The 116362-nt window shown below is 40.2% G+C and overlaps 2 protein-coding genes across 3 annotated transcripts; both read right to left on the bottom strand.

The window, feature by feature from the left end:
• Positions 1-19450: 19450 nt before the first annotated feature.
• pdhx (pyruvate dehydrogenase complex component X) lies at positions 19451-83113 on the bottom strand. Its single transcript, XM_034215960.1, has 11 exons — positions 82957-83113; positions 80165-80248; positions 56998-57098; positions 51048-51256; positions 49915-50013; positions 43773-43929; positions 42235-42382; positions 40596-40654; positions 25927-26085; positions 21770-21834; positions 19451-20384 (listed from the first exon to the last, which is right to left on the bottom strand). Exons 1-11 carry the CDS (start codon positions 83090-83092, stop codon positions 20129-20131), a joined length of 1473 nt encoding a protein of 490 aa, XP_034071851.1. The 5' UTR covers positions 83093-83113; the 3' UTR covers positions 19451-20128.
• A 4131-nt stretch (positions 83114-87244) lies between these two features.
• Positions 87245-95212, bottom strand: ehf (ets homologous factor). 2 transcript variants are annotated; one of them, XM_034215845.1, is made up of 9 exons: positions 95032-95212; positions 92989-93103; positions 92263-92520; positions 91125-91169; positions 90965-91009; positions 90805-90867; positions 90655-90693; positions 90344-90539; positions 87245-87966 (listed from the first exon to the last, which is right to left on the bottom strand). In XM_034215845.1, exons 2-9 carry the CDS (start codon positions 93062-93064, stop codon positions 87867-87869), a joined length of 822 nt encoding a protein of 273 aa, XP_034071736.1. In that variant the 5' UTR covers positions 93065-93103; positions 95032-95212; the 3' UTR covers positions 87245-87866. The 2 variants fall into 2 exon arrangements, with proteins under 2 accessions (XP_034071736.1, XP_034071738.1); XM_034215847.1 differs by having other exon boundaries at positions 90965-91006.
• Positions 95213-116362: the final 21150 nt, after the last annotated feature.

The raw sequence follows: 116362 nt of genomic DNA, 5'->3' as shown, positions 1-116362 counted from the left end.
AAACATGTGTCTAGTATGTAGTTGGGATGACACACATGATGGTTCGTAACATCGGTTCCAGTTATGCTTCAAGCTTAGGAGCCCAGTCAGAGAGAACCATAGTCAATGCTATCTGCAATATCTCAACTTCCTTCCTTTTAACTCTCATCATGTGAAACATCTCTTCACCCTTAACTCGGGTTTAACATTTCACTGCAGGTGACAGATGGAGTCTTCTCAGGTTTCAGGAATCTTCCCCCAACGTTAGCATATCTCATGTGATGTGTGCAATGTCTAAAATAAACTAGTTTGTAAAGAATGTGTGACTGCTGCTCTGTATATGTGTAACTTCCTTAACAACCATACATTACAATTGTGATTGCTCAGCATGGCCAGTAATGTTGTTGTCATGGGGACAGCAAATGAGCAAACAGATGTGACCTAGTATTTCAGGTGAACACAGTTATTATTCCACTCAACAGCTTATGGCAATTAAATGACTGAATTAGGATGGGACAAATTGGGAAATACAGGGTAATGTGTAAAACTAAAAATCATTAAAAGAGATTGTATAGATATGCTTCTTTACCAGATACACGCCTGAAGTGTGAAACACAGGAAATGGAAATGTGCCAGAGTGAGAGTCTACAGTCACTTTGGCACAGTAATATGCTAATATAGCTAAATACTAATGTCAAAATACAAACATGTTCCAAATGACAACATTTCATGCTGATTTGAGGTGAACCATCTAATAGTTGTTGTGATTTGACTCAAAAGCAAACTCTTCAATTTCATGGTGGTGCTAATGAAAGAGTCAAGGGATCAGATAGCCAAGGTTAAAAAAGGTGAGGCTTAATAATGAGTCTGCCAAAACAGAAAGCCACTTATATTTTACAAAGCCATTTTTACTTGAGGTTTGTGGTTCAGCATCATAGAAAACAACTGTCCTCCGGCTACCCGATGGTGAAGAGTAGAATACCACTGTGAAATATCGTGTAGTTATTTTTTCCATCAAACCTGTTACTGAAACCTAAAATAGCTGTTGATGGACAACAGATAAAAAAAGGGTTTTCCTTCAACAGACTTTATTAACTATCACTTACTTTTGAATGCAACACCTGGAAACCTTTAATGTTCATACATAAATAATACCAATAAACAATCTAATAGTTGTTGTGATATTTCAGTCCTGACCTAGGTGGTGGACCAATGAAGTGACCAACAGACGAACATCCCTAGAGCCAAGTCACCAGCATGATATACCTCTGAACACAAAGGCTGCTATCAAAGCCCTAAACACTAACACCGTCACACAGCTAATAGTGACAAATGCAGGAAAAGGAACTAGTGGGATAATTGCGGAACAAAACTGATAAACAAACAATGTACTTCACACAGATGATCAGGACTAAGCACTTGACTTCCCTTCTCAAACAGCTAATCTAGTTTGGGAATAAACTACTTTTTGGGTTGGTGAAATAAAGACATAAAAAACGTAGAGATCGGTTTTTGGGTAAACTCAAAGACTAAGATTTAAAACTGTCGTACTGACTTCTGGCTATGATTTCACGCACAGATTCAGATACATTTAACTTTTCTGACACCCACACCCAAAGAGAAGAGAGTATCAGATAGATTCACACTTCCTAACCTACAAATACAAATCACTTCCTGTTTTAGCTGTTGCCATAGTAAAACTTGTTTATAGTGCAAAACATGAAGAAACAAGCATCTGTAGCCTGCATTAGGAAACCCAATAAAGTTTGTACCTACTGTATATTTGGGTTACAGTTTAGTTTTTTTCTTGTCAACCACATTAATTTCCCCCTGTGTTTGGCTATAATAATACAGTTTGCCTTGTCTTGCTTGTAATAGTAGTTTATCTATGATATGAAGACTAGTGTAAATATCTAAAGGAATATTGATTAAAGTCACTCTGATAACATACAGTTTATAACAAACCAATTAAACAGTATAAGTGAAAGGATAGGATAATGAAAAAGTGCCAAAGAAGCAACTAAGAATGAAAAAGGATTATTCAGCCTTCATTTAGTTTCCCTTTCAGAACAAGCTCTGTCCCAGTGTCTCTCTCACAACATTGAGACAAACTGAACATAATCCCTAAATGAATAGTTGGGTGAATGAACTGTGATTGATAAATCTCTTTTCAAACAGCCAAACATACACACATGTAGGCAAGAATAAAAAAGGTGAATTACGGTCAACACTTGAGCAAGGAGGAATGCACAAACCTCTCGATCATTGTCAGTCTATAGAAGTAAATTAAACTTGGCCTCTGTTCGCATGAACATGACCTCATGTGGTCGGTCAGATGTTTCATTCATGTGTGAAATGGCTTTGATAGAACATGTAAAGAAAAACCCAAGATGATTAAAGCCTATCTGTAACCTAACAACTAATCTTAAGGTGTCAGGGTTATTATGTGGCTATCTTTGCTGTTGCAATGGGACAAAAAAACAAAAACAGAAGGTGAACAGCTGTAAATTGGGCATGAATGTGGCCTAAATTAAACATCAGACTGCTGAGTCAACTAATACTCATCCAGCTCGGAACTCGTTTTTTCCATGATAGCTTTTCGGTGAGGACGCCCACATACGCTCTCTCCAGAAGCTCTTGTGGTTGGATATACTCGTGGTAATGGCTGACTAATGACTCTTCCTCAGCATTCCTGTTCGGTAACGTCCCTTTTTCCCTCAGACCAGTGCAGTCACTGGTTTGCGACTAGAAGAGTTTGCAAGATGTCCATATAAGTACAGAGCAGAGACATGAAATCAATCATTCACATCCAGTGAATATGGGTGTTTACACAGATGTGGTTTGATGCTTAAAACGACATAGTGTTATAAATATCAGCTGAGGATAAAGACAAAATTAAGTTTCCACACATTTTTCTCTGATCATCCAAAGAAGAAAAAACATGTACATTTTTTTAGTATTAATCAGATCAATGTTTTTGATAGCTTCTTGATACTACTTCCTTTACAGTCAATGAGAAGAAGATCTATGTTTACTCAAACGCTGGGGTCTCTTGGGAGGTATATGAGGTTGTCAGAAGGGGTGTGCACTTGTTGTGTATCTGTGGCCGATAGATGAGCTCTGCCTCACCCCCCAAATGTCGTCCCAGGCTGAATGAGCTGTCCTGGCGTCATGGTACCATGAGTGGACTGCTTCAAAAGGCCGGGCTTTGTACAACAAAAACAAACCAAGAGCCTAGCTTGTGTTTGGGTGCTCGGACAGCAGAGTGGGTGTGTTTAGTCAGTGAGTGTCACAAAGCACTGTATAGCCATCTGAGTCGGACTCTCAGTCAGCACAGTGAGGTTCAGCGTCAGTGATCTCATATGTGAAGTGATTGCAGATGTAATCCGTTTCTGGGTTATTTACATGTGCTTCCTTTCAGAAAACTCAAACAGGATGCCTTATGTTGAGTGTTAAAAAAAGGGATTTTTTTTTTAAGACATGAAAAGCAGGTCTAAATGTAGTATATTTAAACAGAAGGAGGAAGTGGAAGTGCATTATACAGTAGACTACAGGGAGCAAGGTCTGCCTCCCAGTTAAAAAAGGACTGATCAGTGCTGGGAGCAGGGGAAAATGGGGAGACCAGAGGAAATCCTGTCAACAATGGTTGAACAAACTTGAGCGTGAGATAATGTGGATGAGAGCAGGCCTCTCACCAACCCTGGTGATCATTCAGCCTGTTCACAGAGGGGAAATATGTGTCTGTGAGATCAAAAGGGACAGGGAGAGACCCCAGAAAGACAAATCAGATGAAAATGGGAAATATTTAGATGATGCAATAATAGGGTTTCTTTGATTATTCATTAAGTGATCCTTGTTTTTCCTCCCCAACATTACATTACATTACATTACATGTTACTTGTTAGACGCTTTTATCCAAAGCGACTTACATACTCAATACTGTGGGCAATCCCCACAGGAGCAATTTGGGGTGAAGTGTCTTGCCCAGGGACACAACGACATGCTGACTGCAGTGGGGTTTGAACCTGTGACCCCCTGATCCAAACACCAAGGCTCTATCCACACCCCAACACTACCCTCCTTGAAAAGACAGACGTATAATAATTTGGGTAACACTTTATATTAAGGTACACAAATTCACCATTAACTAGTTGTTAATTAACATGCATATTAGCAGTATATTGGCACTTTATTAGTCATTATAAAACACTTATGAATGCCTTATTCTACATGACCATGTTCTACAAGTAATAGGCCATTAGTTGAGAGTTTTTCCTCAATAACCCTCTAATTAGTGCTTATATATTGCAAGTAAGGAAGTTGTTGTACATGAGTTTTGGTCTTAATATGCACTGCTCAATATGGGCCTAATAAGGCAGTAGTACCACAAGAATAGTAATTCTCCCATAATAACCCTTAACAAATATGATCTTTTATTATGGTAACAAGACATGAAACTATATTGTTAATTGTGTCTAAATAACAAAAAAGTAGGTATTTCTATCTAATAATATGTTTTGGGGTATTGACAGTTCAGCTACCAATAACAAGGTGATATTGACCTATATGTTTCATATTTGCACATTTATATTTTTGTAAAATTTGTACTGAAGGGTAGACAGGAAACCGGGTACAGGAGGTATGAGAAAGTGAACTGAATTGCATGGCAGGCAGTAGACTGCTACTAATTTTCCCTATGCAACCTGAAGAGTAAAAGGGTCAAGCCCTTCAGAAAGCAATGACTGTAAGTATTAGTAACATGTATTGTGTTTATGTGATGACATTTGGAGATGTGAGAAAATGTGTTAGCATTCGCGCTAGCGTTAGCCATACTAGCCTGTAGGCCTATAGGCTACATGCTTATTGCACAGCTAGCATTAGCTATATTTACCTTGTTAACACTTAGCGGCCCTATGTGTTAATCTGTGTATGTTACACTTGCATTTATGAGATCATTAAGTGCCTTGTAACTTATTTTGTATAGTTTCACTCCGTTTGAATGTTAGTGGACTGCAAATAAGTCAATAAAGGAGCATGGCTGCTCATCATGGCTCTCAAAAGAGTTTGGCTGGCTGTTTAATCTATGTTCACACTGAGACAGTACAACACATAGAAAGAATAGTAGGCTACACCTATTGTGTAAGTACATACAAGCAGGTCACACAGTATGATCACACATAGGGCTGCTCAATTAATCGTATTTTAATCGCAATTACGATTTTGGCTTGCAACGATTATGAAAACAACATAGGCTAATCGAAATAAAACGATTATTTTTTATTTTATTTTTTATTGGTTTTTCAGCTGAATTATACTTAGAGTTCAGGGTAATTAACTGTTAAAAACATACTGTTCACATTTTTTTTTCAATAAATCAATGTTTTCAAAGTAAATGGATAATCGTTTTTAATAATTGTGATATCAATTATTGACCCAAATAATCGAGATTATGATTTTTGCCATAATCGAGCAGCCCTAATCACAGAAATACATAAACTCTGTAAAAAAAATCTGTTTTTATTAAAAAAGTACAGGCTGCATATGTGTTCTCAGCCTCGGTGAAACTTGACATGTTTTGACATGTGGTTCATTAATAAAACAGATATTTCAACGTGGGCCTACGTTGTTCATGTACTGTTGAGGTACATTTCAGTAGTTGTGTGCTATAATGTATTTACAAAGTGTGAAGAGGAGGCAACTTTAGAATAGGGAACCTGTTCAGGTCAATTAGTCAAACTACTATCTTATTGGTTATGAACAAAACTTCACTTTAAAATAGGGAACATATTCTTAGATAGAAATACATAATTAGAGTCAAACTACTAGCTTATTGGTTATGAACACAACTTCACTTTAAAATAGGGAACATTTTCGTAGATATAAATACCTAATTTTGAGTTATTTAGACGTAATTAACACTTATAGTTCCATGTCTTGTTACATAAGAATAGATCATATTTGTTACGTGTTATTACGGGATAATTACTATTCTTGTGGTACTACTGCCTTATTAGGCCCATATTGAGCAGAGCATATTAAGACCAAAACTCATGTACAACAACTTCCTTACTTGTAATAAATAAGCACTAATTAGAGGGTTATTGAGGAAAAACCCTCAACCAATAGCATATTATTGTAGAATATGGTCATGTAGAATTAGGCATTAATAAGTGTTTTATAATGACTAATAAAGCGCCAATATACTGCTAATATGCATGTTAATTAACAACTAGTTGATAGTGAATTTGTGTACCTTAATATAAAGTGTTACCATAATTTGATATAATTACAAAGCTTTTGGACTGTTAATACAAAATGGTTCCAAGCTTTGATACTGAATGTAGTAATGGCTGGGGATTCATAGAGGTTAACAGAAAGGGGTGGATGCAGACTGGTAGACTGCTACTCCCTAACCCCCCACCCTGGTTTATTTTCAAGCCCCTCATTGTTTGTGCAGTCAAAGCCCTTCAAACATGGAATTCTAACCACTTCTGATTTTTGGACCAACACATTCATCAGACAACCGATCTGAAGAACATCCAAATATCAGCACAACATAACTGCACATTTGCCCACTTTGGTCTCCATAGAAACTGCCTCACTCTCTCTGAACACATGCTGTGTGTCCATGAGTCTGACCTACACGCCGGCGCGAGCCCCCGCAATATCTTAAAGGCCTCGTGCACAGTTCATCAAAACCAATCTGATTCCCTCTGTCTGGTGGCTCGCTTATCCAGCTGTTTCACATAACAAGATTGCTGGGTGAAAGATTGGCAGGCGGCAGTCAGAAAAGTAAATGTCAGACTGTGAAAGAAAAGCTAAGAAAATGTCAGAATCTGTTTTGCTGCATTCACAGAGCTAATATTTAGAATGGCATTGTTCAACTGCTGTGTCCTGGAAGTTGACAAGCAGATAGCAAAATGGGATAAAGCAGGCAGATCTAATAATGAAACCATCTTGAGAAACAGAACAGGAGGGCATATAAGAACTGACATTTGTTTCTTGTCAGCTGCAAGAATGGTCTAATTCATAAGAAATATTGTGCCTGAAGGATATTGCATACCAATGACACAAGGACGCCTTGTTCAAACACAAACATCTCATCATGCTACGGGGGGTTTGGTAGCACAAGACCATGAGACAAATAATTAGCTTAAAAAAAAGGACACATGGTTATCATTAGCTTTGATTTTTCAACAAATCCTCCCATTCATCTAGGCATGTTAAACAACTTAAAACACTACTTAAAGTGTGTGGATTTTTCCTTATGCTCGTAAGCTAGTGTTCATATTGGTTTTGCCTTCTCTTGCTGCTGTTTCAATTTCGTTATTTGACCCGATATCACGTTGATCAGTGGTAAGTACTGTATCTCTTCCCAGCAGGTGAAGTTGTGCATACAAGCATTTGCAGGATGCAGCGGTTGGATTATGAGCATGTCTCACCAAGTAATAATACACTTATATTCAATGAGGAGGAGATAGCTGGAAGGAAGAGGTCAGTGTGGCTCAGCGTGGATGATGGAATATGGTGTGAGTTAAAAACTAAAAGATGTGTAAAGAACTAAAAGCATTGGATTACTGTTGTAAAGGTGTATTGTGATGACTGAGGTTTAAATGTTAAAGGGATCTGTTTGTTGGTTTCTTTTTATTTGAGTGTACCTTCCATCACCTTGGTAACTAGCACTGTGGTGTTTGTGTCCGCAAATGGCTTTCAGAACAGTTGGCACACTGTAGAAAACAGCTGTCCTCTGCCAATTGCCCCCCTCCCCTCTTTCTCATCCATATGTACCCCTTCTGTACTGGATGGAGAATGCACACAAATCTATCAGACTCCAAAGAAACCACAGAAGAACAATTCCTTTTTCCAGAGTTGTTGACAAGGGGTTGAATGTGAAAATCTGCAGTAGCAGACAAATTGTAATAGTATAATAATTACTTAGTCTCAGTACATGGGCTGCCCGTGTTACCAGGTGAGCTCCCGGTCCTCCTCAGAGCAATGTTAAATTAAATTATACCTAATTTGAAAGTCTCGTTTTTAGTCTTACGCATCCGACCTGGAACACTTTGCAGCCAATCTTATTTGTTACAGTGTACCGTGCACCAGGTCCTTATTCAGAATTCTCTGAGTTTTTATCAACTTTGGTACTTAAAACAGATAAAGTAATTATCGTAGGTGACTTTAATATTCATGTTGACGATAATAAAAATAGCCTTACTGTTGCATTTAACTCTATATTAGATTCTGTTGGTTTTTGTCAGTGTAAATAAACCAACCCACTGCTATAATCACACTCTCGACCTTGTTCTGACTTATGGTATTGAAATTGAGCAACTATTAGTCGAACCGCATAATCCTGCTTTATCCGACCATTTCTTAGTAACTTTTGAAGTACTGTTACTAGACTACAAAGCATTAGTCAAAAGCTCCTGCAGCAGAAACCTATCTGTTAGTGCTATAGCCAAATTTAAGGAAGAGATTCCACCAATACTTGACTCGATAGCATGTCTGCATGTAAGGGAGGAAACTTATACAAAATGTACACCACCCCAAATTGATCATGTTGTTGATAGTGCTACAGATGCGCTGCGAATCAAATTAGACTCTGTTGCTCCTTTGAAAAAGAAGAAAATAAAACAACATAGATTAGCTCCATGGCATAATGCCGAAACCCGCAAAATAAAGCAAAAGTCGAGACAACTTGAAAGGATATGGCGTTCCACTAAACTTGAAGAATCTCATTTAATTTGGCATATTACTCTCAATGAATATAAGAAAGCACTCCGTAAAGCGAGAGCAGCCTACTACTCTTCATTAATAGATGAGAATAAGAATAATGCAAGATTTCTTTTCAGCACTGTAGCCAGGCTGACAGAGAGCCACAGCTCGATTGAGCCTTCTATTCCCATAGCACTCAGTAGTAATGATTGTATGTGCTTTTTTAACGATAAAATTGTTACTCTTAGAAACAAAATTAATGACCTCTTGCCTTTGACCAGTATAGTGTTATCAACAGCTCCCGGAAACGTAAGTTCTAATATTACACTAGATAGTAAACTAGAATGCTTTTCAGCCATAAACCTTGAACAATTAAATTCAATGATTCTCTCTTCTAAACCATCAACGTGTATGTTAGACCCAATTCCAACTAAGCTGTTGAAGGAAGTTTTTCCATTAATTAGCACTTCTTTATTAAATATTATGAATATGTCTTTATTATCAGGTTATGTTCCACAATCATTCAAAGTAGCAGTGATAAAACCGCTTCTTAAAAAGCACAACCTCGATCCAGAGGTTTAGCCAATTATAGACCTATTTATAATCTTCCGTTCCTCTCAAAAATTCTTGAGAAAGCGGTCGCAAAACTGTTGTGGGATTACTTAAAAAACAATGATTTATTTGAAGATTTTCAGTCTGGCTTTAGAACACATCATAGCACAGAGACAGCTCTGGTTAAAGTCACAAATGACATTCTAATAGCCTCTGACAAGGGACGTGTCTCTATTCTTGTTTTGCTCGATCTCAGTGCTGCATTTGATACTATCGACCATGATATCTTATTGCAAAGACTAGAGCACTTAGTTGGCATACAGGGAACTGCTTTAGGCTGGTTTAGGTCCTATCTATCTGAACGCTCTCAGTTTGTACGCGTCAATGATGAATCTTCCACGCAAACCAAAGTTAGCCATGGAGTGCCACAGGGCTCAGTGCTCGGACCTATTTTGTTCACATTATATATGCTTCCGTTAGGCAATATTATAAGGAATCATTCTGTACATTTTCATTGTTATGCGGATGATACTCAACTATATTTATCAATCAAGCCTGATGAAATTAATCATCTAAATAAAATTCAAGACTGCCTTAAGGACTTAAAAACGTGGATGACCTTAAACTTTTTGATGTTAAACACGACCAAAACTGAAGTTATTGTACTTGGCCCGAAGAATCTACGAAACAAATTATCTAAAGATATACTAACTATGGATGGCAATAATTTGGCCTCCAGTGAGACTGTAAGGAATCTTGGTGTTATATTTGATCAGGATTTATCCTTTAACGCCCACATAAAATCAATTTCAAGGACCGCCTAATGAAAGCTTTAGCGCAAGTTCAATAAGGAAGACCTAACTCGAGTCACTCACACGTCACTCTATGGCTCCCTTCCCCCTCATTAAATATGAGGGCGTCACGCCTCAGCAGCCAATCGCTGCACATGCTAAATGCCTTAAATACCTGCTCTTCCTCCCTGTCAGTTGTCATTGCAGATGATCACACGCAATGGTAGTTGCAATACAATACTGCTTCTCGTGAGAAAAACCGTAAGAAACAAAGCTCAAGATGTCCAACTCGGACAATTCGGAACACGAACCTTCTCTGGAAGTCTCCGATCCCGGTTCGGCTCCCCACAGCGGCTTATCAACAGAGGAAGACTTCCTCATCGCCCGGCTCCTGCAGCAGGGCTTTCCCACAGCCCCAGGCCTCACTCTCTCTCAGCGGCGATAGCTCTCGGACCAGGTCTCCAGCGTAGCTCCCCAGTCCGGGGCAGCAGCTCCAGCCAGCTTCCCAGAGAGCAGGACGAGGCCGCAGCCGCGGAGGTAAAAAAAGGGCAGGAAGTCGAGCCCTCCAGGATCCCGTCCCTCTCCAAAAAATCCACCCCTTCTCAGGCTCGCCAGTCCGGGAGCGTCACACACCCCTATGGAGAGTAGCGCGGCCGGCTCCCTGCAATCCCTGGCTAGCTCCATGATAGCTATCGATGCTCGCCTCCAGGCTCTGGAAGACTCCGCCACAGGAGCTTCAACTTCCGTTGCACTCAGGTACTAGTTTTAACGAAAACGTTTGCACTCGACCCTTACACAGGGTTGGGTCGTAACGGAATACATGTAACGGTGTTACGTAATCGGAAGAAAAAGAAAGAAAAAAAAATCAGTACATTCAGCTGGCGTTACATTTGAAAAAACGAGTAAACTGAGTGCAGTTACTTTCGTAAACCTGAAGTGAATACTTATTGGAATTATTGGTGGAAAGTTTCCTCACAATGTAATATTCATTACCGGCAGAACCGTGTGCACAGCGCTGCAGCGTATCTGCGAGCGAGAGATGCAGCGTGTCCGTGAGGCCCCGCCCCGCACGCAGATGAGAGAGAGAGAGAGTTCTCTTTCAAAACATATTGGAAGGTAGAAACGGAGATGTTTAGATAAAACGTGGAAGATAACGTTTATGTAGCATTTATTTATTGTCGAAATGATGACATTCATAACGGGATCAAATCTAACTGAATGGCCTGCTGCTGCCGAATGCATGGGGCAAGTAACTGGGAAAAGTTTTAAAAGTGATTACATCGTTTCAGATAATAAATAATAACGATAATGTATTCTATTTAGGGGCACCTTTCAAAGCACCCAAGGACACCTTACAATGCATACACTTTTCCAAGGAAAGGTTTTAAGACAGTACAAAGAATGCAGTCTGGGTGAGTTTTTCTTTTTATGTACGGTGCAGATGAGAGAGCTGTCAAGAATGACACTAAAATGTTGTGTTCGTGCTCTTCATAAGCCATTAAAACAGTAAAATACGTGTCTCCCGTTCACCAAAACATACCCATCTGTTATGGAAAAGAAAGTATTCTAAAGAGAAAGAAGAGGAAAAGATAAAAAGAAGATGAAAAGGAGAAAAGAAAAGATAAAAAGAAGAGGAGGGAGGAAGAAAAAGAAGAGGAAAGGAAGTATTCTAAAAGTAATCTGCCACCGGTACCGGCGGGATCGTGGTTAGTTTCCGATGCGCAGAAGAAAAATCTGGCCCACCCTATATTTTTACAGGCCCACCCTAAAGTACATTTCTGCCTACGCTACTGGTCCGCACAGCAGCAACAACCAATCACATGAATCTCTTGCCCCCGACACACAAAGCAATAGCAATGTTAAAACTAAGTAAACTGGAAAAAAATAAAAATAAATCCCCAACAGGCGAAAACCTACCAGTTTCACCCACTGTCTCTGCCTCCTCCCTCCATGCCTCGCTCCTCTGGTTTGTATCCCGGTAGACGAACAGAGACTGATCATACAGCACCGGGTGATTCACTACCGCCATAATGAATTTTCCCTCACATTTTTGGAATATGAGGAATTACCTGCGTAGTCTCTCCCAACATACACGCGGTCTGATTGGCTAGCGCTGTACCGGCAGATTTGCATAAACGGGATTTCATTGGCTGACGCTTCTGCCGAGGCGCCAAAAGTTGAACGTTGCTCAACTTTTTGAAGCGAGCAACGCCAGCAAACGCTCCACGTCGCTTCCCAAAATACAGTTCTACTAAAAGTGACGTCACCCCATTCAAAGTGAATGGGCAGAAGCATTTGGAAGCTGTAACGCACGCCACCGTGTGGACGGGCCGTCACAGTGGCTCTGCGCCAGAAACATCAACATATTAAAAAAAAAAAAAAACATTCTGGAATATCACCCCTCCACTCCCATTAACATCCCTCAGCCAGCAGCTGCGCTATCTACAGATTCCGTGTTTGTTGACTATCTCCCGTCAGGGCTCTCCCAAGGCTTCAGGGTAGGGGTCCTCCCATCTCCCACAGTGACTTTCGTAGCAAGAAACTTACAGTCAGCCGCTAAAGAACCCAACATAGTTTCCCAGCTCATCGACAAAGAACTTCTCAAAGGACATATAATCGGTCCTTTTAGCTCCTCCCCCTTCTCAGTGTTCCGTTCAAATCCCATCGGAATAGCCACACGTAAATAAAAGGCTGATTTTCGATCTGTCCGCTCCCTGCTCCGGCCCATTCTGCAGCGCCAATAGCATCATCCCTCCAGATCAGTTCTCCCTTCACCATGCCTCAGTGGATAATGCAATAAAGATGATCAAGTTCACAGGGCACGGAGCTCGGCTCTCCAAAGCGGACATTACCGATGCCTTCAAATCATCCCCATTCATCCGTCTCAGTGGAACTTGTTCGGTATTAAGTGGGAGTCCAAACTCTATCTTCGCGTTCGCACGACCTTCGGGTGCAGAAGCAGCCCCCGCATCTTCAATTCCTTCTCGGAAGCGCTCTATTGGATCCTGCTGAACATCGTCAGAATCCCCTCCGTCCTTCACCTACCGGACGACTTCCTCCCCATAAACCCGCCACAGGACAGCTCAGGGATCTCACTGGCCAAGCTTAAACACTGCTTCAGGAGTGAGGTGTCCCTCTCTCCAAAGAGAAAACGTTAGGTCCCGTCACACGCAGTTCTTAGGCATCATCCTCGACTCCATAGACATGAAGGCGTCTCTCCCCTCCGACAAATCGCAGCGCATCCAGGACATCACCAAGTCATACTGCGAGCAACAAGTTATCACAAAACAACAGTTGCTCTCCCTTCTCGGACACCTCAACTTCGCCATGCACGTCATCCCCCAGGGGCGCTCGTTCATCTCCCGCCTCCTGGACGCAGCATCAGCGGTCGACAACCTCCATGACTGCGTTTTCCTAGACGAAGGCTGCCGTTCAGACCTTCGGTTCTGGTCCCTCCTGCTCGCCCACTGGAACGGAATTACTTTATTTTACGATGGCCTCGTGCGTTCCTCTGACTCAATGAGGTCTTCACGGATGCCGCCCATCCATGGGTTTTGGGGGGTTTCTTCCAGGGAGAGTGGTTCGCAGGGTCATGGCCCCGTCAATTCCTACCTCAACCAAGTTCTCACTAAATCCAGCCTATCACCCATATCATACCCGGGGCATTCCTTCAGGATAGGTGCAGCCACCTCTGCTGCTAATCAAGGTCTCTCTACCTCATCCCTACAACAACTAGGACGGTGGTCCTCCTCCACCTTCACAACCTTCATTCGTCCGGACATCAGCGCCGTACGGGCTCCCCAAAGATCTCTCAGACCCTAACTATGGTAGTTATACATATAACTGGTGGTGGCTCAAACACATTCACAAGTATACATGTCTCACTAAGGTTCCCGATATTCAAAACTGCATTCCTGTCTTAATTCCGCGGGCCCCGCCCACAGGGAATAATGTCTCGTCTCACGCCGCAACTACAGGTAACGGGCTTCATCTCCGGCACACAGGTATTTCATTCCCAGGCCTTGCTCAAACGCATCAGTGTAAAATGTATTTCCTGCAGTCCGCGTGGACTCGGGCCACCGTACACTCCGGTGTCAGTTACAAAACAAAGGAAATAAAGAAAGAGTAAATATATATATATATATATATAGCCTGCGAAGTCAGGCGTGGCGGAAGGCCACCGTACACTTCGGTGCCAGTTACAAAACAAAGGAAAATAAATGAAGAGTAAAGAAAAAAAAAATGAAAAAAAAAATATATATATATATATATATATATATAGCCTGCGAAGTCAGGCGTGGCGGAAGGCCACCGTACACTTCGGTGTCGTAGCGGAAGGCTACCGTACACTTCGGTGTCAGTTACAAAACAAAGAGTAAAGAAAAAAGATACATATATATATATATATATATATATATATATATATAGCCTGCGAAGTCAGGCATGGCGGAAGGCCACCGTACACTTCGGTGTCGTAGCAGAAGGCTACCGTACACTTCGGTGTCAGTTACAAAACAAAGGAAAGAGTAAAGAAAAGATATATATATATATATATATATATATATATATATATAACCTGCGAAGTCAGGCGTGGCGGAAGGCCACCGTACACTTCGGTGTCGTAGCGGAAGGCTACCGTACACTTCGGTGTCAGTTACAAAACAAAGGAAAGAGTAAAGAAAAGATATATATATATATATATATAACCTGCGAAGTCAGGCGTGGCGGAAGGCCACCGTACACTTCGGTGTCGTAGCGGAAGGCTACCGTACACTTCGGTGTCAGTTACAAAACAAAGGAAAGAGTAAAGAAAAGATATATATATATATATATATATATAACCTGCGAAGTCAGGCGTGGCGGAAGGCCACCGTACACTTCGGTGTCAGTTACAAAACAAAGGAAAAAGAATAAAGAGAAATATATATATATAGCCTGCGAAGTCAGGCGTGGCGGAAGGCCACCGTACACTTCGGTGTCGTAGCGGAAGGCTACCGTACACTTCGGTGTCGTGGACGTTGGGCCACCGTTACAAAACGAAACCGCTCGCTCCTCGGCGTAGTCAAGCCCTGCTGGCCAGGCATGCGACCCGCAGGTCGTTTTCAGATAAGACCGGCACTGATTTCGGCAGTCAGAGTCTCATCATGACCAGTAAGCTCCGGCAGTGATTCCGGCACAGTGTCGCTCATATACGTGTTAATCTATTATCTCTCCTCCCCAGATCACCAGTCACCCCACAAGGTAAGCAACTCAGTTCATCTCAGTATTCATACTTCACTGGTTTTGGGGATTTCATCGGAGCGGTGCTTTCCCTCCTGAATGATTATCCTGCAAACCGGGGGCCTAATCGCCAAACACCATTACATTCTCCTGTTGTACTATCATGGCAATCATTTCATTCATATGACGTGTAAACAATAAATATGTAATTCTTACATCACGTCTCTCCGGTTTGAAATGAAAGCTTTAGCGCAAGTTCAATAAGGAAGACCTAACTCGAGTCACTCACACGTCACTCTATGGCTCCCTTCCCCCCTCATTAAATATGAGGGCGTCACGCCTCAGCAGCCAATCGCTGCACATGCCAAATGCCTTAAATACCTGCTCTTCCTCCCTGTCAGTTGTCATTGCAGATGATCACACGCAACCCGCCTCCACCCCTCTCGCCTCCCGTCTCCTTCAGGACAAAGCTAAACCTTCCTCCTTCAGACTGGTCTCACCTACTCATCACCACCACCAGTGTCTAGACCCCGGGGATTTCATCGGAGCGGTGCTTTCCCTCCTGAATGATTATCCTGCAAACCGGGGGCCTAATCGCCAAACACCATTACATTCTCCTGTTGTACTATCATGGCAATCATTTCATTCATATGACGTGTAAACAATAAATATGTAATTCTTACATCACGTCTCTCCGGTTTGAACTAGGGCTGTGCGATTATGGCAAAAATCATAATCACGATTATTTGGTCAATAATTGATATCACGATTATTTTGACGATTATTCATTGACCATTTATTGAACTTTAAAACAAATAATATTTTACCAATAAACAAGATCAATAAATGTGTTGGAGCGCACTTCCAAAACCATACTAAACATATATTAATATGATAAATAAAAATAAATAAAAATAAATTAAATGAAATCAAATATGTTGCAGTGCACTGTCACTACCTACTGAAAACTCCTTAACATATAGCCAACATTTTGGTTCAACATATTCCACTCAGTTAAACGTTGAAGGCTGGCCAACCGTCATGGTCCAGAAGTAAGTAAGAATGTATGTTGAACTACAATTTAAGACCAAATAAAAATGTTTAGGCCACCATGGCAAATGCTGGTAGGGCTGCTCATGTCATCTCTTAAAGATGTTTTGCAAGAAATACCAGCCTGTTTACATGGTCTGGTTTCAGAGATGAGCGCAGGCAGGTGACAATATTGCCACCTGTACTGAAGACCCTCTCTGAAGAGGAACTTGTGGCAGTGCTGCCACATATGACACAGGAAAAAAAGAAAAGACTCTGAAGAACCCTTTCTTTGCCATTATATAAAAATAGTGTTGCTACAAAAGTATAAATTAGGCTTACTAATAAGACAACTCAGATCTGAAGCTACACAGTAATCTGCTGCAGCAACAGTGCAATAAAAAAGACAACATTATAGAATCAAACCCATTTTTTGTTGCATTTTATTAGAGTATAAAAAGAAATGCCTTTAAAATAGGATGCAAGCAACACTAGTTTCTGAACTGATAGACTATAATCAATTTAAACAGAACAGATCTTAATGTTTGCATTCTTATACCATTTTGTACAATAATTATCATGAATAAATTCAAACAAACTAAAACTTACAGCAGATTAATAACAGTATCTAAATTGAGTTTTTATTATATCAAAAACCTGTTGAAATGCTGCTGTTATTTTTACTGTCCCACAAAAGCGCGTCGCAGCCTCCAGGAAAGCTTCTTTCACAACTTCGCCGTCTTTGAAAGACTTCATGTGTTTCGCTAGAACGTGACTGACACGATAAGATGCTATGGTAGCAGCCTTGCTCTTGTTGTTGGGCCTGGTGAAATGGACTGCTGTGCATTTAGCTGTGCTCTCAGGCCCCTCCCCTTTTGGAGCGTAGGGCAGAATTGGGAGAGAATTCCGTCTCGTAGCGTTTGTGCACTGTTTTGAAATGCCGCTCCTAAATTACCCTTCTTCGATAAAGTCACGCTCGCATTGCAGATGAGACAGATGGACTTTGAATTGGAATAGATACAAAAATAATGATCCTCCCACTTGGAGTGAAAATTATATATTTTGGGCTTTTTTGCTTCTGCCATAATTGCGGTCTTGTGTGTGTGTGGACTGTCACTCCTGTTGACCATCCATGCTGTTGACACGGACAACGTCAGCGAACTAGTGCACGGCTCACCAGCCATGCCCGGACACATGGGGTGAGGCCGGCCAATCACAAAGCTTTGATGCGTTCAAGTGCATTATTCTGGCACGGGAACATTATGTTACAGGACATTAACGATAAAACAGAATATTGTTGTTCTATTTTTAGACACATCTCGCGATCGACTGGGAATCTCCCCGCGACCCTTCTTTTTAACTAGTTGCTGCTCTTGTTCTGACATCTTCGCTTGCGCTGAACACTCACAACACATGTCACTCCCACGTGGCCGAGTGGGCTTTTAGGGAGGGGCGAAAGCGCACCCAGCAAAATAATCGTATTTTGTCAATTATGCTGTTTTCCTAATCGTCGCAAACCATAATCGTAATCGCGATTAAAATACGATTAATTGCAGAGCCCTACCGCCTACTTCCATCTACGCAACATTGCAAAAATCAGGCATATCTTGCCTCAAAACGATGCAGAGAAACTAGTCCATGCATTTGTTACTTCAAGGCTGGATTATTGTAACTCTTTATTATCAGGGTGTACCAAGAAGTCAGTCAAGTCGCTTCAGCTGATTCAAAATGCTGCAGCTCGTGTACTAACCAGAGTTAGGAAAAGGGACCACATTACTCCTGTTCTGGCTGCCTTACACTGGCTCCCTATAGAACACAGGATAGAATTTAAAATTATCCTTCTCGCCTACAAAGCCCTTAATGGGCAGGCGCCATCTTACCTTAAAGAACTCATTATACCCTACTGTCCTATTAGGGCATTGCGTTCCAAGAATGCAGGGTTGTTGGTTGTTCCTAGAGTCTCTAAAAGTACAATGGGAGCCAGAGCCTTTTCTTATCAAGCTCCACATTTGTGGAATCAGCTTCCAGTTTGTGTTCGGGCAGCAGACACCCTATCCATTTTTAAGAGTGCGCTTAAGACCTTCCTTTTTGATAAAGCTTATAGTTAGGGCTGATTAGATTCAGCCCCTAGTTTTGCTGATATAGGCTTAGTTTGTCGGGGGACATCTTACTTCTTCCTTCTCTCTGTCTATACCTGTGTAATCTCATGTTCCGATTAACCCAGCTTCCCCAAATGTCTTTCTTTTTGGTGTCTATATACGCCGGGATCCGGAGTCATGGATGATCCTGCGCTCCTGTGTCCTGCATCGCGAGCCCTGGATCTTGAGTCGTGGCTGTGGTCCTGGATCATAGGTCCTGGATCATAGGTCCTGGATATCCTCGTGGATTCATCTTCCTATTATACACACATGCATTTCCAAACATTTGGATTGCCTATGTTGCAAATGTATTATCTTTTCAATTTACACACGGCATCTATTGCACGTCTGTCCGTCCTGGGAGAGGGATCCCTCCTCTGTTGCTCTCCCTGAGGTTTCTCCCATTTTTCCCTTTAAACTGTGGGTTTTCTTCGGAAGTTTTTCCTTGTACGATGTGAGGGTCTAAGGACAGAGGGTGTCGTATTGTCATACTGATATTTTGTACAAACTGTAAAGTCCACTGAGACAAATGTAACATTTGTGATATTGGGCTATATAAATAAACATTGATTGATTGATTGATTGAATGTCTAAGCCTCGTCAAACTGCATTAACTCCACCCGTATTTTTATTGTGCTTCATTTGTATGTGGTGTGAAACATTTAAATCAAAACCAGAGACGTGAGTAAGTCAGATATTCAAACTTTTCCCTTTTCAGCAGCTTTTCACTTAATCTAAAAAAACAAAGCTAACAGCCCATCTAGGATAAACTCTGCCCACCCGTGTTTTGCGGAGAACAATGTAAACAGCTGTTCTGCCCGCTTACAGCAAAGATAAACATCTGCCAGCAGAGACTGACCTGTTTACTAAGCCAAGCAAATTATCCTAATTGGCTTCTATGAAATAATGACTTTGTAGTCTCTTTAGATTCTAATTAAATAGTTAGACACACACAGACATGGTTTCCCTGGTAGCTGTGTGTATGAGGATGGGGAGAAACATGTGTTAATGAGGCACAGAGACATCTCAAGGAATAACATGTGATTTATTGGCATCTAAGGGAAATAAAAACCTAAATGATTGTATTTATTTTGTATACACATGGACTTGAGATTCAATTTAAGGAGTGTCAAACAATCTGTTTAAAATAAGTTAACATGTATTAATATGAACAATCATTAAGTTCTTGAACATGAATTCTGTAACAGCAGGAAATGGTTCATTCTGGTTTATCCTTATCGGAAGCTGAATTGCTACAGATGTTCAATGGTAAATATATTTTTATTTTGCAGAGCCACTTGCATGTGCATTAATAGTGACACAGAGTAGATGAAAAGGGTCTGAAGAAAATAACTTGAGGTGGAATAACCTCTTCATATATACACAACACTGGTGTGATTGAAAAACCACCCCTTTTACAGTATGCCACCTCTGCCCTTATATTTGGCACAGCGGCAAGAATCCTCTACCACTCCAGCAAAATCCAAATTGAACTCCTGCATCACAAAGCCTGGTCATTTTAAATCAGTAGTAAGCCAACAACACACGTTTACACTATATACATGCCTACTTTGTAAGCCTTAATCCAAGCATGATCGTGAATTAGCTTTTTAAGAGCATGACACAGGCTTTGTCATGCAGGTTTTTCTTGCTATGACCTTAGAATCCCTTTCAAACAGCTATCTCACTTTATATATATATATTTCAGGCTAGGGCCATGCGTTGTGGTTTTTCTAGGTTGCTGCGGAATTTATTGAGAAACCGTGAGGCTAATTCGTCATCCACCATTCTTCCGTCACTGGACAGTGTGACTGTCATCAGCTGCTGGGTGCGCAGGGTCTGGCTATCCTCGCACAGTCGCAGCTCGGACCTGGAGGTACCGACCGCAAGGATGCACGCCTGAGGAGGGTTGATCACGGCGCTGAAGCCACTGACACCGAACATCCCCAGGTTAGATATACTGACAGAGAGAGAAAAGAAGAGGGAAGACACAGTAAACATCTTACATCATTAGTCACGCTCAGCAGGGGACAAAAAGCATTAAAACCAACAAAACAGGCATATGGGGGCTTTTAAACCAGCTGCTCAATTCAAAAACGGACATTACCTCTAGAAGTGAGTGAATACAAAAATTGAGGGTGTTAGGGAAATAATTGTCCTAGACTCCTAGATATGACGTGCATGACCAACCCTGACGTCTGTTATCTCCTTTAAGGAGATAGGCTGCTTCAGCCATAATGTTGTTGTTCCCATTCTATGACCGGGCAACCCTAGGTCACAGATGGTTTATTGTTGTGGGTACACTGACACTTCCTTCTCGGTGTTTGTGGACTCCAAGGTGTGAAATCTTCGAGGCCATAAGTGTCAGACGCAAGTAACTCAGTGTTCCCAACTGTTTAGGCTATCTTCTCAAATATGTTGATGACTCTCTGTGAAACCAGTTAAATGGGCTAACGAGAGAGAGGCGCTCCAGATTTGACGTGGCAACTCTCCCGTGCAGTCAGAACCTCTGGCTCTTGGACTTGTGATGTGAATTCTCCGGCCGAAGCTCCAAATAAACCATCAGTGTTTGACATCAAAGCTCCTGCTCTTCCCGTGTCTCTTTCCTGAGTCGGTGACTCCCACTGCATTGCTACACAGAAGTTTCCCCCACAGAGGGGAGAATAAATATAAATATAATCAGCTGTGAACATCTTACTTTACTAAAAAAAAACACAGATCAGTAAAGATTATTGCAGCCGCGCAGGGCTCAAAGTCTCTCCCTGTGTTGTTGATGGTGAGCAAGACTGACCCCAAGGGCAGTTTGCTGTTTGCCTTAATGAGAATTCTAGCTCAGGGGGATGGAAAAAGTAATAGAGGAAGGGCGTACATATCCTCGGGAGAACAAAGAGGGCTGCCTCTATAGGACTTCATCGCTCCTGCCTGACACAGAAACCCCATTTATGTCTAAATCACACCATTAATTCTAATGAGTTGTAAAGCCTCCCTTTCCACTTTTCTGAAATTGATGGCTCAGTTACTGATGGTACTCTTTGCCCAGGACCACATTCAGTTGAGGCCCTGCATTTAATGTGGAATATGCATAATATATTAACTATCTGTGGAACCGGATTTAAGTCATAAGTCATAATAGCGGAAATATATGATATAATCTTACTGCCGAGCTACAGAGGAAATTGTGAGATAGAATTAAGGGGTTAGAGATGAAAAGGCGGTTTATTGAATTGAGAAATTTGACAGTGGAATACTACATAACGCAGAGGAGTGGCTGGAAATATGATTTTTTTTATTTTGTGACTTTCTATAGGTCTCTTTTTTAAGCCAAGAGATGATGTGTGTGTTTACCTGAATGAGCCTCCCTGGTACTCTTCAGGCAGAAGTTTCCCATCTCGAGCCTTCTGGGCCAGAGCCTATGGAAAGATTCACTGTCATTAAAACTCTTAAACTTAGTTTCAGAGATCCAAGCAGGATTTTAGACAACTTGCAGGATATATACAGTGAAAAAGAAAACACACATTGTATTGGACAGAGAGTTGGTATCCAAAGTATTAGAAATACACGTGTCCACATGAAAAAGTACCTAAGCACACACTATTTGTAGTGAATTAAGGAGATAAATTCCCTCTATAAAAATATATCTACGAACGTATGCGGAATATATAGGCCACAGGACCAGATTTGAAGATGTCATTATGGTCCGACAAGTATTGACCAGACAGTGAGCTTTTTATCGGCCTATGATAAGTTTATAAACTGGTAAACTGTAAAACTATTTGGGCTTAGGCGTTTACTCACTTTGTCTGATTGACAAATTGATTGTCTGTTTGAGACCATGTCTCTCTGTACAATATTGTTGAGATTATTCTACCTGAACCAAAGTGAGGAGCCAACCAAGAGACTGACTAAGGCTGGGTGATATTGCCATTTCACATCTCTTTCATATATCCTACAATATTAATCACAATACAGCATGTTTTCTGCCAATGTAGTGAGAATCAAGTGGCAGACATTGAGGTCATACTCTTTTATACATTGACATCCTGGTCTGAATCATCTTCAACTGAAAGAAAAGAGTCAAACAAGCCTCTTCTAAACAGAAACACACACTTCTTATTGAGAGCAATCCTTCTTTTTGCAGTCCTTTACATTTTAAAATCGTTCAGACGTTTGGTGAAAGGCCACAGGGGAAAACTTTCATTAACCTTATTCAAGAAATGTATGAAATGTCCAATAGCAAGCGCTGAGATAAATGGAAACTATCAGACTGTGCATTGCTAAAATGAAGAAAGGGGATTGACATCACCCAGAAGGGAACTTCAGCCAGGCTCTGCCATGTTGCAACAGAGCATGAGAGTGACAAACTTGGAGGAACATATCTGCTGATGCACTTGACCAGGGGTGTCAAACTCAATTTCATCTCGGGCCACATTAGCATCACTCAAGGGCCAGTTTTATATATAAGACTATATAAAAATACAAATATAAATATTTAATATATATAAAATAATGTATTATATTACATTATTGCCCCTGCATTGGATGATTATCGGATAGGGTAATAACTTCATAATTAACTACGTATGAAAGCAGAAGTCTAGGGCAAATAATTGTAAGTCTCTTCAGTGAGAATGTCATAAAATGATTTAAAAAGAAAAGCCAAATTCTGGGGAAAAAGTCAAAATAAAAAAAGTAACATTTTGAAAAAAAGTAACATTTTGAAAAAAAGGCAGATTCTGAGAAAAAGGCAAATTCTAAGAAAAAAGGCATATTGAAGAAAAAAAGTCAAATTCTGAGAAAAAAGTCAAATTTGAGATGCATTATGCCACATGTAGTTTATGGGCAACGTGCTTCTGTAAATCGGCATGTAACCGTATAATAAACATATTATATTCTTTCAAGCTCTTGTGGGCCACATAACATGAAGTCACGGGCCGGATTTGGCTCCCGGGCCTTGAGTTTGACACCCCTGCACTAGACTTTCACAATAAGGATTTTCCAAACATACGACGAGGTGCCACGGATCAACAATACTACAGACATTGCTCAAATAACAGTGCTACAGTTACACTTTTCTTTTTTCCGAGCTCTTTCTTTTAGTCGACACTGCTGGGTGGCCGCCACATCTTTATATAATTTGAACTTTATTCAAATGGAAATGTACTTAAAGGTTAATGCGGGGACGCGACCAACAGAAAAGTCAGGAATGACTCACAGGACGGTGAGAGACGGTGGGAAATGGTGGGAACATTTGAGATAAGAGCTCTTCATGCAAAGAAAGTCTGATGTCCCACGCTATCACATAAATAGGCGGCGACCTTTGTGCTTCATTTAAACCGCATGTTATTTTAATCTGGTCACAACAATTACACCAATGTAGTTCTAACTCAAGACAGTGGGAGGTGAAGCTCATTCTGAAGGCTTTAGTGGACTGAAATCTGCAGTGTTAGTGCCCATGCTTTATAGCAGATGTTGTAAGTGTGTGTGGTTTAAAATGCTCCTGCAGTTGGTTGACACCTAGCACCAACAGACATTACAGCCTTCAAAATGCAGTCATGACAATTGATTTTGAGGACATAATATAACAAATGTACGTCACTACGAGTGTATTTCAAAAGAGAAAAGAAGAATATTACAATTTCGGGAACTTCCCACTTCAAATTTCAACATACATTTTGTCTTCTCAAAGACAATTGCACAGATATATGAAAACTTGATGCACTCTAGACTCAGGAAGCAATAATTACACCTAGAGCCAAATAGATATACAGTTTAAAGAAGGATGTACACTGTAGTTAACCTTGTTTCAAAGATTAGGATAACATTAGTGGTGATGTATGGTTTTAGTTCAAAAGTTTGCAGTTAAAATATTCTGCTGCTTTTCAAAGCGTTTTTACTTTCTTTTGTCTTCTTAATACACATTAATTCACTACTACTTACATTTAATATCTAACTCCTACAGAAACCATTCAACTATAAATGTATTCAGCTATTTCAGGACGTTGAGGCTATACATGTTGTTGTTTATACCTTTTCTTTAAATACTAAGCCTCTTCACTATTTTTCCTACTCTTCCAGTTTAACATTTCACTTTCAAGTTTCCAACAAAGTCATTGCAATGCATTTGAGCTGTAACAATTTTGATTAAAAATCATTTCACTTTTCTGCATTTCTCCGCTAAGTTCAGCAACACACTTACTTGGTTGTTGTAGCTAAAAGAAGCTACCATTCAACTAATACAATATTCAACTTTTTCAGCCAAATTCAGCAACAAATGTTCAGTTTACAGCATTCACACGCATTTTCAGCAGGAAATGCATTTTCAGTTTGCTAAAGAATGCATGTTCAAAAATAAAAACCTGGGTTTGAATTACTTTATACATCAATCATTTAATTGAGCATTATCCAAATGCATAATACTGAACAATACGCCATCAAACAATCATTGCCACAATAGTTTTGCTAAAAATTACAGTATTGACGTTAGTGGGCTAAATTGCCTGTAGTGACAATAATTCTCTTATTTGTTGCAACATCTGTTCTGCATGGAGTTACGCCATAACAGCACAGTCATACGGTAAAAGCTTGAATCTGAGCAATTTAACACCCACTCACTCTTTCCCTCAACACATCTTACTGACATTTACAGATATAATGTGTGTTTTCCCTGAAACATTAATCATCCCACCTTTTCCTCCCTCTCCCCAGTTGAAATGGCTACTGTCACTTTTACAAATACAATCATACCGATACTTCTTCTGCCACTGAGACAGAAATGTGATGTCACCACTGCAGGCTAATATTGAGTCATTAGGTTAAGAAGCAGTGTTGCAATGTTAAGTGAGCATTTAGGAATATGACACCTGGTCACTGCTGGTGAGAGACATTATGTGCATAACCCTCATTGAGAAATTCTCTATTTGATCTGTGTGTGTGGCTTTGATGAGAAAGAGAGGGGCTAATCATCAAGTGTGTGTCTGTTCATGCATATTAGATTTCGAGAGCACATCTATGTGAATAAATGTTTGTTCCCAGCTGCTGACTGGGAGTGAGAGAAAGAGTTGACCAGTGATGCTTTGCACTCCATCTGTGGCCAGTAACAGCTGAGGCCTGCAGCCTAACAAGCAAAAGATCTGACTACCATGAATCCAATCGGCTACCTTCAGATCTATCCAGTTGAAATTATATTGTGATTTCTACTCTACATGATCAGATGGATATTTAAAAAAATAAAATATAAAGTTCCAGCCAGAAGGTGAGCACAGCTCTACAGATGCACACGTAGTTATTTTTCCCATACGGTTGGGCTGCAGTCAAGTCCGAACCCTCTTATTTATTCCCACGTAAAAGTAAACAGCAAACGCCTCTGCACCTTGACGTTATAATCTACTCACAGCAATGAAAGTATGAGAAAAACTCCCCCTGCAAGAAGGCTTCAGGGGACACCTATGACCTGTCACAACATAGCATATCACCACATTCAGGTTTATAAAAAAATGTTGTACCTTGATGTTCGCTGAGATCTCCTGAACTCCTTTGTTTGCAGCATCCCTGATGATGGGGGTAATGAGGCCTTTGTCAGTGGCCACAGCGATTGAAATGTGGACTGAATCAAGCGCGCGGGGTCCCTCGCCAGACCAGGTCACATTCACCTCTGGCATCTCCTAGGAGAGGAAGTCAGAGGTCAGCACAGGTTTGAAAAATATGTGGAGTTCAAAATAACAAACACACAGAGATAAGATGCCTCCCTGTTTATCGGTTGCAATGTGAATCCAGGCAGATGTCTGATACAATTACAAAAATGGTTATTTCCTATATGAGTAGCATTCAGTAAGGGATAATGTGCAGCAATGCGGTCATTATGGGGAAAAGAACACCGACAGGCTGATCAGGAGCCCGACGCGAAGCGGAGGGATCTAGATCGGCATGAAGGTGTTATTTTCCCCATAATGACCAAGTCGCTGCACATTATTCCGCTTATTACATGGCCACATTCTCAACAAAGTAACATTATGAATCCCAATATTAATTGAAATGCTTTTATGGATTTAGAAAATTATTTTATTGATTTAAAAAATAGTATTGATTTAAATTGACATGCATCCGCTAAGAAAAATAGTCCGTTGTTACTGTTTGAACTAACGTAGCAACGGCAGGAACTGCTTCGATAGCGTTTTTGAGGAGCTTTTTGATTACAGATTTGAAAACATCGCTGCTTGCTTTAAAAGTAGCACAATTCATTAAGTCAAACCTTGGAAAATATCTAGATATCCCTGCCCTAATGCCAAAGGAACTGCACACTGAATATGTGTCGCCGTTTGATGTCTATGTCTGGACCGCTGCGTAAAAAGGAGGGTTTCTGCCCGTTACTTCTCCGCTGTTTTCTTGTCCCTCTTGTCTTTTTATTTTCTTCACTGGGGACTCATCAGCCACTAACCATTACTCCAAATTACTGTGCTCTCTAAATATATTCAAATGAATGTTAATATCCTCCATGTTGCTATCACACAACAGCGGAAAACTAAAGACAATCAGACAGTTTGCTTGCTTTTCAAACTGTTACATTTGAAAAACAGTTAGAGCGTCTCTTGTCTTCAGTTTGAAAAGCCAACGGTAGGAATTGCTTGCGTTTTGGAGGAGCTTTTTGATTACAGATTTGAAAACATCGCTCCTTGCTTTAAAAGTAGCACAATTCATTATGTCAAACCTTGGAAAGTATCTAGATATCCCTGCCCTAATGCCAAAGTAACTGGCAACTGAATATGTGTTGCCATTTGATGTCTATGTCTGGACCGCTGCGTAAAAAGGAGGGTTTCTGCCCCGTTACTTCTGCGCTGTTTTTCATGTCCCAGTTCGAAAAGCAAACTGCATGCAGTTTGCTTTTCGGCCCAACGGTATACAGTTAAATCGACCGGACTTCTTTCTGAAGATGTGAGCGTCCTTAACAACGGTCAATAAGTCCTTGACAGCGGTCTGTCTGTTCGGTATTAACAACGTGTCACGTGTTCTGAATTGACCAATCAGAATCGAGTATGCAACTAAGCCATGTAATAAAATGAATTAATTGTGATGGCAGCACAAATATTACAAAAATTATATTACAGTTATTGTGGGAAAATCATGTATCCATTTGGAAGATGAATGTACTGCAAACACTTGCTCTTAAGGACTGCAAATCGGAATAAACAGTTTTTAAGCATTCAAATACACTGTAGCTATCAATGCAGGAATAATCTGATTTATCTGGATAGGTGCAGGGTCAATAACAACATATCTAAAGCGTCTTTCACACACAATTCTTGGTTAATTACTGCAAAAACCTTAAAGCCCCCACTGAGGTTTTTCTCTATTCACACAGGCACTACGTTCAGGAACATTTCGGCCTTGCACTTCTTCAACATTTCATGAAACAAACAGTATGCAGATATGTCATCAGTGGAGACTTTTGAATGGTTCAATGAAAGCGTTTTTGGTCAGATGGAATAACTATGGCTTATTACATGGCTTAGTTGAATACTCTATTCTGATTGGTCAATTCAGAACACGTGACACGTTGTTAATACCGAACAGACAGACCGCTGTCAAGGACTTATTGACCGTTGTTAAGGACGCTCACATCTTCAGAAATAAGTCCGGTCGATTTAACTGTATACCGTTGGGCCTTTTCGAACTGGGACATGAAAAACAGCGCAGAATTAACGGGGCAGAAACCCTCCTTTTTACGCAGCGGTCCAGACATAGACATCAAACGGCAACACATATTCAGTTGCCAGTTACTTTGGCATTAGGGCAGGGATATCTAGATACTTTCCAAGGTTTGACATCATGAATTGTGCTACTTTTAAAGCAAGGAGCGATGTTTTCAAATCTGTAATCAAAGAGGTCCTCAAAAACGCAAGCAGTTCCTACCGTTGGCTTTTCAAACTGACAAGACAAGAGACGCTCTAACTGTTTTTCAAATGTAACAGTTTGAAAAGCAAGCAAACTGTCTGATTGTCTTTAGTTTTCCGCTGTTGTGTGATAGCAACATGGAGGATATTAACATTAATTTGAATATATTTAGAGAGCACAGTAATTTGGAGTAATGGTTAGTGGCTGATGAGTCCCCAGTGAAGAAAATAAAAAGACAAGAGGGACAAGAAAACAGCGGAGAAGTAACGGGCAGAAACCCTCCTTTTTACGCAGCGGTCCAGACATAGACATCAAACGGCGACACATATTCAGTGTGCAGTTCCTTTGGCATTAGGGCAGGGATATCTAGATACTTCCCAAGGTTTGACATAATGAATTGTGCTACTTTTAAAGCAAGCAGCGATGTTTTCAAATCTGTAATCAAAAAGCTCCTCAAAAACGCTATTGAAGCAGTTCCTGCCGTTGCTACGTTAGTTCAAACGGTAACAACGGACTATTTTTCTTAGCGGATGCATGTCAATTTAAATCAATACAACTATTTTTTAAATCAATAAAATAATTTTCTAAATCCATAAAAGCATTTCAATTAATATTGGGATTCATAACGTTACTTTGTTGAGAATGTGGCCATGTAATAAGCGGGATAATGTGCACCCTTACATGTTCCTGCATTGGTATCACTTCATTCACAACACATGCGTACACGCATTTTCCCTGACAATTTAATAACATGTAGGCTACTATCAATACCTTCTTCCATTCACACATGATTCCTGCATGTCAGTAATAGACTGATTGTGTGGAAGGGACTCATGTTGAGTTTGTGGGTTATCTGTCTAAAAAGGCATAGTCCAGTTTGTCAAAAAAGTAAATCATTAACCTCAGATGCTGCTTCCTGATGAAAAGTAAACTTCGAGGGAAAGTACAGTTGATTTGGAATTTTCTGGTGTATCAGTGAATCACGCATCTTAGTTTAGAGCAAAAGCCAATCCAAAGAGGTATTTTGATGGTGTGGGACATAGAGTCCGGACACGTGGTGCTTTGGAATTCAGCACTAAATTAAAGAAACTGGAAAACATACACACTTGTGTTCCACGTTCCTCACATTTACTGTAACACATGCAACTAGGCAGATTTCTCAGCTGCAGCTTGATCTTCATGTAGCTGTTTCCTACAGTGTGTTTTGTACAATGTCCAGTGACCATGACCTTTGGTTTAAGGCCAGCACAAATTTGCTAAAGCATATAAAGTATTCCATACATGATAAGAATGAGCAGAGTACAGGCAGTTCTTATTGGATGCTGCAAAGAAATTCCTGGCTGGAATAACGATAAGTACGGATTTTGAGTCCCTAAATTCAACTTCAGTATCCCTCTCTAGCCCTTTGTGAATTTCTAAAAACTGCTTATGGTGATTGATGGTATAAGTACGGTGGCTGAGAAGTGCAATCGACAATTACAAAGTGTGAAACACTTTAACAAAGCTTGAGACAAATTTACATTTTATAAAACAAATGTACATGTTGTAAAACTAATTTACATTTTCTAAAACTAATTTACATGATATGGGATTAGTTTTGTGTCATAAAGATAAAGCAACACTTTCTCAGAATCAAGCAAAACTAAGTTTAAAGAGCCTGTGACAACATCCCAACAACTGTTGTGCAATGAAATATTGGGCTACTAGTAATCTCGAACCGTCAGTTTAAAAAAGATGGTGTGATACCGTTCCGTTAAATATCAATAATTTCGAACATCGCGGGGAAATTCCTTCGACTCATTTTGAAGTTTTGGGGGAAGCCGGAAGTGACATCAATGCGGGAACGCTTCACTGTGCGGCGAGAGAGCCAAACACGGACAAAGTGTGTTGTCATGCGTAGAAATGGTGAATTACTGAGTTTAGGCACGTTAATAACGTTTTAATGAAGTTGACTACAGTATATTCATATTTGTCAGTGCTTTCATGTCAATTCGGCAAACATAAACATAAATGATCGTGGTGAAGATGATGATTACATTAGGATTAAAAATCGGTAGTGAGAGCTACTGAATTTCCTCCCGTAGGATGTGATATAAAAACAAATCGATTATTTTTGTTGTTGTAAACTCAAGTGGATGAAACTACATTTATTAGTGCTTTCATGTCAATTCGGCGAACATATGATAGATTAAATGATCGTGAGAATGATGATTAAAAATCGTTTGTTTGAGCCGATCTGCATTTCCTGATGAGAAAACAAACCGATGCTTTTTTTAGTTGTAGTACACCAACATGGATTAAACGTGTGGTTTTTTTACCACAATGTTGGGGAAATTAATGGATAAAATGCACGGAATATTATTATTATTATTCCCACTCCGATCGGGACACTAGGTCCACTGTTTCCCCGCAGCGAGGCTCCCCCCGTTGACAGTTTACATGGGCTGGGTGCAGTGGCGGACTGGCCATCGGGACCAATCCCGATGGGCCGGTTCCGAAGTGGGCCGGTCGGATAAGTCACTAGCACATCCCCCATAGGCGGCGCGTGAGGCTCAGGTTTGGCAAGGCTAAATAACTTTTTTTACCTGACGCTGCCCGGCTCCAGCGTCTATAGAAAAGAGATCAACTCAGTGTGCGGAGTTTAAATCTCTCAAGTCATATTACAGGATAAAGGAAATACAGTTTAAACTGCCGTATGCAGAGAAGACGCCGACGTGTCGCACTTATCATTCATATTACATCATCAATCAGATCATCGATCATATAATATCATAATATATCATATATTTCCTTATCTGAGTCAGCTTCTCCAGCCGTATCTGGCCGTGCAACACTTACAGTGTCACATACTGTATGCAGAAGTATTATTTTAAGCAACACATTATGTTGACGAAACACTCGAGTCAAATGTAATTAAAGTCAGATCCACTCGTGTCTTAGACGTGAACGCGCTCTCAGCTGGTGAGAGAAACCCTGGCTTGATTTACCGAGTTGATAACCAGCGTCGTAGGACCGCTTAGCGAGATCTAGTTTGTTAGTTTGTTGTTGTTAGTTTGTTTGTTACTCAAACATATCCAGGGTCTGTTGAACTGGCTTCGTAGCACAGGGCACAGGTGGCTAGCAGCGCTAATGTCAAAGACACAGACATTGCATTATATTTGTATTTTACCAGGATGCAGTGACACAAATATTTACATATTTACATTTACTATCTACAGCACCCGCCGCCCCTGACATCCCCCACTCCCCCCGTTGACAATTTACTAGCGGTACCGAAGTGGGCCGGTCGAGAGTCCCGGGATGATTTTTAGTCGCATTCCACCACTGGCTACATGACCGTATGATCGCCCATATTGACGCACCTAATTCCTAAACTTCTAACAGATACAACATAAACCGATCCTTCAGCCTCATATGAGCTCTCAGACACGTTCAACATTAAACTGTCTGAGCTGTCTGAGCTTGCTGCTGTGTGCGCCATCGTGCGTTTACATGCAGATGCTGGGATCCTGAACGGTGCAGCTGGAGCGCTGTGCCCACAATGAAGTCACACATAATTTGGCGGGACTTGAAGAATCCCAGAGAAGATCCAGAAAATGGTCAACATTGAAGGGCAGATGAATGGTTATCAAAGTACAAATATCCTAAATCAGTTCAGTAACGGTTTTCAAGGGGACAATATTTACTCAAATTGATGGGTTTGGATGATGGGGGAAACTCGTGTCACAGGCTCTTTAAGAGAAAAAAAAACTGACTCAAGCAAAATAAATGTAATTTCAAAAATAAAAACATAAGTTGCAAACAAATCATTTGTGTAATCATGTAAACTATAAGTCTTTCTTCTTTGTTTAAACATATATTTGTGTTTGCAGTTCTTGTTGCTTCTTTCTCAATGATCAGAATTTTGCTCTCGCTGCAGCTCTCTCGTTTGCGCTCCCTCATTTTTTGTTTTCGATTCTGACACAAACGTCCCAGGTGGGCGGGACTTTCAGGGGTGCGTCCCCATTGGCTACTCAGTGTTTGAGTGACAGCCCAGTCTTCCGGCGATTGTACAGTGCAGCTGCGGTAGCTGAGTACGGACCCAAGCTGCAAACTCTGGGGAACAGCCGGGAAGCCAATACGGAAGTGCCACACACTGCAGTTCATACATGGGCCGCTAGGGACTGGCTGCAGAAAGGAGCAATTTCCATAGACCCCCATGTTAAAATGCCCAACTTTACAGCAGAAAAAAACATGTTTCTACCCATGGATGCAATAAATATTATTATCGATATAGTTAGATTCCACCTTCATGATTATGAATCTGTGAGTGAATTGTTTTCTAACACGACCCTTTTATTTATATTAGGTCTTAAAGTGTTTGCATAAATTAGGGCGTGGTCACGTTGATGGACACGTACATGCCTCACTGTCAGCTAACAGCAGTGTTGCCAACTTGGCGATTTTCTCGTTAAATTTGGCGGATTTCCAAACCCTCCGGCGACTTATTTGTGTCAAAAGCGACTAACGACTAATCTAGCGATTTATAATGGTGTTATTAGCGACTTTTCTGGTGTTTGGAGACTCACATTGTTCTGCAGTTAACGAGCCGCGGGTGCTGCCGTGAGCCCCGCCTCCCTCCCATAGTATTCACAGGCGCTCAGACTGACAGTTGCCTGGCCGCAGCAGAGCTGCTGCTGCAGTCAGAGCAGAGAGGAGACAACCACACTCCCCCGCGTCGAGACTGCAAATGAATTGCGCATGCGCCAACTGCCAAGCCGTCCTGGTTTTGAGCGGGATTGAAATGTTGAATGTTAATGTTTCTTCACTCACTTTCACACTATAATAAATAACTGCCTTTGCTTTGCTTTGCCTCACACAGCCTCAGTCACTCAATCACCTCGTCCACTGTGTGTGTGCCTCTCTGTGACAAGCTAAACATCATGGCACAGTCTAAATTGTATTCTCAAAAATACAGAAAGGAGTGGGAATCAAACCCTGAGTATAAAGGATGGTTGAAGCCATTTATTGGAGATGACACACAGGCATACTGCCTTTATTGTAGGGGGGATTTCTATGCCAAACTGTCATGTTAAAACCCCAAAACATACTCAAAAGGCAAAGACATTTCTGATCTACTGTCGTCTGGATTTAACTCCGGTGGTTTCAAGTTTTGATCCTTGAAGGGTTGGGAACGTTTTTTGCCTACAGCCGCCATTACATGATATGCAAATTAGGCGATGACGTCATTTAGCGACTTCTGGCGACTTTTCGGACAGCCAATAGCTACTTTCCTTACTATGGAGTTGGCAACACTGGCTAGAACAACTTGTCCACTCTGCTAGGCTACAACCATAGACGCGACAACGTTAGTTAGTCATAGCACTGTACTTGACCCTTTAGCTTTAGCCGTGTTCGTGGTGATTGTGCCTTTTAGAGAATATTGTTACAAATACCAGACAATTGTCGTGCTGTGCGCTTGAATGTACTAACAGAACTTCCAATAAGTCTAAAATGATAATATTATACATGTTAACCCCGTTCGCAGGTGTTTGTGTGCTTGGTAGCTTAGCTTGTTACTTATTAGCCAGCTAAGGACGTAACCCTTTATGCATACATATACATTTTAGTTTATGATTCAGCCTTGGGTAAGACTTTTATAGTCTATGGCGCCCATAATGCTAAACGGGAGCAAATGTTAATAGGGGACCCAATTATCCCAGTGGTGGCCGCCGGAGCTAACGGAGCCGCAAGGGGGCTAGCTCCAGCCGGCGTCCCGGAGCTAGCCCACTGCGGCTTCGTTAGGTCCGGGCGGTGGAGTCCGTCTTTTCTCAACGTGTGAATGACAAGCATTAAGAATAATAAAATATAGCTAATTATCTTGCAGATTGTCTCATTTGATTATGAATGTAACGTTTATATAGGGGAACTACACTGTTAGCAGTAACTTGGTATGCATGTATTTCATGTTAGCTTAGCTTCTTAGCCTGAGCTAGCTCTGTTTACTTCCAGTTCGGAGGCAGCAGGTCCCGCCTCGGCTCCGCCTCTTTGCCCTTATTATTTGGAGCAGGCGGGATTAGACTCTGACGTTGCTGTCAAGCCGTTAGTGGCCGACTCCGCCTACTAAGGGCTTCACGGCAACTCTGCAGAATCCTATGGGTGACGTCACGGACACTACGTCCATTTATATATACAGTCTATGGTACGGACAGAAGACCCCCAGAAGAACCTGCATTTCAATTATTATAATACTACAAGTGAAAATATATGTATTGATCCTTTGTGTTTATGCTGTACTATACGGTCTGTTTCTTTATTGTGTTAAGTGAGAGGTAAAGAAAAGCTGTCCTATGAAAGTTAGCTTTTGCTAACTTTAGATCCATAACAATACAAGCTAAGTAGCAGCAGGGACAGTTAGCTACAAAGCGAGCAGTGAGTGAGCGTTCAGACACCGGCAGGCACACTCAAACGGACTCGTGTGCCTGACTCTACCAACAGGCTTTCATGATTCTGTTTAGATATGCAAGTATAAGCCATGATAGCTTATTTTTATTAACACACTAATTTTATATGAAAATCAATGGAGGCTGAGTTTACTACTTCTCTTTGTAGGGAAACCTACCGTCCATGACTGCCCCTGAGCTGTGTTTTATTTGTTGACTTATTTTTCATTTCCTAAAACATTTATTTTCCTCTCATATTAACAGTGTGGATCATTGAGACAGCGTGGTCTCCAGAGGTCTTATCCCGTTTTCCCACTTCCTCTGAGGGGTCAGCATTAGATCCTAGGAGGGGGGGCATGAAGAAAGACCTGCACCATCTTCATCCATGCTGGGCATTGCTGTTATCACTGGCTCAGTGTCATTTCATTTGACCAAATGTCTTTACATATACATTTAATAGATTTGATTATTATCCACTTTTTAGTTTTATGTCCTTTTATTTAAAACATTCTTTGAGACTTCATCTTCTGTTTCAAATTTCAATAAATGTGATTTGTATAATCACTCTTTTGTCTTTATTCTACATACAAATGTTAAGAGATTCCATTCAAACCTGTTGATTATACATATCTTCCTCAGGCTAGGAATAGTATGTTAAATTTGTAATGCTAGATGTATATCATTTTCTCACAGGATATAGAATGAGACAACACAGTTTGTATCCATTGTGTATGAATGCTTCAGCTCTTCAGACCAACATAGTAAGATGTGAGCATGTTCCTAATTGTGTTGGTATGCAGCCTAGGTCAGGTCTGTTTCATAAAGCAAATCTGCCACTTTAAATTGTAGAATTTGTTAAATTAAAGCAGTCTTTAATTGTTTGTCCTAAACATAGCAATATATGCTTTTGAAAAAATAACAGTATACAGTTTATATTGTGCATCACCTTTAGCCTGAAAATACATAGATGTGGTTTTTTTATCAATAAAATAAATAGACAGACACTTTATCGGTCCCAAATTGGGAAATGATTGTACAGCAGCAGTGTGTTCAGGTATTAAAATATTTAAAGTTGGAATAAAGTATAAACTACACAACACAAGTATAATGCACACCAATCCATAAGATGTCCGATATTTTCTCCCCAGGAGACACCAACACGGCCGAGTGGACTCCGGAGTTTGCTGCATGAGTTGCACTGTATGATCTGTGGTGTAGTGGGCTGTCAATGGGGATGCACCCCTGAAAGTCTCGCTCACCTGGGACATTTGTGTCAGAATCGAAAACATGAAGGAGTGCAAACGAGAGAGCAAAAGTCTGATCATTGAGAAAGAACTGCAAACAAAAAGATATGCTAAAACAAAGAAAAAAGACTTATAGTTTACATGGTTACACAAATGATTTGTTTGCAACTTATAGTTTTATTTTTTAAATAAAATGTATTTTGCTTGACTCTGAGAAAGTGTTGCTTTATCTTTATGACACAAAACTAATCCCATACTTTATTTTTTACAAAATTACATTAGCAAAACACTTTTACCAAAGAAAAAACTATTTAACATTAACAAAAACAAATTAACAAGATGCAAAACACTTTGACCAAAACTGAGACAAATTTACAAGTGTCGAAACACTTTAACATTTCCCGAAACACTTTAACATTTCCCGAAACACTTTAACAAACTACAGAATCAAACCGGAAAGGGAATGCCCATCATAGCAGAAGTGACGTGCAAGTGATTGACACAAACTTAAGTTTGTTTTGGCTGATAGACCGAAGGTACCTATGGACGGTACGAGTGTGTTTATGGTTGTTAAACATGTGTTGTCCGTTCTGTGGAAACCACCTGGACCAAGTGACATGGTTTTGCTATTTTTACAAGTGGGGGGTGGACCGAACATCCTTTAGGGGGGTCGTCGCCTCCTCTAGGGGGGTCCGGGGGCATCCCTCCTCCTTTAATAATACCTTAAAGTGGACAAAAGGCACTGGAGAACACTTATTCATTAACACTCTTTAATGAAGCAAACTAATGCCTTAACTCACTCAAATACAGTAGTTTACTTATTTCGGTGAAACGAATGTGCGTAGAGTTTTAAAGGATGCGGATAGTCTCACCTTGATTCTGGCGCATTGCTTATCGTTTTATAGATCTATTCTCATCCACCATCTTTGTTTGTGACGTAAAGAGTGTAAGAGTCACGTTTCTGAATCGGACACTGAGTGGATGCAGTCACAGCCAATCGGAGTCTGATTCAGAGGGTTGCCTGTCAGTTCCGTTGCTATGGTTCCGTTGTTATGTGTACTGAAACGAGAGCCGGTATAATTCCAGGAGCGAAAACAAAATAAAAATTGGAATAAGTTATTTTAGTGTCTTAAAAGTATACTGAGGTATGAAGGGTTAACGTTACATCTTAGGATAATTTTTAGTCATGTTCTGTATACATACTAACATATAAGGGTATACTTAGTGTGGTACTCCATGTTTACTAGCTATAACATTAACGTTACATCACTCTTTTTCACTTCTTACTCAGTCAGCCAGAGTGCAGATATCACCATTAGATTCACAAACCTGAAACATCATCAATTTCTTCACTGCTGGTGATGACATTGTTGTCAGCTGCTGATACTGCTGCTGCTGCAGCTTGTGGCGCCTGCTTCGATGAAAATAACTTTCTAATATCCATAACTTTCTAATATCCATAACTTTCTAATATCCATAACTTTATAGGCTATTAGCTTAAAACTTGTCAGGCACTAGGAAGGATCACTTCTTCTTCAGGGCAGGGAAGGCTACGCAGTACGCAGGCTACTGTCCCGCAGCGGCTGCCTCTCTGGTGGACTTTTTATTTTAATTTTTTTAAGTGAAACATCCGGGGCTTTTCAGAAAACATCCGGGGCTTGAGCCCAAGTAGCCACCCCCTAGCGCTGCCACTGGTGCTCAGTGCTGTCGGAGTGCAGTGGAACATTGCGGTAATCGGCCGAGAAGCGGCACTGACGCTAGTACAAGAGTAAAATAATGTTTTTGTGCTATATTTGCGATAAAAATATGTTTTACCATAAGTTCTTAATAAAACTGACACTGTTGGACTCAGTACTTGGTTGACTGCTACCAACAATAAAATGAAGTACTTTTACTGTGTACTTTTTCAGTTATTCTCTGTCAAACTCCCCTCCGGAGTACAATCATTCATGTAGTTTGCTATATTTGTTGAGGGATACAATTATTTGTTACCATAAGTTCTACATGAAATTGATACTGTTGGATTCAGCAGGCCTACTACTTGGACTACTAGCACAAGTACAATCAAGTATTTTTAATCTGTACTTTTTGAGTAATACTTGGTTAAACTCCTGTCCTGAGTACAATAATTCATAGTTCATATACAATACAGGAATTATTGTACTCAGGACGGGAGTTTTACCGAGTATTAATCAAAAAGTACACAGTGAAAGTACTTGATTGTACTTGTGCTAGTAGTCCAAGTATTACTGAGTCCAACATCAATTTCATGTAGAACTTTTTGCAAAAAAATCATTTTATCCCTCATCAAATATACTAGAATACATGAATTATTGTACTCAGGACGGGAGTTTGACAGAGTATTACTCAAAAAGTACACAGTAAAAGTACCTCATTGTATTTGTGGTAGTAGTCTAACAAGTACTGAGTCCAACAGTACCAATTTTATTAAGAACTTGTGGCTAGAAATCATTTTATCTCTCATCAAATATAGCAGAAGTGGCATGATTTTGTTCTCAGGAGGGGACTTTGAGAGAGTATTACCCAAAAAGTACACAGTAAAAGTACTTCATTTTATTGTTGGTAGCAATCAAACTAGGACTGAGTCAAACAGTGTCAGTTTTATTAAGAACTTATAAGGGATGGGTATCGTTAAGGTTTTAACGGAACTACTACTTTTATCGATACCGCTTATCGGTCCGGTGCTTTAACGTTACTCTTATCGATTAAAGGTAAACTAACTAAACAAATTGTGAACAAAACTAACATTGCTTTTTATTTAAATTAAATATATAATATTTCACATCAAAAGAAACAACAATGTTTTAACAAATCGTATTAAATAATCTGATGACAGAATTGTAAACAGAATAGCTGAAACTTTAGCAAAATAAATAACTCAGTTACCTCTAATCATTAACCCATGTTTGTATAACTTAGTTAACTCTGTGTGTTGCTGCTAGCATACATAATATCTGACGTGGAAACATTACTCGTGGATGGGGCTACAGAGCAATTAGAAAGACAGTCGAAAACGGTGCATTTCTCCGTTTGAATGTGGTGCACTTTTGCTAGATGTTTAGACTAATTGCTCGTGTTACCGCTAAACTCTTATTGCACTTTGGGCAACGAGCATTGTCCACATCGAGACTCGTAAAGTTTAACCACACCTTGGAGCGCATTTCACTCTGCCATCTCCTCCGTGTGTGTGTGTTGCTGCATGTAGCAGCTGCGTGTGTGTAAACTGCCCTTCCCCCTCACACGCAGACGGGAGAGAGAGATCTCTCGTCTGGATTGGAAAGATCGAAAATACAAAATATAATCATAGACGCATTTTGCAGTCTTTTTGCATATTAGAAACGGAGTTGGCGACACTAAAACTGAAATATAATGTTTGTGTAGCAATAATACATATGACATGTTTTTTACATGTCTTCAGTACCGATAAAAAGACCGATAACGTCGGAGCTTAACGGTACCACGGTCTTTAATAATTCAGCCCCGGGGCCCGTTTAATACCGGGGCTCGGTACCCATCCCTAGAACTTATGGTGCAAATTATTTGTATCGCAAATAAAGCAGAAAAAACATGCATTACTTTACTCTTTAACTACTAGTGTCAGAGCTGCTTCTCGGCGATTACTTAAAAATGAAGCAAACGCGAGAGACAGCTGAGTTGACCTCATTACCGGAACGGACGACAGTATCTTAATATCTTCTGGAAATAAATGCGAGAGTCACACACACGCCCTGGTGACCGGACATCTCCTTCATAAAACGAATAATAAAGCATAATAATCGGGCAGTTTGGTGTGTGTGTGTGTGTGTGTGTGTGTGTGTGTGTGTGTGTGTGTGGTTAAAATGAAGCAGCCTGCAGTCGCTCTTTAGCTGTCTAATGAAGGTAAACACAGTGTGTAAAAGGCACAGTTCCATGTGGCGAACCTGTAACTTTCGTGCGCACGAGAAAGTATATTGTGATGAGCAAAACCATGTCACTTGGTCCAGGTGGTTTCCACAGAACGGACAAAACATGTTTAACGACCATAAACACACTCGTACCGTCCATAGGTACCGGCGGTTTATCAGCCAAAACAAACTTAAGTTTGTGTCAATCACTTGCACGTCACTTCTGGTATGATGGGCATTCCCTTTCCGGTTTGATTCTCTAGTTTGTTAAAGTGTTTCGGCAAATGTTAAAGTGTTTCGGGAAATGTTAAAGTGTTTCGACACTTGTAAATTTGTTTTATATAATTTTGTTTTTATAAAATGTAAATTTGTCTCTAGTTTTGTAAAAGTGTTTCGCATCTTGTTAATTTGTTTTTGTTAATGTTAAATTGTTTTTTCTTTGGTAAAAGTGTTTTGCTAATGTAATTTTGTTTTATAAAATGTACATTTGTTTTATAAAATGTACATTTGTTTTATAAAATGTACATTTGTCTCAAGCTTTGTTAAAGTGTTTCACACTTTGTAATTGTCGATTTCCCTTCTCAGCCACCGTATGCAAGTGCTTTTTCAGAGTTCCCATCAACAGACAGAAAACAAAACAAACTCCCTACAAATGGTACATAGGTTAAATTAACAAATGAAAAAGGAAAAAGTTATTATATACTGTACTTACTTTAAGTGTTACAGCAGCTGCTTTGATAATGAAATCATTAACAGACACTTTGATTTGATCTGAAAAGAGACAAGAAAATACATTTGTTAGAACGGTTTATGCAACAAATGGACACATGAACATTTATTTTGTGAAGTGTGACACAGCTGCATATTGAAAATAAATGATACAATACATTCCATCCGGGGGAAATCTTCTAAATCACCTATCTCTCTATACGAGTCACTATTTGCTCGCTCCTCTCTGTGGGATGTGTTTTGGCCTGGCATCGCTGCCAACTTGTACCAGTGTCCATTAGTGCGGTACCAGACGGTTATGAATGCTGTGAGCGGCATGATTAACGAGCTAACCGTGAAATCGCGCTGCTTCTGAACAATGAGAGACCACAAAAACAACCGGGCAGAGAATCCCTCAGTACACACACAACCTCGCTAATAGGTCTGGAATGGCCGCCCCATTTCCTCCATCACTGAGACAGGACCCAGAGAGATTTACCGTTTGTTTGACAGCCGGGCACAGTTAGGCTAAATAAGGCCAATATGTGATAGTGTGTTGAACCAAATGTTTAAAAATAGGAAAAAATTGGTAAAGCACTCTTGCTATATCAACAGAAAATGTACCAAAGTAAGCAACGGTCACATTTTAGGAATCCATGGAAAGAAGCCGTTAAAGATACATATTTTCTTGGCTGAATGCAGCAAAATGCTGAAGAGTTTTGACACATAAGCAATGTTCTCTTTCTGTGGTTGTGGTGTGAATCTCCCTTCCCCTAAAACACAAACACACATCCTGATGGGTGTTGCACAAGACACTGCGGTTAGCTCAATCACAGTTGCTAGGTAAGTGTGTGAGGCATAGAAAGTCACAAAGCAGCTTGACAAAGCACGACCAAAACACTGCTAGTAATTTATTTATTCTACTTAAACTCAAGTTTTCAATCCATCCATACAGTACCTAACAAACTGATACTGTGTGGATAGTCTTTTAAATAATTTGAATACTGAGGTGCACCAAAGAGTAAACACTCCAACAAATCCACTGTGAACCATAGAGAAACGATTACTTTGCTTCAGTATTTACTTCCTCTAAGCAAAAAGGAACATCCTTATGAATACAGTCGTACTATTATGACTGCAAAACAGCTTCCATTAACTTACTTGCTCATTTACTACGTTTCATAGTTAGGTGCTGGATCTGGACTAAATGGATGTTGTCTTATCGGCCTTACAATAAGTTGTACAGAATAAAGAAACATTTAATCTTGTCATTCAGATAAGGATTTTTCCAAGATACGTACTATTAAGTCATTTTCACCTTAATTAATCTTAATAATCCATACGACATGTGAACCCTCACCTACCCATGCCATGCCAGGTTATTAGACACAGGATGGAGAGAGATACTGGTTTGAACCAGAGCTACATGACCAACCTGAGACCTCATGTACCAGAGCTCCTCTAAAATGCAAAAGACTTCTTTGTCAAGAGGACAGTCATGTGAAAAACCCTGAAATCTGCAACTTCATGGACATTTTCCCTTGGAATAAGACATTCACTCAAGACATGACACTTACATGTGAAGAATAGCGCCAATGTACAAACACTCCCTCAAAGTTGAGTGTTTCTTTTTTTTTTTTTACCTCGGGCCAAGTCTTTGCGGAGACTCATGACCGCCGCCATGTCACAGTCTACGGACGCATACGAATGGGGGATGGTGGTCTTCGATTGCGTTAGCCTTTGAGCAATAATTCGACGGACATTCGAGGCTGGGATCTCAGTGAAAGTGCCCTGAGGAAGACAAGGGGAGGGAGGGGGAGGTAAATAGTTGAATGAGGAGAAAGGGCAAGGGACGAGAAAAAGATTGATAGCTGGAAATATCTCAGCTGTCATCAATCACTCAAAGAATGCATTGTGTTAACAGTGTAAAGAAACTATTGACAACCTTGGTTTTAATACAGTGTTTCCCCTACCATTGTCTTGGAGGGGCGCTGCGCCCCGCGCCCCCCCTGAAATTCAAGGTGTTTAATTTTTTTTTAATTGTTTTAACCAAATTGCAACTAATCTATATCTACTGTCATTTTTCACATTGAGCATGTGCTCTTTTATTAAATAAACTAAACGCTTTCATTTTAAGTTGTGAGTTTAGTGTTTTTGACCCTAAGAAACACTGATGCACTAATCAATAACAATAATCCACAGCTCCTCTCTCTGCTCCAGAGGATTAAAAAAAATATATATCCCAATGCCACCCCCCCCCACCCCCGCTCAGGCAGCACCCCCCCACAGCAGTAAACCTAGGGGAAACACTGTAATGTGTTAATTATTTAATGATAGAATCAATGTTTTTTGTCAAATATGTGGTTGTTATTACTCTGTTTAGACATCAAAAAGTCATATTTTACAGCATAAAAATAATAATAATAAAGACCGGACAGAATATGGTGTAATAACTATCAATGACTTGGTGGGTGTAAGTACAAGTAGCATCACAATATGAAAATATATCAGTTTTTTTTGGAAAATAAGTGTATTTTGTGGTTTTGCAAACGCTGCACAATATACTTTTGATGCACTTCAATTCAGGGGCGAGCAATCAATATGAAACAAAATCAAATGCCCATTTAAAATTAGTTACATTTACAGTATATCAACTCAGAAAAACAACTAATATATGATTAGTCAATGTTATTATGGGGTTCTTCAGACATTATAATGAAAAACAGTATATTCATAGATCTAGAGCTACGTTGCTTATTTCAAAGTACAATTATCTGTTAAATATTTCAAAATATGAGCATATCTTATAAATAATGATATGTATTGATGTTCTCCATATACATCAATAATATTGGATCGTTAGTCGTTGTATTGATTTATAAATATCCCGATCGATGGAATCTAACACCTCCATTAATAATGAGCCCAGTCCATGTGCTCCGAGGCAAACAGATATATAAAGGGATAGGACTACAAGAGTTAAAATGCCAACTGCAGTCATGAAATACTTAAAATGGTCCTTCATCATTCCTATTAGGGCACTGACACAAGTCAAAAGTTGGAGGAGTCATTTAGGGCCTGTGGCTAATGACACTTTATTTATTTATTTGTACTATCACAAAACAGACACCATAATGAGCAAGTGTTTTTGTGAGAAAGAGATAGTGTGAGGCGTGCTCACCGGTGCTCCTGGTTTCCCTGGCACAGAGAGAGGAGGGATGTTGGGTCTGCTGCCTGGGGGCGGGGGGGCAGCTGCCGGGGTGGGGGCCGGACTCGGGGCAGCGGGGGCTGGAGCTGCTTTGGCGGCGGGAGATATCTTCAAGAGATTCAATACATCCCTGTTTAAGAGAAACAAAAAACAAAAGATATAACACATGATTTTTAAAAAAATATTCACTTGAATATGAATTCATACAATCATTTAGTGTTTCTATATTATATTGGTATTATTCTCTAAAAAGATACCCAAAACACAAACTGCCAACTTTTTGATGGCAGGTTTGCATTGGTGATAACCGGAGGAAGAGATACTTCTGTCTTTAGGCTTCACTTTTTATTAATGTGCAGGTATGCATTCTTTATACACATTTTAATACCATTTTGAGTCGGCCACTTGTGGTGTAAGTGAAAATAGAGGTTCAACAAGCTATAAATATATGGAAAAAAAAACTATAGAAATCAACACTCACTAACATGGTCTAACACATTGGGTCAGAACAAGATAAAATATGCAAGATGTTAATAAAAGTGAATTCACAAACATTTACACGGGAACAAATGTTTCTAGACATATTTTCCAGACTGCAATGCTTTTGTTTTATTTGGGTTTATTTTTGTTGACGTGCGAAATGCACTGAGTCCCAGTGTGCCTCTGTAAACACATGAGCGATGCCGTTTCAAGCTTCTGGCAAACTTTTTTCTTTTATGCTGTATTTTATCTACATTTCTAGATTTGTTTTAACCTTTATTTTACCCGGATGGCCTCATTTCTGCTTTGAAAGCTAAATCCAACAAACTTCCTTTTGAATGATGAAACCCTGTCACTTTGTTTTGCGCTGACCAATATAAATGACATGATGTATGAAAAAACACTGGCATAGTTTATGATGGTACAATAATACATTATTCACTAATTTGCTCCCACTTGGCAAGCTTATAAGCAGCACTGTGGTAGTTGTATCTGGGTTGTATTTGTGTCAGGCTTGTAGACAGAGGTAACTTTCGGCTATCCTCCAGTGGATGGGTGTCATGAGAATAATTTGCCAGTTACAAACAAACCCCATCAGGGTAAGGCTAGACAGGATCAGGTGTCAGCTGCAGCAAGGGACAGATATATTCAAAACATTGGCTTCATTATACTTCCCCTGTCAAGGCGAGCCATAGACATCCATACTTTTTAAACAGCATATCTTCCTAAGGCCCTACAATATAATAGCAAAGGCCATTTATTTTTTGGTATAGCCAGTTATAAATTGCAGTGTTAATCTAATTCCCCACTAATCCCACGGCTAACAGAGATCCTTTCTACCTCGAGCGTACAATAAAAAGCCAGTATCATTAAGCTTGTTATTAGAATACAATCTATTACATTACACTTCCCCATAAGACATACAGAAAGCATTTCACAGATTAAGGTCTCTTCTATTATGTTATTTTAGACTATTTTAATTGGTCTGAATCTTGCAGAACTGAAGTGTATACAGGGAAAGGAGAAAGGTTATGAAGAAGGGAATCTCAATTTAGTGAAAGCTCTGCCATGGATTTGTTCCCCCCCCCTATTCAGCAGTGAGAGGTAGGAGGGGCAGGTATCAGGTGTGCCTGCTTGAAGTGCTGTGGTTCCAGTTCAGTGCTCTGGGGTCCACCTACCCACAAGCATCCACTCTTTTGTCTGGACCAGCTGCCTCTGACCTACACATGTAGCCGGGAACCGTCTGGGCCCCACAGCTATTTTTCTACACTTCCCACTCTGAGCTGTATGTTTTTATTTCCTTTTAGCGCACTAGCTCCTCCCTCTCCTTTTCACTGATAGGATTATTTGTTTGTGGAAGGAGTAAGGACTGAGGTTTCATGGAAATCCCCCAGATAACCTGAGAGTAGCACAACAATGGTTTAATGATTACTGAGCGCCACATTAAAAAGAAGAAAAGAAAGCATTGAAAAGGGTAGAGAGCAAGGACATTGAGACATATATTATAAATAAAAGGTTATAAAACAACAGTAAAAGTAAAGACAATACAAAGATCCAAATGACTGAGTTGTGTAAACTCCACCATATCCTTCAATGACAATGCATTAAGAATATCCAATAAAAGTTCAAGAGGAAGGCAAGTCAACAGCAGCCTTCAGTGGACACTTGTGGATGATGCCATAGATACCGTTTGTGTAGCTGGTTGGCATGCACTTTTAACACTGACCATGTATACCCGTACTGACAGCCAAGGCAAAGGAGCCTCTGTAAGACTGGGAGAGGATGAGTAGAATATTAAAGAGGGAATGAGGACGGACGGACACACACACGCGGGCACACACACACAAAGTTTGTCTTCTACTGCCACCTAGGACAGGCTAGGGTAAAGAGAGGGGTTGTAGTCAGGCTTTACTGGACTGTGTTAAAAATATAAAACTTATGGACAATCTTAAATAGTAGTTAATTGAAGACTATGCTTCGGTGTGACTGGTCATTTTCTACTAACAATTATAGATAATGAAGACTTGAGTAAAATAAGAAGAGAAGCCTCACACATGACAGTAACTACACTTATCCCAACATTTGCATTGCAGAAGTTGGCAGTAAGTGTTGCAGCAAGGGCTTTTTGTAACAATTCATGACTATACAAAACATAATAACAACACTGTAGGGAACACATAACAGGCTTTGACTTTTGATTTTATATGTGTTTGTCATTAGCAGGTATTCTGAGTAATTTGAAGTAATGTTTGAACTTCAGCTAAACTGCAGTTCTGGTGCTGTACATGCCAGAGAGTCGGGGATCAACAACATATCTCTTTGTTATAACATGCCTGGGCTGGTCAAGGTCAAACTAAACTACTCTTTAGGGACAGCCTATTGCTATGTAATCCCTTTTTGTAAGTTAAGAAGTCACAGATCAAAACAACAATTTTAGATGTTGCATAAAAAGCATCAACTTGAAATAAACAAAAGTTTCAGCGTGATACATTTGCATTAAAGCAACACTTGGATCAAACCAACAAGCAAAACCAATACAGCTGCCTATAGCCAACAGTAACACTTACAAATAGCTTACAGCTGCTACAAGAGGCTGACAGCTTGAAGCTAATTGGATTCACTGTTGGAGTTCCAAAGTGTATCATGCTTTAACCACCGTAATAATTCATGCTTAATATGTGAAATCAAAAGGGTACAATGAATATATGCAGTTGTAAAGCAACTGAAAACTTGCTTTTATTTATAAAGTTATAGCCTTACATTTTTTTATCATTCATTAGAAATTGAAAGGGCTTTATACGTCATGGGTTTCTCCTCAGTGTCACGTCTCCTTAACAACGCGAGTGTTCTGTTGCATTTAAACAAGTTACGGTCATATATTCATTATGTGGTATGGACCACAATGAGGTAAACATTTTTGAAACCGTTCCATCCTTGTGTTCTCATTGCCTATTGGCTAATATTTATGACATTGGTTGGGGAGAAAAAAGTAACAGAAATGTGTTCTTTGTACCCAATTTGTATTTAAACCTTGTCGGGGATTATATAACATGCCATGATCTCATTCCTGGTTTGCGTGACCTCTTGGTATTCATGCCCACTATAGAAGAGGGGCCTCACTAGAGAAGAGGGTGGAATGGGAGGGGTACCTTTCCCTGGTTTCAGTTTTATCTGATGTAACAAGGGACAAAGGAAGAGAAATGGGGTCTATTCTGCCCTCTCATGAAGAAGCTTAGCCTATGTGAGCTATTTGGTTTCCAACAAGAGCACAACTGTTCAGTCTCACAACACACCTAAGCTAATAGCCTATATGTCCGGATCTTCTTTGATCAAAATGAACATATCTTAAAACCTATAGACTAAAAGGATAACACCAATAGAAAAACGTTGCCACAAATGGTTTCTCCACTTTTCCCAAATAGTTAGGAAACAGTTTAAAAAGGAAGTTTAATTTGTTTATCATCATATTTGATTTTCTTATTATGATCTATTAGCAAATTTTACCAAATAATAAACATTGTAATCATCAGGTTCTATTCATGAAGTTAGGCATTCAACACACTTAAAGCTACATGAAAAAAGAGAAAGAATACACTCTTTACTTATTTTTGTCTGTGGCTTTGCCAGCTAACAGCACATCATTATATTAAAAAGGTTTTCTTAGCATGCTGTACAGTGTTTTTATTAAACCTCTGGTGTCCAGTCTTTTATCCCCTGCAGTACATTACTTTCTTTCAGCAGCAGCTTTTTTTTTCTGAAGACATTCTCAGCTAATTAACCAGCAGAGGAGTCTGTGAGTATATCGGCGAGCCAATCCTGAGTCCAACGAATGGTTGAATTAACCGAACAAGCATCCCAAATCAAACCATTTGGATATAATTAAAACTACATTATTAATTGAACAATTTAATCTTCAAAATCTAGAAAACACACACACAGCAGAGAACATGCCCTTATTCATTAACCTAGACAATTATATCTTAATGGCAAATAAAGAGGGACAAAAACACTGAAATTGCATTTTCTCAGCAGTGTTGTGATTGTAATTGTGTTGGCAGAGTTAAAAAAAACAATTTGATTACATAATGGCGCTCAATAGAAGCTTTCAGTGGTAAACACATTAATTATTAGGATTAATAAATAAGGTGTTTGTATTCACACACACTGTTGGGGTAAAACTGTAAATGCATCTTTTAATGATCCTTTCTGTATCTCAAATTCAGAAGTTATTATTTGTTGCCTTTTGGTTTATAAAGCTTCAAATACATTTCTCCTATACTGTCTAAGACATACATCTCGGAAAACATATGGTCTGCGTTTCTATGGTCACCAGTGGGTTCTGGAGACAGGGTTGCTATGGCGACTGAAGTTGCTTAATGAGATTCCCCAGCAGGGTGTTAGGTGGGTAAGGAGAGTATTCAATCAGGTCCCTTCTGACAGCATGTGTGTGTGTGTGTGTGTGTGTGTGTGTGTGTGTGTGTGTGTGTGTGTGTGTGTGTGTGTGTGTGTGTGTGTGTGTGTTCACAGCTTCCTGTAGTGTGAATTCGCCACATAACAGGATTAAAGAACGTGAAATCTTAACCATCTCGCATTTTTTTCACTTATCTAGTCTCCCCCACATTTTTGTTGTGTTTCACACTGCCTACACATTGGCTCTAACCCGCCTTGCCCTGATCAGTTCCCCTCAGAGGAACTTCAGTGTTATGTTGGCCACCAGGGGACCCTACCATCTGTGCCCTTAGGCTTGTTACTATAGTAAACAAGCAAAGCTGCCACACAGAGGTTGCGCTAGACTTTTTTGCATTGTAACATTTCCGTCAAAATGACTGTTAGCGCCGTGTTATGCATGCCCACTGCACCTCGCGGGATGGCGCACAGCGTAAAGCAAATACTCAGACATTTCAATGATCTGTTCGGCAAAGTTAGGTTTGGAAACTGTATAATTTCCTTTTGGGCGGGCATGCATAACACGGCATAACACCTCGCTGCAAGGAAACTGTGGCGCTGTTCTGAGTTTGTTCTAATCTGTCAAAATGACGGACGGCTTTCAGATTTTTCCGTCATTGTTAAAAAAAATCCGTCATAGACGGAAAATATACGGTTAACGCAACCTCTGCACATCACTGTAAAAAAAATGTAAAAAAATAAGTTTAACACCATAAGCGTAAGACTAATATCTTCATCATTAATTCTTGACCTGTTTGATTGGTCTGCATGGCCTGCATTTTGCTTTCTCTCTTCTTTCACCGGAATAAAGGAAAAAGCTAATAAACGAATCAAAACAGGATGTCAATGATAAAATGTATCTTGCTAAAAAACTCTTAATTTATCACGCTGATTAAATGTTAAGTGTGTGATAGGCCGTGTTAGCATTAATAGACTTCATAAATAATTACAAACTCCACCTCAAAATCCTATAAAATTCAATTGAATTACATAGTAAAGCAAAAGAAAATTGTCAAAACTATTTTCATCAACATCAAGACAGATTATTTTGTGTCTTATAACCTTAGTCTGGGCCTGATGAAGTTAATGTCTGCTTGTTGGTAAATGTCAGCAGGGAGGTTCTATATCATACCTACTTTCATTAAGCAGGCTAACAGGTCTTAGAGCTAATCCATTCATCCGTACTCACTCCTTGGTGATAAGTCCTCTTGGTCCTGTGGCTGTGGCCAATTTAGGTTCTAAACCATGGGTGTCCAGGATATGTCTGGCAGCTGGACTCAGACGCAACCTGGATGAGGACGAGAGAGTCAGGAATCATTTTATAATAGTTTTAACTTCCAACTTTTGCTTTAAAACGGCCAAACATGAATGGTTATGGCTTTAATCATTGAAAAACACAAAATGTATTTATCTTCGCAGAGAGAATAGTGAGTACCCAATTAACCAAATTAAATCCTGGTCCAGCAAAAGGTTACATTAAGCATTTCAGTCTAGCTTTAGGACATCACTGACTGTGTGCTCATTAAAACGTCAAAGCACCTTTAGCTTAGCTCAGATACCATGTTCTGTTTCAGTTCTACTTAACCTGACTGCTGTAATAAAGCCCATCTCAGTATCCTTTGCCTGATAATCTTGCCTGCCCCGCAACTCATCCATCTTTCATCTATCAACCCTGCCAAGCCGATGCAGCCGAGGTGCAAAACAGAAATGTGGAAGGGCTCAGCGTAAAATGTTTGCATAACAAATAGGGCCTGTTTTTACTGCGGTGCCTCTTTTGCTTTCCAAAAGAGTATCTATAGTGTACATAGGCTAGGTAGGATCTCACACACGTTTGAATGTGAACTGGGGAAATTCATCTTACTTTATGTACAGGTGAATACTGTACAACCTGAAATCCTCATGGCTGTATGGCAAAAGGGTGGGGCTTAAGATAATACCTTATGTATCATGTCACTAGTCCTTACCATGGCCTGAGTTAGAGCTAATCTTGCATTAACCATATGAGCTGATATGCAACTCAAATGACAATTAAAGGTGGGGTAGGTAAGTTTGAGAAACCGGCTCGAGATACACTTTTTGTTATATTCCATGGAATGCTCTTAACATCCCGATAGCAATGAATATCTTAAGTGCTTTGACAAAAAATCCATTAAAAAATGTCATCTGTGGAAGCCGTAGTACTGTAAAAAGTACAACCAATTTTAGTTTTGGGGCTGAAATGGGAGGCATATGAATCCTGTTTAAGGCTAAATTGCAAGTTTAAATGAAGAAATTAGGCACATTCGTACATCAGCATCTAACACAGAGGAAGGCAACACTCACGGTCCCGACGTGGCCCGTTTTGGGGGAGTAACTGGAGAGGGGGCAGCAGTTGGCACAACTGGGGCCGCGGCTGCCTCTGGAGCAGGTGGAGCTGCAGGTGGAGCTGCAGCATCTGGAGGGGGCATCTCAACCTGCTTCCAGTCCTGCCCTTCCTCCACCATGAGGGCAATGAGAGTGCCAAGGGGCACGTTGCGACTTCCCTCCTCCATCTGTAAAGAGGGTGAGAGATGCACATACACAGTGAGGGGAGTGATTAGCAGTCACTTCTTAAGTGCAACTGAATTAACTAAATGGAAATGTCTCTTCAACAATTATAAAGAAACATGGATGAAGGAACAGTGGTTCTAAAATTGATCAGTTATACATTGGTCATTGAATAACTGATACATATTTGGACAGGCATTATTAGGAGACCTCTTGAAAAATCACTGCCTTCTCAATCGCACCAATTTCCATCGATCCTGTTTCCCCCTTGTTACCTGCACAAATCATACGAAAACCCAGCTGTGCTGCAATAGGTTCTTGGAGTGCTATGGATGTGTTTTCATGCTGTTCAAAGCTGTCAGCTATTGATTCACTATCTTGTTGAGGAGTAATCCAAATCCACTGCAAGCCTTGCGCTATCCTCCCCGAGCAGTGCAAGGTGTTGTTCCTTGGTCAATATTGATCAGTTCAAATCAAAGGCCAGGCACAATACACAGGGCTGGGCAGCTGCACTTCGTCTATATCAAAACAAGGTATCCACTTAGTGAGCTGCCTCCTAAAGGTGTAGCTCAATATCAGAAGACACAACAGAAATAGGAAGAAAAATAATAAAATTGCCAAAAGTATCCAAGTATTTTCAAAATATTTTACAATTTTACACTAAAAAGGTGCAAATTCATCAATCGATTTGTATATCCATGGTTACCAACATACTCCTCCCCAACCCCCTCCCTCTAGCAGGCCTGCAAATCAAAAGCAGCACTCTAATAATTGTATCCAGCTAACTGGAAAGAAAAGCAGAACATATGAACACCTGCCCCACAGAGCTGCAGTGGCAGGGGTATTTTGTGCTTATATAGTTTAATGCAGACCTGTAAGTATCTGTCGTACTGAGGTCCATTTACCTTGTTGATGGAATCATTAATTTTGATAGGCATCTTAGGCTCCAACATTTCTACCTAATTGGATTTTGCTGAAATGTGAAGTACTTATATATAAATAACGAGAGTGATGGAGGTGATTACAAAGCCCTAAACGACTCAAACTTAGATTTGTATTAATGACCAAACGTTCAGCGGAGTACAAACCTTAAACAACAAGTCTGATGTGTGATTAACACTGAACTGCTATAGGAAGTGTAGATAAGGGTAAGGCCTGTCAGTGAAGTGCTGATGTTCTGCTCAGTCCCAAAGGGATTTGTCGTCATGGAAGAGACTCAAGACGCAATAAACCTCCCAGAGTACCTGTGGTTTTAACGACACAAGCTCCACTGTGTTATACGATATGATGTTACAACAGCTATCAATATATCGGTGTGTAACTGAAGGGCAAAATGTAACCCCCAAAGGACTGGATCCATAACGTACTACATTACTTATTTGCCAAAATGAAGTGATGACACATTCCCACACTCTCACCATGCTAAGAGTATAGATGATGGTCACAGGAGATTATATCATAATTCTGGCATGAATGTATTAAAAAGATCAGAGGATACACAGTTTTGGATAACATATAGATTTGAACCTATCCGGAAATTGTGTTTATTCTGTGAGTGACTGGCTGCCTAACAGAATGGTGATCAATTAGATTCCTAGCTTGAGAATGTTATGTTGTTGTGCAGCTGACACTTTATCCTTAGCGCCATCCCCCACCTCTCAGGCTCAGAATGTATTTGTGGTGGTTGAACCTCAGGGACATTTTGCCTAATATTTATCCTAACCTTATTGGACGAGATCAGTGTAAATGTAACAGTCTGAGTAGATGTATGCCTATCAGAAATGGCGTATTTGGTAAAGACAATTTAGTTTAACAGTGAGCTTTGGCAGCATGTGGTTTGAGAAGAACAGTTTGATAATAGTGCAAATGTTGTTAAGATCTGAAAATAATGATAACAAAAAGTAGGTGCCATATTTTAAGATTGTAACTGCATCAAGAGTGGTTTCATTTTAAGTTCCAACACAAGATAGTCACGCACTCTGCACACCTTAATACTACCATAGTACTCCTCACAGCCAAATCATATGCACTGTTAACAGTATGCATGCTGGGTAGTTGCGCAAACAGATGCTTAGGACACTGTTGTGGTTTGGGGCTCAACACTGCCATCAAATGGTTATAGGATACATTGAAACCTATGGGAAGTATTATTAAAGCTTTCAACTCAGCTTTTGCAATGGCTCAAGTATCTGCTGTCTATTGTAAATGTGGTTTTCCTTTATGCCCAAGGCGTGAGGTAGAACAAAACGAGTGGTAAAATCCAATTTATACTGTGCGCAAGAGAAATTAGAAGAGAACATTTCATTGTGACCTCTAAAACACTTGTTGCGATCACTTAACTGCACACTTTGGGCCAGATACACTAATATGTATTATTACTTTAGTCAGATTATGATATTGTTCCAATATCATAAATGTGCATTTTGTACAATTATGAAACAGTTTATCTTGTGATAGATGGATTCAATTATATCTCTGATCTTCATGTCATGTCCTCTCACTGGCAACCATCCTTTCTCCGATGCTTCAAAAAAACGGGCTCATAACTGTTAACAAAGTCAGTCTGCTGGCCTGATCCAGTGTTATCTGCAGAGCCATCAGTTAGACTAATGATATCACAAAGCCAGCCCACAGCATTTATGAGGTTAAACCCACTTATCTGCAAACTGTTATCATAGAGCCATACAAGTCCCTGGAGTATAAACAGCTGAGATACAATAAGCTTGACCTGGACAAAATAAACTCTCTATTGGCTGAGGTTGCTGTAAAGCGTGAATTGCTATAAAACATGATTGTTCTAGGTTTGTCATTACAAAGGCATCAGATCATGGTCAAACAACGAATAGGGCTAAGCACAGATCAACCCCCGATTATATAGTGTTTGAGTATGTTAAGATATTTGGTGTGGAAATGCTCGTAAAAAGAAAAGAAGAGGAGAGAGAGTGAGATAAGGTCTGTCTGTGATTGATGGAGCATGGCAGGTATTGCACTAAGAGGATTGCCGCCACATCCTTCATTTTAGCAATACCAGGCTGTCAGTGTAATCTTGCAAATACAAAACACAATTCAAGCTGAAACTCATTCCTTCTAAGCATCATGTTTGTATAGCTTTCCAACCAAATAACCACGAGATTCTTGGTATCAAGGAACCTTTATCATACACTTTATATTGCTCTCCACTCCACTATGTCACTTTCCCAAATACACTGCTGGCTTTTGTTGAAGAAAAATATAGTCTGTAAACCAATTCAGTTCAGTCTTTCTGCCAAAAGCCTACAGGCTATTTACTCTCATTTTGAAATCTTAAAGCCAACAAAGACACAGGCTTTTCACCAAATGTGACCTAAGAATGCTGCACAGTTAGAAAGTGATTTATACCATTGATTTAGAGGTCGCTCTAAATCGATCCCGTATAGGACAGTGTGTGGTGATGAAGAGGAGGCGAAAAGGGGATGATGAATGGGAAACTGAAAGGTTGGCAGTGCTGCATGTGATGGATATATTCATCAATTTAGCCTTATATTTAAAACACCTATCCATCAGTCCTATCTGCCATACAATTCATTAGGTTAATCCCCAACTCATTCACATTACATTACATTACATTACATTGCATTTAGCTGACGCTTTTATCCAAAGCGACTTACAATAAGTACATTCGACCAGGAAGACACAACCTTGAAGAAAACAGAATCATATAAGTACATCAGGTTTCATAGAGACAAACATTTCAAGTGCTACTCAACTGGCTTTAGATAAGCCAGTCCTTTATTAGTATATAAGTGCTCTGTTAGCAGTACTTTGTTAGTAATTCTATCGCTGGAAGTGGAGTCGAAAGAGATGAGTTTTCAGTCTGCGCCGGAAGATGTGCAGGCTTACTGCTGTCCTGATTTCAATTCACAATCCTTCCTATGTACCCATCATTACATTTCTAGACGAGTACTCGCTGTTCGAAGCTTAGTAGCATTCCCCTTCGTTCTTATACAGCTGAACACAGAGGAGCAATAAACATTATATATCTGCAAATACATGCGTGTCATTTCCCAAAGGCTAGGATTGATTGTACCCAGGGCTGATTTTCAGATTGAAGCAAGGCAGTAAGAATCTGATGAGATACAGTAATCTGTGCTCATGCTGCTGATGCCCCTACCCCCAACATTCACCTCCCAATATGAGCAGAATCTATCCCCCAATTCTCTCATCCCCAACAGCTATGGTTGGTAATTGGTAGAGGGCCAGAGCAGTACTTGACCCCCATAAATAACCCCTGAGGAGCACAGGAAGTCCAACTCCTCCTGAAGCCTGCCCAGGCGTTTGGCAACAGGCTGCTAATTATGGTAGCCTCTAAATTAGAGTGAGAGACAATTACACTAGTAAGATCTAACACACTGACCCAGACAAAGTGTATGCCACATTGCCAGCGCCATGTAATGGTGCAGAAATCTCTGAAATATTGCCACTAGCTGCTGTTCTTTGTATTAACGATACACACAATATCTTACACTGAGTGAAAGAAAAAGAGCTCGGGGGCTTATCTAATGCAGACCATCTTTCTCTGCCAGCTCTAAAGCCCCTACCTCCAATTCTTGGGTGGTTGCTATGGAAACTAACTCAACCACACAGTGGCAAAGACAAGGATGAAGTAAGGGAATGTGGACTAACGGAAGCAAGTGAAAGGCAGGACAAAAACAAGAGGTATAATCCTGCAGTTTATATAAGTGACAATGACCCCTCCGCTTATTTCAGTAATTGATCAATTTAGACATTTCTGTCCGTACATGAATATGTGAGAAACGGTTGTGTTTTTGTTCATGAACAATGCATCTGCGTGCACATTTGTGATGCTCATTAGCACGTGCAGATTGTGTATTTGTTTTTTTGTAAAGGTTGCGCAAACAGACACATTGGCTAATTAAACCCCCGTCCTCTCAGGCGTCCCCAACTTGTGAACATGTCCAAAACGTCATGGCTGGGAACAAGTTGTGTTTAAAGCAATAATCAGCAACATGGAGCAAGGGTTTGTGCATGCAAGGGAATACATGCAGAAATATCTCAGTGCAATCCCATCGTTTTTTCAATAGGGAAACTGAATAAAAGTCAAATCTTGTTCAAACGACAGGGAAATCCTCCCCCTCCCTCCCTCTTAATATATTGAAGATTTCAGTGGGATCCTTCAATACAAAAGGAGGAGATAAAACATCTTCATCTTTATGTTCAGGGGGACGGACATGTGGTGGAGAACTGATGAAAGAAAAACTGATCGTTGCGTCTTCGGCAGCCTATTAAGAATTCAAACACAAATTGCACATTGGGGGGAGGGGGGTTGGTTGGAAGGAGAGAAGTATTTGTCACTATAGACACCTCGTCAAAGCTTTGCTGTCACTGTGCAGCAGATTTAACAAGCGTAGCCAATTAGCATAGGCAAGGAGGAAACCCTGACACACTCACACACAAATATTAACAGGAATATATTCTATGTACATATAAAATCCTTCCAAAAACATACCTGTTACTACTGCAAATTGCTGATTTAACATATTAAGAAGGGAAATAATAGAACAAGAATGTTCTTTAAAAAAGGACTTAACGAGTATGAGAAAAAGCAGCATTTAAAATCCTGTTGCTGACACAAATTTCGATACAAAGCATTTGAATACTTAACCACAACTTATATAGTTAAATATATCTGTAATCCCAAAACTCATCATCTTCTAGAAGAGGTTTAAGTGTGCTTTTGATTACTTACCAATATCTTTGCCATGACACCATCGTCATTAGATTCCAGGGTGACAACAGCCTTGTCGGTCTCAATCTCACAAAGGGCATCACCCGCTGCCACTGCTTCACCTGCAATATAAAAGGAAACACATTACATCATTTCAGTATAACATAAACACGTAATTGGCATAATAAGAACCCAATTCTCAAAACAATGTCTTCATTATGGGGTTTATGACCTTAGTTTAAGTGCAAATGACTCAATTTAGCTGTTATTGGAAATGCATAAATCATGACGTCCAGCAGCAGGTTCAAAACAACTAATCTTTCAGAGGGTCATTGCACACGCACAGAGAACACATTGGTTACCAACTAATGAAAGAATTCCATTGATGGGACAAAAAGGTTATGGGAGAAAATATCTGCTCGGGCTTTGGCCTACATATCAAGTGAAGAGCATAATCAATGTTTCATGGGAAAGAATGTGAGATACGGAAACGCAGCGTGTCTAAAAGAAGGCGAGATTTTTGCCTCTCCTTAGAATCCCAGAAGATTCCCACTGGTCCACGCCATGCGAGAGCTGGAATACATTACCATCTGCTTAGCAATGAAAGAGCAATTAGGAGCCACTGGTTCAATTCTTCCACGCTTATATATCCATTTTGTGCTACACCTGTTTTGGGCAACAACTTAAATGCAGTGATGCAAACACAGGTATGGTGAAAAAAGAGAGAACTATTCGAAGCAGAAAAAAAACAGCGTAATATACCATCTGACAAAGGCCTGTGCTATAATGCTTCAATTAACTGGCTATTCTTTATAATATACTCAGATCAATAGGAGACAGAGATGTGAAGTTATAAATCAAGGGTTTTTATTATTATTTACAGCAGAGGTCCTCCGAGGGCCGTACAAATTATTGAACTCAACCTCTGCTTAAAAAAACTAAAATCACAGCCCATTCATTTGGCTTTTCTTTCATGCTGTGCAAAGAAAAAGCAACCTCTTAATCCAGATATCGTACCATGACTCACGTATGCATGCATGTGCACGGTGTGGCATGACCACCAAAACAGAAAGATATGGACACAAGATGTGTGCAAATGTGTTTAGTATCCTATCCATATGAACATGATTTAAGTGGGGGGGACCTAACCCCCTCTAGGGGGGTCCGGGGACATGCTCCCCCGGGAAGATTTTTTTTTTGTTTAAATGTTGAAGTTAAAAGTATCAATCTGGTGCACTTTGAGAGCAACATGAGGAGATCTATGGATACATCTCTCAACACTAGGGTTGGGTACCGAGAACCGGTTCCAACGGCATCATTTAGAAATGTGAATTTCGGTTCCGCTTTTCGATGCCTGAGGAAATGTCTCTCGCCGCTCTCCGTAGCCTACGGTATGACTACGGGAAATGTAGCGTTATACCTACACTTCCTACAGCGTAACCATGTTCGCCTAGGGCGCCAGATCTGTGGAGGCGCTGCGCTGACAGCTCTGGGAGAAAAAAAAAATGTTTTGACCGTTGGGGCTCATCCTAATTTTCGGCCTTGATGTAACAACATTCATAATTAAGTAAATGTAACACCCTTTTCATCCCGGTAACACTTTTCATTTCCCCTGTAAGATGGGCGCTGTAAGTGATGCAAATGGAGGATGTTGGCTTATCTGGCACACGCAGCTCACAGCCAAAGTGCGAGTGAGCGTGGGAGCGAGCGAGGGAGAAAGGGAGGGTGCACCGGTACCAGCGCTGTTGTTATTAGCATCTGGTGCTAGCTGCTCTAACGGAAGAAGAAAATATTTCTACAATAATGTGGAGGGAGAGTCCTCTCCAGTCAGACTGAGAGGCTCAGTGAGGTAAAGGACTCTGAGTGTTTAGATAGTTCACTTTAGTCTAAGTTATCTCAGTGGGTCTCAAACGTTTTGATCACAATTTATGTAAACACATATTTCCAAGGCACTCCTTTATAATTATTGGGATAAAACAGGTTTGAAATCATTCCAATGTATACTATAGGACAGTAAACCAGACATATCGTTTTAAACTGGAGAGATAAACAAATTATGCATAAATAAAATAGTAAAATAAGATATGAATGAACAACAAAAATAAAATAAGTTACATGTATTTGTTATTGGCTATGGTAGGTTATTGGTTATGTTCACATACTTATTTAATTATTAAAATGTGAACCGATCCTTTTCATATGGGTTGTACCCCCTAGATCTAGTCTCTAGTAATTCTGCTTAAAGTGCACCAGATTGAAGCATTTTACTTTAAAATGTTCAAACATTTCTTCCCGGTATGCCTGAGAAGTCAGATATGCTTGTTTTTCTCAACAAAAACTGTCCTTTAAAAGTTGGACTGTTGCACTGTTGTAGCTTCAGTGGTTCTCAGGTTACAGTTACATAGCAGTGAATATAAACAGACTGATTAATGTGAATATTACTGTAAACTAACCTGTGTAAAAGTTTCTCGAATAAATGTAATTTTTTTGGTGGAAGAAGCATGTATTATTTGTTTACCCTGCCCCTCAAAGAATCGGAATTGAGAACCGTTAAGAACCGGAATCGAAAAGTAGAATCGGAATCTGAATCAGAATTGTGGAAATTCAAACGATACCCAACCCTACTCAACACCCATATGAAACAGAACTGTAAGCAGATTCTTGTTACTCTATTCTTGCTATTTTTAACAACTGTTTTGTTACTGTCATATAGCAGGGTTGCCAACTTGGGGTACCTGGCTGGAGTGAGATTTTGATATCATGGGTTTAATTACACATATGCGCACTAAATGGTTCTACTAAATGACTGCTGTCGTGTCAGCAGCGGGACCTTAGCATATAGGATATATATACAATATATACAAATACACAATATTGGACACAGACTATAAAGGGCACACAGTTTAACTCACTAATGAAAGTCAAACACATGTTTGTTTCCACTGTTTTATTGTGTGCATAGGCCTGTCGCGATAAGCAATTAATTGACTTATCGTAGGATAAATAAAAATGAACTCGATAAATTCCATTTACATGAGGATGTGACTAGCAGTTTGAAAGGATGTACTTGAATTATTATTATATATTATCATTATGTCAGTGGTCTAAAATGGTCATACAATGGTGCCGACAATATTATCGGTTATCGCAATAATTTCCGGGAAAATGTATCCAACAAAATTAATTATCGTGAGAGGCCTATACATGACACACACAGACACAAACACATCTACAGACTTACTCCAAACTGCCAAATATATTAATTAACACACTCTCACTCTCATATACTCTTTCACTCTATTTTGGCCTAGAACAATAAGCAGCAGACTTTTACTTTTTTATCATTTCTACTGGTTCTTAGATCTGCGCATGCGCAATACGGGTCGGCAGTTGCGAGAGAGTATTTGTGTTGGGTAATCTATGGTAGGGCTAACCCATACAGTGGTGGGACTCAAATCAGTATTTGCAATGTAATTACATACACGCTCCCCTTGACAGTGAAACGCCACGCGTGAGGTTTAGATTATTTCCCTGTCTCAATCTTGCAATTTCTCCACAGGTGAAAGAGTTGACATGCTGAAAACCCAACCCCTGCAGGGAGATTTTTTGAAATACTAACGTAAAATACACATTCTGGTACTCTCTTGAAAAGAAAAATAAATAAATCTATTACTACACGATATATTTAAAAAAAATGAATGCCATTTTAGTTTGTTGTTACTTTGTTCTGAAAGCTGAACCTGCTGCTCCTCACAGAGAGAAGAGGGAAGAGGCTTTGTGAATTACTTTACTTTGTGGATAAGGGTGGATAGCCCGCATTGTTCTGTGTGTCAAAATGAAAGACAGCCCACACACCTATCAATCATCAAACCGTGGGTTCACGTAATGTTGTATCGATGTAGGCCTATAGAGATGTACTACAGCAAAAGTATTCTCCGTCGGGACTTCCTGCAACAACACCACGCCGTTATCTTGATTCTGATTGGCCAGAAGACATTATCAAAGATGTTCTATTGAGAAGACGATCACTACCTGACAAAAGTTTTCAAAACCGTTTCCAGTCTTCGGTATTCTTGTTTTTGGCGTGAGAACAGTTTGGGCAGCGTGAGAGCGTGAGATTGAGAGTGAAAGCGTGTGTCACACGCCAGATGCGTGAGAGCTGGCAACCCTGTCATATAGTATTTTATACCTGTTTTTCATTTAGTCTCTAATGTCTCATTAATAACTATAATGATCATATCAAGGTGTGCCTTAACCTCACTGAGCTGAGGTTATTTGAGCCTCTCAGGAGAGAGCTCTCTTCCACATGGTTGTAGAAAAGCTCTTTAAATTCATTAGCATAGCTAGCTAACCAGATGCTAATAACAACAGATCGCCTCACCCCGAAGAGGCTTCTCAATACTCAAATGTCCCCTCCTCGACTCCTCGGTCCTCCGGTAGTGACCCGGAAATGAATTTCAGCGCGCCATTTTGAAGGACACCGAGGATCCAGCGTCGAGGAGGCTCTCTGGAGGAGCTCTAACCGAGGATACACTGATGGTTCCTCCACGGATGCATTTCCGGGAACGGTGGAGGCGTGACGCACGGCCGGACTTATCTCAGCCAATGACAGCTCTGCTGCTGCATGCATCCCCTGGATATTATTTTAGAAACGGCTTTCATCGCGTCGCGATGTTTCCAGAGAGAAGAGCTGTGAGGTCCGTGCAGAAAGCAGAGCAGTGTGTAGAATGTATATCACTCAGTATAACACGCCTACTCTCTTTATTTGCTTTAGTTTAGTAGATATCTACAAACAAAGAGTCGATATTTTTCTAAAACCATTTAGTGCTTCACATAATAAAATACACAACGGCTGTAGCCTGATTATGCTTTAGGAGCTGTGTGTGTGTGTGGTACAGTGTGTAGGTGTGTGTGTGGTGTAGGTGTGTGTTGTACAGTGCGTAGATGCAGCGGACAGACGGGTCTCAGTTGGTTTTGTGTCCTTACTTTTAATACAATTTTTGGCCCGTAATTTCAATTCCCCATTTCAGCGACCAGAGAGAGAGAGGGGGGGGGGGGGGGTGGGTGTTACGTTATTATGAGAGTGCTCTCATACTTTAAAATTGTATATATTTCTATACATATATTTGTATGTGTGTGTGTCCGCATCTGTAGCCTGTTATTGTCTCATTATACCGCACTCTCAATGAATTCAAAGTAAATATGTGGGGGAACAATGTTCAGCTGATCTAACAGATTATAAAATACAGCGCTATGACAAAACACTCGACAGCTGATGCAGCTGTTGCCACGTAATAATGAACGGACGTCGCTTTAATATGACCGCTCAGAGGAGAGGAGTTCTCATTTCTTTAAACGTCTGCTGCTTCCCCTCCTCTCTCCCCCTCCTCGGTCCTCCGCTCGCATCTCCTGTGGGCGGGACTAAGGCCCAATCCCAAACCACTTCCTCGACCCTACCCCTCCGTGATGGAGTGAACTCCGTCTGTAGCCACACTCGCAGCTCAACGAGGCTCCCTCCTGTCGGATGGAGGGAGTAAACACAGCAGCAAGCTTTGGGACGGCCTCCCCTCTCTCCGGCAGAAACAGGAAATGCCGTAACTGTATGTAACAACGGGTTCAAATCAGCATCTCTTAGACAAAAAGTTTAAATGAATAACTCAAATAAAACTCCGAACATCTTTTATTGTGTTTCAAAGCACTTTTAGTTTTAAACCTGATGTTTATAAGCTTCTTAGTTTTTGCAACGGTCTGTAAATATACACAACTTTATAATAAAATGCACACATTTACCTTTTTCTAGACTAAACACAGGTATGATCCTAAGTTAAAACATGAGGTTATCATGAGGTTGTTAACATCGCAATTTATCAGTGGATGTTTGCTGGAACTACTTGTAAATAGCGTGTTTCCTGACGGACACACACAGCGTGACTCCGGTCAGGTAGAGACCGGTCTCAAGTCAGCACCACTGCAGACTCGCTGTTTGAGGGCTTGATAGCCCACTCCCCCTCCACACTCGTTGCTTTGGAACAGCCCTCAATATGGCGGACCCTCCGCGTGAACGCGCAAACGGAGGGGTAGGGTGTAGGGGGCGGTTTGGGAATGGGCCTAAGTCTCGAGGAGGGGAAATTTAAGAATTGAGAAGCCTCTCTAGCAAGCCCCCAGGAAGTGCGCCGGAGTCTGATGAGAATATTCGTGCTGGTCAAACGGCGGTACTACACTTCCGTTTGGTTGCCAGGCCCGGAAACACTTTTCCCCATTGACTTACATGGGGAAAGAGTGGTCTGTAACTCGTTGGATAATTTTTTTTAAACTAAATAAACTACCCAGTATGAACGTTTGTATAGCCCTGATTAAAAACATTCGTTCCTCAAGTTGTAAAAATGTGCTAATAACGTTATTCTGAGAATTATTTCCCTCGGCATTATGAACGCGCATCTAACCCCCGGGACTGCGCCGCCCGGCACGTTCATGTTATGTGTTCAGTACTACATGAGTTTCTCTTTACCCATGGATGCACAATAACAACGGACCATATCGCCTTACTGCCATCCCACGGAGCTGTAATAATGGATATATTGCACATGTTTGCTGTAATTCATCATTTGTAAAATATTATACTACATGGGCTGTATGATGTAAATCTTGTACCGTAAATGTTGTATTAAATAAAGTTAATATTACCGACGTAGATTAACGTTCCTGTAGCTTCTTATTGCAATTGTTTTAGTTACTTGTGGGCTACTTAACATGAATAATCACAGTTACTATCCTTTTACTCCATCACATTTCAAAAAGAAATAGGCTATTGTTATTTTAACTCCACCACAGTAATCCATCATCAGCTTTACTTTTTAGATAAACGTTTTAACTCACAATTGATCATAACAGGCTTCAACATATACATTTGTATATATTACCAAGTGGTTTCATGTACAACCCACACAAGTATCATGCTAAATGAAGCTCTGTTGCTTGGATATCACTAGATCCTGATGTCAGCGTAATATAAAAGTACATAACGATTGATGTGTAATTTAGCCTAATTTACTAGCTAGCTGCTAACTGCCGCCTCGTTAATACAAATCCAGTACCATGCTGTCATGAACGCGGGGTGCTGTTACGTGTACGCAATTTCATGTGCTTAATGTGAACGAGCCTTTTAGGCGGCGTGGTTAAAGTTGCGCATGCTCTATGAGTGCACATACGGGTACTTCTCAGGCATGCCGGGTAATCTGTGACGTTTCACTCTCTCAAAAGTTGGGCCATTTTGTCATCATGCGCTAATGAGCAACTCTCATAGGAATGAATGAGGCCCCGCCTCCCACGCTGTATCCAGTTCTTATTATACATCCATGCTCTCTAGTTTCCATCGGGTCCGAATGCGGCGCGTTACGGTGTCAGTACCAGATATGTTCGGGCTACCAGATATGTTCGGGTGTATTTCCGTCGCATCCGTCATATACTCACCTCCCTCTGCTCCCAGCGCTCTGCTCCCAGCGCTCTGCTGCCACACACCGGCTGTCTGTGGAACTGCAACTGTAGGAACTCGGGACAGCTTGGTATGTGTGGCGTGATGGGGTCCCATGTACTTGTGCACATAAATAATGTTTCTAATTATTTACAATTAAAAAATATATATATTCTGCGTTACTTTAGCCAATAAGGCTACTAGATTAGATAATTACGAAATGTGTAGATGGAATACATATATTTCAGGTTGTTATTTTGTCATGATGTTTAATGTTTTATTTACCTTTTAGTATTTTTATATAGTATCTGAACTTTGGAGAGGAGTTGGGAGACACACGACACATCAAATCACATCTACAGATCAAGGCGAAGCGAATGGAAATACTCCCATACTCTATATACTAGCGTGAAAATGTTTGTGAAAACGTGCAAAGTCTCCGAAAATCCTAAAAATAAGCTCATATTTTAATTCCCCATAAAAAAACACATCATTCAGGAAAAACAAGGCCCCACTGATCATCTACTCTCTGAGACGATTCCAGGGATGTCTGGCTTGAGTTTCGACCACCAGGGAAAGTGGACAAAAGTGCCCGAGATCAGCCTCTTAATTTACCCAGGGCCTAGTGCTTGGTTTTGGGCAAGAAAATTCAGGAAACTCCCCTGAGTATTTTATTAAATATCTGAACTTTGGAGAGGAGTTGGGGGACACACGACACATCAAATCACATCTACAGATCAAGACGAAGCTAGTGGAAGTACTCCTAGCGTGTGAAAATGTTTGTGAAAACGTGTGCAAAGTCTCCGAAAACGGAGCAGTGGCTGTGATGCTAGCTTTGCGGCTAGCGGTTAGTTGTTATTGTTTGAAGTTGTTGCTATGGAAACAACATGACGGAGAAAAAATTAATATCTTCTACATATAATAACGGACAAAGTAAAGAATGAAGTGTAGGCTATGCCTGTTTGAAGTTGTTGCTAAGGAAACAACATGACGGAGAAAAAGTATAATCTTCTACATATAATAACGGACAAAGTAAAGAACGAAGTGTCGGCTATGTTTAAATGTTCGGAATTTGACCGTGATGGCCCTCTTGAGTTGCCGTAAAATATGACGAATATGACGGAAATACACCCGAACATATCTGGTAGCCCGAACATATCTGGTACTGACAACGGCCGCGCCGCGGCGTCCGCAAGGATCGCGGCCACTCTAGTCAATGGGTGCTATTCCACCAGAGGAGCCGCGTAACGGCTCAGAAGCGTCCCAGAAGCGTCTCGCCAGTGGGCTCTGCTCGAAATAGGATTGAAGTCTATTTTTCGACGCGACGCAGCCGTAAGGTAATGTCGGGCAGGCAGGAAGTGGAACGTTCAGAGCAGACACACACACACACACACACACACACACACACACACACACACACACACACACACACACACACACACACACACACACACACACACACACACACACACACACACACACACACACACACACACACACACACACACACACACACACACACACACACACACACACACACACACACACACACACACACACACACACACACACACACACACACACACACACACACACACACACACACACACACACACACACACACACCACACACACACACACACACACACACACACACACACACACACACACACACACACACACACACACACACACACACACACACACACACACACACACACACACACACACACACACACACACACACACACACACACACACACACACACACACACACACACACACACACACACACACACACACACACACACACACACACACACACACACACACACACACACACACACACACACACACACACACACACACACACACACACACACCCCAACACAACACACCACACACAATCCCTCCGTAGTCGTTCAAGTAGGAGGAAAAATGCCAGCGTTCTCCTCCGGTTTACAGGCACTGTGTAAATTATTGCCTATATATAGAATAATTATGATGATTTTACCACTAAAATACAGCAACACATATTTGATTCATGTCGTTTATAACTGGGATATTACAATTATTATTAACTTTGTCTGTACAAAGTCTGTCAAATCAACTGAAACTGCGAGCCGGCAGGCAAGACGCTCCGCTTCTGAAATGCTTCTGAAACGGGCCTGGTACCCTATAGAGCAGGGGTCGGCAACAGGCGGACCGCGGTCCGGATCCGGACCCATACGCCGACCTATACGGACCCGGAGCTATAATCAATACATTAACGGCCCGTCCACACTACAGCGTCGACAGCTTCAATCTGCCCATTCACTTTGAATGGGGTGACGTCACGTTGCCTCGCTTTTTCGCCGAACTGAATTGTGGGTAGCATAGCGGTCCGTCTCCGCCGGAGTAGCCAGCGCCAGCCAATCAAATCCCGTTTCGGAAAATCTGACAGCTCAAGCCGTAGCCAATCAAACCGCGTCTAAACTGGGAGAGATATCCCGCCGTTCATTTCTATATTTCAAAAAAAGATGGAGGAGAAACTAATTATCGCCGTAGCAAATCACCCGGTTTTGTATGACCAGACCCTCTTCACCTACCCGGATACAAACCGGAGGAACCAGGCATGGAGGGAGGTGGCAGAGACAGTGAGTGAAACTGGTAGGTTTTCGCCTGTTTGGGGAGTTTATATATATATTGCTCCCATAAAATCCCCGGGGGTTTTTGCTTTGTATGTCGGGGGCGGGAGATTCATGTGATTGGTTGTTGGTCGCGTTGCTTGAATAAAATCCCCAAGCTTCAGACACGCCCAGCTCCAAGCTTTTTTTGAAGCTGTAGTGTGGACGCTCCGTAATAGAGGATTTTTCGGCGCCTCCCGTTTTTTTAAAGCTGATTTGGGTGACTTGTGTAATTCGTGGAGAACCGAAGAGTTTTCGTTTTGGGGGGGGGGGGGGGGGGGGGGGGAGAGTCAGTTCGACTTCTCACTTCAAAAAAGAAGAAGAAATCTAGACCGTAAAAATAATTAAACAAGCGAGTACCTGTTTTTCCTGGCCAAGGACAGGTTCCTTGAACACAACACGAGCGTAACGTGTCTTCACGTGGTATATGTCTCGTCTGAAAGGAGTGCTGACAGAGAGCACCGGAACGCCGCTCCAGCTCTTCAAATATTGCAGTACCCATAAGGAGCCGTACACATGCCGCAGTGTTTGCGTGGCTGTGTCTTAAGTTGTAAGCACAGTGGCGATCTGTTGTTATTAGCATCTGGTTAGCTAGCTATGCTAACACATTTAAAGAGCTTTTCTACAACCAGGTGGAAGAGAGCTCTCTTCTGAGAGGCTCAAATAACCTCAGCTCAGTGAGGTTAAAGGCACACCTTGATATGATCATTATAGTTATTAATGAGACTAAATGAAAAACAGGTATAAAATACTATATGACTGTAACAAAAAAGTTGTTCAAAATAACAAGAATAGAGTTTAAAAGGGGAGTGATTTGTAAAATATCCAAAAAGAAAAATATGCTCACAGTTCTGTTTCATATGGGTGTTGAAAGATGTATCCATAGATCTCTTCATGTTGCTCTCAAAGTGTACCAAATTGATTCTTTTAACTTCAATATTTAAAAAAAATCTTTGCGGGGGAGCATGCCCCCGGACCCCCCTAGAGGAGGTTAGGTCCCCCCCCCCCCACACTTAAATCATGTTCACATGGATAGAATACTAAATACATTTGCACACATCTTGTGTCCATATCTTTCTGTTTTGGTGGTCATGCCACACCCTGCACATGCATGCATACGTGAGTCATGGTGAGATATCTGGATTAAGAGGTTGCTTTTTCTTTGCACAGCATGAAAGAAAGGCCAAATGAATGGGCTGTGATTTTAGTTTTTTTAAGCAGAGGTTGAATTCAATCATTTGTACGACCCTCGGAGGATGTTGTAAATATTGAAAGGAAAAAAGGTCCCCACCCCTGCTGTAAATAATAATAAAAACCCTTGATTTATAACTTAACATCTCTGTCTCCTATTGATCTGAGTATATTATAAAGAATAGCCAGTTAATTGAAGCATTATAGCCAGGGCTGCACATAACTGGTGCGCAGGTGCGCACCTCCGCCAACAAAAGAGCACCGTGTCATTTGAAAAAAGGCGCATTTGCGTACCAACATTGAGAGAGAGAGAGAGGAAGAGAGAGAAGGGAAAAGAGAGAAAAGAGAAGAGAGAGAGAGACAGGGTTCATACGGGTGCTTGAAATCCTTGAAAATGCTTGAAATTTGACGTGGTGTTTTCAAGGTTGGGAAAGTGCTTGAATTTTGGGAATGGTGCTTGTAAATGTTTTACTTTTACAATAAATTGCTGTCTGACTGAATAGTTCGCTTTTTAGATTAAAAGAAAATAATTGCTTCGCTTCTACATAAAACAGCTCCGCTGCGGCCTTCCCGCGCTATGCGCGCGACCTGCAAGTGTTTGTGTTACGTGTGACCTGGGCATTCTGATGAGAGTGATAGATGACTGTGTGCCAGGAGGTTGCAGTTTCAACGAGCGTTGGCTAGCAGAAGACAAATACAAGCCATGGCTAAGACGAGGGTCATGCCCACGAGTAGCCTCCTGCAAAGTTTGCAAACATAACGATGCGAGAGTCTGCGCTGACAAGCCACATGAAAGGTACGCCGTAGTAGAGCATTTTAGATTAGGCTAACGTTGCATGTTACGTTTGTTTAAGCTAACGTTAGCGAGCTGAATAGCGAACTCGATTGAGGGATAATAATAATTGCAGGGGACAATCATTTCAGAGGAGCGTACCTATGTTATGTGCGTTACAGTCGCCATCGTGGTCACGAAATATAATCTCTTGATTCGACACAGAGCGATTTTGAAAGCAATGTATTTCTACTGGTAGTATGTTTCGTGCCTAAACCAAATGTGACTTGCTCTATCGAAATCAGTCACATTGACTCGAAGACACATCTTCGTTTGTATTACTGGTCTGGGGGAAGCTCGCGAGTGTGTTTGTGTATTTTTGCGTTTGTTTCCCGGGGAAACACTCACAAGAAACACCGGCTGTTGTTATGCCTGCTGTGACGTTAAGTTACTCAGTTCTCTGCTTGTAATTATGCCGAAGCTTCAAAGTTGTATTTATCATCTGAATTTGCCGAAACAAGTTTAATATTCTGAAAGCCAAGACTTTGTTTATTTGAAAACAGATGAAAACAAACTGTCTTTATATAAAATTGAAGTATTATACAAGTAAAACTACATTTTTCTTTAATCCCATGTAATTGTAGAATAAACACAGTCTTCCTTTGAAGAAGTCAGGTGTCTTGAGTAGTCAAAATTACCTACAAGTCATTGTACACATTTGTAAATATTATTTTCCACTTGTTACCATTGTGAGTCTATTTTTATGCAGCTCTGCGTGATTTTGTGGCTACAATTCAGACTAATACACTACCAGAGGTGGAATAAGTAAGTACTCAGGTATTGTACTTGAGTAAAAGTACAAGTACTCAGATCTTGTAGTGAAATTATAAGTACTCAGATCTTGTACTTAGCAAAAGTTGAAGTACCAGAGTGTAGGAATACTCTGTCACAGTAAAAGTCCTGCATTCAAAATATTCCTCAAGTGAAAGTAGAAAAGTATTCTCATCCAAATATAGTTAAAGTAGTCATTGTGCAGATTGGTCCATTTCAGAATAATATATATGATATGTTTTATAACGATTGATCATGAAAGTGTTCTCAAAGCTGGTAAAGGTGCAGCTAGTTTGAATGACTTTGTATACTGCAGGGTAGCTTGTGGATTTACTCCAGGTGGAACTAAAGTCTGATTTAACACTTGATTAGATTTCACATCATTCATCCTGATCTGTGAAGAAACTAAAGGTATTAAATACATGTAGTGGAGTAGAAGTACACCATGTACCTCTGAACTGTAGAGGAGTAGAAGTACACCAAGTACCTCTGAACTGTAGAGGAGTAGAAGTACACCATGTACCTCTGAACTGTTGTGGAGTAGAAGTACACCATGTACCTCTGAACTGTAGTGGAGTAGAAGTACACCATGTACCTCTGACTTGTGTTTACTGCCAACCTAAAAGTACCTCAAAAATAGTAATCAATAATGTATTGAAAAGTTATTTGGCTGATTGTTTTATATTGGCTCAGACAGGTTATATGGGACATACAGATGAGTCACTCATTTTGAAATATTAAACTTAGTTTTCTTTTCTTTAATTTTTCATCCTCGTGTAGAAGGCTATCACGAAACACATTTGGTTGTTTATAGCATAAAGAACATCTGATTTAATGTGAGGTAGGGAAATAATCATTTGAGTATGTGTATATAAATATGTAATTTACAACAGCTGTAAGATGCTTGAAAAGCTGGAAAATGCACCTTGAAAATGCTTGAAAAGTGCTTGAATTTGACTTTGGAAAAGGTGTAAGAACCCTGGAGAGAGAAATATATTTCCGTGGAGGAACCATCAGTGTATCCTCGGTTAGAGCTCCTCCAGAGAGCCTCCTCGACGCTCGGTGTCCTTCAAAATGGCGCGCTGAAATTCATTTCCGGGTCACTACCGGAGGACCGAGGAGTCGAGGAGGGGAAATTTGAGTATTGAGAAGCCTCTTCGGGGTGAGGCGATCTGTTGTTATTAGCATCTGGTTAGCTAGCTATTTGAAATATATTTGCTATATATATATATATCACGCTGTGTGTGTCCGTCAGGAAACACGCTGTTTACAAGTAGTTCCAACAAACATCCACTGATAAATTGCGATGTTAACAACCTCATGTTTTTAACTTAGGATCATACCTGTGTTTAGTCTAGAAAAAGGTAAATGTGTGCATTTTATTATAAAGTTGTGTATATTTACAGACCGTTGCAAAAACTAAGAAGCTTATAAACATCAGGTTTAAAACTAAAAGAGCTTTGAAACACAATGAAAGATGTTTGGAGTTTTATTTGAGTTATTCATTTAAACTTTTTGTCCAAGAGATGCTGATTTGAAACCGTTGTTACATACAGTTACGGCATTTCCTGTTTCTGCCGGAGAGAGGGGAGGCCGTCCCAAAGCTTGCTGCTGTATTTACTCCCTCCATCTGACAGGAGGGAGCCTCGTTGAGCTGCGAGTGTGGCTACAGACGGAGTTCACTCCATCACGGAGGGGTAGGGTCGAGGAAGTGGTTTGGGATTGGGCCATGAACTCAGGGCCGGCCCGTAGCAATGGCGTAATAGATGTTCGCCTAGGGCGCCAGATCTGTGGAGGCGTTGCGCTGGCAGCTCTGGGAGGGGAAAAAACATTTTTGACCGTTGGTGCTCATCCTAATTTTCGGCCTTGATGTAACGATATTCACAATTAAGTAAATGTAACACCCTTTTCACCCCGGTTACACGTTTCATTTGCCCTGTACGATGGGCGCTGTCAGTGATGAAAATGGGGGATGTTGGCTTATCTGGCACCCGCAGCTCACAGCCAAAATGCGAGTGAGCGAGGGAGGGTGCACCGGTACAGGCGCTGTTGTTATTAGAATCTAGTGCTAGCTGCTATAACGGATATAAGAAGAAGATGTTTCTACAATAATGTGGAAGGAGAGTCCTCTCCAGTCAGACTGAGAGGCTGATACTACAGCTCAGTGAGGTAAAGGACTCTTGAGTGTTTAGATAGTTCACTTTAGTCTAAGTTCAAACGGTTTGATCACAATTTATGTAAACACATATTTCCAAGGCACTCCTTTATAATTATTGGGATAAACAGGTTTGAAATCATTCCAATGTATACTATAGGTTAGTAACCAAAAACATCCTTTAAAACTGGAGAGATACAAACAAATGCATAAATAAATAAATGTTAAGGTAAAATAAGATATGAATGAACAACATAAATACAATAAGTTACATTAATTTGTTATTGGCTATGGTAGGTTATTGGTTATGTTCACATACTTATTTGATTACATCCACTTGTCTAAGATGACAACAGAGACTTTCGACCCAAAACCAGCAGCTAATCGCAGACTCAACCAGAGAGAAAGAAGTAGGCCTACATCATCAGCTACCATGTCTGACAGAGAGGAAGACAGTGAGGAGAACAGTCAGGAGGGTAGTGATGACAGCTTGTAGGATTACTGGTCGTGCTAATGTTGTCTTGTGTTCACCTCTGCACGTGTGTTCTGTGTTCACCTCTGTGTGTTCAGTGCCGTGTGTCTGGCAAATAAAGTCAAGACCCCCTCAAAAGTTACGGTTTATTTCATTTTAAGGATGAGCACCAAGCAACATCTCCAGGTGCTCCTTTGAGAACCAGGGCAAAAAAGTTATGTGCACCCCTCATTATAGCACAGGCCTTTGTCAGATGGTATATTACGCTGTTTTTTTCTGCTTCGAATAGTTCTCTCTTTTTTCACTATACCTGTGTTTGCATCACTGTAACCAATGAGCACCTGCATGTGTGTGAGAATGGCCCAGACACCATTTCAGCCCAGATTTACAAACTCCTGGCAGGACAAGCTCCAGCTCAATTCTCACACTGAATTTAAAACAAAGTGAGTGAGGGACTGCAATATAAGAGGGAAAGAAAGAGAAACTTTAAAACTGTTCAATTGTTATGATGTGTAAAGACTGATATTGTTCTATAATCGGCTGAAACTGTTAAGTCATGATGTGAAACGGTTAACAAAGAAAAAGGGAAACTCAAGCTGCTGCTACACTTTATTTTATTCATCTAAAATTAAGCACTTTTAAGATGCACACATTTTCAAAAGCTATTTTATGTATTTTCTCTATTTCATTTTTAAATGCAGCCAGAGAGGAACATTACACATATCCACAGTATGTTACTGTTAATCTGTATAGTTCAATGTTAATTGACAATACATATTGTTGTTTTTGAATTGTACTTTCTTTATTTGATTGGCAGTCAGTTGTTGATTACATGCAGACGTTGATAAAGCTACAGCTACTTCAATATATATCACACTAATTCATGAAGCAAGTTAGACATTTTGATGTTACGGACCTTTGCATGGGGAGATTTTCTCTAACTGGACCTCGTTGAATTTTAGTTGAATACCCCTGCTATAGAGGCTTCCTAATGACGTCACGGGATTTCGCGTCAGACATCTTGGAGTACCATTCTACTGCTCTATTGGCGGGAGCGTTCAAAAATGGCGAAAATGAAAGGCTACTACGAATCACTATAACCGGAGGATAAGACCGTTTACAGATAAAAATGTACGTCGATTGGTTCGGTGGACCCTTATTTGATTCCCGTTAAGGATTACAGCACCGATATAAATTCATGGCCTTCACTTTCCTACTGTGATATCGTGAATTACCTGTTTTTTTCGCCTATTCCATTGTACACCATGGAGGAAATGAAGGCGTACAAAGGACTCTAGGCACATAAAGAGTTCACATCCGGGTGGATCCGCGACGTTTGCGTTGCATATCAAGGAGATGTGGCTGTAATAGCTGGAAAAGTGAGTAAATATTTCGTGAGGTCCTCTTCAGCTGGCTTTTTAAATATCCCTAAAGTCCCCCAAAATAAAATGGGTGAGGCTGCTTTTATTCACTACGCTACCAAGAAATATCACAGGCCAACTCAGTGGACATTTTTAAACACCAGCTTTTATTTTTGTTGTACCTATATCTATAAGTTTACTTTATTTTATAGGGTTTTATATTGTTGCATCAATTAACTTAGTCTTGTGTCTTATGTATTTTTATTATCATACCTTTTACCTCGCCGTGTCTCTGATCTGAGGGGAATGTGGTTTGTTTTTAACTTGTGATTGTAAAGCACTTTGAGCTACACGTGCTTTATGAAAAGGGCTTTATAAATAAAGCTTTATTATATATTGCAATATATTTAAATTCCAAAAGTTGTGAACCTATTCTTGGTTGTCAGCTTCTGTTATGTGCTACCTAGCATATGACAAGGTGGCTCTAAATAGTCAACAATCCAATAATATTTTTGTATTTTATTTTTCAGGTATTGCATTCTCAGAGTATTGGGCTGCCGCCAACATGTCCGTGGGTACTGATGAAGAAGGATGGTGCAGTCATCACAGCTAACTGCAACTGCAAGACTGGTTTGGGATCAACATGTACCCATGTTGCATCTCTCCTTTTCTACATAGAAACATCTATACGGATACGTGATGCCAAGACAGTTACCCAGGAAAAGGCATCCCCTCTCAAAAGAAACAGAAGTACTAATCAATCTGAATGACAGTGTATATATTTATTTGATTGAACTTGCTTCTTTTACATCAAATCTATATAAAGAACATGTAAGTACACGGCACCTCTGTTGTTTCCCCGACTCAGACTGCAAGGAATCTGGGTGTGACCCTAGATAACAACCTGTCCTTCACTGCAAACATCGCTGCTACAACCCGCTGCTGCAGATACACGCTTTACAACATCAGGAAGATACGTCCCCAGCTGACACAGAAAGCGACGCAGGTTCTGGTCCAGGCTCTCGTCACCTCACGCCTAGACTACTGCAACTCCCTCCTGGCTGGTCTACCTGCATGTGCCATCCGACCTCTGCAGCTCATCCAGAATGCAGCTGCTCGTCTGGTCTTCAACCTTCCTAAATTCTCCCACACCACGCCGCTCCATTCACTGGCTTCAGATAACTGCTAGAATCCACTTCAAGACACTGGTACTTGCGTAACATGCTGCGAATGGATCTGGCCCTTCCTACATTCAGGACATGGTTAAACCGTACACCCCAGCACGGGACCCAAGTTCCCATCAGCAAAAACACGTGGGTTTGCTATCCTGGCTCCAAAATGGTGGAATGAGCTCCCCATTGACATCAGGACAGCAGAAAGCCTACACACCATCCAGTCTGAAAACTCATCTCTTTCGACTCCACTTCGAGCGATAGAACTATTAACAAAGCACTTATATACTAATAAAGGGCTGGCTTATCTAAAGCCAGTTGAGTAGCACTTGAAATATTTTAGCTCTATGAAACCTGATGTACTTATATGACTCTGTTTCCTTCAAGTTTGTATTTTGTTGGTCGAACGCACTTATTGTAAGTCGCTTTGGATAAAAGCGTCAGCTAAATGTAATGTAAGTGTAACAATCAAAACAAGTTGTGCACACTAAAATGACACAAAAATCATCATTATTTAAACTGACACTCAAAGAGCAAAACCTCAGCTCAAATATCCAAAACTCTAAACACATGTTCAGCTCTGCACCCAATTTGCAATTCAACTTTCCACTTTTTGAAAAGTAAAAGTATAACAGTATATTTGTGTTTCTGCACATATTTTGGAGACTTGAACAATCTTTATTTGCAGAATTATCTATATCAAACGCCATAAAACAGTGTGCTTGAGCACGATGGTGTGTAGTGTCTTGTACTATGAATGAAGTGTGTGCCATTTGGTGCAAACGTTTGGTTTTTGGTAAGTGTTTCTGTAGTTCTGGGTGCAGTGCTTAGGTCTGCAGTATATATGAGGTGTTTTGCACTTTGTGTGTATGGTTTTGTGAATTGTGTTTAGTGTTTTGAGAAAATAAGCCCTGCTTTCAAAAAATGTGTTTTAGCATTGAAAATAACTGTAATATGAACACAATGTTTAATCTATCTGTTATGTGAGGTGATCTCTGCAGCTTACAGTTAAAGAACCATGTACTTGTTTTTCACTGGGTAAATTGGAAACTTGTAATAAATATAATACTTTGCCCTTTCAATTGTTTTTTTCAAAATGTATTTACCCAAGCTTAATCAGTCTGAGTTGCAGTGCCAGTCTCTGGTTTAATCAGTCCTTCTTCTTCCCCAGTGGCTCCCAGGACTGCATGGTGTGGGCTCTTCTAAAGATGGTATATCAGATACCATGCTGTAGAGATCAAGTAGTGCGATGGATGACCTTTTTCTGGCGCGTTTATAACTGGCATGTGTAGCGGGGGAAGGTGCTGTAATTTTCTCGTGGCCCAATTTGACAGACGGTGCCCAGTCAGGATGATTTTTGTCAAAAAGTGCCACTTGTAGGTCAGTTATATCCTGGGTGAACTGTTAATTAATACAAATTTGACCTCTTTTGACCGGACAAGTCAGACTTTAGATACATTTAAAATGCTGGTGTCAAGACATTGGAACATGACAAATAATTGAGGAAACCAAAAGCCTCTGAAAAGGTGCCAGGGACTGTACAGCCTTTACTGTTTACATATAATCAAATGGCCAGTAGGGGGAGGAATTACTTTAAATTACAGTTAAACGAAGCACTGCAGGGGATTGACAGACTGGTGTGAAGATGACCAAGGAATGACTTTACTTTGTAGATACTCCACAATCTGATATGTCGATCGATGACAGACTCCAGGATTCCTATTTCCTTGTTAAGATCCATGTCTTAGTACGTGGGTTATATGTTCATTTTGAATGTTTGTATGTAAAACCCGACACTTACCTGACGTGAAATGATCTCCACAAACGCGAGTATAGTTGTGGTTGGATGGTTTGAGATCCTCCCGTCCGATCCTATTGAGCAATTTTTCCTGGCGACGCTTTGAAAGTTCATGTGTTGCTTCACCCTGGTGTGTTATAATAATCGCCGGCAGCCTGTAAAATGACTTTGGTCCCCTGTTTCGATCACCTCTGTTGCCGCAGCCAACAATGGCACAGAAGTTAACCATTGTATGTCCGGTAAAAAACAAACATTGAACAGGTATGACGTATTACGGTGTCTGTTTTGGTACTCCAGTATGGCCGTTGCGCTGACGTCACGGGTAACGTGACGTCATATGCAAAGCCTCTATGACGCCGGAGGAGGCCGGACCAAAACCGCGGCGCAGCCGTTACGCGACGCAGACGGACCCGGTGGAAACTAGGGGTTAGTCTGCTTACAACTAAAGACACAGCCACGCAAACACTGCGGCATGTGTACGGCTCCTTATGGGTACTGCAATATTTGAAGAGTTGGAGCGGCGTTCCGGTGCTCTCCGTCAGCACTCTAGTCTACACTCCTTTCAGATGAGACATATACCACGTGAAGACACGTTACGCTCGTGTTGTGTTCAAGGAACCTGTCCTTGGCTAGGAAAAACAGATACTCGCTTGTTTAATTTGCGATCTAGATTTCTTCTTTTTTGAAGTGAGAAGGCGCCGAAAAGCGACTAATTTGCATCACTGTAAATGGGCCTTGCAATGGAATAATAGGGAGACAAATGGACCTTATGGTGTCTTTGGACAAAGGGGGAAAACTACTGTTGTCAGTCAGCTTTTCGTACAGGAAATGTGATTTAGCAATGGTTTGATTTCTAGCTTTAGCCCTGCAGTCAATATATTTCACGTGGAGAGTCACTATGATTGAGTCATCTTTGTGACATATGTCCATGTGTTAAGATGGGAGGAGGAGTGTATATGAGATAAAGGGCAAAGGTTATCCAAATCTGACATCTGGTCACATTTCTATCTTCTGAGGGTGCATCATCTAGCACAGTGGTTCCCAACCTGGGGGGCGCCAAAGATCGCAGGGGAGGCGCCAGGCCTCAGATGATTTTAGGCCAAATATCATATTTAGATTTTTTATTTTTATTTTTAGATTTTTTTTACATATAATTGTAACTCAATACATGATTGTCACTAAAAGCCTTGTCTCTTCATTACAATACAATGTAAAAAATAATTGATTAATTCATTTGAATAAAAATTCAAGTTAGTAGCTATTAAAGGCATAAAAATACAAAAATGTATAATTTTTTCTTTGATAGAAATGTTTCTTCTGCCCGTAAAGTGTCCAAACCAGGCTTTGCTGGATATGCGCATTTTTAAAACATAGTCATTGTCCATGCCGGTTTCAGTTGGATTATTTGTCACAGTTGCTCCGATCAGATCGGTCTCCTCCATTTTGATTATTTACCACTTTTGAATCCACATAAACACATCGGCAAAATCCGGCTTACTTTGAGCATGTGTTTTAAACAGTTTAATCCCTTTGTGAATTGTTTCCACTTGTGCCGTCCATTTCTTCATACAGCGGGAATCCAAATTAATTAATCCTGAGTCCAATAAACATCAAAGTCACTCCAATAGTGCGCCTTAATTACGCTTTCATCGTCCTTTAACAAAATACTTCACAGTCATCCAGTTTGTGACAGCAGTTGTGGCAAACTTTGCACCTGAGTGTGTGTGTGGGGGGGCGGCCCTTCCAACAGGAGTCATTTGGGGGGGCTCTTGGGAAAAAAAGGTTGGGAACCACTGATCTAGCAGACAATAGGAAAATCAAGGACAGTACTATGACAAAGGCAAGGACATTTTTGCAAAACCTCAAATTAATGATTGTTGGTAGGCTATGTTTAAGGTAAACACATAAGTGGGAAGGAAAAAGGAAGAAAAAGGGTTGGGTCAAGGGAAGAGTGGGATGGGTGAGGGGAAGATTGAAAGAGCAGTATTGATCTTGGAAGCCCCTGAGAGCAAGCAGTAGTGGAGTCAAAATTGGATTTGTATGAGGCTTTAACACCGTATGACCACAGGGGTTAGGTGTGATGTGCAACATTAAAGATTAAACAGACGACCACAAGCCTTTTCCGCTCTGCTCGACGACAAAGGCAATGGGCATAAGAACAAAAATGGGGTATAGACTACAGAAGTATGCAGGCAAGAGCTTTGTTCCCGTACATCACTTTCACACTTCAATCTACTATAATTAGATGTTTAAATGTTTTTGACAATTTGAAGAAAAACTTAAAATGGAATTTAACATTAACATTCTAAAAAATATGTTTGTCTTTGTTGAATTCAAATTGATGAAGCTATAAACCAGGTTTTCTACACTACAAAAACACATGTTTAAACAATAATTATTTCTGGAACAATTAATGACTATGATATGATATGATATGATATAGGGTTGAACAATTAATACAAATCTTTATGTAATCGCAATATGAATTGGGGCAATATTAAAATCTCAGTAAGAACCATATTTTTTAAAAGGCTAAATATGTGTTGTATATCCTTTTGAATAAACGATAGCGAAGCTGCGGAGATATCCCGGCATACAAATCATTTTCTACAGACTTATAAAGCATATTTATTTAGTACAGATCTTCCATAATCATTTATCGTATTTTTCAACGATTATGAAAATAATGATACAAAATGAGCAACCCCTGTCCATGTCATGAATCATATCGCAATATCAATCAAAATGATTGCAATTAGTATTTTTTTCCAAATCGTACAGCCCTAAACCCCATGATGAATTTAAGTGTAGATAAGTAGCATCTCGGATGTGTTAAAATGTATCTTTCTCACTTACACATACATATCTCAGCCCGAGTAACAGGAACACATGGCAACACAGCAGAGCGGCCAATCAGACATCAGGTTGCCGCCTCCTGATAATTGAGCATGGCTGAGGCACCTGGCTGAGCAGAGCTGCTAAGTCGTGATGTATAGTGACTGCCATGTTTCCTTGAGGCGATTAGCCACCAAAGGCCCTCAGGTGCTACCAATGCTCAGCCCTCTGCCTTGTCATCAAATAAATGATTAGCGCTACAGTTGGTCCATCATTATGAGATGAATAAATGCTGTGCTCTTTAAACCGATGAGACGGTGTTACTGTGAGGTTTACATACATATGGACCAAACTGAGGAACCTACCAACTTGCTAAAGAGTAGACATGGCAGGTGAATTAGAGAAAGTGCAGCAGAAATGTGTGGTAATGAGAGCTTTGAAATGACATATTGTGATTTTTTTACCTTCCTTCTTCAGCCATTTCACTATGTTTCCCTCCTCCATGGTGGGGGAGAGTGCGGGCATTTGCACTTGGACTGGACTGACACCTGCAGGACAGAAAGAGAAATATACAAATCATTTCAAGGGTCATCAGGCTTAAAACCACATCAGACATGGTTCCATAAAAATTGTATTCAGGATGTCCCTACAGGCATATCTTTCAGCGTCAAATAGGCAATGTGAACGTCAAAATAAATCAAGTAACACCCCCAGAAGTAGCAGTGTTAGCCTGAGGCCTCAACATATTCAGCCTGGGTGCAGGGCACAGGAAGTGACAGTGCCACTATGACTGAATGCCGGCAGGTCATGTATGTCATTTTGATCCTTGCTGACACTGCACGAGAGGCACTCGTATTCTTTCAGGCCTTTAAGGGGCCGTCAAAGCCCCCTAATGTCACCAGCTGTAGTCACCGGGAAGGTCAGAGTTCAAACGGCTCACAGCACTGTGGTGGACACTGAGTCTCCATTCTGCATGCTGCCAGAGGTATGACTGCTTTTCTAGCCTGCAGAGCTACTTCAGAAAAGACCTATCAAGAGTATTGTTTAGCCTAACTCAAAGAAAGACCCCTTTGTTCAGTGTATTGTATATGCGCAGTGAACTTCTTGCATAATGCAGTCATTTACGATGTATTGATAGAGAAAATTATAGAGCTAAAGTTAACGGATTAGGCAGATGAAAGGATTCTTTTATTTTACGTTTTTCGGTTCAAATGGCACCCATAAGACCTGTTGGTACAGGCACAGGTTTCTTAAATATTCAACATAACTGATGAAATAATGAAATAACTGAAATATCCCGAAATGTGGTCTTCTCTAACCAGCAGTTTCCCCTAACGATTCTATGCATAGGAACATAGCACTTTTAGTTTAAGCTGTTTTAAATCAAATAAAGTATAACACAAATCTACATTAAATTCAAACTGGCATTTAAGTAAAGGGATGAGAGAGGCAATGATTAAGACTTTTCCTACTTAAATTAGACATTTAGACAGAGGACATGTAGGTTTTGCGGAGTGGTCTCCCGTCATGTTGTGTGCTGCTGCCACCTGCTGGCAAGTACAGGTCAATTATAGTATAAAGCAGTTTGTTACTTCACTTATTAATATTTGCATTCAGTATCTGAACATTAGGAATACCATTTTCCACTGTCAAACATGTATATTTTGTTGTTGTGTGTATAAAGAAAATATGTTGACTTGATTGCCTTAAATATATTGATATATCATTTACACTTAACTTGAATCCCTTCTCTCTGTATTTTGTGTCAGTGTGTTTTTTGTCACCAAAGCTGACTGCTTTAACAAGACTTTTTTCCGTCAGAAATTCTGACATATCAAATCAATAATGGCTCTGAATCTGCATGCTTACTGGCACAGTTTGGATTGGAGTAATCATTAATGTGATGAGGTAAATCAGTGCTTTGCCTGGTCTGACACCGAAAGAAATCGGCTGAAAAGACGAGTAGTATAGTAGTCCAAAGTCATAAATAAATGCCACATTGTAAAAGACAATTAATTAAACATTCACATAACTCTTGGTTCTCATCACTCCTAAAACTGAAGTCACTTTTAAGATTTTTAGGATGAATAATTGTTGCATACTGCAGTGAAAACCTTAGCTGTGTATTGTGTATGGTGTGTGTTGTCTTAATGCAGTGCAGTAACACAGATCAATTGTGTTAAGCTAATCTAATGGATGGTGAATTAGTTGGAATTGTTCAAAAGAAAGTGCTAAACAGAAGTGAATACAAATGTTTTCTAAATCTATAAGTGCTGTTAATCAGATTTCTTTGTGGAACTGTCCATTATGTCCAACAGCTTGTGAACACCTACAAATGTATTCTAAATAAATGTGGCATTGCATTAAAGGAACTGTGCATACTGTTTTAAGAGTGAAACACTTCGAGCGATAGAATTACTAACAAATAACTGCTATCAAAGCACTTATACTAATAAAGGACTGGCTTATCTAAAGCCAGTTGAGTAGCACTTGAAATGTTTGGCTCTATGAAACCTGATGTACTTATATGATTCTGTTTTCTTCAAGGTTGTGTCTTCCTGGTCGAATGTACTTATTGTAAGTCGCTTTGGATAAAAGCGTCAGCTAAATGCAATGTAATGTAAAAAATGGGATAAAATGATCTCGATCCCACTTGGAAGGGAAGGGAGATTCACCCATTGGTAAACACAAACACTATTTGAAGACTGGACTAATAAGGCTTTAGGTCAGATACAAATGTCTATGTGACATTTCCAGAGGCTTCTGGTGTAACTAATAGTGTCTCACATTTAAAAAGATGCATCTATCAAAGCTTACAGACCTTCAACACTTGCTGTTTGGTGACAGGTCTATAACTATTAGACTCAGAGGCAATTTTTTTTATTACGTTGTCCCTCTCCTAATACCTTAACACGTCAAAACCTCTCAAGAAGTCACAACAACCTTTAGTAATTTGTAATACTGTCATGGGTGGGCAATGACTTGACCAAAATTAGTCCTACGTTACATTCTCACATCATTTTTAGACCCCGCCTTTGTGTTATTTGAGGTCAAATAAGGACCCTCGTTATTCAGGCAGGAATACGACACGCCAGTCCGCATATTGAACAAACCCGTTGTTAGTTGTAATGTCACAAACAATAACAAAGGAACCTAATTACACGATTAGAGTTACCAAATGTATAAAAACGATGATAGCATCTGTCAGCAGCAGCAGCAGCAACATCGATGTTAGCGTATTACTGTCAACACTCACCGAGGATCCATGGGGACCGAAAGAAGTGTCTGACATGCTCCTGCCAAGGGTGCGGAGCACATAAACATTTATTAACATTAGATAATTTAAGGCCAAATAATATCCCTTGACGACCCAAACGCAAGGAGGCCGCCATGTTGTCGTCCTCCGTCAGTGAGTGGTGTCCATTCAAATGCCTGATAGTGAAACGGCAGGGTGGCGGGAGCATAAGTATACATTATAATTATAATAAACCCTATTGATATGATCAGCTCTAGATACCGTTGAGAATCTCTGGTGATGTTTTATCTTATTTATTTACATATACAATTATATATATATATTGTTTTAGATATAAATGAGCAGGATATAAATAAGTAACTACTTTGGGTCCTGCGAGGTCCTTTTCACTGTAGTTCTGTTGCGTTCAAATCGGTCGAAATTCCCAGTGCTCACTTGTTTACTGCCCTCCGCTGGGGGTTAGGCAAAAGTCTTCTGCACACTTTTTAAATACGTTGGTAAAAATCATTCATGGCGTTGCATTTTTTGCTTTCCTTATTCATGGTATGCATCTTGTGTTTTCATTTTTTATTGCATGTTTGTTTTTATGCTCTGATTGAAATGTTTTATTTCTAATTATAAAGCATCTAATAGTATTTAGAAAAGTGCTCTATCAATTAATCAAGTATTATATTTACATACATTACCAATATTACATTATAACCCAATTATTAAATTGTTGTGAAAATGTGTGCAAACAAGGGGGTCATTTTGGTGAGTAAATAATCATCAAGTTGTTGGGAAAAAAATATTGATGGTGAGTCCAAACATTTGAGCAGGAATTACACTTCATAACGAGACATCTTTGGATCCTAATCAATAATTGTGTTTTTGTAAATGCAAAAGGAGACTATAAACTCCACTTTGTCCTAATTTCTTCATGCGAGTACACGACCTAACATAAGGGCTGTTTTATTTGAGTACAAATGCAAAAAGAGATATTTTGATTGGTAACATTATTAATGTTATAAAGCAGTGTGTTACTTCTAACTAGACAGTGATCTGCAACATAGCAGAAACACACACACACCCTTGCATCAGTCCTAATCTGTCCAGCTCACAGTTTGGGCTGAATGCCTCACAGGTCCATTTGAGTGTGAAGAGAAAATGATAAGGGGGCCTGATAAGATTTGGCTGTGTATCTGCTGAGGGAACACAATAGCCCCACTGAGCATGCACAGGACACACAGACACAAATCCCAGCTGGCTGTCTATATGCTCATGCTCAGCCTATCTTTCATAATTTCCCTGTTCTTCCTCCAGATTCTATCTGATTGAATTAATGCAATCTTTTTTAAATAATAAAGAGCCTTTGCGTGGCTCATTCAATTTGGAAAAATAATTTTCAGACATGAAGATACAATAATTCCGGGGGAGATATGGAATATTGTTTTCTTGCTAAACAAAGGTTGCTTCATCAGGGTACAGGTTTTTGCTAAATGTTTAGTCATCACCCAAGACAATCTGGCCTATTCTTTTAATATTCATGTGCAACAAAACCACTCGTCGCTAAAGTAAATTACCTGGATTAAATATCACCTCTCAGCTGCATTTGTGAGTTTTTCTTCCTTCCCAGATCACTAACAACCGGTTAGGCTGCATGTTTGTCTAGGTGCTATCAGTGGCTTACAACCAAGTGCTGCGAATACTTGTTACGCAGGTTTAACGGTGCTTTCCCAAACAATACATAATCTTTCCTCACAAACAGTTGATCAGAAATGTTAAGGTCACCACACACACAACTCCTCACATATTGCAAGGCTTCTGATATCTGATTTAGATCAGATTTGAGTGACCATCATGGATCCTCACACACTGAGGGTATGTAAAGCTTTGGTTTGCATTAACAGGGCAGTGGTCTGTTAGGGAAATCTGGCTACTGTCTCTTTGTGCTTCATGGGTAAGATCAGTCTAGACAATTTGCCTAACTGTTAACTTATCCTCACCCAATCACATCAAACGTGTCCCCAAAGCACAGCTCACGGCAGCATCCGCATCGGTTAAAACTGAGGCCTCATTTCAGACGCGTATCTGTGCCTGTGATGATTAGATGTTCATCTCTTTGGGTCATATTAATGTTCATGTACAATCCTTTAAGTTTTTATGTTGTGGTTAACAAATACAATGAAGCATTAGAGGTAAAGGGTAAATAATGCACAAATATTTTGCATAATGGCAAATGTGTTTTGTTTTTGACTGCTGAGCTGTTGCACTTACATGATCAAGCTCTCTCATTTTCTGTCATTGTTCAAGGATGTAAAACTTGCATGAAATGTATCATCTTAATTTATATTCAAGTGAATCATGAAAACACATCTTTGTTTATTTTTGTGTACATTTCAAATGAGGGGGCTTAATTAGTGCTGCTCTAGAGAAGATGTGAAGTGTGCTTTATTGTGGCAACACAGAATCAAAACAATGGAATATGATGGAGATGCACTTCAATTTGAAAAGCATTGTCGCTTGTCTCATGTAAAGTAATATAACAATATGGCAATCAGCAGCGATTATACAAATTAAACCAGGAGTTTATATCATCTCTCAGTTGCAATCTTCTTTCTTTAATTCAATCGTCAATTGTAACCAAACATATAAAACTCCTTTAACCAAAGACTGTTTCCTCCTGTTTGCCAATCAGAAATTCCATCAGCCATGGCACTGGAAGATTGATGCCTACTTCTTGAAAATGGCATGAGGCGTTATTTCCTCACATTACATCCGTGTTGGTAAGTGTCAACAATGTGAGCAAAGTGACAAAACTGAAAGTTGGTGCAGAACGCACATTCTTTTAGGCTATCAGGAAAGACAATCATCGGACATGGTGTCAATCAATGCCACCCTGCTATGCAAAGAAACGTTACTAAAGCCAGATAAATCAGAGCGAAGATTAGACCACATTTGCTTTTGAACACTGGCTGAAGAATGGAGCCTTGTATTGGCACCACTTTTATCTTGTTGGCCTGTCTGCTGCCTGCAGGAACCAGTGTGGCAGCTGTGGCACGCCTTGGCGAACAATTAACCGCCTGGCATTTTACACTGGCACGATATTATAGAAATGATGCACCATCTCTGAGAGCATGATTTTCAAAGTTAAGCGTGAAACAGATTCACGGTGAACAAGGCGTTTTTTGTTGTTGTAAGCCACACAGTGGATCTATTTTTTTTAGGGCTGTCAATTTAACGCGTTAATAACGCGTTAACGCAAAAAAAAATTAACGCCACTAATTATTTTAACGCGATTAACGCATGTGTATTTTTTTTCCTCGGCCGCCCCGTAGTTTCAGACCGCATCGAGTTTAAAATACCATCTACAAGCTGATGCTGACAGCCCCGCTCCTGCCGCCCGCTTGTGGCAGACCACACTTCCACGCTCACCGACTGGCTATTGGGAGGACCGGGAGGGTGTGTGTATGTGTGGCCCGAGCGAGCGAGAGAGAGACCTTACGTGCATTGTTATTGTTAGCATCTGGTGCTAGCTAGCTGCGCTAACGGAGATAAGGAGCTGTTTAAATGAAAACAGAGGAGCGACATTTCGCCACAACTGCGCCGAGCACTTGACTTTATGCAGGAAGCCAGACAGTGGGACATTGTACGAAAAGTCAGCACACTCAGCACGGATAGTGCGCGTAACATGATTGCAGCATCCAGGCAGCTCCCGTTCGAGCATATGCCTTGAGTTGCACATAGCTCCAACGATCCATCACACACACACACACACACACACACACACACACACACACACACACACACACACACACACACACACACACACACACACACACACACACACCATTTGTATTGTATTATTGAATGAGAGAGCTTCCAGGTTGAATTGAGGCGAATATTTGTAATGTTCAGAGGTTGTTGTGTTTAATATTCATTAGAATATTTGTCATTGTTCAAATGATAATAAACATTAGCATAAAGCATATTTGTCCACTCATATGTTGATAAGAGTATTAAAAACTTGAAAAATATTCCTCTAAGGTACATTTAGTACAGATAAAAAATGTGCGATTAATTTGCGATTAATCGCGATTAAATATTTTAATCGACTGACAGCCCTAATTTTTTTACTTAAGTCTGAAGAAAAATATCTTCGATTGAATTCTTAATGCTGATTAACGTGTTTGATCAGAGTAACATTTATTTGACGAATAACAATTGAAAGTACAGGAATTGTACTCATCTTGTTGAAAACAATGCCACAAATATTGTGGACATGCAATCCTGAAAAAGGACATTAAAGTAAAAACAACACGCTTTATTTGTATCAAACATAAGCAAACATTTACACACTTTCTTCACAGCTCAGTGAATGCAAAATATCATGGAACCAACCAAATAAACAAACCATTCTATTATGTTGATGTAAATATAAATATGTATCACTTAGCTGTATTGCACTCATGGAATGTTGATGTATTATATATAATCATTTATTTTTTTTATGATGATCAAGCATCCTTCCCAAAGGACACTTCACAGTATGAGTGTCAAAACATACATCGGTTTGCCATGTGTGTTTTGAATGCTATCAACATTTGCTCCTTTGGGACCTGTAATATCTGAAAAAAATTCAATGTTGGCAGTTTGGGATATCCGTTTCATCCGTGAGATGTAAACACACGGGCGTAAAAGAGGTTTGGCTGCTGTCATGCTGGTTCAATAAACAACTTTAATAAGGAACAGTAAAAAAAGATCTCAGTTCAGTGTGTGTCACAACACAGGGATGTATGTAAAGAGAGACAAATAATAAGGCGAACATATAATTATCAACAATGTGTAAACATCTTTTTCAAACACGGTACATCAAAACTACAATCAAAAACATAATTTGCATATAAAGAAAACATAAATTAAAAAAATTGTCACTTGTCTGACTCCCTCCATCCTCTTGCATTCCTTCCAAACTTGTAAACCAGTCTGCGACCGTCTACTCGCTCCAGGATTTCTCTTTTGTAGTAATATCTGTAACAGAGAACAGACGAACACTTTCAGACGGATTAAGAATCAGTTCATTACAATCATCTAAAACGTCTTTGAAATGATAGAGAAACACAAAAATGCAGTGTATAATTTGCAAAGTAATCCAGTAGTCATTGAATTACTTGTGGTTATTCTCTCGTACGTCTAATACAGGGATGCCCACACTTTTTCAGTTTGGGAGCTACTTTTAAAATGACCAAGTCAAAGTGATCTACCTACAGGGCCGGGCCGCCCCTGCCCAAAGTCGGGTGGTGAGGCCCTGTGTGTCGCGAGCGGGGGGTGCTAGTGGACTGCGAGCACCAGAACCTCGAAGTGGCAGAGAAACTGTGGCGCGCTTACACTTATTGTGCCGCATTTGCGCTTCAGATGAGGAGGTGAGGCCCTTTCTTTAATATAACTGTATACATTGGAAGGCTAACTAGGTAATAAGCTCGCCGGTGATTTGCAGCTGGCGCGGTTGACCGTGCATACGTGGTGAACTGCGTGTTAGAAAATATGAGATGTCAGACTGGCTTACCTGTACGGCAATCAAGTGGCAAAATGCCATAGTAAAGATTTTTTTTTTTTCAATGCCATGCGATCTACCCACACTACCTTCGCGATCGACGTATTGGGCACCCCTGGTCTAATACATCTTAATAACATAAATTACAGCATATTGTATACTGAAGTATGGACGGAACATTCATATTTAAAGGATCACTTTGGTGATTTCCATTAGTTTTTGATAATAAAAAAATCCTTTATCATTTATAATGACAAGTACTTTCTACGTATCAAAAGCCATAACTTCATACACAGTTCCATTGAGTTAGGAAAGGAAACACATGAATTAGGCGTGCAGTCGCTCTGTGTTTTTACTTACAACAAACCTGAACTCCACCTGACCTTGCACCATTGTGTAACATGCACAATTCTATGTTACTTCCTTATTTATTTCAGGTCTAACGTATATTGGATAAGCCTGGGACTTGAGGCTTGCCAACAACAATGCTGCAGATCCTGTGCATAAAGCCTTTAATGCTCTTATAATCTTTGAATTATGAGTCAATCCTACGTACCGTGTGGTGGTGAAACAAGCACACCAAATTCACAGCAAAAATTGAGATAGTCCCCCAATTTCATCCTGTTTGATTAATGATCACTTAAAATGACATCAACCAAGTATTTGTTTTAATTATACTTTCAACAGACTATTTTGTAAAGACGAATGTCCTTTAATAATATCTAATAATGTCAGTATATGAACAAAATGATTGAAAGCCTCAGACAGGCAGCCAAAAAGCCAAAGCATTTTGAGGTTCTCCGATTACTTCAACCATTTTCTTTGTACTCCATTGAATATGAAATTAAATGTATTAATCAGAGCTATCGATTACTCCTGGTTAAAATACGATTCCTTTTCATTAAATGTTGTAACATTTTCAGATATAGCCAAATAGATTTTGAAATTTCCTCCAAGTTCAGTCACAGGAAATTGAAATGAAAGGAAACTAAGTTAGTTTGGATGTTATCCCTTTGCTTTTGTTATCCATAGTACCAATCTTTTTGGTGATGCCTTCAAGCTGCAAATCCTTCTGCTGCACCACAGTAAATAGAAAATCAGCTTTGGTGGTCACACTGACAATACCTGCGGGCACATTTTGTAGTTCCCAGTGGTTTGCACGACAATGAAATTAAGCTCATTAGATTAGCTCATTTGAATATAAAGCTGTGACTATTGAAGGAGCCGGATAGCTTTTCTGAGGAGAAGGCCATCTCAGTTCATTTGGGAGAAAAGTGAAAAGAAAAAACTGTAGGTAATCAGTAATGGGAAGAATGTGCTTTAAAGAGTTGAGTTTACTGGTTTTAGATGGGTAACTCTTGCTCATGTCACCCATAAGCATCTAAAGTTATTTCAAAGTCAATTTAGTGGTAACTGTTTCAGTGGCAAGTGCATTATAAGCTGCTTAAGTAAATTGGATTAGGAACAATGCAGTGTGAAATGTCTTCCTCATCACAGATCACACAAGCTCTGCCAAAAAACCTCTATGTGCATGTGGGATGTTTACTGTATTCAAGTGAAATAACTTTATTTCTGCAGGCAAGTTTGACTCCCTCAGAGGGAAAAGTAACTTGAAGAAAAGCAAAAGTATAACCTACATGATAACATTTATAGGTCACAGTCTCTACTGAATACAGTGCATTAAAATCAATGAAAGCTAAATGTCAAGAATGTCTCAGTAATCAGATCTTAACTCAAATAAAAACGTTTGGGAGATATCACATCTGTATCTGCAGCCTTTTTTCTCGAATGATTGATAACCAATGTCTGGTTTTATATTTCTGTGCATGCGTTTTATGACAGCTGCTGATGTACCTCATCGCCCGGCTTAGTTTCTCGTAGGTCATGCTGCTGTTATTCTTCTTCTTGCCCCATAACTGTGCCACTGCCTCTGACTTAAGGAAGCGGAAAACCCCCTCTGTCCGATCCTCCCACTTGATCAGCCCGGGGTTTCGCTCCGGGTTCAGCAGAATGTCCCTGATGAACTCCCACAAATGGGTCCCCCTTGGATCTGTGGGGACAGGAAGTAGGTTGAATGGTACAGTACGAATGAACATTTTATAATATTTACGCTATTGGGACAAAGAGAGGATAATAAAATGTACAAACATTCTGATATTACTTACTGTGTTTCTTGACCTGACGACTGAAAGACCTTTTGATATCTGAGAAAAACAAATACAATAATTCTCTCATTTATTTATTTGTATTTGTCCAACTTTTATTGCTGTTACATTTAAAGGCATGTTGTATTGAAGTTATTTTAGATTCCTCACCAGGGCTGGACGGGGTGGGGGAGGCCACAGGGGCGAGGGGGTGAGTCAAAGGATCGTAGATTTCTAAAATAAGAGAGGCGAGAAGAATCAAAGTCAAAATTTGTATCTGGGACATGAAGATTAGAAAAAATAATAAAGCAGGCCAACAAATGTAAAGTACCTCCAGGTGGATAGCTGACATCTGGAAATGGACAGGAGAAGTCTACTATAATGAGGGAAAGAAAAGGTGCAGAGAATGACAGATGGATTAATTGGATTCAAACAAACATCTGTTGACATTTATCTTCTTTACTGACTAACAACTTGTTTGAGAGTCTTACATTCTGGTTTAAGTTCCAGTTGTCCCAGGTCCACATGGTACTGTCCTGTATATTGGGACAAGAAAGAATAAGGAAGTGATTTAATTTAACTGAAATCGGGGAATTCCAATTGTGTATAGATTGGATTTTAACTTCCTCCTTTATGTCGAGCTATCAAACAGTCCCAAATGCCTTTTTTAGGGCGATGTAGAGAAAGTCATTAAACTACAGCAAATTCAGTTGAAATGTATTCAGTAGCTGTATGGTATATCTAGATAATGTTACTCTTAAAGCCCAAACACAGGATGGTTTGGTTTTATCAGTGAAATTAAAGCTTATCTATGTATATAAAGCAGTCCTTTAAAGGATTGAAAGGTGGTTCAATACAAATCCGGGTTGAAAAAAGTAGAGGAGTAACAATACACATTCTTCAACAGGACGGAGTGTGATACATGTAATCAAAATGTTGATAACCCTTAACACTCACATTCCCATTGTGTTACCCTTTACGTCAGCCTATAGTTTTTTGTGGTAATGATATACTGGTATGACAAACAGATGGACAAGGATGTTTAATGCGTTAACATGTAACACTTTGTCTGAAGAGACTGAGCTGTTTTTTCCCAGCTTGTATCAACAATAGCAGCTTTGTGCTCTAGCTTGGTTCGCATTGAATGTCTCTCTCACCTTGACGTTAAACCTGTTGTGCTTGGTCCCCTGCCATGACTGCTGTTTATAAATTCCTTTTGACATTAGATAAACAATTCTGTTCTGATGTCATTAACATATATTGTTACACAAGAATAATTGTATTGCTTGAATTTCCTCAAAACTACATTTGACACATTTCTATAGTTAGTTAAAAGCCCAATGAAGAAGCCTTAAGCCTCTGAGCTCAACTTACAATAAGCTTTCAACTCTAATAAAAAAAAACTGTGGAACAGCCAGCTTGTTTCTCAGCTTTACTGCTAGAGCGAGAGAAAACAACAAATCCATCATCTCCCTCGCCCCCTATACAGCACTGCCACCTCTGACCGGCTCTGTGATCCCTACTCAGCAAGACCCAACTTGAATCACCCGGCTTCTCTTTTATTGGGACTAATCATCTTCCTTTCCCCCCCCCCCCCCTTTAGCCCCCTTATCAGACTCTTAGACGCACCGCTCCACTTGAGATCTGTGATGCTGTGGAAGAGAATGGGTCCCACGCAGCCGGCAGCGCGGAGGAAGTCCTGGTAGCTCAGGCTGCACAGTTGATTGCCGTCCATATCAAAGTTTTGGAAGGGAACGCTGGAGGCATCGATCTGGTTCATGTCCATGACCTGCTGCAGCCACTCCCACACCTGGTATTTACTCCAGAACTGAGGCTGATTGTCACGAGTCCACAGGCGACTTGTATAACCAGACATGACTAAAGGAACTGGAGACAGACATGAACACATTGGAAAAAAATGTGTATGTCTACATCAGTGAATTCCTTTTGTTTTGATGTAAATACAAATGCTAAACATGAATTCCCCTCCTGAAGGTATTTGCTAATAATTAACCCACAGAGCAGTTTGCTGGAAGAGCTAACCTACTTCTCAGTCAGGAATCTCTAATATGCGTCATGTGTTTCATAGCTTTGAGCTCATCAGGTGAGCAATACATTAGTGGCTAATTGTTGAATGCTTTTCAATTTGCTTTTCAATTTTATATCCAGCGAGAGAACTGAATTGTTGAACTCAGAGCAATCATAGTATTTTCAGCAGAACAAATTAGCATATATTCTCAAAGCATTTTATGGTTGTATTGAGACAAAATAATTAAGTGATTTACGTCAGTGAGGAGTGCATACTTTATGCCAGGAAATATAGTAGGCTTAATTAGAGTTGGTCATAAGCCTCACCATCAGGGTAGGAGTTGTTAGGGCCCCAGGTGGTGGTCAGCTGGCTCTCAAGGGTGGTGGTTGAAGTTACACTCATGTTGTAGCTGCTATACTCTGATGTACCATGGCCCAGGGGCTGAGGAAGGAGAGGAGTCATTTAGTATATGGATCAATTACAAATGTAACTATAATTCATAGGTTCAAATATTATGTTGTGATATCACTTAAAATATTCATAAAAGTAATATATCAAATATAATAATGCTCAGTTAGTCTATTCAAATAAATGTCTATGTTCATTAAAGTGATATATATTGAAACGCAAGTTTAGATTTCTAATGTCCCACCAACCCAAGCTGGATTCAGACTAAGCAAGAAGGATTCACAGGAAAAGGGTGAAGGCATGTAATACAACAAAACCTTATATCATTGATTTCTGCGCCATTGTTTACTTTTTGCTCTCTTTGTGTCAGAGCAAATGCAAACCGAAAAAATCTATTTCAGCACAGTTTATGGGTTTTGTAAACTGTCCAGTGGACTTGCAGAAAATACATAGTACATATAATGGGTCAGTTAAGATTTATGTTTTAATGGAGTCGTATTTGCTGGGGAAAAAAGGTACATTTAATCTGTTAGCCATTTCTGTAATCCCATTGGTTTTAGACTGATTGTAGTGCCTTCGGTAAAGGCTCAAAAAGGCTAAATAAACATAAACTTTCTAACATGCTGCTGTTTGTGGTTTTATTTATTTTTTACACTGATTTTACATATTACCACTTTGTCAGTTGAGTTAGTGTTTTGTAGCGAACGTGTTACACAGACCCCCCATGCATTACATTTGCCTTTTGTGCTGTATACATACATATCGGTAAATAAAAGGCATGTTTCAGACCTAACCACAAGTATATTTGCATCCCATGTAAATAACGCTCTGAATTTCAGCAGCTCCACTGTTTAGTCCAGCAAGAAGGGTTGACGATGTACAATAGCTGAGTCATGACAGACACTGTTTACTGCCAATATATTTGGTTTTATGTTACTCTGTTCTATGGTAATGGATTTTGAAATGTTGTAATATAACACCCTTACTGTTACTGATTAGTTTAGTTTTCAATATTGTTGCCGTAATAGGGAACTGCTTCACTTTCTTCATTAGCCTACTACAGTGTTGTTAACACAGTTGACAATCCCTATTGGAAACATTTTCCAACATTTAAAAAAAGCTCCCGCAGTGAACTTTGATTGTTTTCAACTGTGCATTAATAATCTTTCTAATATGAGAAATGTCAACCAGTCGGCAAAAAGCTATCAAAGGTTATCACGATGGGCAATCCTCCAACACCTCACCGGTTGCCGGGAAGATCTTGGTCACAACTTCATGGCAGGTCATAAACAAACTTAAGCCAAGCCCTGTCATACATAAAGTGCTACCAGACTTACACAGACATAGAGACACATTCCACATTTTAAAGATCTGGAAAAATCCATTTTATAACATCTTAAAATCAAGATTCATGATTAGGTTTCTCTAGTAGATAGTTACCACATGTCATTTTGCCAATGTAGATCATTTATCAGTCCTCTGTGTCTTAATCCTTACCATTGTAAAAACTGGTATTGAAAAATCAGCAAGGATTATATGTAACAGTACTTAAAAAAGAGACATATTAACCGTTAGTTAAAAAATACTCCATTGCATACAGTATGCAATGGTTATGAGGTGAGGAGGTAAGCAAGCTAGTTCACACAAGCACAATGCAGTCCGTTACTGTACGTTTTATTTCAGTAATTGTATCCTTAGCATTTTACCTGATTAGATTATCAGTTTACCTGATTAGATCATCAGTTTTTTATTTTTCCAGTATTTCCACACCTGTACATCCTAAACATAACATATTAAAAGGCCAATGAAAAAAAAAAATCATTATAACTTCCCACAATAGTATCAAATTACATGGCATTAATACACACTGAGCCTATTAGACTAGCCTTCAGTTTGATCATACTGTGTTCAGTCATTTTGAAAAGCTCTGCTGGTTGCCCAGCACTAGTATGGCAGCTTACCAGAGAAGTAGAATGGGGTAAAATCAGGCCTGAGGTAGATCCTCTCTCAACACCGCTGAATATAATTGATTTCTGGAGATTCCAATACTATAGACGACTAGTGTTAGGAGTAAGACGAAGTGAGTCCTTGTGCTAGACAAATGTTTTGAATTAACAAATGAAAGTATGCAGACACACTAGGTGCTACCCCACCACAAAAGGTTTTGTATCCTCCTAACTTCCTTATCCCTCACCAATTGGCTACCTGTCCTTGCTCATACCAGGCAGGCATTTGCATAATTCACACCCACACACACACCTGGTGTGACTTTTATTTTCCCCATTGGCACGGTTTCCTTGCACTTGCTCTCACACACACATACACACACTCACTAAAGCAGAAAAGCACACACTCCTGAGGAGACGCATACACAGGCATGGATCCAAACACACACAATAGCCCATAGAGAGTACACCAAATTGCTGAAAGCCATTGTTCATATAGTTGCTTAAAATAGTGTTTAACCTTCAGAGAAAATGTCCCCTGTGTTATTATGTTGCACAATATTTGTTATATGTATTTCATCATGACGAACGAGGAGCTGACAGTTTAGGTAAGAGGACCTGAGAGAATTTGTTCCTTTTTGAAAGTCGCTGGAACAGCATGGTGGATAAACATTAGGGTCTGTGTTTTCCTGAAAAAAACAATATGAAAAATACCTTTACCAGGGTTAAACATTAACAAATGACCTTGAATGTGTCTTTTCACACAGTAGCCTCTTTCAGTTTTGAATTTGCAAATTAAATTTGCGCTTTTAGGGTGAGCTTATTTAATTTTTGCTTAAAGTTATGGATGCCCTACCCTTGTAATTAGTATATCGGACTCTTAACAACTCTTAAAACTATTTTCAACGACATGCAGTGATCTACAGGTGACTAAGAGAAGACTGACAGATGTCAATAAGCTATGAAATGCCCCCTGAAAATCCCAGGGAGTACACGAACAACGGTGACAGGAGTTGAAGATCAAAAGCGGGTTCATAATTATATGCCAATTCTTACATGTTTTGAAAAGGATAACAGTATCTATGGAGAAGTAAATGTGTTGAAAAAGCATTTTTCCTGAACTCTGCCACCGTTATCAATTCTAAAATATCAACTGGTGCTCTTGACTGACACAATCAGAGGAAGTTCAAACACTCTATTTTTGCTTGACGCCAATTAGGGTTTGGGCAAAATGTAACATCTCTGATCTAAGATCTAAATCGGATCTAGCTTTGTACTACTACAATACCTCTTGGGACCAGATGCACTAACAGTATCATGTTGATCATTGAAGTGACTTTGAGCAGGGTTGAACCGTAAAATAGGTGGAAGCAGGGAGAAATCTGTGAGAAAGTATGTCAGGTTTCTTGAGTCTTATGGAGGTAATCAAGAGGTATTGCTACACAAATATACTACATTAATTTGCTCATATGAAAAATCACATCACAATCATTTCTAAATGTCAATATTTATTTACCTCAAGGGGCCTGACATTAATGTCCTTGTACTCATTCCATAGATCCCTGTGATCAACAATGTTGGCTTAGTTTAGCACTCTCAACAGTTCACACTGAGCTCACTTTGGAAGCTCTCACTCTAAACATGTGTGTGTGTGTGTGTGTGTGTGTGTGTGTGTGTGTGTGTGTGTGTGTGTGTGTGTGTGTGTGTGTGTGTGTGTGTGTGTGTGTGTGTGTGTGTGTATGTGTGTGTGGGGGGGGGGTTGACTTGGACTCCTGCCTAAAGCTCAGCCTCGGAGGTAATGAGGGAATTCAGTGTCAGCATGATTATCTCTAAGAGTTGCCCTCATCTCCTCATGCACGCCAGATCGCTACAGTGCTAATGGTAAAAAACACTGCCCATCCTGATTTCCCTGAAACTCTCTGACACTTTCCATACCTGCATGGGTTACAGATAATTCGCCTGAAGCCCTCCCTGCGGCCCCTTTGCTAACTCTTCGTAGCACATGTGCTATTTTCTAGATTTTTCTCCTATTTTCTGTTTCCCATCCTCTTTCGAAAGGGTAAAGTGCCCCAAGAGTGTAATTTGGGATCCAAGCCGTGTTTGGTGCCATCCCACCGTGAATGCCTGACCAGACTTTACTGCATTAAGATGTATACGCCCATCAGCAGTGAACTTAAGTAATACACTCATTATGGCGAATGGTTTAGCCTGCTTCTAACTTTTTTAGTTTTTACCCTATAACCCTATATTTGTTGCCATGTCACAAGGAGAGTATTTGGCATCTCATTTCACGGATCTTCGTTCTGCTTTTTCAGGGTGGATGTGGGTCGACATATGCAGAAGTCCACTGGGGGAATAGCAAAAGCGAGAGAGACAGAGAGATCAAAGTCTGTCACATCAACCGTGGGAGTCATTCATCGTGAGAGGCAGTAAAGACATCTTCCAGACACAAGAAAATGTCATCAAAATACTGGCATTATAGACAGTGTCATCTATTTTTAAATAGAGAGTCAAGTAGAGGCTTATGTCACCCTCCAATAATAGTACACTTCTGATCCATTTAAAGAGACGCTTATAACTTACTTAGTGGTGCTGTGAAATATTAATGCTTTATTTGAGGATGCGGTCAAAAGTTTCTCTTTGACAGGGACGGCTGTCAGCGCTGTCATTCAGAAGAAACAGACATGACAGGAGGAGGGTATAGTTTGCATGCTCTAATGAAAAGGAACTTATTAGCGGGAGTATGTCTATTACTGTCCCACTTGCCTCCCCTCTTTCATTAGCTGCTTATCACGCCCGTTAGTGTCTTCTTTAATACTTCACATTTTGATTAGCATATGATCCGAGGGGGAAAGACGGAAAAATCATTTTATTAGTGTCAATTACTGCTACAAATTACAATTTCACTGCCTAAATTGTAATTTCACGTTTCTTCCCTGTCAAAGAACAATGGCTGTGTAATTACAGTAATGAGAAGTACAACAGAAAAAATGAATTATTCACAATCCTCTTCCTTTCTTGTTCTTTTTAACTACGCCTTGTCGGTTTGCTTGTCATCTGGCCGGCGGTATAAATCACTCTGCACACAGATTCTGCATGTCTGACAAATTATATGTTCAGGTGCAGGAGTCTTAGTATCATGAATGATGTAAAAAAAAAACTTTTCACCTGCAGGAGCTTCAGTGCCCTTGAATGTGGGTCCCTCCTGTGCCTGTAGGGGACACTGTTGTCTCATATACTGCTGGGGATCTCTGAAAGCAGGGTTATGTGATGAGTGAACACTGATACGATATGGGAATATGTAGGCAATGAAACATGCTGTCTGACAGCTTTCGACTACGATGCCAACGGATGGTGCTACCCATATAGGTTACAGTAACCTACATACACCATCTCCACCAAATCCTGAGGGAAATATCTCAAAGGTGTAAGAAGGATACATGAGAGAGGAAGACAGATGAGAGACGCAGAGGGTCAGTGCAGGACCGGTTTGTTGTGACATAGCGATACTGTACAGCCAGGGGCAGCCCCTTTTGTTTCAATTAAGAGATCTCAGAGCTGTACTACCAGCACAGTTTTTCCATGACATCAATGACTGTCTGTTATTGATGACATCCTCGTGGATTCATCTTCTTATTACACTGAACAAAAATATAAATGCAACACTTTTGTTTTTGCTCCCATTTTTCATGAGATGAACTCAAAGATCTAAAACATTTTCTATATACACAAAATAACCATTTATCTCAAATATTGTTCACAAATCTGAAAAAATCTGTGAGCACTTTTCCTTTGCCGAGATAATCCATCCCACCTCACAGGTGTGGCATATCAAGATGCTGATTAAACAGCATGATTATTGCACATGTGTGCCTTAGGCTGGCCACAATAAAAGGCCACTCTAAAATGTTCAGTTTTATCACACAGCACAATGCCACAGATGTCGCAAGTTTTGAGGGAGCGTGCAATTGGCATGCTGACAGCAGGAATGTCCACCAGAGCTGTTGCCCGTGAATTGAATGTTCATTTCTCTACCATAAGCCGTCTCCAAAGGCGTTTCAGAGAATTTGGCAGTACATCCAACCGGCCTCACAACCGCAGACCACGTGTAACCACACCAGCCCAGGACCTCCACATCCAGCATGTTCACCTCCAAGATCGTCTGAGACCAGCAACTCGGACAGCTGCTGCAACAATCGGTTTGCATAACCAAATAATTTCTGCACAAACTGTCAGAAACCGTCTCAGGGAAGCTCATCTGCATGCTCGTCGTCCTCATCGGGGTCTCGACCTGACTCCGGTTCGAGTGGGCAAATGCTCACATTCGATGGCATCTGGCACGTTGGAGAGGTGTTCTCTTCACGGATGAATCCCGGTTTTCACTGTTCAGGGCAGATGGCAGACAGCGTGTGTGGCGTCGTGTGGGTGAGCGGTTTTCTGATGTCAATGTTGTGAATCGAGTGGCCCATGGTGGTGGTGGGGTTATGGTATGGGCAGGCGTATGTTATGGACGACGAACACAGGTGCATTTTATTGATGGCATTGTGAATGCACAGAGATACCGTGACGAGATCCTGAGGCCCATTGTTGTGCCATTCATCCACGACCATCACCTCATGTTGCAGCATGATAATGCACGGCCCCATGTTGCAAGGATCTGTACACAATTCCTGGAGGCTGAAAACATCCCAGTTCTTGCATGGCCAGCATACTCACCGGACATGTCACCCATTGAGCATGTTTGGGATGCTCTGGATCGGCGTATACGACAGCGTGTTCCAGTTCCTGCCAATATCCAGCAACTTCGCACAGCCATTGAAGAGGAGTGGACCAACATTCCACAGGCCACAATCAACAACCTGATCAACTCTATGCGAAGGAGATGTATTGCACTGCGTAAGGCAAATGGTGGTCACACCAGATACTGACTGGTTTTCGGACCCCCCCAGACCCCCCCCAATAAAGCAAAAATGCACGTTTCAGAGTGGCCTTTTATTGTGGCCAGCCTAAGGCACACCTGTGCAATAATCATGCTGTCTAATCAGCATCTTGATATGCCACACCTGTGAGGTGGGATGGATTATCTCGGCAAAGGAGAAGTGCTCACTATCACAGATTTTTTCAGATTTGTGAACAATATTTGAGAGAAATGGTTATTTTGTGTATATAGAAAATGTTTTAGATCTTTGAGTTCATCTCATGAAAAATGGGAGCAAAAACAAAAGTGTTTCATTTATATTTTTGTTCAGTGTATATAGACACATGCATTTCCAAACTATTGGTCTTTCCAAACATTTGGTCTACCTACGCTGTAAAATGTATTATCTCTTCGATTTACACACGGCATCTATTGCACGTCTGTCCGTCCTGGGAGAGGGATCCCTCCTCTGTTGCTCTCCCTGAGGTTTCTCCCATTTTTCCCTTTAAACTGTGGGTTTTCTCCGGAAGTTTTTCCTTGTACGATGTGAGGGTCTAAGGATAGAGGGTGTCGTATTGTCATATTGATATTCTGTACAAACTGTGAAGTCCACTGAGACAAATGTAACATTTGTGATATTGGGCTATATAAATAAACATTGATTGATTGATTGTTTGTCTCTTTTAGTGTTCTAACTACAGCAGGTGCAATAAATCAATGAACCAAAGGGAGTTTGGATGTTATGCATGAGATACTTATCTATAGTCAGTGTTACCTACAGTTCCCCCTTAATATACTGTATGTACATCTTCTTCCACATAGTGTAATATGCCTGGCTATAAAACCAATTGACCGCCAGGGACAACAAATCTAAAGTTGAAGTAGATGGTGGTCGGCACACAAAACGGAACGGATAACGTACAAAAGTTAATCGATATACCGGTCAGGCCTTATAGCCACCATAAAGCAAGGGCCACCAAAAATAAACATAAATAGCATAGCTGGGAGACAGCTACTGTATACAGTTCATGTTTCCTCGGAGAACACATGAGTTTGTGGTCTGCTTCCTTGATCTGGCAGTTACCATTCCACAAACTACCCAACTGATCGAAGCAGTGGTAGACTACTGCCATAATTGTGCTAAGAATGTATTGTTGTTGAGGTAATATCTGTTTTTGAAATTTGTCCCTATATGTAATAACTACTAATAATTCAAGCTGATATAAATACTATGTTTATGTTGTACAAACTTGTTGAAAGGGGTAATGCGTAGTGAAGATCATTTTAAAATGGACTTTTCCATAGCACTCAGCTTTATAGAGAGGATATGTGACGAACAGTGACTGAATGTTTCGATTTTGCATGCCCCTACTTTACTGTTTAGGTTCCCTCTTACCGCTCTCATTATTCAAATACGCAGTCAGCTGTTTTCAGTGCTGAACTCTCTGTATGAAAAACACAAAAGAAAGTTTGCAGCTAGCTGGTGGACAGATTGAAGCAAAGCATTTACGATTAGGAATTAGAAAGTGTTCTACAAAATAATGCCAATTTCGATTTGCTAAATGTGTCAATAAGGAACACGTTCACCATATTAACATCCAACAGTTATTATATATCAATGCTTAAATGGTGGTTGGCTGGTACATATTGTTATTTGCACACTTGCTGAGGATTAATAGTCACTGTTGAATATAAAGATGAAGTCAGCAGGCTTGGTTAGCAGATTGTAAATATCTCCAACTGCATGGTTTCACATGTATAGAGACTCATGGAAATAGTATACAAATAAACAGTAATAAAGTAGAGGTTTGTCGGTACAGCATTTCTCGATCTTGATATACAATCAGCAGCTTTAGAAAATCAACACGTCAGTTTTACATATACGAGTGAGTGCAATGCAAGGATACCAGCCAGCATTTTGGTGGAATCAGTGCTGAACACAGAGTGGCAGTGGAATGGACATTAAAGTGTATGCGCTGTCTGATTGGGTAATTAGTCGGGCGTTGGCAAGGCTTGTGGGTAAAGTAGTTGCCATGGAAACATACAGTATGCCTCTCATCTGTGTCCACCCCTCATACAAAAACACCCCTATTTACAGGTTGTTTGCAATCAAGAACTGAATTAAATGTGACCAGCGGCTCATTTTGAAAAGACCATTTGTCGAACCTGAATATCACATGAGTATCGGTTTTAAAGACTGAGCCATACTGTCAGCTAACCTTCTGTGTAGGCAGGGGGCTGATATTCTGCACTGAATTAGCTGGAGTGCCTTCAGAGCTGTCAACCTTTCCTGAAATTACTTACTACACCTTGCTGCGGTCGCATGATTCTGGTTGTTCACGTTTTATTTCGTCTAGCAACCTGAACTCCACAGGTTTAAAAGATGGGTTTGGTTTTGTTTTCAAGTCTGCCATTCAGCTTTGCCCATTTTGAAAGTTATTGGTTGCTGCTATCATTCCACCTGTCCATACTGTCATATCCCTTCCTAGAGCCACTGCAATGTGACAGATCCGGGATCCATCGTCTTTGTTGAGAAGCTAACTGGGCTGTCAGCTGTCACAAAATTGACCACTGGCGTGACCAAAAAGGACATTGTAAGACTTTCAAATCAGCAATCATATATTACATTTTATAAAACCCCAAATAAGGAAGTTCTTATTTGTTTCACATATATATATTATCTTGTCTCACATGCTTCCATGTTTCTCCTCGAAACGTCTTTGTAATGGTGCCACAGGCACTTGGGGATTACAAACAGAACAGCAAAACATTTCTACAAGCCAAAACGACTGCCAAATACTCAACCAAATGTTGTGTCCATTGAGCACTATCCCTGATATGTGCGACAGTTTATTTGATTAGAAATCAATTAACATATATGCATGGTGGCTGCAAACAGCACCAAGCAGGCTTTTTGCAAACACAAACAATACATTCATAAATGTGTTCTTTCTCTATTCACTAATGGCTCACAGACAAAACAAATATACAAATACATTTTCAACCAGGAATACCAGGACTCATTATCCATCAATAATTGCTCAAGACTGAAGAACTATGCAATCATAGTGACCCGTCTGACTGACAATCATCTCATCAATGCACTTTATGCTAAACCTATTCCCTTACACAAGCAGCCAGCGGTGGATGATAGAGTGAAAGGCATGCAGAAAGTGATGAAAGGAGGGACAAAAAGGAATGTTGGACCACAACATATGAATAACACGTAACAAGTGAATAATGTCTAAGCCCTTCAGGCTGCCATCCCTGTGCCTTTCATTTTCTCTCACTCTAACTCCCTGTCTCCATTATAAAGTTAATGGGAACATTTAAACTGTCATTTGAAAGCTTTTCTGAATTTGTTTGACAGTCTTGAAGTGGCACACTATGCCACCTGCAGAGCGAACAAACGAGGGTAAGGAAGGCGTATGTGAGAATTGGTACAGAAAGACATGATCAAGTGAGGGGAGGAGAGCAACAATTAGCATTCCTGAGGCTGCATGTGTAACTAATTACGTGTGAGCATCGTGACAGTTGAGTGCAGTAATGGGATCCCTGCTGCTTAATGAACATGTCACAAGCTTTTGTCTGAGCTAAAGGAACGAGACAATGCCTGATGACCAGTAGGTATCCTGTGTACGTTGTGCAGGTTGCATGTGTTTTTGCAACTTGTGTCTCTTTGTTTGTATGCATGCCTCTGGGCCCGTCAGATAAAGGATAGTGGTATGTGATTGCACAATCTCCTGGAGAGAACTAACATTCTCTTTTGCATTAACATGTTTTACATTCAGTATATGTTGGATTGTTCCATAATTCCATCAAATATCATCTGTTGCATTTAAACTTTTTCCAAGTACACACTGTGAATGAATTAGTCTTGAGAAAATACCGTTATTCTCTCTATAATTAGCGTTCTATGGGTGTCAATCACTAAAACGCTTAACATATCCATAAAAACGTTTTAATGGTTGAGCGAAATAAATAAATTGAGCAAGAGTGCACATTGCTCAGCCTGTGACAAAGACATCTAGTGAAAAAGGAAAAGGTAATAAGCTGTGTATGGATCTACATCTTGAAGTCTACAGAGACTTTTAGTCTTGTAATCTTTGCCTTTTTAAATAATGAATGTTAATCATTGTTGGTCCAAAAGGCCCTTTGCTGGCTGTCTTGATCGATAGTGGTAACAGTGTTTGCATGTACAATATCATTGCAAAAGTCAGCAGTTATTAAGGATCCCAAATTTCCTTCACAGTATTTTGTGGTTAATAAAAAAAAAAGCAAAACGGAGTAGTTTAATCCTATGAATTGATTAGATTTCCATTAATTTTTCTTTTTCCGATACATAAATGTTCCCCAGAGGAATGAATCCCACTGACTGGCAATCAATTCCTCTAGTGCCAGAAGCAGGTTAACATTTTTCATTTATCTGGTGAAACATACAAGCATTTACAAGATGACCTGCTAAAAAACTGCATGAACAGTCATTGTATCTCAATGGTAACAATATATCTCTTGCACCAAGAAACAAGATTTGGATTTTTCTCCACATACTGGTTTTACTGTTCAGTGCAAATATACAAGTGTTAGTATTCATTAAACCTTCTACCTGCCAAACACAGGCATGTTAGCCTTTATATCACACAAAGTGATGAATCCACAAATAATAACCACCCAAATATGCAGTCCCCCTGTCTTTGATAATTCACAAGAAGCTATATGTGTTAAGCTCACAAATACAACAGTGCCTTGTTTGGAACAACACAAGTAATGTGTTTGGTGAAAAACAATTTCACAGAATTAATCATCTGACCCTTTTTCCGGCATTTGAAAGCAAATGTTCACATATTTTATTAAATCCATGCAGTCACTAAATCTCTTCAATTCTGTTCTCATGATTAATGTCGTCCCTGGGTAAAAAAGCTGCTGAACTTCATTCCAAAGTTGGAAAAGTCATCTAATACAGTAAAACATACAAGGTAAAGAAGCTCCTCAAATACAATTAAGTCACTATAATCCCTTTCTGGAGAGGATGGGGAGAAGAGAAAGATTAATGGTGTGGAAGGGGTGTGCGGGAGGAGACGCATTCTTCACCATTTTGCCCCTCTCGCTCATTTCCTTTCCTGCCCCCGTCCTTTTGAACAGCTGAAAAGTCTGAGATACATTATTGGAGCTAATCAGAGTCGAATGAGGAAAGCGCTGAGGTGAGACAGTAGAAATTACCTCGCTCCTCAGCCTGCCTGTTCTCTGTGCCCCCTTTTACTGAGCCTCTGTTCACATGTTCTCTGATAGAGGTGGAGAAATGATGGTGGTGGCGGTGCAGCTATGGTGTAGTCGTAGTGCTGCAACTATTGCACTCTTAAGTCAGGAGGGCTGAAATGACTATCTAACTCATTACAGCGAGAATGAAAGTTACAATAGAGCGTGATTAAAACGTAATATAATTCAATTGTTCTTCTCATTGTCCAGATGGTGCAAGCCCCTCCAACCAACATACCAATGAGTTTACAAATTGAAAGTTAACCAGTATTCTTGTACAACCTCCCTTTACATGATGATAAGGAATGACCTGGTAGACATTTTAGGTGTTCGCAATCCTGAATTAGCTTTACATTTTGTCGTGTGGGTGTCTGTCTGCACAGTGTTGAACATGTATTCAAGCCTCTGTGTTGGGGGTGGATGTCAGGAGGTAGCAGGATGACAGGGGAGAAATAATTGAGCCTGTGCCCTGGTAGTTATTCTAAAACGAGGTTTGGTGCCAGGTGCAGCCAGCAACCTCCTACAGTAGGCTACATGCTTACAGTAAAAACACTGCAACATTCTCCCTTTATCATATCAGCAGTTACACAAAATCTTAACTTCATCTTCATGCCTTGCCTTGAAGATGTGTTTCCTCATTCCCTTGAGTTATGTGTTGCCGTCTTCCCTCTCGGCAGAGGCTTTCTGATGCTCGACGTATAATAAGCAGAGTGAAACAGGTGCAGTAAAACTGGGAAAAGGGTGGAATTGGAGGTCTGAAGGCTGATCACAGAGACGTTAGATAAAATAAGTTTGTGCGACTTTGCTAATTTGAGCTTTTCCCGCAGACTGGAGTCCGACACCAAGAAAAATAAAGAGACTTCAGACAATTGTCTGTAATGTGTAAATAGTTTGGTGACCGGCCATTAACACCTAGGGGGGGCTTTGAGAGTAGATAGACAAGTAGGCACATTCATGCTTACACAAACATCACCCTGTGATACATGCACCAGTAAACTATCACCTCCTCAGTGTCTGTCACAAAGGATGATCATCAGGTTTTACAAAGCAGTGACAGCCCCTCTGTCCATTCTCATTGTCGCTACTGGCAACCCACTTCTCCCCCTGTCCCCTTGCATTATTCCTTTACACATGGCACTCCTCGCTTCAGGATGGACAAGAGAGCTTAAAAGGTTCATTAGGATTTATTTTTGTTCATTTTGTGGTGTGCGCATGGAGCGTTATGGTGCCTTCGCAGCAGGGCTGACCCGGAGGATCAAACGCTCTAACAGCCCATAAACAGAGACAAGGCCTGCAGATGACAACCTGCCACTGCCCGGGCTCTGTCATCTGCAGCTCACCAAGCCTTTTAAATAGGTGTCTGGGGTGTCATCGTCTCTGAGGGCTGCCTTATGGGGAGGTGTATAATAAAACCAAGACTATAAACCTGAATGTAAGTGGCACAGCCTTGCCTGTGACGCATGCTGCAACTTTTGAGCAGCAGCAGAATGCAGGCTGTGTGAGCTGTAATAGAGAGATAGAAAGAGAGAGTGGTGAAGGATGAGTGAGGTAATGAAAGAGAGGCTTTGACATTAAGAGATGAAGGCAGTAAATCAGCATTAATGCCAGACTGATGTATTCTCTCCACATATGCCAGAATGTTTGTTGTCCACCTGTGGCAGTGCTGTATGGTAGGTTATTATAGGACCTTAAGATAGCAATTTTAAAAATGGCAGATCATAAGTCTTTAACCACTGTGCTATTTTGTTCCTGTGAGGTTTACCCAGTTTAAGGTTGGATTCCACTACAGCCTGAGTACTTTTCAGTTCTCAGAGTCTTGCCAATAATGATTTTTGCAGTGCCCGCATTAAAGAAAGGTAGCCTGTCTTAAGCTTTGTTTTCTTTTAAATCCTTTTATTCCACCAGCTATACTGTAAGTGTGCATAGCCTTGAAAGGGAGAATAATGGCCAGCAGCCATCTGCCAACATCAGAATATCACAAGCAGCTGCTATCCTTTATGAATACTTTTTTTATATTTTCACATACTGTTTGTGATGTCTTGACCCTTGCATCCAGATGGAAGCATCCAAACCGCTATAGGAAATAATAAACAAGGGAATGAAGGCTATTCAGAGTTATCCCTCTGATTTATGAGTGGAAATGTTGTAAAAGGGCTGATTCAACAGGATATGTGTTTCAGTAGAAAATGACTGATGCAGATATTTTTACTTCCGTGATGTGTAATGGTGATGGCAAGGGGGAGAGGGTGAGGAAATGATGCAATGCATTACACAACTGGTGGCACATCTGGTTCTCTTTTAACTGCCGTATTGTAGTGTGTAGTTAACCGTCACATGGATAGTGTTTGTGGTTCTTCCACCATATCTGCGTAATGATCACTTTCCGGTAAAGGGTCCCTGTGAGAGTCATTATCCCTGATCCGAATGCCGATGACAGGGAAAGGGGAGGGAGAGGACGGATGGAATATGACAGGCTCTCTGCTTTCTGATGTCCACCCCCCCCCATCTCGGGGGAAGGACTCACAGCCCCAACTCATACAAAGGATCTACAGAGGATAAAAAAAATAAATCAGGCCTCTTCAGCGTCAAACTCAAAGATTATGTTTTCTTTTCTGGGAAGCCACATATTGACTAATTGATGTGCTCCTTGAAGAACAGCTTCCAGTTGTGTACAAGATAACATCCAGGTCGATGGAGTTTAGAGGAAAACCTCCTGACACGCCACATGCTCTCATTTAGATATTATGTTTTTATTGTGAAGGGGCTAAAGTCATTACTTGACCCAAGGGCTTCATGCATGTTAGCAGGCCTTTTATAAATGGTACAAATGTCTGTTTCAATAAAAAAAATTGCACTTTCTCAGGAAATATGCGAACATGATTGACTTTTTTTTATTTTATTTGTCCGATAGTACAGCCCAATGCATTTTGTTAGAATTCTCACAAAGCATCACAAAATAGACAAAACACAACAAATTAGCATAGGATATACAGTAAATAAAGACCATGTGTATTTGTTGTTATGTTTAGTTAAAAGGAGACATTCACACATCTATCCCACAAAATTAAACCCTGTATGCTACTAATTTAATTAAATTAATTTGCAATTTGGATTCAAATTCACATTTTCAGCAATGCATTTGGAGGCAGTAATGTGATGTCATACAGTATAGTGTAGTGCATGGGTCGGCAATAGGCGGTGAATGAGTGAATGTGTTGATAAGATAGGATGGATGAGATAAGATAGGTTAAGATCAAACTCTAGTATTTTGAGATTTCTTTTTTTTTTTACAATACCGGACCGACAGTCGCACATATAGGCTATAATGTCCGAATAGAGAATCTACCTACACCTGAAGAATGCTTATTGTACTTTTATCCATGTTGAGAGTGAATGACACACAGCACAGGCACAATCTGGCAGCGGGGTGCACTTAGGCTGATAGTGGATCAATAAGTAGGTGGACAGCGTGTGGTGCTGAAATAGCCAAAAAAATAACACCAGCTCACTAAATCATTCAAACGTAATGTTTACTTATGTGTGAACAGTAACAAAGTTCAGTCAAAACATTGACAACAAAATCGGAGAAGCCGCTTGATCATGGGGGGCGAGGGGTGGTTTTTTTCCGGTTGTGTAATTTCAAATTCTAGCGCACTCGGGCTGGTTTCTCCAAAATTACCTACCCCACCTTTAAATAAGCCTTTGATTATGTTCCGGCCCGCCGACTAGTGGCTCAGAATTTGTTTTGCCCAAGGCCAAACTTAATTGCCCTGGTGTAGTGAGTGTGTCGAGGTTCAGGAAGGTGGATGATGGCATAGTGTTGATATGACAGGTTTGTATCTAATTTGAAAGTCATTATTAATATTTGTAGTATCTACTTTGTTCAGACTTTGTAGCAATAAATGTCAGCAGGGAATATTTTTGCAGATTTGCTCAGTAAAACCGTTCTGTTAAATTGTTTGAAAATTGTAATCTGAAAAGGCATTATATCTCAACTCTGCTAATGCAAACTAGTCGGATATCAGTATAGACTTATTGGAGAAAGGGAATTATACCACACTTGTGAGTGCAGCTGGAGATGTTTGAACATTACCTAAAATACTTTGTTTTGTTTTCTTTTTACAGCTGACTTGCCGTGCTGTATGAAGCCATGTGTTCTTATACAAGCCAGACTGCACAGAGAGGCCGACTGCTGACTCTGTACGAAGTGGTTCTGTAGTTAATGACATTCTCTAAAGGTAATCTGCCACTCGGTTCTGTCTTTCTAGGGCGGCATAGCACTGCATTTTGCTTTGTGCTTGTTTTCCTCAGTGCTCAAATATGTGTTGAAGTTTTATTGAACTGTGGTAATTTAGTTCAATCTGTTGTCCTACTGGGGAACAAAAGGGAACTGGTATGAGCAACACTTAAGAGAAGATGCTTTTTTGAGATACATAAGCAGGACATGACTGGAATGTTGTATTCCACTCTAATCATCTCTTGGCTTTGCAGAGTTTTGTGGCGACAGTAGCCATATTTCTGGTTACATTTACCTTGAGGGTTATGCTTTCAGTTTGTTTTGTTTGTTCGTTTGTCTGTCTGATAACGGAAAAAACTATTTCAACTATGTACCCAATTTTCATGGAACTTGGTGGAAGCGTGTATTATGGGCCAAGAAAGACCCATTAAATGTTGGAGTGGATCCGAATCACAGGGCGGATATAGACATTATTTTTCACTTATGGAAATGACATTGGCGAAGGTCTGCACTCTCCAAGTGCCTTTCTATTTTGAGATGTAGCCATGTTTGGCAATATTTGTTTGAACTCCATTAAGTAATGGGTATATGTTTAATTAATCTCTATTAGTGTCTGAATTCCTTCCATGCACTGATGATGATGCACACAGCACTGAAAAACTCAATGAGAATAAATGTTGTCCTTTCAGACAATAAATTAGTGATGGAAAAAGTAAGGTTCTCCCTTTTCATTTATATTTTATATTCTTTCTCAAAGGACACAGAGAAGGCAAAGTGAATTAGGCAGTCTACAGACTTAATCATGGTTCTCATGACATCTGAGCTCAGATACATGGCGTTAACATGTAGATTGTTGGAGTTTTAGTAGTTATAGATTTTGAGTGTCTGCAGTATGTAATGATTACCTGAGATCTGGGTCTTTTGAGGACATCATTATTTTAGTAGTTATTTTGTTTACTGCCACTAAACATATGCTTTTACTTTTCTTAACACTGTGCATACACACTTGTGTGTCTTGACAGGGTAAAACACATAGTTCTCTTTAGCCTATTCATGTTGTATCTCTTATTTAGGTCCATGCCAGTAAGCAGGGGTCTGAATCTGGAGGTACAAAGTGTTCAAGGTATTATCTTGTTTAGGAAAATGGTGAACATATAATTTAGGAGAGCAGCAAGAAGATTATACATTATAAATGTTATAAAAAGGAAACAGCGATAGGGCATTAACTCACACCCTCAGAGCTAAGCATCATGGGGCACTGTTTACGCACTGACCTGAGCTTTTTTAATTATATGCTTGTTTTTGTCTCCTTGCCTAATAGCCAGCCATTATTGTGGACTGTTCTGGGGAAAACAACAATTTATTTGAATTATAACAAAACAAGCATAATTAGCTGAGGTAAGGCAATAATAAAGATTTACAACCTGATAAAAGTAAGGTTCTCCCTTTTATTTGTACTGTATGTACTGTTTTCTGCATTCAGTGTGTGTTAGCCAGAGAATGAAGGTTGTTAGTGATTGGTCACTTTGCTCAGCTGACAATACAGCAACACTTATCTGAGTGCAAAGAAGATGGTTTTAAGGCACCAATTGGGAAGCTTTGCCCTGCAGAAATCAAAAAAGATATGTGTGTGCTTAGTAGTATCTCTTCAGATTAGGCGACTGAATAAAGAGAGAGCTCTGAGGGAGATAGAACCAGCCTGTCCTCCTACAAAAAACGACCATATAGGTCGATTGTTCAGCAGCTAAATACGACCCAGAGTCACGTTTTAAAGTGTAGCACCTCTAGTGGTCGTGTAATAAACAACATGCTCCTGTCGATTGCAAACGCTCCGGAGGGTCGTTTATTCACAAATTACCCTCTGGAAAATCCTAAATTGTAGGATAGTTTGGCCATTAAAATGCTTTTTTATTAGATTTCTAGCGAGAAGTGTATATTGTACTTTTATAATCTACGTCCAGTGGATGTGTAGGATCTACAGTTTGATAGATATACGAAGATAATTTGAGGTCTCGCCAGGAGAACGTGTACTGTATATGGGGCAGCTTCCATGTAAAGTTAGCATGGGTGAAAACAGTATTTCCGGTCTCGAAGTTTTCATAATAAAACCGGAAGTATTCCCCACACTGTCAAATGATCTCCATTACTCATCCACTTAAAAACATCAGTTTATCCTTGTTAATTACACAATATTGATTGGTTTAAATTGTGTACAATGCTTTTGTGTTTTTAACCTTCGATTCGGAGAAACAAATAGTTTTTTCGGAGTTTAGACACTACAGAGTTTCCGAAGACACTACATTACCCAGAATCCCCAGCTATCGTTTGGGACTACAACATCCGCCTTGCTTTACAAACCCCGTGATTAGCCCTCAAGCTCTGTGATTGGATGTTGGAGTGGCAGTGCGACAAGGTTACGCCGAATGTCAAACAGCTCTTTGAAATGGAATGGAACCACGCCAGACTATCCAAAACTGGACTTGGACGGGTCCAGCCCAGCCCTCCCCCACAGAATTACACATGCTGGCTATTGTGTGTTTCGCAATATGTTCTATGGCACGTCTCTACTGGGAATTGTAGTTTTATAAGACGTTTTCGTATTTCCCACAATTAGAAGTTGCCAGTATTAAACTGTATACATCCCTGGAGGTTGAGGGGATACGAAACACATTGGTGTTATCAAATTTAAAACATATAATTAATACATGGGTGAAAATTGCTTGTGCCCATAATGGGCAGCATTAATATACCCACATGACAGCTAAGGTCAGAAGAGCTTTATTTAACAGCTGGTCTTATGTCTGTGACCCCTCCTGTTGTTAATTGATAAGCCTGAAACATGCACTTGTCAAGGTTCAGATGCACATTTAGCAAATATGGCAGTAGCCATCGATCATCTTAAGATAAGATACTTTATTGATCCCAATTTGGGAAATGTTTTTGTTACAGCAGCATGTACTACTTTGTGCTACTCCACTACAATTCAGAGGTCAACCTGGTATTTTTACTCTACTACATTTATTTTTGTTACTTTGCAGATTCTGATTAATGATGTGAAATATAAACAACCCTTAAATCAGACTTTCGTTACACCTGAGTAAAATTCAGCCTTATCAGTTTGTCTGTTTTGCACATCCACCTGTTAAAATCTTTGGACGTCCTGCACTAAACTGTTTTATTGTAGAGATCACTACAGTATCTTCTTGATATTTTCTATTCTATATTTCTATCATTGACCCCTATTTTGTATGTAGGCTACTCTTAATATTTAAATATTTTCATAAAAATTAAACTTATTCAACAACTAAATTCAATAACGTGCTTTAACCACTAGGAGGTACGGTTTAGACCAGTGGTCTAGTTCAGTGGTTCCCAAACGTTTTGTGCCCAAGGCACACCAAAGGACAAGTACAAATCTCAAGGCACACGCACCTATTGTGCAAAAATAGCCCTTATAACACGTGTTATCACTCATATCATGTAAAATATCTGTAAATGTGCATAATTATTTACTAATGCCAAATAAAATGTGACAAAGACAACTATATTACTCGTGAAATATTTATTAACGAAATATTTCAGAAATTAATTTGAAACTTTATCAAATTAGGCTTAATCAAAGCAGCAACACACTCATTTAAACCAGACAGGTCACACAATTAAAAATGAGGCAAAGGAAACTCAGCAGAAATTCAGCACAGAAAACTGTCAATGCAAGGAAGCTGCATTGTCCATGGTCCTGAACTACAAATTATAAATGTATTACTTTAAAAAAAGTAATATATTACACTACTTCGTTACTATCTACATAAATTAACTCGTTACTTTACTCGCCGAGCACGTACGAACTGCGCATGCGTGAGTGGCAATAACTTTCCTTACCAGCAGGCGGCGGTAGTTTGTATTTGTCATTCAAAACAGGCAACAACCGGAAGACAGAGAAGAAGAACAGACTACGTGATATCAACAAACAACAAATAGCGTGTGCGGTAGCTTCACCTTAGCATGCGTTCTTTGCAGGTGTGTGTTGAGGTTTGACGTGGTGTTTACAGCAGTGGATAACAGCTTCTGGCCTGGACACAGTTTGCACCTCACCGTCACATTCCTGTCTATTCTTCGGACGAACTCAAAGTAATGGGCATACCTCCACCCCTCGACAGTTATCGCTGACTCAGCCATGTTTATGTAGCACTGCACGTGGAGATGTGGATGCGCAAGTCGCGCAGATTACGTACATATAAAGCTACAAAGTACTGATATAGCAAATTAAAAAATAATTATTTTTGTGTAGTTGTATATTGCAATAATAACGTATGGTTGTCACAAAATCCGACAGCACACCCAGACTTGCCTCACGGCACACCAGTGTGCCGCGGCACACCGTTTGGGAACCACTGGTCTAGTTAATAAAACATAATAATATCAAACATAATATGACTATTCACTTTATTGTAAAATTAAAACAGAACGGTAAAGGAAAATACAGTTTCAGTCTCTCAATGTGAAGCTTATGCATTGTACCATACACTTTTATAGACCTGTAACAGTCAACTGCATGAGGAGTTGGAAAGGTAGTTCAGAAAATCAGTAATATCTTTAAAAACTACAAAAAAATCCCTTTCTATCAGCTGTGCACCGTTATGGTGTAAATACAGACTATCTACTTATTGGATCAAATATAAAAGTCAGCCGAATTAGTGTTGATACTGCAAGGAGACGTATTGTGTGAAAAGAAATGGAAGATGTTGTTTAATTGTTGATATTTTATGGTCCACGTCACGTATTCAGTTTTGGCGGCATCTCTTCCAGTTTGTCAAAAGGTCTTCTGATCAGGGCTCTATAAATACATATATACGGCAGATATATAATATTTAATGCAGCCGAACCGTGTATTACAATGCAGTTATGTGATGACTTTCAAAGAGAAAAGCAAGAACACTCGGAATAAAGTATTATTTATTTATTTTTAAATGTTTTCCGATTTCATATCACATAAACACCATATCCCGACGTGCATTGCGGCGTGATTTTAGCCTATCAAAACCTCTGAAAAAAGAAATGTGTCTCTCAGAATCGAAAGAGATAACCCTATGGGAAAAACACAAAAGCATTGTACACAATTTAAACCAATTAATGTCGTATAATTAACTAGGATAAACTGATGTTTTTTAGTGGATGAGTACTGCAGATATCACTGTTAAATCATTTGATCATTGGTTTTATTATGAAAACGTCGAGACCGGAAATACTGTTTTCAACCCGTAACTTTACATGGAAGCTTGCCGCATATACACTTTCTCCTGACGAAACCTCAAATCATCTTCGTAATATCTATCAAACTATAGATCCTACATAACGACTGGACGTGGATTCTAAAAGTACAATATATACTTCTCGCTAGAAATCTAATCATAAAGCGTTTTAATGGCCAAACTATCCTACAATTTAGGATTTTACAGAGAGGGTTATTTGTGAATAAACGACCATCTGTAACGTTTGCATTCAACGGGAGCACTAGAGGCCGACAACTTTAAAACGTAATTATAGGTCGTATTAAGCGCTTGAACAAACGACATATTTGGTCGTAATAAGGGCTTAAACAATCGACCCATTTGGTCGTATGAGTTGGAGGACTTGTTGCAGCGAACAGGTGTGAGATAAAATTACACCCTGGAGGAACATCTCCTGCAGCCCTTGACAGCTCCCTCACATGTACTGTACGAGGTAACACACACACACACACACACACACACACACACACACACACACACACACACACACACACGCACACGCGCGCGCGCGCACGCACACACACACACACACATACTGTTTATGAAGCAGTATCTACATACTCACACACACACTTTGAACCTCAAATAACAACTGAACTTCGACTAAGAGGAATTATAGAGTTTGATCTTAACCTATCTTATCTCATCCATCCTATCTTATCAACACATTCACTCACACAGTAAAGGCATATGGCTGGATATAACAAGATGTTAGAGATAACAGAGGAGGGGGAGGATAACATGAAGGAAAATCGCCCTCAATTGAATATACACAACTAGCGCTTTGTTTATAACCTTGACCGTGACATTACTGCTTCCCCTCACTTGATTTCACTCACACACACAATCGTACAGTACTGTAAAATCAAGCAATATTCAAAAGGATTCTTGTAAACTATTGCAACAGTACATTTATATGAACCATTAAACGCTGCTTGGCTCGCTTATGGTGAACTTTAGCGTGACCCCAATTGCATTACGTAAACTGCTGATTCAAACAACGGGGTTTTTAACAGACTATTAACAATAGAATATCCCCCCTTGAAGCAGAGAGAAGCAAAAGGAAGATTATACGCATGATGTGCTCATGTGGTACTCTCTGATGTAACATGATTAAAACATGCCACATGTTTTTCTTTTGTCTCAGAAATTATGATCCTTGACTGTTTGAGCGAATCATTTGCATTTAATAAATATGAATGTTGGTAAGTACGTTTCATATCTGATGCATGTAATAATCAGTCATCTGAGATGAACACATTAGATGGGTAATTTGTTTTTATCCCGCAGCGCTTTACATATGATATGTCAGCTGTGAAAGTTCAAGTTGTCACTATGTTCGGATCAATTATCAAGCTGACTTGTTTTCCTTAGAGCTATATGACTGTGGCTTTGTCCACAGGTAAAACTTAGGGTCGAAACTGTGTTGTTCAGGACGGCAGATAGCTTGCACATCTTCCGGCGCAAACTGAAAACTCATCTCTTTCGACTCCACTTCGAGCGTTAGAACGATTAACGAAGCACTTTTATACTAATAAAGGACTGGCTTATCTAAAGCCAGTTGAGTAGCACTTGAAATGTTTGGCTCTATGAAACCTGATATGCTTATATGATTCTGTTTTCTTCAAGGTTGTGTCTTCCTGG

Source organism: Gymnodraco acuticeps, unplaced genomic scaffold (assembly GCF_902827175.1).
Source record: "Gymnodraco acuticeps unplaced genomic scaffold, fGymAcu1.1, whole genome shotgun sequence".
Lineage (NCBI taxonomy): Eukaryota > Metazoa > Chordata > Actinopteri > Perciformes > Bathydraconidae > Gymnodraco > Gymnodraco acuticeps.
The sequence above is the reverse complement of the archived record's forward strand: the minus strand, read 5'-3'. Positions and strand labels throughout refer to the sequence as shown.

Excerpts from the sequence above, each read along its gene's own strand:
- ehf (XM_034215845.1), bottom strand. The coding sequence starts at position 93,064 with ATGAGTGTAACTTCAACCACCACCCTTGAGAGCCAGCTGACCACCACC. Across the intron at positions 91,170-92,262 it reads CACAGATCTCAAGTGGAGCG|GACAGTACCATGTGGACCTG; the intron begins GTGCGTCTAAGA and ends CCCAATATACAG. Across the intron at positions 90,540-90,654 it reads TCGTCAGGTCAAGAAACACA|ATCCAAGGGGGACCCATTTG; the intron begins GTAAGTAATATC and ends CTGTCCCCACAG.
- pdhx (XM_034215960.1), bottom strand. The coding sequence starts at position 83,092 with ATGGCGGCCTCCTTGCGTTTGGGTCGTCAAGGGATATTATTTGGCCTT. Across the intron at positions 57,099-80,164 it reads GAAATGGCTGAAGAAGGAAG|GTGAAGCAGTGGCAGCGGGT; the intron begins GTAAAAAAATCA and ends TTTATATTGCAG. Across the intron at positions 42,383-43,772 it reads CAGGGAAACCAGGAGCACCG|GGCACTTTCACTGAGATCCC; the intron begins GTGAGCACGCCT and ends TGTCTTCCTCAG.